Source organism: Barbus barbus, assembly GCF_936440315.1.
Source record: "Barbus barbus genome assembly, chromosome: 25".
NCBI lineage: Eukaryota > Metazoa > Chordata > Actinopteri > Cypriniformes > Cyprinidae > Barbus > Barbus barbus.
In genome coordinates this window covers 28,652,321-28,796,499 of record NC_136753.1, presented here as the reverse complement: position 1 = coordinate 28,796,499, position 144,179 = coordinate 28,652,321, and the positions used below count along the sequence as shown (strand labels likewise).

General features: G+C 36.4%; 3 protein-coding genes across 5 annotated transcripts; 1 reads left to right on the top strand and 2 right to left on the bottom strand.

The window, feature by feature from the left end:
• Window positions 1-71,331: 71,331 nt before the first annotated feature.
• On the bottom strand, window positions 71,332-83,572 carry LOC306844957 (transcription factor AP-2 gamma-like). Of its 3 annotated transcripts, none has more exons than XM_079377417.1 (7): window positions 80,865-81,185; window positions 79,110-79,565; window positions 78,975-79,026; window positions 76,332-76,554; window positions 74,579-74,697; window positions 73,335-73,476; window positions 71,332-73,134 (listed from the first exon to the last, which is right to left on the bottom strand). In XM_079377417.1, exons 1-7 carry the CDS (start codon window positions 80,910-80,912, stop codon window positions 72,840-72,842), a joined length of 1,335 nt encoding a protein of 444 aa, XP_079233543.1. In that variant the 5' UTR covers window positions 80,913-81,185; the 3' UTR covers window positions 71,332-72,839. The 3 variants fall into 3 exon arrangements, with proteins under 3 accessions (XP_079233543.1, XP_079233545.1, XP_079233544.1); XM_079377419.1 differs by lacking the exon at window positions 80,865-81,185 and adding an exon at window positions 83,496-83,572 and having other exon boundaries at window positions 71,671-73,134; window positions 79,110-79,562; XM_079377418.1 differs by having other exon boundaries at window positions 71,671-73,134; window positions 79,110-79,562; window positions 80,865-81,065.
• A 647-nt stretch (window positions 83,573-84,219) lies between these two features.
• Window positions 84,220-127,957, bottom strand: LOC306844682 (replication termination factor 2-like). Its single transcript, XM_079376992.1, has 9 exons — window positions 127,756-127,957; window positions 126,861-126,955; window positions 125,046-125,139; window positions 123,935-124,074; window positions 116,450-116,528; window positions 96,235-96,348; window positions 95,094-95,145; window positions 88,821-88,883; window positions 84,220-85,121 (listed from the first exon to the last, which is right to left on the bottom strand). Exons 1-9 carry the CDS (start codon window positions 127,822-127,824, stop codon window positions 84,922-84,924), a joined length of 906 nt encoding a protein of 301 aa, XP_079233118.1. The 5' UTR covers window positions 127,825-127,957; the 3' UTR covers window positions 84,220-84,921.
• On the top strand, window positions 105,209-115,056 carry LOC306844995 (beta-1,3-galactosyl-O-glycosyl-glycoprotein beta-1,6-N-acetylglucosaminyltransferase 7-like). The gene is made up of 4 exons (XM_079377474.1): window positions 105,209-105,426; window positions 110,177-111,163; window positions 111,320-111,415; window positions 112,882-115,056. Exons 2-4 carry the CDS (start codon window positions 110,212-110,214, stop codon window positions 113,133-113,135), a joined length of 1,302 nt encoding a protein of 433 aa, XP_079233600.1. The 5' UTR covers window positions 105,209-105,426; window positions 110,177-110,211; the 3' UTR covers window positions 113,136-115,056.
• Window positions 127,958-144,179: the final 16,222 nt, after the last annotated feature.

Genomic DNA, 144,179 nt, shown 5'->3' with positions numbered 1-144,179 from the left:
GTGCCACATGGGAGGAATAAACTGGTTCACTTGATCCATGTGTTAAGGCAGTTCAAGTATGTACAGTAGTTGTTCAGCTTTAGTCAGTTCAATGTTGATTCAGTTCAGTTTAATACCAGTGCTGATACTGCGCTTCATCTTGAAGACGTAATGCATTGCATCCAGCTTAATTCAGTTAAAGTTCTGTTCTTGCTTTGTTGGTGACAGCTTATTTTCTGCAGTAATCCAAAAGCCAATGTAGACGTCCTATTGGGTTTTTATTGAGGGAACCAGGCTGACGCAAACTCTATTTTAACATTAAAAAGACGCATTTCACCTTGAATTCCACTCTGCAGATTTTCACCCATTTTGCAAAATGCAGAAAAACATCTAAGATTACATCTGGGCCGATCATTACTAACCCTACAGCAGAAATGGCCAGTAATTCCAGCTTGATAACCACACAAAAATGCCACTCATCCATTTGCGTAGAGACGCAGTTCTTATACGAGAGTCCCGTTTGCCGTGCTTCCCTCCAACAAACACTGTAAAACTTCCATTCTATTACAAAGGCGTGAGATAAGGCGGTCCCTCTGGTCCATTTAACTGCGATTTGAAGTAACAATTCCCATCTGGATAGACAAATGTCTGTTAACTCCATTCACAGAATCACATCAGACAGAACAAAGCGCTGTCTAAGCAACCGAGTATCATGGGACACGGATAAAACGAATCTGAAGGTAAATCTTTCACTTCTAAGCAGCTCAATAATGTATTCTCTAGAGAGTTTTGCAGACGCTCTAAAGCGTTCACATAGTGGGATGTCTCCTTTGCTATATTCAATAATGTAAATTTTCTAAATGGGCCCTTCAGAATGGGAGTGTCAGGATATTTTGTCCTGACGTGAAATCATAACTGACCTCCTCTGGTCTGGCTCTATGTATAGCGCCGTCATGAATTTTGCATTACGTCGAATGGCTCTCAAAGATATTGACTGACTGCAAGTGTAATTTGTCAGAACGGAGGATGTGAACATACATCAGTCGGGCCGGACTGCCGATCTGTCTTATCTCGGGGGTTCTGATGGAGCGACGCAGGTGTCAGATTGACCAGACGACAAATTCGGTTAAGCCGGAATTAATGGGCTTGAGAGAAGATAGAAGCCCTCTGAATGAATACCAAATGTGGTAGAGGAGCGTGTCGAATAGACTCGCTTTGAATGTGAAAATGACCTTTGAATAACCCCTCAAATCAAAGGAAACAATTAATATAGAACGTAAAAATATTACATTATACAGCAATGGAAATGTTCTTTCTGCGGTTACTGTTACTACAGGTTATCAGTGACGATAGTATAGTATTAAAAACCTACAACAGTATCTCAGTGATAATAAATAAATAAATAAAACACTGGTCTCCATTCACACGTGTTGTATTGAAAACCTCTATCTATGTGTTGGAATCACAAAAGTAAACTAAAATAGAGACAATTTTTCCATAGGCAAGAACGGCTAACAGTTTCCATTATTGCATTTATGTATTTGCCACTTTAATCTAAAGTGACTTGCACTGCTTTCAAGATATTTACATAATCAGTTTTATCACAAGATAAAAGAAGTAAAAACTCACAGAGAAAAAACATCAAGGTATATTCTCTTTTTTCTGTTATTAAAGCAATTGCACTAGGCAATCTAATAAAAGCACATTGATTTAGTCATTTAAGTAATGTTTTTGGAGTTGAATCAAATCAGTTAGATGTCATCATATTTTCAGGTTATCTAACAAAAGGGTTTTATAATAAAGAACTAGAAGAGTTATACCAACATTTATTGCTTTAAGCAAGAGGTATTACAAGGAAAATAATAAGACTTATTTTTAGAGAATTGTTTTTTTTTCTTTGGTCTTGTTTTAAATAATCTCTCATCTGATCATGATCATTTAGTGAGGAAAATGATTTTATGCACCAGTGTTAATTTAATGTCACTGAGAAAGTATTACTAGTTTTTATCAAGATTTTGAGTCAGTTTTTGTTTTTATATTTTCCATTTTTTGATTTTTAAGTAGTTTGGGTGTGTTTTTATATGTCTACATAATTTATTCATTTTTGTTTCAGTTGCCTTGGAAGCTAGCTTATTTATTTTTAATATATTCAAATATTTAATTTAAAACATAAATAATATTTTAGTTAATGTTTATTTTATTTAAAGTAAAAGAAATTGTTTTTTTTTTCATTATTTACTTTTTTTTAACTATAATAACCTATGCAATGTTTCTTTTCAATAAAGTGCCTTTTTTATACATTTGTACTGTAAAATAAGTATAGTGTAAGTATTAGAGAGTAATGGATAAACTGCAATATGAAAAGTAACCACCATATATTTAATCACCGCTATTATTTTTCATTGCCATTCTTGATCCTTTTGTAATAAAAGATGCATTAAAACAGATGCGGACGCAGTCTGCTGCTGCGGCACATAAGGAAGCTCCTGAGAGCCCACCTGTCTGGCCGTCTGAGAGGGTACGGCGTCTGAGACGAGGCCTTGCTCTGACAGCAGCAAAGCTGGAGACAGTGGGCTAAAGAGCTGGAATCAGTCAAACAGCAGACACCCACTCAATCTGCCACACATCCCGATCCTGCTTCTGAGAGCCAACGCTGTGGCTCAGAGCAATAACAGAGCAGAACATTCACTAGGCAATATTTTATATTCCACCACATCGACTTGTGTTTTGCAGCATTGTTTGGATGAATTAAAGCACAGGAGTATATTGGGTATTATGTCTGAACACTGCACAGGTGTCAGTGTGTTTTACAAAAAGCTTTTTATTTTCCCCTAAAAAACAAAACACTGATTTTGATGCAGCATTTGACAGTTTTTAGTCTTTTATAAAGAACTGGACTTGTGAAAAATTATGATTATGTAATGAAGGCTCAGGAATAAGTATAGGTTGCAAGCATTGTATGTTGACTTTTAAAGGGACCTTTCATGCAAAAATCATTTTCCAGAATGTCTGTTCCTGTTCATGGCTGTTCCTGGTCTCCATCAGGGTTATTATAATTGACCAAAACTAAAATCATTGAAAAATAAATACATAAATAAAGTTACTTGAAATAAACATTAACTGAAAGATTCAAAAAAGCATATTTTGTAAAGAATTTATTTTGCTTATTTTATTTTAGCTAGTTACTGAAAATGGATTAAAAACTGTGTAGCTATATTTAAAAAAAAAAAAAAACTAATAAAATAAAAATAAATGTTATAAAAACAACAAAATGACTAAACCTTTTTTAGAAATTTAGAAAAATAAAAACTACTTTAGAAAAAAAATACAGTTAATATATATTAGAATATAAAATAATTTAAAATATTAATAATCGTATAATTAATATAATAATTATTTAATATATAATGAATTTGTAATATGCTGAAGGAGCCAGAGAGAATGTGTATGAGCCAACAACATGGAAAAATCACAAATGCGATCTCTTGAGTATCTCAAGTATATCTAACTAATAAAAATGAAACAACATACTGTACAATAATATAAAAATATATAGAATGTAATATTAAAAACTATCTTAACGATGCTAAAATAACACTGGTCTCCATCCACTGATCGGTTTTAGCAACAGCCACAGATTCTTTTTCTTTTCATAACTGTCATCACTGTTTTATTTGGATTGTCTTATAGGAGAAGCTGCTTTTGGGTTTGTGTTCTCTGAGGTTTGCACATCATCACATCTGAGATATTGATTCAGACATGTGAAAACCAAACATTGTTTCGCTGTGATATTCTGAAAACTTTAGCTATACAGGTCAAACAAAAGAGAATTGGATACTTTCATCACACTTTAAAATGTGAATGTGATTCATTAGATCGTATAATTCACTAAGTCACACTTGTTCAGCTCTAGATCTAGGGTTTTAGCATTGCAAACTGTGCTTCTTTTTCTGTGAATCCACTGCGTTGAGGTTTGTGTATGTTGAAGTGGGTCATGTATTATCAGGTCTGCGTGAATGTTTGACTCCTCGACCGCTCCATCACAACATCCTCTCATGTAATTATAACTTTCCAATTTCTCTGTTCATTTGGAACACAAACAATGCAACTTCCAGAGAAGTCCAGAAGGTTATTGAAAACACAGAGTGCATTTGTGCCTTTCAAGCCAATTACGGGTTCTAACCTGCATTACTAAAAGCCTTATTACAGTAATGATCCTTTCTGATCCAAAGTACAACCAGTGCCTTGACCACGCTGAAAGAGCAGAGAGGAGGTGTGTGTGTGTGTGTGTGTGTGTGTGTTTGTGTTTGTGTGTACCTACTTAACCATATTTTGGGGACAAATTTGTACCCAAAAGTGAGGTAAACCTGACAAAATCTCCAAAAACCTCCCTTTGGGGACGTCCTTATTTATAAAACGGGTTTAAAAATAAACTAAACAAAGTTTTTTTGAAATTGTAAAAATGCAGAAAGTCTCCTGTGAGGGCTAAGTTTAGGTGTAGGGCAATAGCACATACAGTTTGTACAGTATAAAAACCATTACGTCTATGGGATGTCCCCATTTAGATAGCTAAGTAAACGTGTGTGTGTGCGTGCGTGTGTGTGTGTGTGAGAGCCCATGGACAAATCACAAATGAGGTATCTTCGATATCTCAAGAGACAATGGAGAGAGAAAATTGAGACTTCTGCACCAACAGTCCCTTGTTTCTCAGATGTTTCTCCTGAGGAAAACACACTCAGTAACCTCACATGTGTCTCATCTGGAGATGGACAGGAGATCCCAAATGTCTCAGTGGTGATCTCAATATGAACTCAAACTATATGCTAAGCTGTTAGTTTCATAGGTGTGTATTTATATGCTAACAGTTGTCTTATTTGTGTTTTATTTTATCCAAAATAATTTTAGGAGAAGAATTTGAGTCAAGAGTTGATCCTTCGATGAAACATCACTGAGACCTCAATTAAGTCTCCTAAATTATAATTGAGCAATCTCTGAGCAATTAGTGTTTTTTAAACTCTTACTTTGGTAACCATACATTTCTGTCAAAATATCATAGTACTTATAGTACATACAGTAAAGTTTATTATAACCATACATTTCTGCCAAAATGCAATAATTGCAGAAACCGCTGTTATGGTATAAGTCGTAATTCATTAATGAGATCTCTTTCAAAGAAGTGTTCAGAAGCGTTCCTTTTTTGTGTGTGTTTTTGTTGACAGTTTATTATAATAACAATGAATAGACAAGCTGTGTAATTTTTTTCAATCTAAATATGAATACAACAATAAATTGCACACAGTGTTCTGAAGATGCATGCATATTCATTTCAGGGTTTCAGTTCTTTTATAGTTTAATATGCAGAAACACATTACAGTGATTTGAGGCCAGACACAACAAATCTCCACATTCGACAGTTATGCCATCTGCGGTGCATGTGCGCTAATGTCTGATATTCATCACACATCTCAAGACAAAAAATGTGATGCACTGAAGCTTTTCAGAACAACAATGTGCAATTTCCAATATGATGTAATAGTTTTGTTTTAGTTATTTGTTTGTTTGTTCTGGTAATGCAGTTGTCTTGTGTTTTGTCCTGGATTTGTGTGTGTGTGTGTGTAGATATTAACTTGACAGATTCGGAGTGTTATTGCTCTTTACATGAATTAGTTTGATGGACAGCGTGCAGCAGATCTGATGTGTTGTGAGTGTGTAGTTCTGTAATGAGAGCGCATCACTGTGGATGTCTATGAACACACCGCTTTATAATGTGACTGTATAGACTGCACTTTGTGATGTCTTGAGAGGCTTTATTCATCTTTAATAGGACGCTGCTGTCACCAAGTGGCCAAACTGTGTATGTACAGCAGAATTGGAAACACGTAAACAAAGTTTTGGTTATGTGGTACTGCTATACCATAGTACGCAATACCATAGTAGTAAGCTATGCATGAAATCTAATGATATTCTTATAAATTGGTCTCTTAAATATATTAATATTTTGAAATGTGAAAAAGTATAAAAGTTTTAAAATTATGAGAGTTAGATTATCAGCAGGCACCTTCTTGAGCCACGGCACAACATTTAGGTAAAATGGGCCAATATAAAAAGAGAACAACACATGTTATTTCAGCTTAAATTTTTATTTTTTTAACAGTAAATTGACACTATTGTCTTTAGTGTGCTATAGCAACACCATACATGTATTTCATTAAATAAACAGTTGAATGAATATTTAATTAAAAATGAACTGATCATGCTGTATAGGTGTGCGTTTCTGTGCATTGGTGTCTTTTGTGTGCATGTATATGTGTATGTTTGTATTTTTTTAAAAGACTGTAAAGAATTTGTATGGATACATATCTAAGTAGGCCTATAAACCTACTTTCACCCTCTAAAAAAACTATTTTCATCCTATTTCTGTTTAATAGTGTGTGTGTGTGTGTGTGTGTGTGTGTGTGTGTGTGTATGCGAGCATGTGAGCGTGTGTGTGTGTATGCAGCCCATTTTATTGACATCTTCCTTCCTTTCCCTTTCATCTCTCTGGTTCCTTTCTTTGCTTGTCCTCCTGCCATACTGTCTGAAATGCTATTTTTTTTAAAGACTGTTAAGATTGTGTATGGCTACATATCACGGCCTATAAACCTGTTTTCACCCTCAAAATCTGTCTAAAAGTGTGTGTAGCTTAACCAGCCATTTCTACCTAAAATTACCTTATTTACAAAAATCTAAGTTTCTTTTATAAATTAAACTTTTTATTTGAAAGAGCATGTCAAAACATTGTTCATAAACTTAACACTTTACACGTAACACTTCATGCCCGCCTTAAAAAACTCAGACCAATAAAAAACATTGTTATGTGTCAAGTGTTGAAGCAACAATGCAAGATCAGTTATTGTGATTTTCTGTAAAAATTTAAAGAGATATGATGCTACAACCTTATTTGGCCCATTTTACCTGTGAGAGCCCATTTTAGCTGACTTCCCCCTATAGTTGTTTAGAAAATTACTCTCTACAAATATAGGCCCTACCTATCCTTTCTACCTACTGTAAAGTTGTTTACTTCTTCTTTTTTTTCCTTTCTATAAAGGAATTACTCTTTAAAAATAAACTCACCCTGAGAATTATTTACTTGAGGTATAAGTGTGACCCCGGTCTCTTCTCCCAGGTAACACATTTCAGTTCTAAAAACGTTGTGAGAACATTGTTTTCAAATGTTTCTAAAATAATTGAAATGTCCAGTTTTCTTGGGCCTCATTTCTAAAGCGTGCGTACGCTCAGGTTTGATCTTAGAGCGTGCGTGCGCTTAAATCCAGTCTTTGACGTGGAAAAGTGCTTCGCGTCACGCCAGGGTCCGAGCAGACTACACACTTTTTCTTGTCGGAGTAGCCTACAGCAAGTTTTTGGAAATGTAAGCTGTTCTAAATTATATAGATCTTTATTATTAGATTAGATCTTTTATATGTTAATGACATTAATTAGGCAGAGAGCTGAAACCATTCAGTTGCGCGCAAGTTCCAGATCATTAATTGCGATTCATAGATTTCACATCTGAAAGAGACGCAGGCCTACATGCGTTTTCTATGCCTACCCATATTTAAGAGATGAACGTAAGAGCAATTTTAGGGCATCATTTTATAAATGAGGCCTCTTGTCTTGGTCATAACGTTGTTTAAAGGTTGCAAAAACGTTTCTTACAACATTCTACTAACTTTATTTTTACCCAAAATATAAGGTTATTTGAACGTTTATTTTTTAATATATATCTATATTCTAAGAATGTTAAATGTCGTGATTATAACGTTATTTAAAGGTTACAAAACACGCTTAGAACGTGCGTCCGGCCTACAATAACAGCAGGATGTTCCAAGAATCCTGATCTCAGAACGTTTTCTCTTAACCTCACGAGAACGTATACATCAGATGTGCTATTAAACAGTTATAAGAACATTCCATAAACATTTCATTCTAAACATTTTGTCCTAGCATTTATATAACGTTTAAAAAAGAAAAAAGTTGCGAGAACATTCCTTGTTAGCTTGGAATTTTATTACATGATTACATAAATTTTCCAAGTTAGCTCAAAAGAATATTACTATATCGCATTTCCAACATCCTAATGTGTTGGTGGTGGGTAAACTACAAACATCAGCTTGAACTAGACACGACCACTGACCACTAGATGGGGTCCAAAATACACATTTGATTTCCAAACTCCATTCATCATTTAAACAACCTGCGATCAAGTGAAAACTAGGCCTAATTCTGTTATCAAAAGAATATAGATCATTTACATTTCACAAAGATTATATTAACCTTTACTTCTTTCAGAGTTCAATACTACAACCAGGTTATTTCATCAATCTGCTTTAATGAAGATCAATCATATGTGACAACATGTGCGGTATGATGGGAATTCAGTGGTTGTTTATTTTTTATTTTTATTTGTTTTTATAAGTGATCTGTCACAGTGCTTTTGTGATTTATCTGCACCACACAGGTGACCCGGTTACAGTCATGTCAATAACAGCTTTAGGCAACAATCCTAGGCTATTTCTCTTTTTTAATCGAAGGAATAAAATGGTTTAACCATTTCAGATGTTCACATTTCTTTTATTTATCTTATAACTCATCAGCTCCAGGTGATGTTTGCTCAATAGGCGTGTCATGTTAACATGTTTGCGCATCTTTATCATAAGCTAGAGTCAGGTGATCTGCCCGTTTTGTAAAATGGCACAATTAACTTGTTCTGCACTTTTATTTCATTCATACTAGAGTTTAGCACATTATGAGCTACTGCACAGATAAGACTATTTCTTCCTCGTTGTGTTCTGTATCTGTGATCAGTAAAGGGCCTGAGGAGCTCACTCTCTGATCTGTTCAAACTTGTGATTTCAGCACAGACTCAGGAAACTATTAGTCGATTTGACATGTTTTGTGAAGGTTTTAATTCTACTTTAATCATCTAATGAGAGGGTTTTGGCTCAGAGATCTTTAAACTTTTTGTTTGTTTGTTTTTCCGATATTTATATGTTCTGTAGTTTGTAAACCATCGTTAAAACAATTAATTCGGCTCACATATACAGTATTTAAACAAGCTAACAAAAAATATGTTCTAAAGAATATTTTGCTAATGTTCCCATTAAGTTTTGTTTGTTTTATCCAAACACTAAGTGTCATTTTGCAGATACTACTTGGGGAACGTTACTTTTGAATGTTACCTAAAAACAAGTAGTAACATTTAAAAAATGTTAAACATAACTAAAACTTTTTTTTTTTTTTTTTTTAAATGAGCTAAGAATAAATAATGATTTGTGCTAACATTTTGGAACATTATTAAAGACCAGATCACTTTCAACGAACGTTAGGCCTATTAACGTTACTTAGTTCCCTGTTAGCTGGGATACTTGTGTTTAGTGAGTATTTGTTTCTGGTGGGTCAGTCAGTTTCTTTATGAAAACAAACCTTCATGTTTTGACTGCAAAAAAGGCATCTAAAAATGTCCATCCTTATTGCCAAGAAAAAAAAGATTCATTTCAATTGCATAAGTCATGTTGACCTTTTGTGACAACATGCTCCAGTATTGAAAACTGCACAAAGACAAGCCTGACTTGATGCACAGAATCACCAACATGAATCAACCAATCAAAAGCAACATAAGAAGGATCCTGTAACTTAATCTGTGCATGGGAATCAAAGTGAAATCAAGTTATCTCGTTTCCTGACGGAATTCCTCAGGTGCATGTAGAATGGATGAATTGCGTGAAGGATGTGGCTCTGAAAATGATGGACAGGTGTAATCAGACACAGACACACTGGGAGGGAAAAAAACACAGGAGATGTTTTAATGTCTTGCTTTGCTTTTCAGCCAAACATTTTTGCAGGCCAGTTTTAGGAACAATGTGTTGCAATTATACCCTCATATAGAAAATATGCATCATCGGTTGTCTCTTTGTGGATGTTCTTCTGTGTTTTCCTTCACGTTCTCCATCCGTTCGGCCCAGGGCACCAGAAAACGTGGCTCTTGTTTCTCGTCTCCGTTTCTACCCTTTAGAAAAGGATCTGCAAGGGATTGTGTACATTTTGCATGCTTTTTGGGATTTGAGATTAAAAACACATTGAGCAAGAGTGTGTGTGTGTGTTTGTGTGAGAGTTGCATCATGGAAAACTGGATTTAGACTCGAGAAGAATGTTGGAATAAAAGAGTCGGTGTTTTCTTGCATGCTTTGAAGGTCATTGTGCATAAAGTTGAAGGTATCATGCATGCAAATGTCAAAATCTCAAGAGTTTGTGAAAACGTCAATTATTAAAGTTCTGTGAATAATTCATCCAGCGCCATTTGTGCTCCAGATGTAAATGATAAAGAAACAGAGCAGTTGTGTTTTGGGAAGCAAGCAGGGTCAGATTGGACAATAGCTTCTTACTCCGACGTCAGACACCAGTGAAAGAGATCCACATCCTGGTCGACCCCAATCCCCATCCCGAATGACCTCTGGGCTCCGGTTCCAACACCCTCTTAATGTCCCAGATGACCACAGTCTTCAGGACTGACCTGTGACTAGATACAGATTTGCTTGTCTTTGGGTAGCATCTCAAATTGTATGCGTTTATTTATGAGAAACAGTCTGCAGTGTTTTCTCAGCATTGCTATGCAGTTAATAGGGTCTTATAGGGAAATTTCCTTAGGTTTTATTGCTCCTTGAAGGAGGTTTTATTGCTCCTTAAAGGAATAGTTCACACAAAAATGAAAATTTGCTGAAAATGTACTCACCCTTAAACTATCCAAGATGCAGATGAGTTTGTTTCTTCATCAGATTTGGAGAAATGTAGTATAACATCACTTCCTCAGCAATGGATGCTATGCAGTGAATGGGTGCCGTCAGAATGAGAGTCCAAACAGCTGATGAAAACATCACAATAATCCACACCACTCCAGTCCATCAATTAACGACTTGAGAAGCCAAAAGCTATGTGTTTGTGAGTGACAAATCCATCATGAAGACGTTTTCAATTTCAAACCATTGATTCTGGCTAAAATAATAGTCCTCTAGCCATAATATTGATTTCTCAAGTGGAAAAAAAAGTCAGTTTGCACAGGTCAAGCACTGTTTACAAGCCAAAACAGACAAAACAGTTTTTATCAGCTGTTTGGACTCCCATTCTGACGGCACCCATTCACTGCAGAGCATCCATTGGTGAGCAACTGATGTTTTGTTCTGATGTTTCTCTCTTAGTTCAAAAGCATTTAAATATAAAATAAAATCTAGAATAAAAATAGATGATGGTTGTCATACAGTAATAGTACAGAGCTATAAATATATGTGATTACATCATTTGCCTTTTAATGAGAATTGTGAGTTTATTTTGGGATTTTTGACTTTTGATTACAGACAATTGTATGTTGGCAAGTTTTGAGAGATTTCTTTTAAGACTAAACAGACACGTGCAAAAATATCAACTGAAGTAGTATGTTGTGATCCAACTCAACTTTTTTTGAAGATGATTATGAAACAGCCGCTCTAACAGTCTCGATGGTTTTAATCAAGCTTCGACCAAACAGTGTTGTCTTTTGTATTTTTGTCTCGGTGAGGCGTTCCCTGCTGCTTTTGCATAGGATTGTTTGTCATGAGGTTTGTTTCCTAAGTGAATGCCACATTGTGCCATAATCTGTAGGATGTGGGGACAAACACAAGACAAAAAAAGAGGATATTTTCAACTTTGATGTCATGTCTTGTGTTTTGTCTAGAGCGGTCAGCGTCTCGTCCACTCGCTCTCTCAACGCATTTCATTTCTCTCAACGCAGATTACATCCTCGGAACACAAATTAAGATATTTTTGATGCATCCCGTGAGCTCTCTGACCCTCCCATAGACGGCAAGGGTCCTTACACGATCAAGGTCCAGAAACGTAGCAAGGAGATTGGTAAAACAATCCATGTGACATCAGGGGTTCAACCGTAATTTTACGAAGCTACGAGAATACTTTTTGTGACTTTATTCAACAATTTGTCTCCTCTGCGTCACCCTGAGACCATTTTGGGGAGTATCCACTGAACGTGAACGGCGTATCATGTTCTGTGTCAGCTGCATCACACGGATACGCTGTTTTCATTCAGATCAAAGCGCAAACAACATAGAAAACGTATCCGTGTGGCACAGCTGACATAGAACAGCATACGCTGTTTACCTTCAGTGAATACTTTCCAAAGTGGCGCTAGGGTGATGCGAAGGGGATGACTTGTTGAATAAAGTCTTTTTTTTTTTTTCTTTCTTGGTTGAATTACAGTTGAACCCCTGATGTCACATGGATTATTTTACCGATCTCCTTGCTACGTTTCTGAGCCTTGATCGTGTAAGGACCCTTGCTGTTTATGGGAGGGTCAGAGAGCTCACGGGATGCATCAAAAAATTGTCTTACGGGTTTGGAACGACATGAGAGTGAATAATTAATGATAGAATTTTCATTTCGGGGTGAACTATCCCTTTAATCAATTTTCTTTCATACATTTTCTCTGGATAAAAGTCAGTTTGTTTAAAAAACAAATAAACAAAAAAACGAATAAATAAATAAATAAAAATATTTAAAATGCATGTTTCCAATTCTCAGAAATACTATCTTTTTTACAGTCATTTGATTTTCAGAAAATGTTATTTATTATTTTTATGTAATGAAAATTTGTCTAAATAGTATAAATCCCTGATTTTTTAAGAAAATAAGAAAATGCACAAAAATAAAAGTAACAACACTAATAACTCAATACAAAATTATTTATTTGTTCTTAATTTTTTTCTTCAAGATGATTCTCTGGACAGTTACGCCACCTAGACTGATTGATTGATTTATTGATTGATCCAAAATTATCTAATAACGTAACAGTCAAAGAAAAATGTTTAAGTTATTGTCTGTTTTTTTCTTATTAATGAAATATTGAATATGCAATACTTTTACGCAACAACAACAACCAAATCACATACATTGGAGCTTTCAGCTGTGCACACCGTATCTAACTCTGACAGAAAACAGTCCTTTTCAACTTTGCCACGGTGTACTTTAATTTGCAGTTCATTATGAGCGTATAAAGTGCATCATTCTGTTACTTTACACTAGAAAGACGTGGCCGCACACCGAGACAGCGACATGTGAAATTAATTGTAAAAGAAAAGGATGGAAAAACCCTCCCAGTCCTCACAATCCCTGCCCCGACCGCAGAACTCTGTGAATAAAACATCTGTAATGATATTAAAATGACATATTGTTGTCTGGGACGTTTACCCTCAGCGTCATATGACTAAATTAGACAGGCGTTTGAAGAGCAGCCCACATTGTGGCTCTCCCATCGAGCCGTCATGGTGGTACGGACATCCACGAGTCCCGGTCCCAAGCTCCACGGCTCTCCTGATTCCGATACAAACCATGAGGCCTATCTCAGCCCAAGGGCTGGCTGGGCCCTGTTATTTGTCAGTCAGACTCTGTTTCTCTGTGGGAAAACGGACCGCAGAGAGCCCTGGAGGCCGGCTGTGTTCTGAGCCAGCCAAACTCCATTCGGGGCAGCAGAGAACATGATTTTAGTGGAAACATGCTTTCTGTATACAACGCTGACATCTTTCAGAGCCGGCGGTAATTGGAAAAACATGAGATGGAAACGCTGGATGTAACAATGCGAGCATTTCTTTTACTGTACGCCACACCAGAGCCTCCTCTGAAAATCCATTATTTCCTGGTGCAGTGCTTTTTGTTTTACATTTAGGACGCAAAACAAATTTCTGAGCCATCAACACAAATTGCCTGAAATGCCACATGCAAGGCCTCCAACAAAATCACCATTCACTCGGAGACCGCATGGAGTTGATGGGGACTTTTTAGTGCTCCACACTATTTATAATAGCGTGCATTTGGCATCAGTTACAGTATCATGAATCAGTGTTTCATTTACATAGCGTTCTTGCAGATATTTTTGTCTTTATTAGGTATAAAAATAAAACTGCATTAAAAATACTTTGAACAGTTTACACACACATAGAAACAAGTAGAAAGACTAAAGATGGGGACTTTTAGAGCTTTATAATAGCATGAATTTGGCATCAATTACATTATCAGTATTATGAATTAGGCAGCATTTTATTTACATATAAACTGTCTACATATTTGTCTTCTTTTTAGGTATAAAAATGACGGTAAAAAACGGTATTGTGTTGACACTGAAATTTGAATGAAGCCAATTTGGTCTAAGAAGACTGGGAAATGACTGAGCATAGTTTTGAGATCTCATGGTTGAGATCTCTTCTGAAACACTAAAGGAGATGCATGTGAGATTACACTGAAAAAAAAGAGGTGTATTAGTAACAATGAATTAAACATGATTTTTTTTTTTCGTTTACTTTAAATGAAGCTAAAGTCTATAGGAGAAAGGATTGAGATATAACAGATCTGGCCGGTGTTTTTTCTTCCCAACAGGTTTGGCCGACCAGGATACGGTACTCTGGAAATATTGAGCCTCGCCGACCTACAACGTCGCCCGCAAGTGCTCATTTTTCACCAAACTATGTTAAAGTTGATTTATTCATCCCAGGATAATTGAAAGCTTGAGTCAGCAAGGTCTTATGAGGTTCTAAAGCCGCTCCATCATCAGTGTCCCTCTAATGGCTTTCAAATGTACCGGCTGCTCTAGCGCCAATTTTCACATCAATTTATTGCATGTAAACAAGCTGTCAAGTCAATGAACTGTAACACTCCACCGTAAAGACAGGCTTTTACATCAGAGCGGAGGGAAATAGAAAGCGGGAGACGCGGGAGGGTTGGGGTTAGCCAGCGACATGCTAATTTGCTCGAGCCACATGTGTTACTGTGAATGTGGGACGGGGTGTAAGACCTCAGAGACCTTAACAAGTTAATTTGTATGTTCCTTTAGTTTCTGCAAGAGATACGACCCGAGTCTTCGCCACATCTAACGGCATGTAGCGCAGCTAAATTACGTATCATTTCACACTAAATATTCCCACGCTTCAGAAACAGCATTCACGAGGCCTTAGATGACTAAATGGCACAAGACCTTATTCACAGTATATTTGGAGATTAACACATCTCTTAAAATCAATGTAAACTTAGGCAGCATTAGCAGAACAGGCACATTTGTGCAGCTTCACCACATGATGAAACGCTAAAATATCTGTGAACACAAACTCTCTCAAAACATGTGACTAGGCTTAACTCTTACATTTTAAATAGGTTTTGGATTGGAAGTTGTCATTATGTTGGCTGTATGTTCAGAAGTGAAATAGTTAATTCCTTTCTGCATGCTTTTCAGTATACACTTGAGTCTACGATGTTATTTTTCAAACTGGCGTTTCATTTGTTGTGACATGAAAACATTTTATTGTATTTATAAATTGTATATAAATATATATATAAATTGTGCACACTGGAAATAGAACTAATATGCTATCATGAGCATTTGACATCTTTCAGGTGCGCAGGAGTTATACTGTGTGGCATTTGAAAACCATGTGTTTTTAATGTTTGAATTTAAGGATATTTTGATAACTGCTGCCACTTGATATCTGTGTCCTAAAGCAAAAGCAGTCAAGAACCGCCGGTCTAGCATATCAATGCACTACAAACCGCAAAACTCCCATTCTGATTTTATGGGGGCTATTTTTAAATTCACATCCTCCAAATATTTTTGATTACTCAGTCCAGATTTCTCAAGCCAGTTTTTCGTCCGTTTCAGAAGTTTTCACACGTGACCAGGATATAGTTTTTCACTTCCTTTTCAGTTCAGTCAAATCTCATTTCCATAACAAAAGAGCGAAGTTCATACGCTTTATGCTTTTCTGTATATACAGCACACTGCATGTTTTCTCACGGAAGAACCTAAAGGTAGATTTACACAACAAAGCGTATCTGAGAAAGGAAGGCCGGTAACTCTACAAACTTTGAAGCTAAACAGCCAATACATACAGAGAGAGAAAGAGCATTTATTACGCTTCTTCATTTGTTTTTTGCACATCAGAAGAGGCATAAATCAGAAAGTATAGAAAGCCGCAGTGGGTTGCTTCCCACCAGCACGCTCTCCTCCCCCCGTCCATCGCCTCGGGACCAAACCAGCTCAGTTTCTTCTCATTCCGTGCCAGAGATCCACACCGGCAATTTGACCTGTCAGCCGAGCCATGAATCAAACTGCAAAGGCATGATTAGTCACGTTGATTTATTAGCAACACGTAAGGCACATTTTCATACAGAGGTGAGGAAGAGGAGAAGACTTTGAGGGAGGAGCGGTGAGGAGGGTGGGGACGAGCTCCCTAGAAAGAGCTCTAACCACATTAGCACTATTTAGTGTGAGAAAACAGAGCATTTACACTCGCACACGACCAGCTTCTATTACTAAACTCTGCCCTGAATAGGATTGGTGGAGTTGCATCATTTACTGGATACTGCTCATGTTTTGTTTTTGTTTCAGAGGTCATAGGCTTTATAGGTTTAAAAACAATGAGGAAATAAGGTTCTCTTATTTGAAGAGAGAAATGGTAACACTTTACAAGTTTTCACTCGCCAACATTAGTTAACAGGAACTAACAATGAAAAATACTTTGCATTGCCTTTATTAATTTTAGTTCATATTAATCCCAAGATATACTAAAACATTATTAATATCAAAACTTGTATTTGTTAACATTATAGTTTACGCACTGTGAAGTAACATGAACATTTTTTTTTTTACTAACATTAAGTTCACAAGTACAGAGTTATAAAATCAATGTGAATATAATTAACATAACTTCATTGACATAATGTTTCATAATCCAGTGGTGTCACTGTTGCATAACAGCTGTAAAATGACTGAAACTTACATACGATAAAGTTTCAATTTATTCTCCATGTAATCTAATTTATATATATAATGTTTTTTTTTTTTTTAACTTACAGATGTGGAAATTATGCTATTTATATGCAACATTGTCACATGTGATAAAAAGCGCTCTGTGACTTTAGATGAATGTTCACACTGTTTAAAGAATGAACACACATTCATTCAACTATGGAAAGCTGGACAATTGTTATGCAGCATGAAAGGATGGCATCTAAAGTTATTGTTTCGTTTTCAAAAGCATGACAGTTTCTTGTAAATAAAGCCGACCGGTGATTCGTTGAGTCAGTATGTTCCATCACACGTACAGATCTGGAGCTCGCAGGCCCTCATGAGAAAGGCTTTTACTACGGTAAGGCCTGGATGTGCTCAAAGAGCATAATTATAAGTTGGGTCATGTGGTTCCACTTGGAAAAAAAGAAAAAGTGGGCCACACAGAGACTCTGCCATATGCGGATGTACACTGTTTAAAAAAAAAAAAAAAAATTCCACCTTTTTGTTCCATGCGTTATTGCACTGCAATAGTGTTTTTCTTTAAAAGACATTTTCTTATTTTATAAGAAATATGGTTGCCATCACAAAAATATTCAACATTTCACAAAAGATATTTAAACACTCCGATACCTCAAATGAGTATTTGCATTTTATAAATAAAAGTGCATCATGCATACATATAACTAAAACAATATGACTCTCATTGAATTTTCCTACGATAGCATTTTGATTTAAACACTTGATCAGATCAGCACTTTTAATTCGATCAGCGATCCTGCTTATATTTTATATGTTTGACATGCAGAACATCGACTCGTGTGTGACATCTAATAAAGCATATTGTCCTCATAAAACAATAAACTCAGAACAAAACAATGACTGTAAACCCAGAGGGTGCTTTTAGTCAAACTTTACACTTCTAATACTTTTCATAGTTGTTAAGTGGAGCATGGGGAGTTTGTTTAAATGAGACTCAACACCGTATGACAGTGTTGACACACATAATGACACACACACACACACACACAACTAACCTCTCGCCCTGCATAACTTGTCGGGGCAGCTCCCTAAACACTACTTTAAAGAATCTTTTTAACGTCCTGCGTTAATGAGTGACTTTCACAATCGGCCCAGCGTGAGCCAAGCAGCGAGATAATCACACACCAATTACCTGCCAAAACTGACAATATTCCTGACAAACTCACAGCGGTTTAATTAAGTCAGCCTGCATTTCTACAGGCTTAAGTGTCCTTCAAACGCATAACAACAATACGCTGTGATAAAGACTGGGTCACTAGAAAGTACACTGAAAAAAAAGTATGATCATGGCAACATATGGTATTCAGTTGCTCTGTCTCTTTTTGTATATTTTCTGCTTTCATGTTAATTTCAGTTAAAGTTACAGTAATTTCTTGTGTTGTCATTTTTAAATGACTTCATCGATTTTAATAATTATTATTTCAGTTTTAGTTTTAGCTATTTGTACAAAACTGAAAGAATACTGAAAATAATAAGCAGGGCAAATTGTAACAGTTTTTGACTTTGTCAGATTGTGTAAATCCACATGGGGTTCAGAATATAATTTTTCATCCACAGTAATTTCACACTTGTCTTGTACAAATATGTCACTTTGTTTCATAATTGCAGTGTATACGTTTTTCTTTATTCATCCTCAAAAAATGGAAGTGAAATGTGACAACATGCCCCGTAGGTGGGGTACATTGTAACATCTGAGGGGCATGTTGTAACATGACTGTATGACAGCTTAAAACATTATCTGATCTCATGGAAAAAAAGACAAACTAAAATCTAGTCTGTGATCCTCAAGCTGTGTTTAGCTGAAGGGTTGAACCCGGAAGGCAAGCTAATTATAGTCAATATATATGTATGCAAAACGCCTCTAACTCCTCAACATCGGCACGGTTTTGATGCTGCACTCATCAGACACAGGGATTTTTACCTGTCATTTCCTCTTCCTTAAACTTTATCTGTTCCAAAGAATCAACAAATATTACAAAGTCTATTTCTTGTTTTATTACAGACTCAAAATACTAGATAAGTAATCATATTTCATTTTTTTTTTTTTTTGAATAAACACTAAAATTATATTTTACATATTCAGCCTCCTGGCAGCCAATTCAAATGATTCCCAATTCATATTTGGTGAGAATTGTATAGCGTGATGCAAATGAGCTGCTCATTGTGAGATGGGTGTGTAACAACAAATAAATGTGTGTGTGTGTGTTTTTTTAACTTATATAAATAGCCATGAAATCGATTTTATTACCTTCTAAATATATATGCAAACATCTCAGGGGGTTTTGTTTGACTCGTATTTATGCATTATGTATATATTTGCTTTAGGCTGTCAACCCATTCTTTCGTTAACGGTTAGTATTTTTTGAGAGTGGAATAAGCTGTTTATTTTTTATTTTTTTAAAGTTTCCATCCAGATACATTTTGGATCACAATATTTGAAGGCTTAGATTAACTGAAATGCACGTTTAAAAAAAAAAAATATTCTAACAAACAGGTTTCAAATTAAAACCTACAGCAGAAAAAAGGTCAAATGAAAGAAACAAGGCATCATTCATCCAGTTTTAACACGGAGCTGAGCTGTGCTTTGGCAGTGCGAGGCATGTGAGCTATTCCCACTGATGTGACGGTCTGCCTCGGGCTCTTCACTAGTAAATTCATCAGTGTCAACACAGCTGCAGGAACACAGCTTTGAAGCAAACAGAAGCATGCTAATCATATCAACACTAAAATACATGATTTCCAATTACAAAACCCTGTTAGAACAAAATATGCCATCTGTGAAATCCATCTGACCCCATAACAGTTGGACTGCTCTGTGTAAATAGCAACAATGAGAAAGATGACTTTTATTGTCAAAAGAAGAACAATTAACATAATTGGCATTTTTTAAACTTGCCATAATTAATCAAATTATTTGCTTAATAAATTACAAAATTACAAAGTATTTATTATCAGGTAGTTATTAATTATATTATTATATTTTTATTATATATTTGTATTATTTAAAAAAAAATCTATATCTCCTTTTTGGGGGTTATACGAGTTTGGAACAACATGAGCATGGGTAATTTATTATTATTATTATTATTTTAAATTTTGTTTGAACTGCTCCAGCCCTCATCCTACCGTCATTTCCAGCAGAATGGATGTGTGACAGTAAGCTGATTTACACCAGAGAAGAGAGTCGATGTAAAAGTTTAATTACCTTTCCCACCTGCACAGAGACCATCCCACTCAGGAGGGGGGAGTGCTGTTGTGGGGTGTGGCGTCGTAGCCCGAGGCATTATGGGAAGGAAAGGGTTCAGGGTGGGGTGGCCGCGTAATCGGTCCAGTCAAGCCCTATAAAGAGAGTGAGATAAATTTCAGGTCCTTAACTTCGGCATTCTTCATTTGATTTATGCAAAGGTGGAGTGGAAAAAAGTTTTACAGCTCAGGTCAACCTTAAAGCCTTTAATTGTTTCATTACTATCTGAACTCCTTCCTATCCAAACACGCTTGCATAATCTCCAAAAGAAACGGCCTTCCTTTCTTATCCTTCGTTTTTCTTGGCAGAATTGGACCTTGTTTTTGTTTCCCCGATTTCTGATGTCTATCAAAGTTCATCCAACTCTTCCTTTTCATCGCCACCCTAGCTCGCGTCAAGTTTTGACACGCCGAGCTGCTTTCTTAGAGCTTTCATGTCATATTGGGATGATCTGTAGGGAATCTGACCCCTGTTGTAGAAAGTGACAAAGTCTTAATTGCCTTGAATGCATCGCGCTGGAAGAGCCCGGGGCCAAAATTCATTTGCATCCTGTTGGGCGCTCTATCTCTGCTCATTACGGCACACCTGCCAAACTGCAATTACCCCGTGATGTGGTTACCAGCCCTATTTTTCTTACTTCACAAGAAAAGCCTTTTAAAATTGGTGACATATTTGGCCCATTGATTAAACCCATGCATTCCTGAAGCTTTATTTTCACAACTTTTCAGCTTTTATGCATATAGATATAAAGCGGTTTGTACTTTACATTTACTGCTGACTTAATTTTGCAAGTTGCACCATCATTTGCAACTTGAAAATGCATTGCTCTTCTGGAAGCACACGTTTTGTGGCTCATTGTGAGGATTTGCCTAACGTTCGAATGTCTCAGCTCAAAACATGGTGATAAAAGCTGCAAAGATAACCATGCAAAAGACATCTGAGCACAGAGATAAAATGGAGAACATATCGAGACTTTTGTTTATATGCTTCTCCTTAGAATAAGTCAGTAATCACCATTAAAAAAAGACTATTAGATTTGCTAATATAGCAAAGTCTGTAATCTCAAGATATTTCTCATGAAATTAATTGCATTTCTGTAAAGGATTTTTAGATGAAAAATCTGAGACAAGTTGGTAATGAACTTGATAAATTTGAGTATTAAATATGATGCACAGGCTTTCTGCATGAGAGGTTTAGAGTTTTAAAAGAGTAGCCTCTCAAGAATACAAATTTTCTCTGGGCTAGTTCAGTATCACACGTAGAGAGATGTTCTGGAAATATTTTGATTGACTTTGTAAAAGATACATTGCATCCCCGGCGAAGGCCAGAGGCAGTTCTGTCATCAGACGAGGCAAGCAGGCCCTTCTCACAGATTCCCATCCGTTCTCCAGACAAAAGAAGACAACCAAGCTCATCTGTCAGTCAGAGCTGGAGTCTACAAAGTCAGAGCTGTCACGCTAGGCTCCCGGTGCTGGCAATTTACTTAAACAACGTCTCACCTCACTTCATTATATTACAAACTACCTTCCCTGCTCTCCACGCAGCTGCCTGTTTGAGACACGCAAACAACAATCGTCTCCGTGGCCTTTGTTCTGCTGCATCATGTATTGTTTCAGGTATTCTCTAATTCAGGGCTAATTCAAGCGCCTGCATTAGGCTTCTCTCAGCCCTCGGGACGTTTCCCTTCATATGCTTATCTGCTTGTTTATGGGTAAATAAAAGGGATCATATCTGACTGTGTGCTGCTTTGAGTTGACAGAGCCGATTAAAAGAGAGGCGGGTGAAGAATGGAAGAGAGCCAGGAGAAGAAAAGCTTCTCTGAATTGCTAGAAACAAAGATGATTAAAACATAATGGAGGAAAAATGTCCAGCCCGCCCATCCTCATGTGCCACCACTTTCCAAAAAAAAAAAAAAAGTCAAAACAACACAAAAGCGTACATGGGACAGAGGCTCATTGTGCACTTCAACCAATCCTCACCAGATGAGAGAGCTTGCGTGAGACGTCCTGCCTAAATCCAAAGCAAATGTCAGTGTGTTCTTCTGCCTAGTTCTCTTTGTTTTTGTGGTGGATTGTTGGAGAACTTTGAATCTATCTATCTATTTATCGTGTTAGATAGATCTATTGTAATCATCTATCATAATGTTAGGACAAGCATTCCAATAACAAGGTTTAGGGAACATTCTAACATTATTAATATTTGATATACGTTCTCGTAATGTTGAGAGGAAACATTCTTAGAACAATGTGTCCGGAACACCCTTATGACGTTACTTGCCGTTCCAAGAACTTGCTCAGAACTGTTCAATAATAAAAATACAACATTCTCATAACGTTTTCAAAATGATAGAATGGAAAGATTCAGCAATGTTTGCATAACCAAGAAGAACCATTCGGGACATTTAAATGACATTCAAAATAACATTATCATAATGGTTTCAAAATTGTTTCTCTATCATTCACACAACCAAGCAAAAACATTCTTTAAATATGAAACATGGGTGTTTTAAGCATTGAGAGAACATACAAATGTAACACTCATAAGGTCTTCAAAGTGATAGAATGGAATGTTCCTCTAACAATTGAATTACCAAGAAAATTTTTTTAGAAAAACATTCAGAAATGACGTTTTCATAATAGTTTTAAAATGATAAAAATGGAATGTTCCTCTTAAAACATTATTTCAATATAAAAATTGGGTGTTTTAAACATTGCGAGAACATTCATAACATTTTCAAAATGATAGATGTTTATGTTTCTCTAACGTACACATAGCCAAGCAGAAACATTCTAAATAGATTTAATAATACACATTATGAACATTTGAAAACAATTCAGAAATAGCTTTTTTGTAATGGTTTTAAAATTAACTAAATGTTACACTAACATTCACATAGCCAAGAAAAAACATGCTTCAAATATGGTAATATTCAAATGTAATATTCTCAAAACGTCTTCAAAATTATAGAATTCCTCTAATATTAGCTAAGAAGAAATGTTCTTAATGCATTACATTTATACGTTGATGCTTTTATCCAAAGTGACTTACAAATGAGGACAATAGAAGCAATCAAAATCAACAAAAGAGCAATGATAGGCAAGTGCTATAACACTAAGCCTCAATTTTTTTATTTATTTTTTATTAATAAAAAAATGGGATCAATCTATCTATCTATAAAGCTGTATCTTCATAACACAGGCCTTCTGGTTATGCGCACATACACAAAGAGGAACCTCTGACTAATTTAATCCCCGTTTTCTGCCGAAGGCCAAAGTTGACAGAAGCCTCTCTGACACGCTTTATATTCTTTAACTGCAACAGTCTTGGTTAATTATACTCTTTGGGCTCACCTGGTAACTACTGCCCTGAGGATGGCAGAAAGTGGTTTTACGCCTTACATAAAGTTTAAGGAAACGGGATGTGCCAGCGCTTTCATCCCGCATTCAAACGCCATTGCCCATTTCCGAACATATCGCTCGTATAAATTCATTTGAAATCGATTGCACAATGATTTAAAATGTGGATGTTCAGCAAAGCCGACACCTTCAACAAAAGCCATCTTCTCCTCCTATCATAAGCCAATCTGGGCTTTAAAGGGTTGGTACCTTCACCCCACCTGCTCTCACTCATGGTAATTATAAAGCAAAAGAAATGAGTAAGTTCCATTGTAACGGAGGAGAAAAAAAAGGCAAGGTAAGAAGAGTCATTATGTAGCTATGTGTTTATTGTCGTTTTTTTTCTTTTGTGTGGGAACCTGCGCCTTCCCCCAGACCCCTCCACCTTTACCGACTGAGGCTTGTGGGTAATTATCAGGAGATGGGGATCTAGGTGACCCGCCACACCCCACATTTAGTTTGGCATGTTGTCTGTGCTCCCTGGGTCGTGCCTGCTCGTCTATGCATGACAATAGGCCGGGCAATGGACCCGGTAATTACAGGCCGGGAAGGCTATTCAGTGGCCCAGCCTGAAACACTCTGTGAGGAGCAGAAGTCATACTGCAGCTGACCTCACCTCAATCATGCAAGCAATCGGTCTGGGACAACCTTGTAATTCCGATTGGAGAGCCATTTGTAGCGGCTATTGTTGCGCTCGCTGTCGTCGCCCCTTCAATAGAATATTTTATTACATTTGTGTTGTTACACATATATACCTCAAGGACTGGTTCGTTTATGCATGCATACGCAATGGATTTAAAAAAAATTAATTAATACTTTTAATTAGCAAGGATGTGTTGATATATGCGTTAGTATATAATAAAGTATACACAGTAAGTATACAGCTATAAAATGAATGTGCATAGCAATTCAGATCAGTTGATCAAACGTGACAGTATGGACATTTATAATTATTCATATTTCAAATAAATGCTGTTCTTTTCTATTCTGACGTTCTATTTGTCAAAGAATCCTGAAAATAAAAATGTATCACGCTTTGCACGAAAACATGAAGGAGCACATTGATAATAATCAGAAATGTTTCTTGCTATTAGAATGATTTGTGAAGGATCATGTGACACTGAAGACTGGAGTAATGATGCTTGCTTGCAGTAACTCAGCATTTCATCACAGAAATAAATTACATTTTAAAATATTTTCACATAGAAAACAGTTATTCTAAATTGCAAAAATATTTCAAAATTTTTTGATTAAATAAACGCAGCCTTGTTTAGCATTAAACACTACTTTCAACAACAACAACAACAACAACAACAAAATCTGTAACTTTTGAACAGCATGCAGCATACATTTAGATTTACATATAAAATGTTGATCGGTACCTTAAATACATAAAATACCTTTTAAAATCACCCTTTTGTCCTCATTTTTTGATTTGTTAATCAAATATACAAATTTTAAAATGCATGTCACACTGCAAAATATCCTTGAACAATATATTTTTAATGAGCAATATTTCAATATGCCAATGCATGTTCAGTTTGAAAATAAATCAGCAAATACAGCTGGTCGAGATAGTTGCTACTTGCTAACATGCACATAAAATATACAAAGCATGTAAAAACTGACCTTGTCAAAAGCGCTGTGGTGTTTCTGTAGTTAGTTGCGACCACTAGAGAGTGCTCTCATTCTCTGTGACAGTGGTCTTCAGATAGAAATGACTGTAATTGAGAATATATCTATAAAACTGGCTTTGACAGGAACTCATTTAGACAGCCTATAAATCTAAATCAAGTTAATAGAAAGAGACAAAAATAAATATAAACAGATTATTTTTAATTAAGGCTGCTTAATAAAAGGGAGTGTTATATTATGAGAACACAGGCCTGTTGAACATGTCTGCTGAAGTGGAATCTGGTAAATCTAGAAATGTGATTATAGTTTGTGTTTGCTGCCCAGAGGAAAATTATATTGCTCATAGATTATAAAATTTAACAAAGTTCTCAGTTATGTTTCATTTAACTCAGATGTTGCTCTTAAAATTGATTGGGACAAATAAAACAACACACAAATGAGTCAACAGCTTACATGCAGCAAGTATATAATTAAGTATAAACAGTAAGTATGAGGCAGTAAAATTAATGTGCATAGCCATTCTGATCACAAGATGAGAAATGTTGGAGCTCGTGTTGAGATCTCTGACTTTTGATTGACGACTCTGGCATTCATTTTTGAAACTCTAGAGGAGACACTTACTGAAGAAGAAACAGGAGACTCTAGCAAAGTCCTTTCCTTCTCCATTTAGTCTCTGCTTTTTAGGATGAAACAGATTATTCGCATTTGTGCTTTCACCAAATCCTAAATAAGTGTATTTATATCTTTAAAAACTTTCAATGAAAAACTCTCTCAATTAGCTCTAATTGTAACTTGAAGCGTTATCTAAAGCGCCGAGGCCAGATCATGTTCAATCCTATACACATCTGACAGAATATGGAAGTGCTGCTCACAATATCCATGTCTTGAGGTTATTCCAGACAGATAAACACACGATTCCCCTCCGTGCACGAGTGTTTGACAACCCTGAGCAACTTAACATCTGCCTCTGAGCCTCTCACAACCCATGATGCTCTTTTAATTAATGAGGAGGCTTTAGCCCCAACGGCTGCCTTATAACAACCATTACCACGGCAGTAAATTAAAACAAATGTGAATAAACGAAGGTTGCCATCCGACTGTCCGCTGAGTGGAAATGACGGCCTCAACAAGGTCATCTTTAATTAATTCCTGCCATTTCCCGTCAGGGCATAATGACGCAAAAAGTCAGTTACATTTTCAATGTGCTTTGTTTATTTATTTGTTCAATGTACTACCTTTTTCATTATTGAAATAAAATCGATTAATCAAATTTATATACCATGGTATTTACACGATACTCCAACACGGTGCATGTCTAAAATACCATAGTAGGTCTATAATGATGGTTTGTTTTGTTATTTTTGCAGGGGAATGCTTGAAAATAAATAAATAAATGTGAAAATAGCTCATTTATCTAATAATATTTATATAAATAATTATAAAATTCTATATATTGATATCAACTTCTATATTAAAAAGTCTTAAAATACACAGGTCTCCAAAAGTTTGGAAAAGTGGGGTTTTGGACAATATTGGCATGAATCCTTTTTAATTTGTGATCATTTTGCACTGATAAGGGACAACACAAACTACGAAAACATATTTTATTACATAAACAGTTTATACATAACTTAAATCCACCATTAGCAGCTATTACAGCTCTGCATAATCTGGGCATCCGAGCTGTCAGTTTATTCAAACATTGACTTTGAATTGGCAATCAATTGTTTGGTGTGCTGACCCAAAAATCTTTTAAAAACCTGGGCCAAGTTTAAACCAGTAACCAGGCATCACTGCTGGCGAAGGGCAAGCATGTCTGACTTTGACATGTATATTCAAATTCAAATTTTATTTGTCACATACATATACACACATGTAGTGAAATGTATTGTACGACTGTCCAACAAATTGTCCAACAAAATTAAGAAAAACCTCAAGTTTACAAAAATACAAATAGAAAGTACAGTAAACATATATATAGAAATAAACTAGCAATAAAATAAAATAACAAATAGATATGAGAATAAAAATAGATATGAAAAATAGAATATGATTCTATATAGATTCTATAAAAAAGTATTATAATATATTACCATTATTATGTTTTATTGCTGGTCTTCAATGATAATGTCAAGTTACTTTAATTTATTTGCTCCAAAAAATGATAAGGATTTATGCTGATATCGTCCAAAACCACACTTTGCCAGGGGTGTTTACAAACTTTTGGAGGGTAAATACTCTAAAAATAAATATTTATTAAAAGTTATAAATGTATGAAAGTCTAAATATAATTTATATAAAAAAATAAGTCTTAAAATATATATATATTTTTGATAAATTGCTTAATTAAATTAATACAAATTAATTCGTTCTAAAATACAATATTAATATTAAAATATATATATATATAAATAAATATAAATTCTTAAACTAAGAATGTAAATATATTAAATAATTTACTTCTGTGCAGTAATACCATGGTAAATGAATTTTTCATCTCCATTCAATGTTTTTTTTTGTTTTTCAGATTGTCATCTTTCTGTGCTGTTTTATATTATTATTTTCATTTATATAAGACTTTCATATATTTTTTATGTCATTTTACTTTTTACTGAGGCATGGTGTGTTGCATAATTTCTTAAGGACAAGTACTGTGTATTTAAATAGGTTGAGGTTTGTGACTGAACAAGTGCTGCTCGTGGCAGCTGCTCTGCAGTCACAGGAACATTAAACTGTCCCGTCTGCAGCGGTGTGTGCGGGATGTGTGCGTGGATCCGGGAGGAGTCGAGCTCTGGGAACTCGCAGCACATTCAGGTTACACGGGGAACTCTGAGGATCACCACACTCAAACACGGACCGCTCTCACACACACGTAATAATCAGTTTACTGCGGGAATATAAGTTTAGTTAAATAAGGCAGATGTAATGAGGTGCTTGATGACATTTGACGAGCTCGGTCACTGTATCTGTGAGAGAGTTCATATTATTCTTTATGTTCCTCTTCCGCTTTAATGATGGCAGATCTGGAGCTGAAATGAGCACCAGCTGATGATCATGTTCTCCAGCACGATTTGAGATGTTCAGCTTCAGTGCAAGAACAACATCTGACCATCTATACAGAGAATCGCATATTTCACTTATTTACCTAAAAACTGTTTAGCCGCTGTAATATTTCTTATAAATCATTTTTAATTACATTATATTTAGTTTTAATTAATTACATTTATTGTGTTTTAAGAAATAAATAAAAAACGATAGTCAACATGCCCACATAGCTTTTTTTTTTAACCCTGCACACCTTTTAGTAAGTTAAAAATGATCAATGTCATACAATATAGAGCACCAGTAATATTTTAGTGTCATTGAGATACTATTACTTTTTTTTTTTTTATTAATATTTGTGTATTTTCCCTTTCCATTTGAAAGTTTTTGCCATTTTGTTTTGTATATTTAGCCTATAAGCCTTTCTCTCACCTAAATCTCTCATAAAATGTCACTGGCTAAACATTCCTCTTTGTGAGTAACATTTTTCAAATTCTGAAATGTAAAAAATCCTTTTATTTCAATTTAAATATCAAATATATATATCGATGTAGAATCCATTGGTCAATAGATGTGAGAACGCTGAGATTTGTTTCATTTAAAATAAAATGGCGAGTAATCATAGTGTTTACTCACGCGCTGCATGTTGAAAGCAGCATCAGTGTCTTGTTGTACATGTACACACACAGACTCTTTTTAGAACAAAGTTCTCGTTTGAAGTTCAAATTCTGATCAGCCTGATAAAAGTGAAACATTCACCAAAGAGACTGAAGAAAAAAACAACAGCTCCTTCACCTCAGGGCAAGCACCCTTTATCCTCATCAATCTTCTACGCTTGCCTTTGATCCTGTTTTAAAATGATTACTCACTGGTTGTTTTCTGTTAGTTTAGGTAAGGTATAATGCTGTGTTAAAGCTAGAAACATCAACAATGTTTTCCTTAAATGCAAATACACTAATGAGTAAAATTGTATATTATATCTTCACATACACAAAAAGAGCTGCTTATGAAGACTCAAACGTATGCAAAAGCAAGCTTCAATAAAAGCAAGACTTCTTGCATGTGGTAAAATGAACATTCAGCATAAATTAATAGATTTGTAAATAGTGAGCGTTAAACAGAAGTCAAACACTCACCGTACAAGTGTGTTGTTTGGCTTGAAAGCTTCCACGTGAAACTCTTACCTTCAGGCCCGAAGGCTTTCTGCATCAATTGAATCGGTCTCACTTTTCCAGTCTGCAAAACTGTGGAACAAATGCACACAAATCCAGTCTTATTCATTTTTTAATCTTAAAAATGTATGTGACACTATGCCGAGTTCACACTGCATGATTTTCAAAGTCATCGGATCGCCGTTGTTTTCACACTGCACGACTATCTGGGGTAGCATTCAGTCGCTGCTGTGTTTACATTGCATGATGGGTCGGTGACAGGAGGTTACACACTGCATGACTTTACAATAGAAAGAATCACTGACAACTCTGTCTGAGCCACAAACTACAGCCAAACGCACACGAGAAGTGAAAAGGAAATAGCGCAAGATCACGCTGATGTTATGGTCTATAAGTCCTCCACAAACACACAACAATTAACAAAGATGACTTCCTTTTTAACAACATACTTCTGCTGGGAAAATGTTATATACACAAATCTAAGTACTGTGTGTGTGTATGTATGTATATATATATACACACATACATACACAGACGTCGGTGATTCTCTCAGATTGCGTCTTTGATAATTCACACCGCATGATTGTCACTCGCGTGAAGGAGCACCGATTTGCCTCCGATTTCCGGCATTTGTCGGCGATTTCGCAAAACCTGTCGGCGAGTGAAAATCAGGGCTAAAATCGTGCAACTTGGCATTAAAGGAATTCTATGTTCAATCATAAATGTGATGCTCATATTGATGTTTCAGGCCTTTAATTAATCTTTCTACAGAAAAATGCTGCTGTTATTTTTTGACCTCCTTTTCTAGGTGGATGAAATTCTGGTTATGCATCCCACATAATCCCTTTCTTTATGCAAGCGCTCCTTTCTGCTATATTTGCACATTTAGTACAAACGTTACCAGTTACCAGTTTTACATAATCATGACATAACTTTGCAAAGATTAGGCTACTAAATGATTCAGCACATGAGAACGTGTGAAGGATCAATAAGTGGTTGAATGAGGAAAGACAAAAACCCTGATGCTTAAAAGCATGACAGATGTCTGTCACTGTGCACATGCTCTGAATGATCTGGATGTATGCATGTGCAAACAGAAGCAGTTCATATGATGGAGCTTTACTGTAAACCAGACGGACAGTGAAACGCTTCATGAATAATCAGGGCAGTAGATCAGAAAACGACTGTTGCTCGATGTATGTTATACAGCGGGCAGGTTTTTCCTACTAGATTTCAGATTATCTCATTTAAACAGTTTGGGAGACTGCATGCATGTGTGTGTGTGTGTGTGTGTGTGTGTATATAGTGAAAACTGGATTTTTTCATGTAAAAATAAAAATACAAAATTTTTAAATGTTATATTGTTGTTATTATTAGCTATATAAGAAATCTAAAACAAAATAAAAAACTTTTTTCTTATTTTCAAATAATAATAAGACTATGTTATTTTAAAATAATAACACATAAGAAAAAAATATATAAATATTTTAAAATAATAATAAGACAAAATATATATTTTTAAATAATATATATTATTTTTTAAATAATAATAGTAAATAAAATATTTCATAAAATAACTGAGGACATTTACAAATAGTATGCACTATTTGTAGGTGACTAATGAAATGTGAATAAACCACAGTTACCTTTTGCAGAAATGGTCCGTTTTTCTTGATTCCATTGAAGCTCAAGATGCTTTCAGAAAAATGATAATAATGCTGGAGAACATGATCGTCAGGTTTTGTTCATGTTTCAGTGCTTCTGACACTAAAGCAAAAGAGACACACCAAATACTGAGTGTTAAAATCAGACATTCACATTTTATTGGGAAATTTTACAGTTAAATGAGCTGTTCAACAAGAATAAACATGAATAGATTACATTACATAAGGTGTTTGGAGATGATGGGTTAAAAAAACCACCAAGAGCATGCATTTTAAAAAGCTAAAAGCGTCAATTTTGAATTAGAATTTTTTTTCAAATAAACTTTACACTCATATTATGCTGAGATTCTCATTTGCAAATTGCTTTAAATTTTCACTCTAAGACTTGGACTGTAGATGTAATTGAGAAAGCACAAGAGAATTGCAGAAAGCACATTTCTCAAACTCTCTCGTCTCGCTGGGATGGAAACAATTAGCAGAGAACAAAGCAAAAAAATTTAAGTCAAGAGGAAATGTTGAAAACATGAGTTTGGTAAATGACCTCATAAACACCAGCCTCACCACCCCCCAAACACACACACACACACACACAATTCCTGAACAGCTCCGTCTGCGCCTGCCATCAATATCTCTGTGCGTCCCTGCATACGACTTTTCATCTGGAATTCATATGGGCTTCGTTTCTCCCCCCTCCTGCAATCCTTCCCCAAACTATTTCCTTTTTCAATTTCCAGAGGAAGTTGTTAAATGGTTCCTGAACCAAACAAGCTTTTTTTCCTCCCCCTCTCTTCGCTCTCTCACCCCCATCCCAGCGCTGCCCGACACCAACATTTACAGCCATTACCAACAACAACTTTCAGAATATTACATCGCATTTATAAGCCACTGTGTTTGCGTTAATGAGGGGAAAGCCATCAGGGGTTTTTCAAATAAAACCAGGGGATAGATGTTTAAGAAGTAGTTTGGTCAGGAAAAAAAGAGAGATATCTTTAATGTCTCCACTGCTTCTCTGAAACAGCAAGGAGATTAAATAGAGAAAAAATGTAGATAGTTGGATTTTCTTCTTCGAAGAAAAACCCCAGAAATCTCACGTCTACTTTGGAGTTTTAGAAAAGATCTCAAGCGTGTCTAAAAATGTGCTCAGAAGTGAGTGTCTTTTACTTCCCCCACAGAATTTCAAGAGACAAAAGTGGTAACTAAATGAAACAAAAAGTGAACTCTGTTAAATCGTCTAAGCTATTAAAGAGCAACCTCAGTGAGAAAATCCTCAGCAAAAGGAAAATCGATGCCAATTAGATGCTGATTTTTTTCTCTTGAAACCCCAGTAATCTCACATGTGTCTCCTCTAGAGTTTCAGAAAAGATCTCAATAATTTATCAAAATGTGCTCAGAAGTGAGTCTTTCCTTTCTCCTATAGGCTACAGACTTTTAGGAGAAACATCTGAGACAAAGTTAGTACCCATGTACTCTGTAAAAGAGTAAACTCTAAGAAATATGTGTTTTCTTGAAATGAAAACAACAAATGAGATCTCTTTAATATCTCAACTGATTCTTCTAGACTGCAATGAGATTAGACACACTTAAACTGCTGATTTCCCCCCAAAAATACTCCTAAGACCTTGTTGAGATCTTCAGAAAAGATCTCAACAATGTCTCAAACTGTGCCCAAGATACCAAAGTCTACAATCAAAAGTCAATTATCTCAATATGAACTCAATTTTCTCAACAAATAATCTGAGCTGCTTTCCACATTCATTTTATAGCTCTATACTCCTACTAAATGACAGCTGTTTAACTCATGATAACTTATTTTTCTTTGTATGTGTCCTACAGCATTTTATGAGTAACGTCTGAGAAAAAGTTTGTATTTAATTGAAACAAATGAGACATTTCTGCTGATAATATCTCATGTGATTCTTCTAAACAGCAATGAGATTAAATGGAGATTTAAGCTGCTGATTTTTTTTCTAAAATCTCACACGGCTCCTCTGAGTTTCAGAAAAGATCCCAACAAGGTCTCAAACTGTGCCCAAGATGCCAAAGTCTACAATCAGAAGAATGATCTCAATATCGCAAATATTTCTCACCAAATGCGCTTTACATTCATTTTATATCTACACAACTATTGAGTCTATTTTTCATATCTCCAACAGAATTTTAGGAGAAACATCTAAGACAAAGTTTATACTGAAATGAAACAAAACTGAGAACTCCTTAAGACTTCTGAATTATTAAAGTGAAGTGAAGTGACATACGGCCAAGCATGGTGACCCATACTCAGAATTCGTGCTCTGCATTTAACCCATCCAACGTGCGCACACACAGCAGTGAACACACACACACAGCAGTGAACACACACACACCATGAACACACACCCGGAGCAGTGGGCAGCATTTATGCTGCGGCGCCCAGGGAGCAGTTGGGGGTTCAGTGCCTTGCTCAAGGGCACCTCAGTCGTGGTATTGAGGGTGGAGAGAGCGCTGGACATTCACTCCCCCCACCTACAATACCTGCCGGCCTGAGACTCGAACCCACAACCTTTGGATTACGAGTCCGACTCTCTAACCATTAGGCCGCAACTTCCCCGAGTAAGCTCTTGAGAATTTTTTTAGTGAGATCTCTTTAACATCTAGCAATGAACTGCATGGAGACCTAACCTGGTGATTTTTCTCCTAAAACCTCATCATTTCTAAAGTTTCAGAAGAGATCCCAACAACTGTGCTCATATTTGCCAAAGTCTGCAGTCAAAGCTCAAAGATCTCATTCTGAGCTCAAACATTTCTCATCAAATGTTCTCTTACTTACGACAACTACTGACTCATCTGAATCTATTTTATTGCTTCAACAGAATTGCAGGAAAAAACAATTGTCAATCTGCAATTGTCCTCCTGGAGTATTTACAAACAACTCCAGATTTGTGAATTCCCTCCATCTATTATGATGTTGCAAAGTTTAAATGAATATTCTCGTCTCTTGTGTTTGTTCTCTAGGGAACGTTGTTTTGAAGGACGCAGCGTGTTTTCTTCCTCCATCCCATGCCTTCCTCTCCAGTCCGTGGCCGTAAACCTTGCTCGGAGGCGGGGTAAACCCAGCCCCCGCCTCCCATCAGCCCAGCTGTGGCATGAGGCTAGTGAGGCTAGCGCTGGAGGTGTTGAGCAGCAGGTCCTCACAGTAAGTTGTGGTGACAGGTGTCATTGGCACACACACCCACCGCTCTGATGACTGTCCCTCTCGCTTACGATCCCACGCACGGCACTTTTCTCAAGTCATGGAAACACACACACACCACACACACGCTAATGTACCTGGAGGCTCTGGACTCCTGCTCTGGCGTCCCACACACGCCTGCTGCCAACTCGAGTTACGAAACAAGAATGTGAAAACAGCCACAGTTACCACAGTAAATTAGCGTGAGCCGTTACAATCAGAGCTTTAAGTAAATTTGCTACTATGATGTAGGTGGTTGCCAGGGTGTTGCTATGCATTTACTAAGATGTTCTGTATGTTTTAGTATGTTGTTTTGTGGTTTCAGGTTGTTTTTAAGCAGTTTTGTTGCTATGCTGTTCCCAGGGCGTTGCTATGCAGTTGCTAAGAATTTCTGAATGTTTTAGTATGTTGCTTTGTGGTTGTCAGGTTGTTTCTAAGCAGTTTTGTTGCTATGCTGTTGTTAAGCTATTCTGAGAGTTTTTAGCATGTTGCTATGCGGTTGCCAGGGTGTTCTCAGTTGTTGCTAAGGAATTGTTAAGATGTTGAAGGTGGTTTTTAGTGCACTGATATACTTTGAAACTGTCACATAATTTAAAGCAATTCAACGACAGTCAAATAACTCTTTTTAAAAAGTAGTCACTAGCTATAAAAAATTGCTAACTGCATTGAATTTATTTCAGTGAGCATAATATCTTTTAAATGTGTGTATATTTAAGTATAAATAACATATTTACCTAAAATATACTTAAAATACATGAAATACTCTTAACTATATCTTTTAAATAATATATAAATAATATAATTTACTAATAATTTATTCACTTTATTAAATTATATACACACACATACATTTAAAAGATATTATGCTCACTTAAATAGATTCAATGTAGTTAGCCATTTTTTATAGCTAGTGATTACTTTTCAAAAAGGGTTATTTGACTGTCGTTGAATTGCTTTAAATTATGAGTAGAGTGACAGGTTCAAAGTAACTTCTTCAACACTGATGTTCCCTCAGAAGCCAGCTGTCTATTTAGGCAGCACACAGCTCGTTTCTGTCTCTTTGAACTTGACCTCAACTCTATTCAGTCATTTTGCTGGTGTGTGTATCACAGCCTGGGTGTGTGTGTGTGTGTAAAGGCTCACAGTGGGAGTCCAGGTTTGGCCATTAGATCATGATAATTAGCTAGTGCATCTCAGTGGGCCCTCGGTAGGAGATCAAATGCTTCTCAGGACCCTCAAACACACACACACTCACACAAAGCTAATGAACACAACCACCCAATTCTCCTCCTCACCCCATTCACACCCTCCACCAGGCGCTGTAAACGCTCCGTCCTTTTTCACACGGCTGTCTGCGGCGTTATTGGAGCACCAGCGGCGTGAGGACACAAAAGTGTTTACTTAGAATTCCTTTAGAACTGGACTGAAAAAACGCCCGCTTCTCTGTTAGGCCCCCAATTTAATTCTCCTTCCGTTCTCCTCTGGTAGCAATGCCTTAGAAAAGGGAACAAATTAAACATTATTTAAAAATTTGTATTAACGTTTATTCATTTAATAGCCACTTTTGTGAAAATAAAGGTCATATATTAAGAAAATTGTCAATTATAATGTTACTACTAATAAATCAGACAGTAAATACATTTATAATGTCACAAAAGACTTATTTCAAATAAATGCTGTTCTTTTGAACATTATATTCATTTAAAGAGACATGTATTATAATCTACACAAAAATATAAAGCAGCACAACTGTTTTTAACATTGATAATTAGAATAAATGTTTCTTAAGCAGAAAATCTGCATATAAGATTGATTTCTGAAGGATCATGTGACACTGGAATAATTATGCTGAAATTCAGCTTTTCATCACATAAACAAATACAATTGTATAATATTTTCACTTAGAAAACAGCTATTTTAAATTGTAATAATATTTCACATTTTTACACTTTTAACTGTGTTTTTAGTCAAATAAATGCAGCCTTGGCGAGTATAATTCTTTCTTTAAAAAACATTTTTAAAAACTCTTCTTGACCCTAAAGTAACTAAAAACGTTTTTACTTATATTAATCTTATAAATTATAAATGTTTGTTGATGCCAATAATCAGTGTACAACAGAAAAATGTTTTATCAGGTAACTTACAAATATGCTTAATATAACTGAAAAACTAATTAATATAACTGAATCAACACTAAATTACACCAAATAACGCTACAAACAGAAGATTAAAACAGCATCTGCATATAGATGTACATGTGAGAAAAAATGATACAGCAAAATGTATGTGAAGCATCAGTCTCTATTATCATTAACAGCAGCATTAAAGGGTTAGTTCACCCCAAAATGAAAATTATGTCATTAATTACTCACCTTCATGTCGTTCCAAACCCGTAAGACCTTCGTTCATCTTCGGAACACAAATTAAGATATTTTTGATGAAATCGGAGAGCTATCTGACCCTCCATAGACAGCAACGCAACTGAAATGTTCGCAGGTCCAGAAACGCAGTAAATACATCAGTAAAACAGTCCACGTGACATCAGTGGCTCAACTTCAGTTTTGCGACGCTACGAGAATACTTTTTTTTTTTTTTTTGCACAAAGAAAACAAAAATAACATAATTTACTCACCCATTCTTCTCCCGTGAGTTCCATCTTCCACCATTTTGGAGAGTTCCCATGAACATATTTGACGTAATCAGCGTTGTTTACGTTCGGGGGGAAAGCTAGCGTATGAACGAAAGCTGCGTAATAAGCGTTGTTTATGCTTAGGCGAAAGCGTGCGTATGCACTGTGATACTCTCTAAAATGGGGGATGACGCAACTCGGGGGAGAAGAATGGTTGAGTAAATTGTTATTTTTGTTTTCTTCTTGTTTCTGCCTATGAGGGTCAGAGAGCTCTCAGATTTTATCCAAAAATATCTTAATGTGTGTTCTGAAGATGAACGAAGGTCTTACGGGTTTGGAACGACATGAGGGTGAGTAATTAATGACAGAATTTTCATTTTGGGGTGAACTAACCCTTTAATTCTAAGATCAAGAGCATAGCCTTTATTCCTAATAACAGAAGTAACTGCTACAAACGTTTTGAATTAGTGTGTTTTGTGTATAAATGTGCACAAATAAATAGAAGCTAATGGCGCGGCCTGTTTCATATTATTTTAGCGTGCTGCACGTAATCTTGCATCTTGAGAAGAACCAGATTCACTGCTCTCTTGTGCAACGTGAGAAAATCAGACACAATGCATAAGGTTTGTTTGTTTTAATTTATTCATGTTCACTATGTTTTAATTAAGACACTTTGTGTCCCACTAATTAGTGTGAGATTTGAGCAAATATTGCAGCAGGAGACAAAGCGCCAAGTGCTATGATTTTAATATTCGTGAGAATAACTGCAATGACATTATGACAAGTTGCTTTCTCACCAAACGAGTTCATGCCATAAAAACAAGGAGCCAATGACGTTTGACGTTTAAATGTGCTTCCTCCAAGAGCTGAGACAACCCTAATCCCAATGTTATTTGCATTTATGCAGATTAATCTTCTAATCTGCAAATCTCGCTAATGAACAAGACAGAAATTGTGTGTGTGTGTGTGTGTGTGTGTGTGCAAGAGAGAGAAAGCTCTTGGTTAATTAGCAAATCTTTGCTTTGGATTCCTAAAGGTCAAAGAGCCAGAGGCTTACATACGCTTTCTTTATAATGTGACAAGCTAGAAGTGACAAGTGCGCTGACAGCTTGTTCTTTATTTTCTTTCTTTTTTCTTTTCATTCTTTATTACAAGATTGCAATCTGGTATTCAAAGCATGTTGCATGCAATAAATTTGCCTGGTCAAAAAAACTATTTTTGCAGTTAACATGTCCCGTGACAAGCTATACTGCCTATAAAACTATTTTAAAAAATAAATAAATAAAAAAACGAATTAATAATTACTATGCATGCAGTTTCGAAATTTGATTTGTTACAATGCAGAACTATTTAAGAGAACTGCAAAAAAATCAAATAAATAAATCTGGTATTGCAATGAAATATATCCACAAAAAACATAATATCCCATATGGTCCAACTTTTATTTATTTATTTTATTTTTTTCCATGTTGTTTGTCAACTGCTTATGTACAGAATCGGATACATTATAACTGAATAACAGGATTAATATTAAAACAGGCCTAAAAGCAGGGTTCTGTGGGTCTTAAAAAGTATTAATTTGAATTTAAACAGATTAAGGCCAAAAAAGTCCAAGGCATTAAATGCTGCATGCATTGCAAAAAATGTATATCTACCTCGGTATTTTACTTGATATGTACTTGAAGATGCAAAATGAAGATGAGAAGCCTTGTTTTCTGAAAAAAAAATCAAAATTAAGTGAGTTTATGCTTGAAACAAGAACAAATATTTGTCAATGGGGTGCATAAACTTGTTTCCCTTCTAATTAAGCAGATTTTTAAGGAGCTTGTTTTAAGCATTAACAAGACTTCTAACATAATTTTGGTTCTCAAGTAAATGTATCTGGATCTTTAGACATTTGTACTGGAAAATAAAACAAAAATACTGAGGAAGAACATTGTGATCAGAATGTACAGTAAAAGTAATTTCCATATTATGTTTAATTTTTAGTTCTAATTATTTATTCATTCATTTTATTTGCAGATTTGACACACCGAGATATTGTCTCCAGCGTGCTGGAGGCGCGTTTAGAGCAGTGGCACACGTGAGGATGCGCTCCATAATAAAATACAGATGAAACTGACATTTCCAGAGCAATTCCCTGATTATCCCTGGCTCCAAACACACAGAGCACTCATTTTCCCTGTCCTCGAACAACCCTCCTCAAAAGAGTCCACACGCAAACTCTACAGTGTATATCACCTTCAAAGGAAGAAACGTTAAAGGGAAAGTGCACCCAGGTATTACAAAATTGTCATGCATTTACTCTCTCATGACTGTCTATAGGACTTTCATCACTCTTTCTTTCCTACTTTCTTCTTCTTCTGTGGAAAAAATATTTGAAAGTAATTACAGTCATTTTATGCAAAAAAAAAACCCCAAAACAAAACAAAAAAAACAGTGAGAAATCAAAATAAATAAAATGTAGTACAAGTCCACAAAGACATGAGGTTAAATGAAAGTTCATCCAAAATGTATAATTTTGTCATGCATATATTGACCCTAATGATTGTCTGTATGACTTTTGTCCATTTTTCTTTCTTTCTTACCTTCATGTGTAAAGATATTTTGAAGTAATTAATTTTACAGACCAAAAAAAAAAACTGAATATAAATATGAAAATATAATTACAGGTTACATGGATCAGATCAGAAGATCAGAATGAACTTTATTGGCCAAGTATGTTTACACATACAAGGAATTTGTTGTAGTGACAGAAGCTCCACAGTGCAACAGAAAGACAGCAACAGGACACAGATAATAAAAGAATAATATACAAATATCCAAATAGGCAATGTACAAAGCAGCAAAAACACAATATATAATATAGACAACTATGTATATACAGGTCAAGTATGTGCAAATTAGAAATGAGAAAATAAAAATAAAATAAGTGAGTGTGGTGAATGGATAATGTATTATAGTTGGTTGGTGGTTTATTGTTGAGTGTTCATGAGATGGATTGCCTGAGGGAAGAATCTGTTCCTGTGTCTGGTCGCTCTGGTGCACAGAGCTCTGTAGCGTCGACCAGACGGTAACAGTTCAAAGAGGGAGTGTGCTGGGTGTGAGGGGTCCAGAGTGATTTTACCAGCCCTTTTGCGCACTCTGGATAAGTACAGTTCTTGGAGAGTGGGGAGGGTTGTACCAATGATTTGGTCAGCAGTCCGCACTACCCTCCGTAGTCTTCTGAGGTCAGATTTGGTAGCTGAGCTGAACCAGACACTTATTGAAGTGCAGAGGATGGATTCAATGATGGCGGAGTAGAACTGTTTCAGCAGCTCCTGTGGCAGGTTGAACTTGCTCAGCTGGCGAAGAAAGTACAACCTCTGCTGGGCCTTTCTGACAATGGAGTCTATGTGAGTATCCCACTTCAGGTCCTGAGAGATGGTGGTGCCCAGGAATCTGAATGACTCCACTGCAGTCACAGTGCTGTTCATGATGGTGAGTGGGGGGAGTGCAGGGGGGTTTCTCCTGAAGTCCACGATCATCTCCACTGTTTAGAGCGTGTTAAGCTCCAGGTTGTTGAGACTGCACCAGACAGCCAGCTCCTTAACCTCCTGTCTGTAAGCAGACTCGTCACCGTCCTGGATGAGGCCGATCAGTGTGGTGTCGTCTGCAAACTTCAGCAGTTTGACAGAGGGGACTTTAGATGTGCAGTCGTTGGTGTAGAGGGAGAAGAGCAGTGGGGAGGGTACGCAGCCCTGAGGAGCTCCAGTGCTGATGGTACGAGTGCCAGATGTGAATTTACCAAGCTTTAATAACTGCTGTCTGTCTGTCAGGGAGCTGTTGATCCACTGACAGACGGACGTGGGGACGGAGAGCTGGGTTAGTTTATTCTGAAGGGTGTCCGTGATGATGGTGTTAAAAGCGGAGCTGAAGTCCACAAACAGGATCCTCACATAAGTCCCTGGTCTGTCCAGATGCTGCAGGATGAAGTGCAGTCCCATGTTGACTGCATCATTCACAGACCTGTTTGCTCTGTAGGCAAACTGCAGGGGGTCCAGTAAGGGTCCAGTGATGTCCTTCAGATAAGCCAAAACCAGTCTTTCAAATGATTTCATGGCTACAGACATTAGAGCCACAGGTCTGTAGTCATTAAGTCCAGTAATTTTGGGTTTTTTTGGGACAGGGATGATGGTGGAGCGTTTGAAGCATGAGGGGACTTCACACAGCTCTAGTGATCTGTTGAAGATCTGTGTGAAGATGGGGGCCAGCTGATCAGCACAGGTTTTTGGCAGATTGGTGACACCGTCTGGGACTGGTGCTTTCCTTTTTTTGTTCTTTCTGAAGACCTGGCACACATCTTCTTCGCTGATTTGAATTGTAGGTGTGGGGGAGAGGAGGGTTGCTGGAGGTGTTAATGGTTGTGTGGAGAGGTGTTCAGGGGGTGTTTTTTCAAAACAACAATAAAACTTGTTCAAGTCGTCTGCTAGTTGTTGATTCTCCAGAGTGCTGGGGGATGGTGACTTGTAACTGGTGATATCCTTCATGCATTTCCACACTGAAGCAGGATCACGGGAAGATAATTATTTTCCTTAGCTTGTCAGAATAATTCCTCTTTGCCACTCTGATCTCCTTTTCCAGTGTGTATTTGGCCTGTTTATACAAGACTTTATCCCCCTTTCTGTAAGCATCTTCTTTGGCCTGATGGAGCTCTCTGAGTTTTGCAGTGAACCATGGTTTGTCATTGTTGTAGATTAGATGAGTCCTGTTAGGAATGCACATATCCTCACAGAAACTGATATAAGATGTCACAGTCTCTGTGAGCTCGTCCAGATCGATGGCAGCAGCTTCAAAAACAGTCCAATCAGTGAGAGAGAAACAGGCTCAGAAACAGAAACAGTCTCATAGTCCATCTTTTAACAGTTCTTAATACAGGCTTTGCAGATTTAAGTTTCTGCCTGTAGGTCGGTATAAGATGAACCAAACAGTGATCAGAGAGTCCTAAAGCTGCTCGTGGAACCGTGTGATATGCGTCCTTTATTGTTTATTGTTACAGTGATCCAGTATATTACTGTCTCTGTTGGGACATGTGATGTGCTGTCTGTATTTTGGCAGTTCGTGGGAGAGATTTGCTTTATTAAAGTCCCCGAGAATGATTAAAGCAGAGTGCGCTTGCGGTGGAATGTAGACACTCACGAGAATGAACGAGCAGAACTCCCGCGGCGAATAGAGCGACTTGCAGTTAATGAAGAGCGTTTCTAGATCTGAACAGCACATCTTCTTTAACACAGTTACATCTGTACACCACCTCTCATTAATGTAAAAGCACGTCCCGTCGCCACGCAATTTCCCCGTTGATTCTGCGTCGCGATCTGCTCTGATCAGCGTGAAATTAGGCAGATGAATTGCGCTGTCTGGTATGTCGCCATTTAGCCAGGTTTCCGTGAAACACAGAGCAGCAGAGTTAGAAAAATCCTTGTTTGTCCGGGAGAGCAGAAGAAGTTTGTCCGTTTTGTTGGGTAGAGAGCGGAGATTCGCCAGGCAACGCCGTTAGAAATCTGTGCTGTCTGAGCTTCATGAGCGCTCCGGCTCTCTTCCACCGCCTGCGCCTCCTGTAGCGTTTGACCAGAGCTACAGCTCCGCCAACTACAATGTCCAGCAAAACGTCAGAAAAATCTAAATCCGGTAAAAGATTTTGTGGTGTGTTCTGCCGAATGTTCAGCAGGTCATCCCTGGTAAAACTGATCTTATTTGAAAAACAAAAAACAGGAAAAACAAACAAAAACAGTACAAACACTGGAGAGCAACGCACAATAGCTGCCATCAGTGGCGCCATCTTGTATATATGAGAGTAAATGATAGTTCACCCAAAAAATTACAATTTTGTCATGCATTTACACAACCCACATGGCTGTCTATATTCTTAAATAAATGAATACATTTTTATCTAAATAAGTGGGTTTATTGTCATTTATACAAACCAAAAAAACTAAATAAATAGCATTTTATTTATTTACTTATTTACTTACCTACCAAAATGCACTATGACACTTCCATGTTTTTTGCAGATATCACAGTATATTATTATGTAATCATACAGTACATTATGTATCCATATATTTTCAAAATACTAACCATTACATTATTTAATTAATTATTATCATTTTATTGACACAAAAATATTTTACACATAAAAGTAATAAAAGTTTAGAACTACATAAGGGTAAATTTGACAATTTTACATTACACCGTTTTACACGGCCAAATAAAAGAGGATTTTGTTTTACTTTTTTAAACCCTAAATAATGTGCATTTTGTTTTAGCAAAATGCAAAATATATAGCTCAGTCATGACTTTAGTTATTTGAAACCAAGCATCAGGACCTGCTCTGCTAGCTTTTTTCTCGCGCTGTCACGGTCAAAGGAATGTTGTGTTTCTGATGTGTTTGACAGCTCTGACAGACGCGTGGTGCTGGTGGCATCAGACAGTCAGAGAGAGACAGTGGCCCTCAGGACCCCTCAGAGACGCTCAGGCAGTGTGTCTGAATGGAGAACTGTCAAAACTGAGCTGCTCCAATTGCTTAATAGACAGCTGACAATAAGAATAACATCTCAATATATGATCAGAGCAGAATCATTTGCAGTAATTTTGTTTGAGGCCCTTCAAAAAATGTCATAGTACTTTATTTAATCATTTTCTTTTAAATTATACGTGTACAAAAATGACAAATTATATATAAAAATTATATATATATATATATATATATATATATATATATATATATATATATAAACAATCCAAAAAAATGTATTTATTTATGTATATTACACACTGTATGATGGTTAAACAGTTGCCTCTTCTAAATCTTTTTTATTTGTTGAGTGTAACCTCATTCTGACACAAAGAGATGCCAATTATTTATTTGATGTTTTTTGTGATGAAGAAAACAAGCGATAAGTGCACAGAGAATGAAAATATAATTAACTCATGAGTGTAAACAGCACCGAAAACTCAAAGGAAGTGGGAATTCACAGCCATATCATGGGCTAAACATCTCGCTGCACCTCACATATTTCCTGAACATACATGAGATTTGAGACATTAATAAATAAGACTACATGTGTTGGTTAAAAATGTATTATTTCAGACAGAATGATGGTAGTGGCAGTCGCAATGAATGAATGAATGAATGCTTATTTCCTTATTTAGTATTTTTTATTTAGTTTTATCCAAAAAAAGCTAAATGAATAACATTAATTCATTTAGTTTATTTGTTTGTTTAGTTATTTAACCAATAAGCTCTCTTTTTCTGTCATAAAATATCACGGTTTATGAGTGTTTTGGTATGTATTCAAGTACCACAGTATTACAGTCGTGGGGCAGTTGTGGCCTAATGGATAGAGAGTTGGACTTGTAACCCGAAGGTCGTGAGTTCGAGTCTCAGGCAGGGATTGTAGGTGGGGGAGTGAATAACCAACACTCTCTCCACTCTCTCCACCCTCAATACCATGACAGAGGTGAGACCCTTGTGCAAGGCACTGAGCCCCCAACTGCTCCCCATGCACCGCAGCATTGGCTGCCCACTGCACCGGGTGTGTGTTCACTATTGTGTGTACACTTGGATGGGTTAAATGCAGAGCACAAATTCAGAGTATGGGTAACCATACTTGGCAACACACCCTTTCCCTTACTCACTTTTTTTTATTCATTTCCAATAACCGTGAGACATTCTGAAAAATAAGAATACATGGCGCCGCTGTTAAAAGTGTGATTATCATTTTATACAAACATGCACGTATATTCATGCTGTATGTTTGCACACGCATATGTTTTTTTTATCCCGCTCTCTCGCTTCATTAAGGTGAGTTTCTACCTGTGCTGACGACTGTGAAACAACAACCTCCCCAAAACTGACAGGCAGGATTTCAAGAAGCAACAGATAAGATTCAGCATATGGATTACATGTTCTCTGCACACACTTCTGTCTTCGCCTCGGGATTTCAGAGTTTACAAAGCGACAAAAGCCGCCCTCTGCACACAGCCCTACTGACAACATTTCCCACAATGTAGTAAAACCCAGTCGCTGAACCGTAAATCTGGTCTGAAACAGCTCTTAAATGAGCGATGCACGAAGGAAATATTTCCGAACGCAAATTAAAACCGATCTATGAGCAGTATTGCGAGTGACGCACCGTGAGAGGTATGCAAAAGGTGAGCGGTGGAAAGTCTCCTGGAAGCAGCGTTCCTCAGGCCTGCGGTAAACAAGACAAGTCCCTGCAGGCTTGAAGGTGTTCATGCATGACAGGAGCAAAACGCTTCACTATTAACACTGGAACTGCACTTGATGAAGTTTAGCTGCACTTACTAACCTGCAGTTTGTGTATTTTGGTAAGAAAATGTGTCGAGTTCAACTTGGCTGACAATTTGTTTTAGAAAGCCTTTTAATGTGTGTGCGTTCAAATGAGGAAAAAACATGCAAGCCATGCCCGTCTGTTTTGCGCTCGTAAAACTTTAACAGCTTGATTCATTGGCCTTTAGTTGCTTCATTCTGACGCCCAACAAACAAGTTTCCTGATGCTCACTTTACAAACCTTCACTTTTTCTCATGTGTCTAAAATTTATTATCTATTTAAAATGCACTTCTGTTTAAAAGTTTGTGTTTTTGAAATAAGTGTCTTGTGGTCACCAAATGTTGCATATTTAATTCATAATTCAGGAAAAATGTGAAATATTATTGCAATCTAAAAAAACAATTTCCAAAGTGAATATATTGTAAAATGCTATTTATTTCTGTGATCAAAGCTGTATTTTCAGCATCATTACTCCAGTCTTCAGTGTCACACGATCCTTCAGATATCATTCTAATATGCTGATTTACTGCTCAAGAAGCATTTCTGATTAATATCAATGTTGAAAACAGTTGTGCTGCTTAATATTTTATGGAAACTATGATACATTTTACTTTTCTTTGATGGCTAGAAAGTTGAAAAGTTTCAAATGGAAATATTTTGTAACACTATAAATATAAATGTCATAAATTTAGTGAAATTTCATTTTAGTTCAAATAAATAAAACTCAAAGTTTAGAATCAAATGCAAAATCACAATTCAATTAAAAATTGAGAATCGATTTTTAAATCAAAGCATGAACCCAAGAATCCTTTTGAATTGAATTGTGAGATTCCAAAAGATTCCCTAAAAAAACACTCAAAACAACCTGGTAATGCAAAGCAACATGCTGAAATGTCCGAGACATGAAAATGGACTTTTTTGTGTTTCTAACAACACTTGATTCGATCATCAAAGCAACTATGCACTTTGGTTGCTTCATTCTCCCTGCAAACCATAAGCAAACGCTTCCTGATACTTACTTTTGCACATGCACAAACAACCAAAACTCTCACAACTGCGAACGCTCCTTCCCATCACGGGACGCTATTATGTGGTGGTCTCATCAACGCAACCCCACACCTTCCCAAAATACACACTCGCCCCCCCCCCCCCTTGCTTCTCCACAACATGCTGTCCTTTGATGAGGAAAAACTGGCAGTAAATTCCAGCTCTTTCTGCGAGCTCTTTCTGCGAGCTCCTTCTGCGATTAGCGAGGTTAACAAGCTTCCCCGGCTTAAGCTAATGAGAAGCGTCTATACGCAGGGGTCACCGCGGGGCCCCTGAGACTGAGAGCCGAGCCGCCCCTTCCTCGGCTCCTCGGTTTCTCCTCCTTTATTTGTCCTTTCTCTCCACAGCACCGGCCCTTTCTCCGTCCTGCTGGGGACAGATGGGGGTTCTCATTAAGACAGGATGTACCAATGTGCTGTAAACTACTTTTTTCCCCTTTTTTCTTTTACTCTCTTTTGCTTTCTCTCGCTCTCTGAGAATCTTTGGTCTGCTGGAGATCAGTTGCAGATGTAGAGGGACTGAAAGCAGACACACTGTCGGCCATCGCAGAAGGAGCCTCGCGGATCACCACAGAGAGGAACAAACATCTAAATTTACACAGGGCTGTGTGCCATGGGACAGTCGGAGAGTCAATGGTTCTTCTTATCGAGTACCATTTGGGGTTTTCAAGTTGGTTATATGGTTCCCTGGAGAAAGTTTTACTGTAACATCCCTCGGAACTTGGAATTGCATCTATTTAGTAACCATGGCGACTTCAGTTATGTTCTCATTTAGAACACTGGGAGATTTGGAGAAATGTGGCATTCCATCACTTGCTCACCAATGGATCCTCTGCAGTGAATGGGTGCCGTCAGAGTCACCAGGGTCCAAACAGCTGATAAAAAATCACAATAATCCATAAAAATCTGTATGTCTGTAAGAAACAAATCCATCAAGACTCTTAACTTAAAATCATTATTTCTGAGTCCATAATCCATAATATTGCTTCCTGTAGTGAAAAAGTTGGCTTGTCTGAATCAGGAGAGAAATATGCACAGATCAAGCACTGTTTACAAGCCAAAACATACCTAAATAAATATGTTAGTGGATTTTGATGTGAAAAGACAACACTGGAGGAAGCATTATTATGGATTATGGACAAAGGGCCAGAGGCAATAGTTTAAAGTTAAAACATCTTAATGAAGAATTTGATTCTTACAAACACATAGCTTTTGGCTTCACTAGATGTTAACTGATGGACTGGAGCGGTGTGCATTATTGTGATGTTTTTATCAGCTGTTTGGACTCTCATTCTGATGGCACCCATTCACTGCAGAGGATCCATTGGTGAGCAAGTGATGCAATGCTACATTTCTCCAAATCTTTTCTGATGAAGACACAAACTCATCTACATCTTAGAAGACCTGAGGGTGAACACATTTTCAGAAAATGCAGTATATCACCTGTCAGTCAGCAGCACATTGACTCCACACAGGAGCCAGAACATGCCTCAACCTGCATCTGTGTGCAAGTGTCATACATTTACATATAAGAAATGATAACATGTTCCATGTTGAGCAAGAGAAAAAGATCCACAATAATGCAATTTGCAGATTTATGAATGCATCTGAATGTCAACTTATCGCAACTTGGATGTGCCGTGTTCAAATATGTTTAAATGTGTGCACATGTATGTTTACAGTAAATATAAGTGGGGACTCAACAGCATGCTTTTAATTCTTGAATTATTCTACTTGAACTCACACTAAAGTCACCTCAAAAATTGCCATTCACAACCCACAAGACATTTGAACAAGAAAGACTTATGCATGTGGAATTGATTGGATCCTTAAAAGTGGATGCTGCACCCAGAATGAAGTCTTGTGATTGGGAAGCTGTTGAAAACGTAAGAGCGATTTCTGTCTTCGACATTTCCCAGGCAGAGCAAGTTAATCGATTTTGATTAAAGAAAAACTTTTGCTTTCATTAAAATGACTTGCACTGATAAATTGTGCACAGTAAAATCAGGAACATGCAATAAAGAAAGAGTCTGTTTTGATTTACGCTGACTTTAAAAGAGAGTATATGGAAAAAAGAGCAAATAAAATGGTGAAAAATATTAAATGTACTTTTCCTTATACATAAACACAATATAAAATATAAATAAATATTTTAGATATTTTATTTATATTATACATAAAATATAAACAAACATGAAGTTATAAATTTATTTATTTATTCAAGGAAAAATAAAATATTTTATATTTAATCAAAATACTGGTACTGAAAAGTAGGCAATTGTCCATATTATTTAGCATTTGCATTATATAGAATACATCCAATTACATTGGCCACACAGTGCCATACTGGATATTTCTGAGGTCATGCAGCTGAAGAAGGGTCCCATGCATGTCTGTGCGATTCCCTCTCTACTCACATTAAACTCATGAGCTGTCGCTGAAGGCAGGACGTCTAACACGATGGAGGACAATGCAAAGAGAATAATCAGGACAGGGCGTAATGATAATTCAATTAAAAGGTCCCCCTCCCCACAGGAGCTTGAGAAAGCTTCTGTTTAGATCTAATTGAGTGCACCTCCTACGGCAGGAGGCGTGGCTAAAGTCCTGAGGGAGGCTCAGTTAATTTACTAATTAATCTTCACAAGACTCATCTGCATGGCCAAAGGGGAAACAGAAAGATGGATAGATAGAGCGATAATAAAAATGAATTGTTTTCTATTTCACTGGAAGATTTTGACCCTCCATGTTCTTACAGTACGGCTGCGTTTCAAATCCTAGTTAGCAGCCTACCTAGACAGCATTTCATTTCATTTCAACCATAAGTGCACTCCCAATGCAAAGAAAAAATGTAGGCTGCAACATCATGCTGCATCCTAAGACAATTAATTTTAGCCAAATTATAATGTACAAGTTTAGGGGAAATTCAGATGGCAGAATGTGGTGATTAAAAATGTTGATTCTAAATGTATTTCATTTATAATGAAAAAATTGGCAATAAAATAGTTCAGTCTACTTCAAAATGGACTGCCTAAAATGTTGTTAATGTATTATGTTTTGCATCATGCAATTCCAAATTGCGAACAGGTTGTGATATATATATATATATATATAGTTTACAAATGAGATCAACTGTATCCCAAGTATATAAACCCATCCCAGTATGTGGCAGGACATCCCATCCAGTTTCTGTTACACTGAATATATTTTGCATATTTTTCTGAATATTTTCTTCATATTAATAAGATAAAAAACCTAAACATTAGTAGTAATAATAATAATAATAATAATTAGTAAGATTATATATATTATATTAATTATAAGGAAAAATTATCAAACATTTCATACCAGGGTTATTACAGCTAAATAATAATTTTAAAAAAAGAAAGAAAGAAAAACAAAGAAAATATAATTTGTTACATGCTCTAAAATAAATGTTAGCTGAAATAAAAAAAAAAAATCAAATTTTCATGTAGTTTAACTCGATGCATTAAAACAACTAAAACTAAAATTGAAATAGAAATTAATAAAAACTAAAAAAATATGTCGACTACATATTTTTATTAAAAAACAATAATGGTTTTTAATAAAATAAAATAAAAATGACAAAAACAAACCAAAAATTACTAAAACTAACTTGAATAAAAAAATACAAATTATTTAAAAATATTCTAATATCTACATCTAAATTTTAGTAACTAAAACTATATTTTTTTAGTTATAAAATATTTTACCTATTATTTGTGTAATATGTTTTCTTTTTGCCTAACAACATTCCAAATCCTAAATCCTTACTAAAGAGATTCCATTAGCTAGAATTCTGCCTTAGAATGTAGCTGTCTATGTAGGGAGCAAAAAGAAAGGCAGTGCACTAGGTTTTGGTCCAGATTGTTCTGATTTGGTGGATGGTTCCTTTTAAAGTCTTACTGGCGATTAAACAAAGGTTTTGTGAGATCCAAACTACTCTGGTGGTAAAGTTCTTCATCATGTTAGTCCTCCAAGAGTGTAACCAGCCTGTCTTACTCCATTACACTTTAACAGAAATAGTGTTTTATGGTGTGCAATGACTGCTCTGTGCCGATAAGTAGTGTGTGTGTGTGTGTGTATATGTGTGTATGTGTGTTCTTCAGGGTTACACTGAGCTCTGGGGAAGGACAGCAGTGTGTGTGACAATGTGACGCTTACTGGAAGAGACAGCAATGTAATTTGCCCTTCCAACACCACAGGCTCTTGCATAATATGCCCCCCTTCCACTCAGAGCATAAAAGGGCTTGTATGTCGGACGTGGAAGTTGTACATTTCAAACAACACAAAGATACATTCTGTTCCAGCAATCATTTAAATGAATAGTCCACCAAAAATAAAAATGCGCCATCAAAACACTACCTGTGATACCAAGAAAATCAGTAGACCAAGTAGAATAACACAATTATCATTTTGGGAAAAAATATTAATTTAACAGAAAAGTTAACCCAAAAAATTAACATTTTCTGAAAAGGAACTCGTCCTCAGGCCATTCAAGATGTAGATGAGTTTATTTCTTCATAAGATTCAGAGCAATGTAGCATTGCATCACTTGCTCAGCAATGGATCCTCTGCAGTGAATGGGTGCCGTCAAAATGAGAGTCCAAACAGCTGATAAAAACATCACAATAATCCACACCACTCCAGTCCATCAGATAACATCTGGAGAAGTTGCATATCTGTGAGAAAGAACTCCATCATTAAGACATTTTAAAATGCAAACTGTTGCTTCCAGCTAAAATAGAAATAACGCTTCCTCCAGTGAAAAAGTGGCTTGGTCTGAATCAGGAGAGAAATATGCACAGATCAAGCCAAAACAGCTCTAAACAAGTATGTGTGTGAAATTTGATGTGAGAGACAACAGAAGATGAAAAGAAGAAAGTAGGAAGAAAAAGATGGCGGTAGGTAGAGCAGGTGTAGCTATAGCTCTCTTAACATACGGATTAGTTTGAACTTTCCTAAGACCGGTTAGTACCAATACATTTTTAAATTCTGTCAAATTTAATCCTCAACATCTTTATGGGAACCTTGGGTATGGGAGGCACGTTTTAGCAGTGACTTTCATTTTTCCATCCTTATACTACCAGGTGAAGAAACACTCCAAGCCGCCAGCTCGGCTTCGACACAGTGATGCGTTAATTATTATATTCTGTCTGCTATTATCCGGAGATATTCATCCGTGTCCCGGTCCTTCTCACACCAAAATGGAACAGGACTTCGATACACACTTCAACTATCTCACAGGTACGCACTTGTAGCGAGTTATTGCATGATTACACCCAACCAACTAACCTCCCTTGTTCTGTCGGGGCTGGCGCTGTCGTGTCTGCTCGGGGCGTTGGCGTTGGTGTCGGGGCAGTGTGGCCTGGTGGTGGTCCGGCCGGGCTGTTGCCTGGGGATGCCTGTCAGTGTCCTGGTCCTTGTTGTGTTGGGGTGCAGTGGGAGAATCGTGTCTCAAAGGGTGCGATGCATGCTACAGCTAATCTACAGGTACGCACTTTTTGTAACGAGTTACCGTCTGATTACACTCAACCAACTAATCCTTGTTCTGGTTTGATTGGCGCTGCTGTGGATGTCACTGCTGGGGTTCATGGAAGTCGAGCAGCCTGTTGAAAGCCGGTTTTGAGGCCCACGGCGTGTGCTTCGGTGGCTGTCCGGGACAGAGTTGAGCTCGGATGCTGGCATGGAGATCTTTGGCTCAGCGGGGTTGTCGGTGGGCTCGCTAGTGTCGGCCGGTTGGAGAAGTGGACGAGATGCCGATCCACGGAGTACTTCTGATTTTATTGACTTTGACTTAACGTTAGATCATATACGTGGAGTCGGGACAAAGATGAAAGGTGTAAATAAGAGAGTGATTAATCCAGCGATCTTAAAAAATAGAAAATGGAAAATATTCCGAACCCTTAATCAATCTAGAATAGTTTGGGATCCTAAAGCTAAAATGAAGGGTCTCTTAGGTGGTCATCTAAACATAAGAAGTATTAAATCGAAAAGTGATCAAGTTCATCATCTCTTACTAAACTCAAATTTAGATTTCCTTTGTTTATCAGAGACTTGGCTTCACGAAAATGTTTCTATTGCAGTAATTTTTTAATGCTGGTTTTAATGTTTTTAGAAAGGATAGAGAAGGTTCCAATGGTGGTGGAGTAATGATATATATAAAGGATACTATTCAGTGTAACGAAATCCAGTGGGTGAATTGCCAGGAACTGGAATGCATTGGTTTAAACATTGTCTTATCTCCACAAATGTTGTTTACTCTCATTTTCATTTATTGTCCCCCTTCTTCTAATTGCAGTTTCTATGAAAATCTTGAGACTTTACTGAAAGAATGTAATTTTAACAAGGAGGTAATTATCATGGGTGATTTAAACTTTAATTGGGAAGATAAATATACTAGGAAAACTCTTAAGCAGATAACTGATAGTTTTGATCTTAATTCATTAGTGGACCTACTCGAATAACTAATTTTACTAAAAGTCAAATTGATCTAATATTTACTAATAGACCTGAGCGAATTTTGAAATCCTATAATATGTTAACTGGGCTGTCTGCCCATTATATGATTCTGGTAACTAGGAAACTAACTAAGGTTTAGCTCATTTGTTAAGCAATGTGAATTCTTTGGGATACCAGTGACTCTAAAACCATTAGAGCCCTTATACAAACGTACACTTAAAGTCTTCGATAAGAAATCAGTACATTATCATCATTGTCCAATACTGAAAAAATATAATTTTTTAAGTTGGGAAAACATGATTAAATATGCAAATGTATGCTTGATGCATAAAATTATTTATGGTTTATCTTCTCCCCCTCTTGGTCAGTTAGTTTGTATTAGAACAACTGATTATTGCTCTACAAGATGTGCATTAAGAGCAGACTGTATCATACCGCTTAGACTAAGTTTTTAGTCCGTTTTTAGTAATTTAGTCAGTCTGCTTTTTCTGTCAAAGCTGAACTATAAGAGATCTAGACACATATGCTTTATTTCGGGTTCAATTGAAGAATTGGTTACTCAGATTTGTCAACACTAGAATCTTATATCTGCTAGCCATTCTATTATTGTTTGTATTTTGTTTGCATTGTTTTTAATTGATCCTATATTGTTTTTAATAGACTATGAAAACAATCATACTACTGTATGATTGTATTGTGTAATTATAACATTTTCTATTATGTATTTTTAATCAATTTTTTTTTAGGGTGACTTGTAACACCTTGTCCAGGGACTAAGGATGAAAAATAGCCTTTGGACAATGCAGGTACATTTACAGGAATGTTTTTATTAATGTACAATGTCCCTGTCAAACTAAATAAAATAAAAAGATGGACGTTTTCACTGGAGGAAGCATTATTATGGATTATGGGGTTAAATATGTCTCGATGGATTTGTTTCTTACAAACACGCAACTTTTTGCAAGACATTAACTGATGGACTGGAGTGGTGTGGATTACTTGTGTATTATTGTGATGTTTTTATCAGCTCTCATTCTGACGGCACCCATTCACTGCAGAGGATCCATTGCTGAGAGAGTGATGGAATGCTACATTTCTCCAAATCTGATGAAGAAACAAGCTCATCTACATCTTGAATGGCCTGAGGGTGAGTACATTTTCAGCAAATGTTCACTTTTCATTTTCATTTCCTTTAAGCCTGAATTTACAGCCTCTCTAATATCAATATTAGTATAACAAACAACAAAGTCATAATGTAAATATAAGCTGGTGCACTTGCCATATCTGTAACATTAGTGGATTTGTGTTACTTGTGTTATTTAACACCCAGCTCGAGATCACAAGCATGCAATGAGCCTTAAGCTTCTACTCTATTTCTGTCTATGAGATTCAGTTCTATGACATTTTCCTCTGTCATAAAAAGGAGTTAGGGAAGATGTTATGGCATGCACTATTGCGAAAAGTGCTGCTGCGCTCCAGATGAGAAAACTTAGAAGAGACTAATTGTGATAAATAGGCTTGGTTTGCATCCTTGAACTGCAATTCATGCTCTGCAAAAGACGCATATGTTAAGGACATAAAGATGATATTATGAGAAAGTGAAAATATTAAAATTACTCACAGTAAAATAAAAAAATAAAAACACAGACTTGTTGCAATAAACCCTGTAAATAAAAACTGGCCTGCTTACTCATGTAGCGCGCGTGTGTGTGTGTGTGAGTGTGTGTGTGTGTGTGTGTTCATTTCTTCCATTCTGTCACTTTCCTCCAGTGAAACCCTGCATGTTGAAACACGTCTCTCTCCTGCTCAGCATTGTCTCAAAATGGCTCAGTACAACAGAGGTTACAACTACATTTCTACACTACCTCTTGAGAAAAGTAAGTGATATTTGCCTTGGTAAGGCATTGCTATGCAAGTGAAGAGTGACTGATCAAAAACCTTTCCAAAGAATAAACTGCAAATGACTACAAGGAATATGCTATTTAAAATGATTAAGAAGAAATTTTTAAGTGCAAACTGAGAATGACTTACAGCACTATATAACTGTACAATACTATAGATATATAGTATATATATATATATATATATATATATATATGAACAGTTCGTTTGCAAAAACAGATAACTTGTGAAAACGAAAATTAGAAACGTTGCCTTAGCAAAACCAAAACTGAAATAAAAATAAAGTCAATTAAAAATATTTAAAAAATAAAATAAAATTTAAATTTTTTAAATTTAAAATGAAAACTGAAAATAAATTATATAATAAATACTATTCTAATAAATAATAAATACTACCATTTTAATGAGTAATGTAAAATATTTATTTAAAACATTCACAAATATTTTTACATCTCTTTGTCTATTATTAAATTAAATGTTTTTAAAATATTTATCTCCATTATATCAGCCACTGTGCTCTATAAATTGACAACATATTAACTAAGCACAAGTGTACACAAATATGAGCAGAACATCACCAAACATGATAATAATTTTCCACATATTCTAAAATAATCTTATTGGGTTTAATAGGAATGCATTTTGTAATTTCATCAGTGTAAGGAATAGCTACACTACAGGGCTTGAGCCTACAGACATACAATACATACATGGGGCATAAATACATGCTCCTCTGTGTCACGTTTTATTTAATAATGAGGATCTTGTGAATCTGTGTGATCTATCCACTTGTCCACACGTATGACTGTGTCTAAGTGTGTACTGTGTGTGAGAGCTACAAGATGTGATCGTTTCCTTCTGCGTTTGTGTGTATCAGCCTTGGGAAGCCTGCCGAGTGTCAGAGGAGATCCTGAAAGCCCTCTGCAAAGCTCTTCAGATGAGACCTGCAGGTCGCTTTCTCCACCTCCAGAAGCCCCAAACACCCACTGCTCGCTGCCGCCCTCGGGCTCCCATGAAGCCCCTCATCCCTCGCGCCTGAGTGCTGGCCCTCTGGACACTCGCCCACAACGCCTGTCTACATCCATCTTCCTCTCCTCCTCTTGCCCCCTTGGATTGGTCTACAACCACAGACGTTTGCCAAAGGCGTCACTTTCTTTCAAAAAATTGTGTGGGAGAACGGGGTGTAAATTAATATGCCACATATCATAATTATTAGAAAAAGGATATTTACTATAGTTGATTTTACGTACTTTACTTCATTTTACTTTACTTTTACTTTATGGCTTTTGCCACAATATTAGACATGCTGCTTAATGTGTGCACAATAATGTAATGTAATAATGTTTATAATATTGTAATGTTATGTGATGAACTGATCTGAAATTAATCTTTTTGAAAAACTGAAATGCTTAAAATGTCTTTAAATGACCGCAAAACATGGTAGTATATATAATATTATAACAAAATATAATATATAAACATTATTTAAATTTGATGTTTTAAATATACCAAAAGTTTGGGGTCAGTAAGATTTTTCGTCTTTTTTTTCAAAGAAATTAATGCTTCTTATTAATTTTATTCATCACAGATTAAACTGATAAAAGAAATGCTGTTCCTCTGAACTTGTGTTCATCAAAGATCCTGAAATAAATAAAACAATTAATCCAGAAGAAATGTATGATGGTTTCCACAAAAATATGAATCAGCAACTGTTTTCAACATTGATAATAATCAGAAATGTTTCAGCAGCAGCAGATCAGCATATTAGAATGATTTCTGAAGATCATGTGACACTGAAGAATGGAGTAAATTCAGCTTTGATCACAGAAATAAATGATGTTTTACAATATATTCACATAGAAAATGGTTATTTGAAACTGTAATCATATTTCACAATATTACTGTATTTCTGATCAAATAAATGCAGCCCTGGTGAGCCAGATTTCTTTCAAAAATGTAAAAAAAAAAAATATCTTACTGACTGCAAAACTTTTTAATAGTGGTGTAAATGTAACAGATATGCCTATGCCACAAGATGAAAACTTTTTTCCCAAATTTTGTGGTGACAAAGTGGTGGGGACAAAAATCATCCCCGTTCCCACTGTAAATGACGTCTTTGCTATTTACTCGGTCTCATCACTGTACTCTCTCTCTGTCCATCTCCTCTCCGCCCTTCGTCCCTCCAGATTTTCTGAGAAAATAGCTGAGGGCCAGATGAAGGCTTTGGCTGCCTCTCTGCGTTACCAGCTAAGACAAATATTTCCCAGGACGAGTCCCGTTGCCCGCAGGATGTTTACACGCAGCTCCCCTCCCACCCTTGGCCTGGCTTTGCCTCTTTCATCCACTTCCTTCGCTTCATCCCCCCAGACACACACAGACAAACACAAACAGCGTGTATCGGCAGATCACCTTCACACGCCTCTGACCTCCTTGTCTTGCCCCAGATTTGCGTGACCTCACCCTGTAGGCCAAGTACACAAAACAGGCTCTGTCAGTTAGCATAGCGTACGGTCTAGCGTAGCATAGCACGCAGAAATCTTTGAGAAGAGTATTCGTGCCACACCGAAAAGGAAAAGACAAACACAATGATACTGTATGGAGAATGTCTAAAATAAACAACAGCGGACTGAAATGGAAATAAAAGTAGCAGTAGATCATATTTTAGATCAACATCTGTGAACGAGGGATCATCTGGAAAGCATCATTTTTTGTGCAAACATAAACACTCTAAAAAAAAAAAAGAAATAGCTGAAAAAAACAATGAAAAAACACTTATTTAATTTGACGCATTCTGTGGGGGAAATGGCATTTTATGCATCCTAAATCCGCAGTTAAATACTATTTTTACACTTAAATGGCATAATTTGAGTGGAAATGATGCACAATAATGCAATTCTGTTCACCAGGGATATTTACTTTATGTATTTGTCTTTTGTTTTCCTCCCACATCACATCACATGTCTCATATTTCATCTCAAGCTATTCTCTGGCACTGACTTCTCCTTGGTAAACAAGTATACTAACATAAATCATTACTTGGGGCAAAATTGTTGGTTGTGGAGACAGTGACGCCACAACAGAGGGACAGACTGAATGTGTGTAGAAAATATTTATAGAAATCATCAACTTAACGCAATAAAATGTTGAAATAGTTTGATTATTTCACTCGTATTTGGAAATAAATATATTTTAATTTATTATTATTTTAATAACCATTTTTAAATAACATTATTTTATATTTTTATTATTGATTATATAAATAGAATTAGGATAAAAATACAAATAAAATAATAGTAATATTTTAAAATAAATAATTATTAAACTAATAATAAATTAAGATTAACTGTGGATCTGAGACAAATACCCTTTATGTATTTTGGTGTTATTATTATAGCTTTAATCTTGTTCGGGATCCACTCTTTCAATTTTAAAATCTGTAAATCCACCACAAAATTATGAATTATTATCATTTTTATTAATATTGTTGTTATTATTATTTGTCCCAGTTTCAAACTTTCAAATCTGAAATTTTAAACTATTCTTTTTTTATAGTATTGCTTTTTTATTATTAATAGGAGTGAAACATCAATTTTCATTTCAATATTCATTCATTTATTATAATAATTTATTTTTTATTTTATTTGTCAAATTTATGATTTCACCAAATAGCAAAAATAAATGATGAAATGTTGTTCTCTAATCATAATCAAAAAAGGAAAAAACAAAGATGAATTCCACTTTAAGAAAATTCTACCTCTGAAACAGAAAAGTGTGCAAAGTTGCACAGAAATGGTTAGTTGGCGTCCCATCAATAATATTAGACTAACCAGCTGTATGAATGCCTACTAGCAACTGAAAATACGCAGACTTGGCAACACAAAGCAATTGAGGAATTGACATGAAGCGTTGCGAATACAGCTGCCGAATATTGTTCTAACATCCGACAGGGACGTCTTGGGAATGTATATAAGAGCTCCAAAAATGACACTGTCCAGATGAAACCGATCACATGGATGTTTCAGTAATCTGGGCTGAATCATCACTAAGTATCTAATTCATTGTCTTGTTTTTCTAATCAAAACTCAATGTCTTTCGTAGCTTTAGATAACTTCCGGTTTTGTTGCATGTCTTGACAGAAGGCCAACATTGAGAGGTCAGTGAGTGCACTTCGATTCACGAAGTGCGCCTTTACTCACCAACTAACCATGAATAAATGCAACAGACCTTGACGGGATGAGAAAAAGAAAAGGAAAGAAAGAATAAGGGGGAAAAACATACAAGTGGCAGTTTTCATTTCAGAGAACAGAGAGCCTGTCCTTGATTAACATCTCACCTAACGCCACGTATTTTGGAAACATCCGCTAACATTTGTATTCTCTGGTTCTGTAAATCCTTTCAGTAAATTAAGAGGAATTAAGGGCTTTGTTTCTCTCATGCTGCCTTTAAAGGGTTACACATCTCGCCTTATTAAAGGTACTGTGCAAATTCAGCAAAACATGTCACAGCTTGACACGTTCAGACCTGAACTCTCTCACGGGCCGCATACTTCTGCTGCTATTGAGGACGCTACATGTTAAATACTGAGTATAATCATGTGAGAACTAGATCATACTTTCTGATGAAAACGTGATCTGATCAACACCCCCCCACACACACAGTGTTAGGGTGTTGTGGGCGGCTGCCAGGGCGTTACCGCATGTTTTATCATCCACCAGAAAAAAATAATAAAACAAGCATAAAGCAAGACCCAATATCTTCTTGTTTTGCTTCAAAAGTAGATATACTTTTTATTCAATCATATTAGAAAACAAAGACAAAACTCCTGCACTTATTGTAATGCAACTTGGAAGACAAACTACAACAATAAGCAATAGTGGAATACAGTCTCTGCAACTGTTCACTGGAAATCATAAACAATAGCATGTCTTTCCTCACAGTGTTTGTCACTACCACCCAAAAATGTGATTTCCCAATAGCTGATCTGCTTCTTGCTCTGAAACATCTGCCAAGAAGCAGCACACCTTGTTCTTATGTGTGCTTCCCAGCCCATGATGCCTCTGAATGAGTGAGTCATTGCATCTGTACAGTTGGATTTGTTTCTCACACCCAAGACAATGACAAACCATCACAACATGAAAGGAGTCAAGTTCTAATTTATCTGCGATAAAGAGAAAACACACACACACACACATACATACCTGTGAAAGATGCATTGGGAGGGACTCTTGCAAACCGGATTTTCTGGTCTTCTTGCCTCTCTTCGCCGCAGTACCTGTTATATTCATAGTAACTGTCTTAAAGATCAACTGAGCTGCTGTGACAGTGGCACACAAAAAGAGAGAATGATTTGTCTGACAACTGATGTGTGCTTACATTGCTCAATGAGGAGAACCAGAAATGTTTTCAACACATTTGCTTTGAAAGACGTGATAATTCGCTGAAAAAATGACACTTTGGCATCATTTACTCACCCTCACTCACGTCGAACCAGTCCTTCTTTTCTGTGAAAGGAGAACGCAGAACGGCTGATCTTCTGTTCATCATTCAACAAAAGTAGAAAGAGATTTATAAAGTTCAGAGTTCGAGAGACTTCCAGGAGCTTTCGGTTAATGTTTCATTGAAGTCTTGTCTCCGAATAGATGAGTCAAATTAATCTGTTGTCATTCTGTCAGAATTGTTGCCATACGCAAGCTTCAAAGCGCGACTAAAATGTTCAAAGTAAAAGTCTGCAACGATCATTTAAAAGAGTAAATCTTTCAATAGACAATCAGCGCGACAAAGTTGCACGCGAGCAACAGCAACGCAACACGATCCCTGATGTGCGATTCGCGAACAAATGACTCTTATGAATCGGTTCATTTAATTGACTCAGTAAAAAGATTTTACTTAAAAAAAAAAAAAAAAAAAAACTAACTTGATTAAAGCCACATATTTATTTTTGTTGTAATAAAAAACATTTTAAAAATTCCAAAAATAATAATAAAAATACCTGAACTGACGTGCCCTTTTTATTTATTTATTTTATTTATTCATTTATTATTGTTATTATTCTTAATGATGATGTATTCTTTGTTACTACTAATTGTCATATTTTATACACAATAAACAGATTGTTTAACATTATTTGTTATTTGGACAATTAATTCAGTTTTTTTCACAAAAAAAAAAAAAAATTTGATTATTATTTAGCAAGGTCAGGTTCAGTTTAACAGATTGTAAAACTTATGTAGCGCAAATATGACTAAAGGGACACCAGTAAATTATTAAACGACTTCTAATGAACTGTATTTGAGCAATTCTGTAATTTGTGAAATAAAAAAAAAGTAGGCTAATTTGGCCCTGATACAGTAATAATGTGTATCGCAGCTCATATCGTTTAATCTTGGGAGATTTTAATGAGAAATGTTTGAGTTTTGTATCTTGTCTAAACTGAGAACAGCTGGAGACATTTCCAAGATAACTGTTTTGCTTGGTTTACATTTTCTTTACAATCTGCTCATCTCTTTCTCACTCATGTCTGTGTATCTGTTTTTCCCATGTGTTTGTTTTGTTCGTCAGATACAGCCGTATCTATTTGCAGAAGTGTTTGTGTCAGCAGACTTTGTGTGCAACAGTCATGCTTGTTTAGCCGTGTGAAGTGAGATCGGACAGGTGCATGCTGGTTGAAGCACAAATAAGTGAGAACAAGCCTGCGTCCGGCGTGCCAGTCTACTCTACAGTAACATTCACCGTACAGCTGCTCGATTTCGCTTTCTTTCTCCCCATTACATTCCAGCATATTTAATAGGGAGTTGAATTTCAAAACATTGAGAATATCAGTGAACCACAAATTGGCTTCCCAGATGTTTAGTCTATTCACTCAGCAATGCATTTGTTTTAAAGGACTAGTTCACCCAAGAATGAAAATTCAGTCATCATTCACTCACCCTCACGTCATCCCTTTGTATTTTTCTTTCTAATGAGAAAAAAAAGTGAAATATTATACGATGCTAATGACTTGGAATAAAGTGCACAAACTACATGGACTATATATATTATATATTATTATTATTTTACTGTATAGGAAATGGCCTTTTAGAGATTCTTCAAAATATCTTTGTGTTTTATGCTAAAAAAACCATGCATTTTCTTTTAATTTTTATTTATTTATTCACTTATTCATTATCGTTATTAGTCACTCTTTCGTTCTAGAAAATAGGAGTTTAGAAATTCTTCAAAATATCAAGAAAGCCATGCGGGTTTGGAATGACGTGATGATGACAGAATTTTAATTCTGGCTGAAATATTCCATTAAAAATTGAAACAGCAGTCTCGCCCTCATCCACACACACACATACACACACAGGGCAGGATGGAGTACCATTCTGATAGATCTGATAAAGGATTTGCTCTTTCCCTTCATTGTTATTTAAAGACGGGAACTTTCTGACAAGGTGGCATAGACAGATTTCAACAGCATGCAGCTCCTTCTGCCAGAAATCTTTACCCTGGAATGTGGCCTGATACAAAGTCAAACAGCACCTAAACAAAAGCCAAACAAAGCCAGAGTAAACACGGTACATCTATGGTATAGTTCACCTCCAGCAAATACATTTATAGGCATCATCTTGTCATGCCGAATGTATTTAGGGTTATTTTCCACTGCCTATAAATATACTTTGCGTTTACTTGTTTTACATTGTGGTTTGAAAAAGATGGGCTTGGTACTCCACAAGACTGGTACTGTCTATCTTCACTACCACTGACCTACAGGGACCGTTCAGCATGTAATCAAGTTCTGAATCTGAACCAAAATGTCAATTGCATTCCTATCCTGCACGGCAGTTATTCACATTTTTATTACAGTTCGGCCTAAAAATAATTTTTTTTGGACCATTACCGCCTATAAAACATGAACATTCCACTACAACACTCCATGATGTAACTTATCACAGAATTTCAATTTTTTGTGTTGGTTTCAATTTGAATTTTCAAATCGAACATTCTCTTGTTTTAAAACGCAAACGTGATACTGCAGCTACAGTCATCCTCCCTCTTTCCATCCAGTTTTGTGCTAAAAACAAGCCCGGACAGCTAACACCCCCCCCAGATAAACACATACAGGAAATGAGTGTGGTTGAGCCATGATTCACCCTAGACTGGAAACACTTAATGTCTGTAAGATTCATTCCAGGTTTTAGACAAAGTGTGGCATTTTTACTGCACCAGATGACATTTTTTAGTGGTTATTTGTTGTTTTTGTTTATTGTGAGAGCTTGAAGGAAAGAGCCCTACTTTTTTAAGTCACTGCTAATTTTGGTATTCACATGAGTGCATTTAAACTGTGCGGTTCTCGAAGGAAACTTCAACGCTTCCCATTAGAAAGTGGAGAAATGAATGGATTTTACTTAATGGACGCTCTGCTCTGGCCTCGATGAATGAGAATTGTGGAAAAATTGGAACACAGAATGACAAAACAATTGTATCTAGACACGGATAATATTACATGTAAAACAAATTAAGACTTGATAATGGCGTGTTTCAGATAAGATTGCAACTCAAATTTACATTTTTGTAAATATTTAAGGATTTTATATCTATATTGATTGATTGATTTATATCTACACTGAAAAAAACTAATTAGTAGTGCTGTCAAACGATTAATTGTGATTAATCACATCCAAAATAAAAGTTTTTGTTTACATAATATATGAGTGTATATTTATTATGTATATATAAAGACATATATTTAGAAAATATTTACATGTATTTACATGTATATACTATTCAAATAAATAATTTGATATATAAATATATTTAATATATAAACGTAAAAAATGTTTAAATATATATGCATGTGTGTGTATTTATATATCCATAAGTATACACAGTACACACACATAATGTAAACAAAAACTTTTATTTTGGAATCGATTAATCGCAATTAATCATTTGATACTTATTAGTGTAAAAACATTTTTTTTTGTATTTTTTGCTAATATTATTATTGCAAACAGCAAGTGAGATTGACTTAAACATGAAATTTTGTTTTATTTACAACTTATTTTGCAATTTGAAAAAAGTAAAAAAAAAAAAAAGAATAAAAAAGGAAAAAAGAAAGAAAAAGCAAGTAACACATTGAATAAAACATGAAATTTTTATTTCATGACAGTTTTCTTGTTTATTGTAAAAATTATTTTTTTAAACATCTCGTTTATACAAAAAAACCTAACTAAACAAAAAAAACAACAACAGTGAGCTTTGAAATAAAAACAATAAAAGCTATAAATTCTTTATCTGGAAACCTTTATCAGTAAACCTGAATTTGTTCACATCAAGGCGTTTAGATCTATCTATTAGCAATTCCTCACATGCTAATTTTAGTCTATTCTGCTTTGTGTCTCTGTCTTTTTCACATAACTAGTTCCAAATTTGCGTGTTATCAGTATGAAAGCAGAAGGCCTTGAGACCTTTTTTTAGCCAAGTTAGACAGCTGGTTGAAGATGGCAGAACGAGTAATGAGTTTTACCTTTTGCTGAACCATAAAGACTGGTCTACGCCTTTAGGCGCTGTGCCTCACTCTTTTTGTCTTTCTTAATCTCTCTCTTTCTCTCTCTCATAGTTTCCAATACAGCCTTCCATACGGTGCTTACCGCAGGATCTCGTTCCTTGTACCTGGCTTAGTGAGTTAGCTCAGTAATCTCCAGGTCAACTTGACATGCATCCTGATTTTCAACTGTTTTATGAAAGCTGAATGTCTGGCTTATACATCTATAACCAGACCTGCTCATCATCAGACATTTCAGAAGCTGCTTTAAACATAAATCTTAAAAATATGGATACAATCACCTAGGAATAGTTCAACCAAAAATGAAAATGTCATCACCTTCAGGCCATTCAAGATGTAGATTAGATTAGAGTCATTAGATTTGGAGAAATGTAGCATTGCATCACTTGCTCACCAATGGATGCTCTGCAGTGAATGGGTGCCGTCAGAATGAGAGTCCAAACAGCTGATAAAAACATCACAATAATCCACACCACTCCAGTCCATCAGTTAGCGTCTTGTGAAGCCAAAAAAAACATTTTATTTCTGACGGCACCCATTCACTGGAGGGGATCCATTGGTGAGCAAGTGATGGAATGCTAAATTTCTCCAAATCTGTTCTGATGAAGAAAAAAACTGATCTACATTTTGGATGGCCCGTGATGCCCATCAGCAATTTTTCATTTGTGGGTGAGCTATTCCTTTAATGGTTAAAGTCAATTAACTGAAGATCTGATGCATATTGCACGCTGGAAATAATTTCCTCAACTTTACAGTTTACTCAGCAAATAAAATGCATGGCACACAAAAATATAATGGCTGATTAATTGTAACTTCTGAGTAAAAACAACAACAAAAAAAGAGCAAATTCAAAGCAAACTTTTTTAAATGTATGTAAATATTTCTTCAACTCCTTCCACCATCTTGCATGAATTGGGTTTTAGAAGACAACAAGATGTTGCTGCCTACATTTTGGACCATCTTTCATCTTGGATACGTGCCAGAGTTATTGTGTTTCAGTTAATAATCTTCAAAGCCTAAAAAAAAAAAAAAAGCCAAACGTTGCAGATGTCAACGTTTTGCATGACAACAGAGCTTTGCCAGTTATAATCCAAGCCAAGTAACTCCCTTAAATATGGGAATTTCCATGTTAGGGCACATTTAGCCAGGATTATTCATATCATCATATTCTTAAGGATCAAAATGAAGACACTTTTAGCAGTTGCAGTTTCACATCTGTTACGGTTATTGTAAATAAACCACAAAGTGTTTTTCCAGCACAACCCGAACCAACTTACACCTGTATCTCGACTGGGAGCTTTGCCACGTGTTTGCTGCCAAGATGGAGAGTTCTGGTGAAATGCAAAGCAAACTTTAACCGAACTAGACACATGAAGATGGATTTATTTTACATTTGTTGCAAGAGTTGTTTTAGAGTCAGAGGTTCCTCAATACAAGAGCAAAATGTCCATGTATCTTATTATCAGTTTGACTGTGCTTTTAGAAAGCATGTGATCAAAATGACCCACAGAAAGGGTTTTAATTTCTCAATCAGTTGTAATAATGACTCTTTAAAATCTCAATAACATCTATTGAGCCTGATAATGTCTTCTGAGCTTTAAAAGAGCAACCTGAGAAATCAAATCTGAATCTGTCCGCCGTGAATACATGGCACAAAGACTCATCTAACACCTATAAACTTCTAGCTTGTGCAATAATGTTGATAGTGGTGCAATTATGGTCTTTAACAACCCGTTTGGTTTGGTTCCTCGAAGCCTTTTCAAACTCATGTGGAAAATGAGATTGGTTTTAGAGATGGTGAGATAATGAGAGGTGTCATGTTATCTGAGTCACGGCGGGTCAAATCAAGAAGGAGAAATACTGCGTCCCATGCTGGGATGAGCAGGGTGTGTTCGGGAGGGTGTGCTCTGGACGTCCTATTTAAAACCCGATTCCACCCACAGGAAGTCAAAACAAAAGCTTGGAAGGAGGGGCTTAAAACACATATATAATGAACAGTTATAAATGCACACATTAGATATGAAACATTGTAAAAGCGTTTTTAAACAACATTCCAGTAACCAAAGGCGTTGGAATACAAAGCAGAGAACACATGGTTACTGTTGCAATTCTGATGTGTTTGTTGGAAGAGGAAACCAAATTGGATCACTTGTGTAAAAAAAGTGGAAAAAAAATATTTTCTTAAATAATTTTTAAATAAATATGGATGTAATAGGGTTTTAAAAATATATTTAAAAATAAAAAAATATATATTTTTAATTTTATGCAACATTCATTGATTTGCTGGAAGGCATATGTAAATAGGTGCTAACTATAGACCTGTTTTGCATAAAGCTTTAACCAAAAAAAAAAAAAAAAGCTAATTGGGATTGCACAACTTGGATTGCGAAAGTATCTCTAGACACACTTTTCTTAAAATGAAAAAAAGCTCTACTGTTAATACAATACACAAATATAATATAATACATATACTGTATATTACTACTGTGTATATGTGTAATCTCATGCTCACCAAGGCTACATTTACTTGACTGAAAATATAATAAAAACAGAAATATTGTGAAATAATTTTAGAATTTAAAATAACTGCTTTCTATCTGAATATATTTTAAAATAAAAATTATTCAAATGATGCAAAGCTGAATTTTCAGCATCATTACTCCAGTCTTCAGAGTCACATGATCCTTCAGAAATCATTCTAATATACTGATTTTCTGCTCAAGAAACATTTCTGATTATTATCAATGTTGAAATCAGTTGTGCCGCTTCATATTTTTGTGGAAACTGTGATACATTTAAATTTTCAGGATTCTTTGGTGATTAGAAAGTTCAAAATAACTGTACTTATTTGAAACAGAAATCTTAAATATCTTTAATACCACTTTTGATCAACTTAACGTGTCCTTGCTAAAAATATATATATATATTAATTTCTTCGACAACATCTTTTGAACTGTAAAAGAAGTGTAAACAACTGAACTCGATGAATCATTATTCACAAAGGACATGTACATTTTCCAAAAGGGAGTCAAAGTGATCATCAAAATAAAGGATCAACGTGCATCAATGACAGGTGGTTTACTAACAGTCATTCACATCGTCCTGTCCATCACTTAATCTTAAATAAGCATCATGAGAATCAACCATATGGTGGAGCTAACAATGCTGGATTAACACCAACCGTCCAATCAATACAATCTGACTGCTTTGCAACAAGACTGGATGTCAATAGTTCAACTGATAAAACAGAGAAAATACATCTCAAATTTGGAGTGGACAAAACATAGCTTGTAAAAAGGAGACTATTGAACAGACTTACTGTACACACACCCCCATGGCCTTGTTTTTGTGCATCAAATTTAAGACAATTAGAGACAATTCCTTACAACAAGAGAGGGTTTTTGTAGGAAAGAACGAACAAAGTACTCTTAGAAAACAGAAATCCCTTGCATCTGATAATGGCTTCAAGGCTGGCCAGGGAATTCAGCCAGGTTGTTTTGATTAGCGCTGTTTAGTGCATTATAGGAGAATAAACAGGACTAGCTGTGTATTGTTAGGCGGGACAGATGCTTTTAATTAAGCTGGATATGTCTTGTGAGCCGTGGAGTAATTTCTTGCACAGGAAAGTAGGTAATGGCCGTTTCTGAGAAAGCGAGAGCCATCTTGCCGTCTCCGTCGGTGTGACGGAGCAGACGCTTCCCGCAGAAACACGGACATCTGCTGTCTGCCATGGAGGGGTGAGGGGGCCGCGGCTTCGTTAGCGATAGCGCAGGCTAATTGGCGGTATGTGTTGTGATGGAGGGAGGGAGAGAGGGGGTGTTTGGGAGACGCAGGCAGACCATCGCATTCCCACAGAACGCTCAAAGAAAGAAGAAGGAGAAGGAGGGTCATTTCATGATAGCTTACACGATCCATAACTCCCCCATAATACCCAACATGCGTCACTGTGCAGTATTTTTGACCTTTATTACTTGCTACTAATATAATTAACATGAAAACAATCACGCATCAGGGAGAAAGTAAAAAAAGATGTATGTGTCCATTAGATTATTAATTTAAAAAATAAATGAAACAAAAATGGTTTAAAAAATATTTAAATTTGTTTTGTCTTTAAATAAACCCACACTACCCAAGTAATGCTACAATTTACTCCATTATCAGGAAGCGGTAACAGACACCATTGTGTACTATTTTGGTCTCCAATGATTTATTACTAATAAAATTAACAACAAAACATAATTTGTATATTATTTGTATCTTTAAAACAATGAATGAATTAAAAATTATTTTACAAATAATTATAATAATTGATTTACAACAAATTTTCAAATAACTTTTTTTTTTATTATTCGCCAATAAGTTTGTCCACCTCTTGGTTATTTAAAAAAAAATACTTAAAATGTAGGCTGTTGTAAAAATAAATAAATAAAATGGAAAGTCATATTTTAATGAACAATTCTAAATCTTTCATGCATTTTCTGTTAGATCATTATGTTTTAATATTTTTCCAAAAACAAAAAACACTTAACAAGTGACACTGAAATTACTCCGATATCTGTTCAAGTTTTGCTTTAGGGTTCGCCCTAGGGTTAGTAACGATAAAGAGTTGTCTGTAGTTCCCATTAGTCTGTAATTGGTCACCAAACAAAGATTCCCTTCCAAAACACAAATACAGAAGTTTAAAGAAAGTAAAATCTGGCGCGACTGGGACTGTTCTTTGAGATCGACCCCCATCAGTGTCTGTATTTCCTCCCTGGAAGCTTCTGCTTCACCCAAACATGCAGAAGAATGCCTCCTCGTCTGTAATTTAAATTCATTCCCAGCATTTTCTGCAGGAATTCTTTGTTGTTCCTGCCCCCCGTTAAACGCACACACATCCCTCCCTCCAACGACTTTTATGTTCCCATTATTTGGCTTCCTCATACCAGCAAGAAACCCCTCGGCTTGGCTCTCGCAAACCATCTGTACGACGACATCCAAGTCAAACATGTGCTGCTAATGTTCTCAACACAAGGGCTTATTCGGAAACATCTTTCTGAATGAGTACACAACAACATCCATGCGCTGGAATTACAAACTCCATTTAAAGCGAGCGTCTTAAAAAGCGGTTGCAGTGGTTTGGCGTTTCTGTTTCCATCAGTGTCACTGCTAATGACTGCTAACGCAAACCAGACTGTGACACGTCTTTTTGCAGAAATGCAAAAATGGAAATGTGTTACAAAACTAAGTAGGTTATTATTAGAAGAGATTCTCCGAAATATATAAATAGCCTCAGGATTCAAGAAATAAAAGCATGCCAGCACACAGCAGCGCCAATTTAAACACAAAAATACAATGCTACGAGTTTATTCAAGCACAGACAACAAATGTAGCATTAGCAAGTCAACATTTATGTGTTTGAGAATAGATTTGTTTTCTTTATGTGCAGAAAGAAAAAAGCTCTGCAGTCATCCGGAAGCATATTTTCTGCTATTGCCTTTGACCTGCGTTAGCATAGGTCATCTAATCAAGGGTTGCAAGAAACCTAGATTTGGCCTTAAACAAATAAGCTTTGCACATCTTAATAAGGATATTTGCATATATTAAGAGTAATTTATGCAAAACCAGAGCTGAGATGCTGTTAATGTTAGCTTAGCATAGCAACACGGCTTCTTAGAGAGGCCCAATGCCTTTGGCTATTTGGCTAATTAAATTTCATTTTATTCAGGTATTGATTTGATAAATAATATGAAATATTAAGGTTAAGATATTGCTATTATTAACTACATCTAGACCATTAAAGGAAATTCTGTCATCATTTACTCACCCACATGTTTCTGTCTTCTACTAAACACAAAAGAAGATATTCTGAAGAATGTTGGTAACCTGTTAAGTCAATAAACTGTTAGGTTGCCAACATTTTACAAAATATATATTCTTTTGAGTTCAACAGCTGAAAGAAATTCATACAGGTTTGGAACACCTTGAGGTGAACGATTCCTTTAAGTGTAAGGACTGATTTAATTGTTTATATGTTTATGTAAATTTAATATTAAAACAAAACCCTGAAATTTTGAATAATATTTTAACAGTTTTTTTTGTTCATGCATTGAAAGTCGTTGGAACAAAACAACATTGGACCCCATTGACTTTTTTGGTCTGATGCATTTTTCCGCAGAAGAAAGAAATGCAAAGAAGTTTGAAATAACACAAAGGTAAATTATGAAAAACATCTCATTTTCAGGGGGGCGATTATTAGTGGTTAGTGATTTGAACAAATCCTTTACCTGAAGTAATGGACTTATCAAATGGATTTTTGACTTGTCCCAGTGGTTTGCAATGGTTTAGAGCAAGCATTGTTGCGCCAAATTTTGCACTGGACAAAATGTAATAATCTATTAAGGATTTAATATGAAGACAAACATTGTAATTATTGAACAGAGCTGTATCAGAGTCTGGGCCTCATGTTTGTCTCCATATGTTTTTAATTATATCAGTTGCCATTTTCAGAGTTGGCTTGCAGCCAGTGTAAACAAGCACAATGCATCCTCAGGAAAAGCGTCTTAAAGAGATGCAATATTTTTCCAGCACATCTCATCACGGGACATTCGAAGTGTGTGTTGATGTGGGTGTATGTCTTTCTGCGTCCGCATTTCACACCGATCAACACCTTTCAGGTACAAGAGGAAGTTCTGCCACCAACACCTACAGCCGACCATCAAAGCAGGTCCATCAAAGTTGCAGTGTCTCAACTTACAGCCTTGTGCAGGAAAAGAATCCGAGTAAGTGGAGGCGGTTACAGCCAACTGTGGGCGCACGGCAAAACCACAAATCTGGTCCAACAGGTTCTGAGGGAGAAGCTCACACTTGCTCTACTGTCAGTTCAGTTGCATGAGTCAGTCACTCAACAGAGACAAACACGCACACTTGCTCACACACACCTGCGATTTCACTGCATATGAGAAATTGGGAGCGTTTGCTGTGAGAACGAGACAAGATAGTTTTGATAAGGAGATGCGATAGTTGCATCTGTATAGCGGCATATCAGCCATTTGAATCTTGAGGTTTAAACAAAGTGAGATCTACATGCTAACTTAGGCTATGAATAAACCGTTTCGCAACCGACCACATGGTGCATTAATAATAAAGTGGCACGGTAAATAAAACAGAAAACCATCAGGTCAATATTCTCTCATGGCTTTGTTTATCTCTTCTCAACAGTCCTGTCACTTCATTTGAAACCGCACAGCGAGTTTCACAGTAGAGCATTTAAATATGAAAAGAGCGATACGGAAACTTCACACACATTAATGTTGTCCTGTCACGCCAATTTGCGAGATAAGCATGGTTATGAAAAGAGAGGAACTGTCTGTTTCGAGCAAGTGAGTAGCACAAACATTCAAAGAGTAATCCAGGTACAAGACAGGTGTTCAATAGGGTGAAAGCCCACTCTTCTTTTCCCGAGGAAAGCCTTCATTTGACCTGCTTTGTGCAATGATGACCACTACTCTTCTTTCTGTGAGCATTGCTGACATTTATTTTAAAAAGGAATCTTTATACACATGAATTGGCCATGTTCGACATGCCTCACTGGCAGGGCACGCGTGTAGTGAAGTGTACAACTCAACATCATAAAAGGGGAGTCTTGGCAGACGCAAATCAAGAGTGTTGAGTTTTTATTCCTACAGCAATATTACACAATTCTATAAAGAATATCGATCCCGTAGCCTAACCACTATATGATAAAAAAACAAACCCCTTTATAAAAGATTAACATCTTTTTTTTTTTTAAAGTGGAACCAAACACCATAATTGTACCAATATTTACAAATCCCATTAAATTACAACATAAATTAGAAAATATTTACATTTGGGGAAAGACAAATGGAACATTTAACTTCTAGTCTGACGTAAATGCATCAAAAAGATGAACAACAAGGATGTACGCTCATACGAAACCGAACATGAACACACACCCAACCGTATGATATTTGATTTGATCGTGGTAACTTAATCAAAAACTTAATTGTTCTTAAAATTTTAATTTAAGCCAAATACATCTTGAGCATTTCTCGTATAGAAGAATCCACTGATCAGTGGATAAAAGGTCGTTTAGAAATCATGTACACTCATACACACAAAACAGTCACTCATGCCAACAACACTCCCACAAAGAGAAGAACAATAACACTGCGTCCAATGAAGTCAAGCATAGAACAAGTTATAATGTCTCAAACATAATCACATCCTTGGTCCATTGGGAGGTCAGCACCAAGGAGGAGGACACGGAGAAACCCAACTTCCTCCTCCCAGATTGGTAGCGAAAGAAAATGGTTAAAATCCACGTCAACTCTTGAAATGGTGTCTTTGGGAAACTCAACAACTTCCTCTTTGCAGTTCCCCTCTGAGAGACAACTTCCTGATGACCGTTTGAATCGTCGCTCGATAAAGAACTGTCTCGACTAAGGATAGGCTTTGAAATGTGTTTGTGGAGGAGAAAGTGCTGGAAGACCAAGACGTGAACCAAGAGGGCTTCGAGTTTAAGCTTAATCTTGATGTGGGAAAACAAAGCAGAACGGAAACAGAATCGACAACTACGACGACGAAGAGGAGTCAGGTCAGGAAAAACGTCATTCCGCTACAAAAACGGTTGTTGCGTTCAAATGGTCCGATCGAGTTCGACCTCAGCCTCACTTTCTGTGTTTGTCCATCTTGTCTACTTTGTTGGAGCCGTCGGAAGAGACCTGCGAGGAGTCTCCGGCCGAACTCACGTACATTTTGTCCACCTGCTTGAGTGCCTCATTGAGGTAGTTTTGCAGCGAGGTCATGGCCGCACAGATGGCCGGAGAGCCGAAGCCGTGGGTGATGAGGCCGAAGTGAGTCAGGCAGCTTTGAATCCCTGGCTCGAGAATGGGAGCCGGCCTAGAGTTTCCCAGAGGAGATCGGTCCTGAGTCAGCAAGTCGGTGAACTCCTTACAGATTTGCCTGAAAGATTAGATGACCAGTTAAAGTATTAAACCATAAAGCAGAGATTTCAGAAGCCTGTTCTGCTTAGGTGGAAACACCCTCAGAAGCAGGGGGACTCGTTTCCAGACTGATGACTGCTTAATGGCTCCATCAAAATGGGCTTGGCCACCCTAACCTTAATGGGATTGGGATTTATGTGAAATGGGATGGTTACTCACTTGGCTGCCAAAAGCATGGTTTTGCGAGAGTTGATCTCATTGCGTTCTACGTGCGGTCGGCCGAGGTACTCCGCGATGGCCTTGGCGGGAAACTCTGTCTCACAGACGTAGCCAAAATCTCTCGCCAGGTGTACGGCCTCACCTGCAGACAGGATCAGATGAGAATCAGGTGACTCACGCAGCATATGACTGCTCCGCAAAGATGAGTCACTGTCGGATCCATCGCCTTGGAAATGACTCGAAATGGCATCATGAAAATAATCGTATCCTGTCTACGCTGAGATGAGTTCAGATGAATAGACTCTCTTTTGCGGACGGCGGTGGTCACACTGCCTTTCTTTAATGAGCCTTTGTAGCTGAAGGCGTCTAACGGTCCCCTAGACCCAACAGGCTCTTATTGATAGACTAGCACATTATTCACAGTCGTCGTCTTTAAGGTCAGTCTCTCCTCTTGGCTAGCGAACATGTGATAACAAGCCCTAATTCAGCTTTGAAGGTCTGTAAATAACTACGCCTTCTAGTCATGCTCCTGCTTCAGACCCATGCTCCCATTAGTGGTGAGAATGGTGACATTAAAAGAGAAAGCTAAAAGTATTCTGCATCGCTTCTGGTGCTAGTTAACTCTGATCTTTGCACTAATGTCTCTGTGACTCATTGGTTAGCTATACTCATGCAAAAAGGTGCACATGAAATGTCAAGAAATTACAGATTGACAATACATGAGTAGTGATAACATAGACGAGCTTTGCATGTGATCGCAAAGTCTTTTGGCTTTGTATTAAACTAATATCACTAGTTCTCTAGATGTTCCACTGGAATTTAGATGCTAGACTTTCGACAGAACAAAAAGTGGCCCGGTAGCAAGTTCACTACGTTCAGACCTCAAAAAAAAAAAATCAAGCCAAAGCATTTGTTTTAGCATTTAGCACATTCCGTGTTGTTGCATTTAAACCAATTTAGACAGATTTAGTGCAACAAGACTTTTAAAATCAAAACAGATTTCGTCATACACCAAGTGATTTTTTTTTCAGCATCTACCATTGACTTGTTCAGACTGTAAATCGGGGTAAATGTCGTGTTGTGTATTTCAGTCTTTAACATCCACTTTTCAGTCTAGAACTTCATGACATTCTCCACAGATTTTGCTGTTGCAATGACTGAAATATGCTAATGTCCTTAGCATTTATGCTCAAATTAATTTTACAGTAACAATAGTGGAAAAGTAACGGACATAAAGTGCTTACCTTCCACCAGAGCAGTGAGTAAGGTGACGTTAGCGGCCTTTCTGCGACCCGCCGGCAAGTTCAGTCCAATTTTATCCAGTTTTTCCCTCAAGGATCGGCCGCCATTCTTTGACTTTGCCCTTTATAATAAAATTAACAGTGAGTGTCATTAGTGACCTTTTGCTAAACCAGCCAATGCTAGGTTAGAAACGGTTGCCATCAGTCATATTATCAGACGTGTTTTTGTACGTTTCCTAGAAAACCCAGATGGACATGAAGTGTTTTTTTTTTTCTTTCACTTTTCCAAATCTTAAAAAATTTAGCATGAGCACATGTTCAGAAAGTTGCACTTTTTACTGAAATCTCCAGTTAATTCCAACAACATGTTCTGATCAAGCAGCAGTAACCAGGAGAGCAGAGCTTAGTGAAGGCTTAATTACTGCAGGTGAAACACATGGATTTTATTTGTTTTGTTTGTGTTATATGACTTAGAGGCCAATATGGAAAGAGGTTTTGGGCCCAGATTCACATGGATAAATAGGCTCATGAAATAAAATGATGTCACAGCTCAAGTGTTTAAAATGCATCGTAACAAAAAACGCATACAAGCGCAGACAAAATCCCCACTTGCTGTTTGGGCCTCTGTGATATGCATGACTAGAGTTGTGGCCTGGCATCACCCTTCACATGTGGGGTAAGGGATTGTTAGCAGGAGGCATGAGTAAGTGTCCCCTTTTTCCGTCCGACACCTCCCCCTCTCAGCGGCTTGTGCTAAATGACCTACTTAACGAATATCAATGTGTTTGTGGCTGACACATGGGAACAGAAAAAAATTCCCAGTAATAAGGGGCAATGAGATTAGACTGTATTTGATGATGTGTTTGATGACATCTTTCCCCCCCAACACTGCACATGTTGGCATATGGGTCAAAGGGTCAAATTAATATCAGCATCATCTCATCAATACACACACAAATGGATGAACCTGCATAGATTGATAAACACACACATTTAACTCTTTGTTTCCATCGATTGGTAAATGCGAGAGGGGGAATCTCACAAAAACATTCGAGTTTCATTTCAACCCAAAATCAAGAGACAAAACATAAGAAATTACATTTTGCTGAAATAAAAAGAAGATTTTTTAAGACCATTCAGATTTTGTTTTTTTCATTTTGGCTAACTTTGCATGAAAATAAAGTACATTTTTCCATCAATGTATACTTTTGAGAGTTTCACCATTCTTGATATTCTCAAATGTGATGCTTATAAGGTTTGTTCACTTGCACAGACAATTTTTTTTTCCGTGTACTACTGTAAAATGACTAATAAAACAATTATTTTTATATTTAATTGATACATTATTTTTGTACATTATGGTAATGAAAATGTGTGTTACTAATGAAAATTATTCCACCAGAGTATTATTCAATGATATTTAAAATAGGCTTTAGATTTGGGGTGAAATATGACCTGGGCATGTTGTTGACTGATTTCATGATAATCATCCAACCTTTTTTATTTGCTGAAGTCTTATATGTAAATATAGTACACTGTAAAACAACTTGTTGTTTTTTTGAAGTTGCAAATAGAGTGAAGATTATTGGAGAATGTTTTACAAGAAAACACGATTTCAGTTTTTCTACTTTGTAAGTGTGAAATGTACTAGCAACTTCTGAGTGAACATTTTTTGTACAGTACATAATTTTTTTTCAGTGAATTTATATTGCCACATTAACATATTTTCAAATATGAATGTACAATAGCTGCTCACCTGCGTAATACTCCTCCGAGCAGGGAAGCGTTTAGACACTCCGGTGGGGACAAGCGTCTCTGAACTTCTGCAACAGTTACTTTGTACTTGGAAGTGGAGCTGAGAAGTGAGAGTCGACCAGGTACTGAACAGAAGACTTCAGTGGGATTTGACACCATTCCCAGCAGGGACTCTTTCTGATAGGGAATCCCAAACGGGCTTCCCTTCGGCAGAGACACCGGACCTGGAGATGAGAAATATATCGGTCAATCAAACAGCTCCAGAAATAAAGGAGCTTCTTAAGTAAAACAGTCTGTTTCAACACAATTGAGCACCAACTATGTCTCAGATGTTTCACTGAAAATACTTTAGGATGTATAAAAATAATATTCATTACCAGTACAAAGCTATAAAAATAAGACAGCTCAGACCATTTGATCTTGGGAGAATTTGATGAGAAATATTTGAGATAAGGAAGCTCTGATTTTGATTGCACTCACTTTTTTTTACAAGGAAGTTGAACTGAGTGTAAGCAGAAAACACAAGTCACCACTTTGTTTAGAAAAATAGTGAATATTTTCAGACGCATTTGCAAAGTAGAAGCTGGCATGGTATAGATGAAGATGGAATAAATTCGAGCCAAACATGTGACATACATTTTGATATGAACCAGAATTGGACAGAGCAGTCATCTATGCTATAATCATGTTGACTAAAATATTGGCAGACATTAATTCAGCAAGTCACTTTGGTGACTCGAAAGAAAATCTAAATTACTGACTGACTGAAATAAATGCCAGAATCTGTCAGTCAACTCCTGACCACAACATAATACAGACGCTGCAAACAAACACACCTAATTATACTGCAGGAAAGGGTGAAGACCACCAAACAATCTCAAAAATATAGACTCTGAAACTGATTTTTTTTTTTTTTTTGCTGTGAAACATGCTGCATTAGTGCATCTTCAACTCTCCTCCTTACAATTTGTTTTATTTGAAAGGTTTAAATCTCAAACATAGGACAAAACTTAAGTTAATTAATCAGTGTTTCTCAACTGATGGGCTCTGATATATGCTTATTATAAAATGCAACTAAATATGTGACCATCACAGCAAAATAAATAGGAATATCAACTTGGTTGGAGAATTTTTTTTTTATAATGGAAAGATCATGGGTCCAACTCAATTAAACTCATGCATTGGTAACTTGGCAGAAGCTATCAAATTAAACAGATATCAAAATGCATGCATTCAACCTCAAAAATCATGAACAAAACCAAACAAAATAAAAGAAGGTTACTAAATTGCTTTAAACAAACACTGTAATGCTACTCCGTTGCAAATGTAAAGACGTTCTTGTTTACTTTTGCATGCTACACAGTTTTAGTGCTGAATTGGGTTGATGTAACATCCTGAAGGGTACTAAAGCAAAACCTGTTGAAACCCAATGATACAAACCCTTCATTTCAGCAGCTAGTAATCGCACAAAACAAACAGACGTTCAAAACTGTCTTTTGGTTTTGCTTATTTAAGACAATTTCATGTCACAGCATAGGACTGAACAAAATACCCATGCATGTTTAAAAGCAGCCACACCCCAACTAGAGTTGATTCTTGTCTCCTTGTGCGTGTTTGTGTCTGTGTAGTGGGGCAGAATTGCGTTCTGACAGTGCTGATTCAAAAGACTAAAAAGCAGGCCTAGGCCTCCTCTCTCTGAGCAAACACACCATTTTAAGGATTGCCCAACATCTACAACTTTGGCTGGTCTGCCATTTTGAGAGGAATCCTTTCTTTGGCTTTCCATTCATACTGACAGAGTGGCAGAATGCTCCGTGGATCAATGCCAGATTAGTTAAATGGACCACATGACCAAAAGGATTAGCGATATATGTATGAACCAGCACCACCTCAACTCCGCCCACCTAAACCGTTGGCTCGGACAAGCCGAAATCTGGAGCCTGACAAATCTGGAGCCAGCAAAGGTGCAAGATTTTAGTCTTTAACATAAGCAGATCAATTCCTTCTAAAGACCTGGGTCAATATAACATATAAAAGACAAGCTGCATACGTTTAATGCAAAATGATTCCGCTTGAAAGAATCATGATACATTATAGTTCTAAAACACAATCATATTTATTCATAACATGCATCACAAAATTATAGAAGATTCATTCAATTTGAAAAGTCCTGAAATGCTACATATCATATAAAATTGTTTTAAATAGGCCTAGCATTTTGTAATCCTCACACTTCATAATTATTATGCATAATGAGCTCATATTATTTGGGAGACTACATGGCTTTTTTCTACCTTCGTTTGGCACGCTCAAGGAACATTTCATGTAAAAGGTGATAAACACAATTTTTTTTTAAATTTGTACAAAAAACAACTCAAATCATAGAGTGATTTCCCACTGTTTTTGTCCAATTCAAAATTACTATAAAATAATATGTTTTTTATTGTGGTTATTATTAAATATATTACACAAAATAAATATATATTTAATAATGCTATTGTGCTGTAAAGAGTAATACAATATTTTTTAATTTATTTTAATGCAAAATTGCAATACTCATATTCACATCCTATTTCCCATTTAAATTTGAACCTAAAAAATAACCTGAAGATAATTTTTGTTAGAAAATAGAAATGCAACCAACCTTTTTTGATGACTGTATGATCAGGAATTACAATACTGTGATCACCGTCTTGCTGCAAGAAAGAACCAGGAAATGCATCACTATCCATGTAATCCCAAATAAATAATTATGAAATTATTAATCACATCAACTCACCTGAACATCATCCAATCCGTGGCCTATATCGTGCAAACCGATGTTATCACCTATGGAATCGATTCCATGAATGTGTGGAGGCAGCAGCTCCGGTCTCCTAAAACCGTCTCGCCGCATCCCGGACGAGCCCCCTTCCAGGCCCAGAATGGGGCTGACGAGTCCGCTGCGGCCGTGGGACCCGATGGCCTCTTGACCTTGCCGTCCGGGCCATGACTGTTGCTGATTAGATGCTGCAGAGTGGTGTATTTGGTTGACACTAAACGGGTCCAGGTGGGAGTACTGGTCACCGGGTTGGGTGTACGGAAGAGGCTGGTAAGGGGGAGGGAAGTACGGTGGCTGGAAGTCCGAGCTGGCGGAGTGCGAGAGGGACGGTTGCGGGCTGTAGAGGTGTTGGCTCAACGTGGGAATGTGAGGTAAACGGGGGTTTCCGTTGCTGCTAACATCATGTCTTTCCTGCTGAAATAGAGAGTGCATCACTTTGAAACCATGCACACAACAAAGAGTTAATTTGATTTTTGCCACATTCTGATCACAAGAATACCTCTGGAGAAAAAGCATCTGACAAATGCATAAGTATAAATGCCTAAATTTGGAAAATGTGCAATTAATATCGGAGTTAAATAAAAATTAAAATATTTTTCAAATCTAAATGGCAAAATCCTGCTTTTTCCTGAACATGGCACAATTCTCAAGGATAGTTAACAAATCATAAACATTTTCATGCAAATTAAAAACTGAACTCTGTACGTTCTTTAGTTTATCATGAACAATATAATGCAAGCTCAAAAACCTTAGAATAAAATTCAAAACTTTAATGTGTTGGCTAAACGCGCTTTTGTTCATTTAACTCTATGTATTCAGTCACATCGAACGCATTTGGCCTGTTCATTTAGATGTTATCACATGCAACGCATATGTAAGGTTACCAAACAAACATTTTTACGAAGTCATTTGTTCTCTTTTTAATTCAGCATCAACTGCTCGTCGGTGTTCAGCTCTTGGGTGAACTGTATAGTGTGCATTCATGACTCCTATTGTCTGGCAAAGTTGCTTGATAGTTACTGTCACCAGAGACATATGAATAACAATGAGCGACGGGCTTAACTGAGACCACATGAATTACACTTGAGAGTTTTCGCCTATATTCATACTAAAACCGATATTTGAAACAATCGAGCTTGTGCTAGTGGAGAACAGGCTGCTGCGCCTAAATCAAATTCACCTTTTTTTAATTAAAACGATGTGCAATAATTGTGTCTTGAAGTAAACTGCATTAATACTATTATTGTCATTACTATTATTATTTTATTACAGCCTACTTAGCCTATTACCGGCTGAACTAATTTGTAAGAATAAATATTATTATAGGCTACATGTTTTTTTTAGTAAATTCTTATGAAAATATACTAAATGTATACATTAGCCTAAGTAAAATAGGCTATTTTTCACATCTATTATTTAAACGAACGCAATTTGGTCGTCACATATTTTGTTTATTTGCGAAAGATGAAATTTAAAATATCTAATTAAAAATAGAGGCATATTTTGCACAATAAGAATGAAACATTTACAGCAAGCGTATCTAGTTAACTTCGTATAACTCACTTTGCATATTATTTGGGAATAGAACAATACTGAATTTCCATATTTTAAATTATAAAGAGACAATGCATGCGTTTAATTCTCAATAAAATCTGCTCTTCAACCAGATGTCTGCACATGAGAAGCGCGCTTGGGTTCGCTTCTTCCCCTTACCTCGCAGTCATCTTCATACTTCACGTTATCTGCTAATTTCCACAACATCTTGTCTTTGCAGCGCGTGATCTCAGACGAGTGTATCTGTGCTGATGTCTGTTTGCGGTCTAGAATATAATCCAGAGAGTCCGGCGCGCGCCGCGCAGAAGTGAAGCATCAACTCAGTGTTGAAGGAGGAGGATGAATGAAGAGAAACTCATGCAAGTTCTTGCGCGAAACGAATTGGGGGGTTCCGGTCCAAACAGAAGCACTCCACTCCCTCTGAAGGACAACAGAGCGGCTCAGGCTCGACTCACTGACTCTCTTTGGACTCTCTACTATATTTGCATGAGACAGCGGTGGGCGGGGACCTACTGCGCGCTGGCTACGTCAGAGCGAAGAACCTGCTGCTGATTGGCTACTGTCAGAACAACGGACCAATCGCGGAACTGTCCGTCTGTTCAAGTCAAGTCACCTTTATTTATAGAGCGCTTTTAACGAACTGCACAATATCAAAAAAGACAGACAGACAGATAGTTGTTAATTGGAGTGCAAAAATTGGACAAACGAAAACATTTGTAATTTTCCACTAATTTTGAATGCTGATTATATACGTTGTAAAGAAAACAAACGCAGTAGCCTAAATTATGGTAAAAGCAATAAATAATTATAACGACTTCACTAATAATTTTAGACTACAGATCAACTGTATATTTTATATAATAGTGTATTTTAAGCGTTTTCGCTTAACTAGCTTAAAATAGAAAATGTATTAAAATGCATTATAATAACACCAATAATAAATCTAATAATAATAGCAAAATATTTTAAAGTGGAAAATATCTGCATTTGAGATTTAAAAATGCGTAAACAAAGAGATATCAAGAGAGAGAGGAAAAAAAGACTTAATCCCGGTTTAGACTCGTCTGTCTGCTAATGCAGGTGAATTAAATGTATTGTTGGTCAAAGCACCTGCGGCTCGAGCTGGACTGAGATAAATGAAGCGCACGAGCGAGTTTGATTCCTCTGTGATCTGAATGAAGTTATAGTTTCACACTCTCAGACTCTACTGTAACCCCGAGGGAGAAACATCTGGTTATGAAACCTCGCAAGCAAAACATCCACTCAGGCAATAATTAAATGCATGAAGACAAGAATTATTTTTTAGGCCTATTCTCGTTTTGCGTCGTTTCTGCAAAACGGAATCAGAGTGATTTAATAACTGTCTGATGAATCATCAGTGTGAGATAGTTATTAATTGTAGGCAGAGAATGTTTTATTTCAGCTCAAAACTCATCGTCTGAAATAATTAAGAATAAGTGAACGGAATCAGCAAATAGTTAAGTAGGGTGTAATAATTTATTGGACTTGTCTCAAAAATAAGGAATAAATTAGTAAAAATCGTAATAATTAGACGGATTATTTGATTTCGTTATAAATAAAGAAATAAATAACTGAGGCGCATTTCAAGAAAACAATCCGTGATCATGCAGGACACAAGAAGGCCTACAAGCTATAGAAAAATATAATATAGGCTACATGCTGTGTTTAATTATTTATTTAATAACACATAGGCTAACAATATCGTGTGTTGTTTTTATTAGTGTGACTGGAATGGTTGTAACTCTCTTTGCTTTGAAGCCTGTAGCTCTGTGTTTTTCCGTCATACCTTTATATATTTTTCCATTTATCTGATACAAATTTAAGTAATTTTGAAATATACAACTGTGTAATGCAGGTTGTAACATTAAGAGAAAAAAGGGATGAAAAAAATAATACAAATCAGTTTAAATTTTGTACATGAGTTATTGTTTTAAACTAACTTCAGAATTATTGTACGACCACCTTAACCACGACCACATTTAATTTTAAGCAATGCAATTAATAAATGCGCACGTAGGCTATTATAAAATATCAAACAGTTGCATAATAACAATTAAAAATGTGTTTGCGTGCATGCATAGCCTATCATCGAAACAAATGTGTAGCCAACACGACACACTGGAACTATCATCGTCTGATCAAACATCTTTTAGGTGGAAGCTGAATAGGTCAAATTTAAGAAGATAATCTGCTGAACACGGATTGATGCATAAATCATAACCAATGAGTTCAATGTTGCAGTTCTTTTTAAACTATTTATTCAGTCTGTATGCTATATTATTTTTACAGAGACGTATGACCTCACGTGGTGCTCACTTATGATTTCAGTAACTCATTTTAATTGGTTAAATTGCTGGATGTTAAAATACTCAACAATTCTCGTCTCGTGTTGTAAATTTGACAGTGATAAAGCGCATGCTTTTTCCTTCAAAAAGGCGTCTGCTAAATTCATAAAATCTAATAAAACTGCTAAGTGCTTTTAAATGTTCAGACAGGTGTTGAGTTTCACCCGAAGAAATAAAACCAGTGCAATAATTATTTGTTATTGTTTTATTATTACAATTATTGTAAATAGCTGTTGTTGTTATTATTACCCTGCTTCCTTTAAGATGTGCATTCTGCAAACGCAAGCAAAAGTTCAGGCACCAGTTTACATGAGTTTAAGGCCTTTAACAAAATGCATCGGTAATTGACAAATTCCAAAAAAGAAAAGAAAAATCATTTTTTCCTTTTGGCATCAATAGCAATAAGACTGTAATGAAAACGTACCCGCCAGTCCAGCCTCTCCAGCAGCGACATCTGCGTCAGCTGTTCAGTCCCACTGTGAAGCAGCTAATGCTCTCATCAGCCGCGCTCGCGCCGCTCATACACCTGGTTGCGCAGGGCACGCAGAGCGCATGCGCAGACTCTCAGAACACCTGAACGGGGGCCGCTGCATTCCGATGGATGAGGATGATTAGTCATCGCTTCAGCTCTGTGGAGCAGCACACTATTTCACAACGGCGCTTTAATTAAAGAAACGTCCACGATAATTAAAAGTCAAGACAAGTCAAGACGATCTAAAGAATTCACACACACACACACACACACACACACACACTTCCCCAGTGCGTTTTCATGTAAGAAAGGCTGTACCAATTAGGATGTTTTAGAGCGTAAGTGTACAACTTGTATTTGAAGTTATATTACACAATTACCAGATATTTCAATATTTTCTATGACGGTGGGAACCTTGAATATATTATTAAGTGATGGTACTGAAAAGCTTTTAAAAAGCCTTGGAGGTTTAATTTCGCCTGCAAGACTTGTATCTTTTCAAGTTTTTAAGTATAAATTATGCCTTAATAGGAACAGCTTCTTCAGCTGGCATTCCATGTTCCACATGCATCAAATTCTGCTACCGTGAGTAATGCAATTCATTTTCAGTTTGACATCCCAAGCATGCAGGCTAGCTATTTCACAAGCCTTCTCACGCACAGGAATTACGACATATACCTGAAAATGTAGATTCTGGATTTTATTTATGCACCTGTCAGATGAATATAAACGATTACAATATGGGGAACAGCAAAAAGCCAAGAAACAGACAACCACATCAGATCTCATACTGTTTGACTGCGGCAGCGCTTATTCTTGGACATCTACTGCCACCCTGTGGTCAAAAGCAATGTTGAGGGTCAATACTGACAAATGTACAGCAACAGCGCCTGATTTCTCCCAGATCAGACCTTTATTGTGTTCACAAATAATGCATGTTTAAAAGTACTATACCTAACTACTGTAAATAGCAGGATATTTCTGTGATACCGTAACAAGAAATGCTCAAGCGCTTTAGGAACATGCATTTATGCTCCTGAGGAGGACAACAAAGTTATCTGCCTCTAAGTTTGTCTTTTTTACTGCAATACAGTTCATGTTTAAACCTGAATAAAGTGGTTTAAAACAAGATGCTGCTGCAAAGCACAATCCAGTCAAAAAATGATAATGGAAAAGACATTTAACACTCAAGCCAACATTGCTTTCCTGAAAATTAACACTTAAGCATGCAACTAAATTAAGATAATCTTATAAAGGTAAATAAAATGCAATGGTGAAAAAATAAATTGGCTAAAAACAATGCATCAATCCACCAGCCAGAATGTTGCTCCTACAAAGCCTGACCACTAGAGAGCGAGCTTCACTAAGAAGAAGGCACTCAAAAGTGGTAAGGCGTGTGTGTGACCCAGTTGGACATCTGGTCTTTGGTACGTTTGGCAGAGCTGTGGGAGGTGAAGAGTGACTTGTAGGTCTCTGATTTTTCCTTCATGTGCTGGATCGATCTCTTACTGCCAGCGATGGGTCCCGCTGGGGCCTTTAACATCTTAGAGCACTCGCCGGATGTGGACGGTCCAGGAGCTGAGCGGGAAAAAGACAAGCACAGCTTGAGTAATTGAACAAAGAAATGCATGACTTCTCCTGGGGAAGACTGATCTTTAACACCCATTCTTAAAGGAAAACCAAAAATTAAAATTTGCTGAAAATTGATTAAAATAGTTTCTTTCTTTACTGGAACAAAGTTGGATAAATGCATCATTCCGTCACTTGCTCACCAGTGGATCCTCTGCAGTGAATGGGTGCCGTCAGAATGAGAGTCTAAACAGCTGATATAAACATCACAACAATCCACACCATTCCAGTCCATCAGTTAACATCTTGAGAAGTTGCATATTTGTGAGAAAGAAACCTATCATTAAGACATTTTAAACTTCAAACTATTGCTTCCAGCTATAATACTCCATCCATAATATTGATCTTTCTGAAAAAAACCTCCAAAAAACAGGAGAGAAATCTGCACATATCAAGCACTGTTTACAAGACAAAACAGTCCGAAACCAATATGTTGATGGATTTCAAAGTGAAAGGACAACAGGAGATGGATTTGCCACTGGAGGAAGGATCATTATGGATTATGGACTCATATTTTCAACAAAAAATTATTTATTCAACAATTCTTCTCCCCGAGTTACCATCATTTTGGAGAGTATCCACTAAACAAACAATGTAATCAATGTAAACAATGCTGATTACGTTCAGCGAAAGCATGCGCATGCTAAACGTAAACAATGCTGATTACATTGTTTACATTCAGTGGATACGCTTTAAAATGGCACAATACGGTAACTCGGGGAGAAGAACTGTGGAATAAATTCTATTATTGTTTTCTTTGCGTACAAAAAGTATTCAGAGAGCTCTCAGATTTGATCGAAAATATCTTAATTTGTGTCGCGAAGACAAACAAAGGTCTCACGGATTTGGAATGACATGAGGGTGAGTAATTAATGACAGAATTTTCATTTTTGGGTGAACTATCCCTTTAATTGATGGACTGGACTGGAGTGGATTACTTGTGGATTATTGTGATGTTTTAAATCAGCTGTTTGGACTCTCATTCTGCAGAGGATCCATTGATGAGCAAGTGATGCAATGCTACATTTCTCCAAACCTGTTCCAATGAACAAAAACTCTTGGATGGCCTGAGGATTTTTTTCAGCAAACTAACATTACATGTGCCCTTATTCAAAATTCTGCATGACTGTCCTCATTGCACATGATTATATTCTTATTTTAAAGTCTTTCTAGATTATAGCCTTTAAAGCAGGGGTGTCAAACTCAGTTCCTGGAGGGCCGCAGCGCTGCAGAGTTTTGTTCCAACCCTGCTCCAACACACAAACCTAATCTAGTTTTCAAATAAACCCGATTGACTTGATTAGCTGGATCAGGTGTGTTTAATTAGGGTTACATCTAAACTCTGCAGGGCTCCGGCCCTCCAGGAACGGAGTTTGACATCCCTGCTTTAAACCTAATGTGCACATACAGGTTGACAGATATAACAGCTCTCTTTCTGAGGACAAGACAACAGAGAAGCCCGACATACATGTCCCTAAATGACATGGCTACTTCATTTGTATAGTAGGGGTAATTCATTTGTTTGTTAATATCCCGTGTGGCTTGCACAGATTCATGTGAGGACACCACACTTTGAGAAAATGAGGGCTAGTAAGATGTTTTGTTTTATTATACACTGAACAAAACTATAAACGCAACATTTTAGTTTTTGCCCCCATTTTTGGCTGAACTCAAAGATCTATGATTTGTACACAAAAGGCCTATTTCTCTCAAATATTGTTCACAAATCTGTCTAAATCTGTGTTAGTGAGCATTTCTCCTTTGCCGAGATAATCCATCCACCTCACAGGTGTGGCATATCAAGATCCTGATTAGACAGCATGATTATTGCACAGGTGTGCCTTAGGCTGGCCACAATAAAAGGCCACTCTAAAACGTGCAGTTTTATCACACAGCACAATGCCACAGATGTCGCAAGTTTTGAGGGAGCATGCAATTGTCATGCTGACAGCAGGAATGTCGACCAGAGCTGTTGCCCGTGAATTGAATGTTAATTTCTCTACCATAAGCCATCTCCAAAGGCATTTCAGAGAATTTGGCAGTACATCCAACCGGCCTCACAACCGCAGACCATATGTAACCACACCAGCCCAGGACCTCCACATCCAGCATCTTCACCTCCAAGATTATCTGAGACCAGCCACCCGGACAGCTGCTGCAACAATCGGTTTGCATAACCAAAGAATTTCTGCAGAAACTGTCTCAGGGAAGCTCATCTGCATGCTCGTCATCAGCCATTGAAGAGGAGTGGACAACCTAATCAACTCTATGCGAAGGAGATGTGTTGCACTGTGTGAGGCAAATGTTGGTCACACCAGATACTGACTGGTTTTCGGACCCCCCCCAAAACAGTAAAACTGCACATTTTAGAGTGGCCTTTTATTGTGGCCAGCCTAAGGCACACCTGTGCAATAATCATGCTAATTAGCATCTTGATATACCACACCTATGAGGTGGATGGATTATCTCGGCAAAGAAGAAGTGCTCACTAACACAGATTTAGACAGATTTGTGAACAATATTTGAGAGAAATAGGCCTTTTGTGTACAAAGAAAAAGTCTTAGATCTTTGAGTTCAGCTCATGAAAAATGGGGGCAAAAACAAAATTGTTAAATTTATAATTGTGTTCAGTGTATTTTTCATGCTGATTTTAGCATTGAAATCGAGAGGGTCATTGAGGACTTATACTTTCATATTTGTATGATGTGTACTTCAATGCCTATTATTAAATGTACTACCATTCAAAAGTTTGGGGTGATTTTGTTCTAGCAAGAATGCACTAAATTGATCAAAAGAGACAGTAAAGACATTTATGTTACAATAGATTTCAAATAAATTCTGTTCTTCAAGGAATCCTGAAAGAAATGTATCACAGCTTTCACACAACTGTTTTCAACATTGATAATAATCAGAAATGTTTCTTGAGCAGCAAATCAGTATATTAGAATGATTTCTGAAGGATAATGTGACACTGAAGACTGGAGTAATGATGCTGAAAATTCAGCTTTGATCACAGAAATACAATACATTCACATAGAAAAGCGTTATTTTAAATTGTAATTATGTTTGACAATATTTACTGTTTTTACTGTATTTTTGACCTTGGTAATCATAAGAGACTTCTTTTAAAAACATTTTTAAAACATCTTACTGAGCCCAGATTTTTTAACAGTAGTATACATAATTATTTTAATATGCATCATATACTCCAGCAAAAGGTCAATTAAATTAAATAAAAACCTTTTCATTCACTGCTAACATTAAAGCCTGTACTGGAGTTGTGCAACATAACATGAGTTCACTTCCTCTGCTGCCATCTACTGTCCAGATTAATATAATGAATGCATACTACCATAAACTGCTTTCAGCACACTGCACTGCCTACTATGTAAAAACACCCTGGTAACCAGTATGCAGCGATAACGGTTTCACATGACCTGACCATGTTGCATAATATCGGGAATTAATGCAGCAATATATTTCTTTGTAAGTTGAAATTGCATCAGATTTCTAAGAGGAGAAGTGATGAAATACATCTACAGACTCCACATTTTGAACACTGATATGAATGTGCTTTCAAAAACATTTACACATATTTCCATTTAACATGTACATCTAGCCCTTGTGTACTCTGGAATGCTGGGATACCTGAATCACTGCTGCCTTCTCCATTCAGTGGTGAAGATTTAGTCTCTGAGGTGTCAAAGCTTCCTACAAGAGAGAGAGAGAGAGAGAAAACAACAATATTTAGTACTTGTACCATTTTAATAAATTACTACAATTAGTTGTTCAACCACTATTGGGAAGTTCAAACCAGTGTTATTTTAGTATCACTGAGATATTAGAGTTTTTATTAATATTTTAAATTAGTTTTTATATTTAATTTTCAAGTTAAAGTTTTTAATGTCAATATAGTTTGTATAAATTTTATAAATTAATTATTTTTTTAATATTTACTTTCATTTCATATGTTATGTTCACATATGTGCACACGCACACGCGCACGCGCACACGCACGCACGCACGCGCGCACACACACACACACACACACGTCCAAAAGTATCGGAACAGTAAAGACAAATTTGCTCTGCTGGCTGTGGAGTCAAGACATTTACAAATATGATTAAAAGATGAATATGAGACAAAACTACAGAATGTCACATTTTATTATTGGGTGATTCAACACATATGAACACACATAAAGTGTTTTACCATTGTAGCAAATTAACTCAAAAGGGAATTGTATATAAATAATTACAATTAATTATGATTAATTACAATTATTTATATCGGCTGCCAGTAATAACTGATCTGTCCGTCCAGCGAACATTCAGTGCAAGTTTGTATCAACTTTAAGAAAGGATATTACCTTGGCCACAGGAAACACTTTCATATTAATGCATTACAGCATGTAGCGAGGGTCAAAATCGTAAAGAGACATTTAATTTGCAAGGCAGAACCGGAAACTCGTAATCTGTGCACACAACTTAACTAAACACTAACGCAAACTAGTCTAACAAACAAACATACATACGTACAATCACTCATACATGGGGAAAGGGCAAATGGGAGTTGATGGATGAAACCATCAGGAAAACCAGAGAATGCAGTTATGGAAAAAGTCATTTAACCACCTGAGTAAAACCATCAGCGGCGTTTATAACGGGGTCTACAACTTGTACTAATAACCTCTGTTTCGTTTAGTGAAATGTTATACTTGCAATGCGTTCGGTCGTGACGAGTGTCTGGAATGCAGTCTCAGATGAAAGTGTTAATGGTTTCAAGGTTTTGGATTTCTGATCACGTTCTTCCGGGTTGAGGAGTAATGAATTCCAAAGCTGTTCTGAGGTAGAGATGTTCTTCCAGGTAGAGAGTGGAAAAAGAGCTAAGAAAGAGATCTGCTGAGGTCCGAGGAGCTTTGTTGAATAGAAAGACAAGGCCGCAAGGCCTGGCACAAAGCTTAAAGTGTTCAGAAGAGTTCAAGCTCACATCCTCATCTTCTCAGAATCCAACAAAACCGCACACTGAAGTGAGAGTCACTGAAGTGAGAGCTTTATCTGATAGAGAGGTCACACCAAACCGGTGTAGGTTAGTTGTGTATAGGTTTATAGTGTTTTTTTTTACTTCATTGTTGTATGTCTGTATTTATGTAGCACCGTGGTCCTGCGAGGCACGGCATTTCGTTCCACTGTATGTCCCCACATGTAGCGGAATGACAATAAAGCTCAACTTGAACTTGACCTCTGGGGTGTCAAAGAGCCAGTGGTGACTTGATGCATGGTAATTTGCATATGAACTGGACTGGAAGTGGATAAACAAACTATTTAAGATTCCTAGAACACCTATATGTTGCATAGGTATCGACATATAATATACACTCTCAATTAGATCACCCGAAGACGAATTGATAGAGACCAAACATAGTATAAGTGAGTTAATATTAACTAGTGTTCTATCATAAGCGTGCATAAAACAGGATACAGTACACAAGAACATATACAAGAACAATAATAATATACACAATGACCTAAAGATGTGTGTTCATTCAATAGAAAGGTTTTTCTAAGAATGAATTAGAGAAGAGTCCATTTTTATGGCCGAATGTCTCTTTTTCCTAAGCACAAATGAAGTGAGTGTTGCTCTGCCCACATTCCTTTGAGTTAATAAAACAAGTGTTATCAGATGGGTTGCCATGGAACCAGGGGCCTGGAGTCATTGACAGACATATCAGCACCTAGTATGTGTATTGGGTGGGAGGGGTCTGTGACCATTTGTTAATCTAATAACTAATTGATTTGTTAAATCAAATGCAAAATTGTGTGTTTTCCAAATGCTACACCAGCTAAGAAGAACAGGAATTTTTGAGTTACATCCCCCTATCTGATGTGAGCATATGTATTGGAACAGTTGCCTCACAGAAATGTGGATGCTAAAAGAAAAGAGGAAGTCAATTAGAGCTCTAGCATAAACAAAGGGCATGGAGAAATCGAGAGTTTGGAAACCACCAGAAATCAACAACGACCTGATCGGCTGAGAAAACAACAGTAGATAATGACAGACAAATCGTAAAAGCTGTGAAAATGAACTCTAAAAGACATGTCTGTAAAATCACCAACAACTTCCAGAAAGCTGGGGTGATGCTCTGACAATCTACTGTCCTCAGGAGACTCTGACACAGAATTACAGATGCTACACAGCAAGATGCAAACCTCTGACCAGCACCAAAAATAGAAAGGCAAGATTAGAGTTTGCAAAAAAGCACAAAGGTGAGCCAGAAGAGTTTTGGAACTGTATTTATGGACCGATGAGACAAAGATGAACCTTTATCTAAGTGATGGGAAAGCAAAAATGTGGAGAAAAAAAGGGAACTGCAAATGATCCCAAGCATACAGCCTCATCTGTAAAGCATGGTGGAGGTGGTGTCATGGCATGGGCATGCATGACTGCCTCTGGAACAGGCCCTCTCAACTTTCTCATATTCATCTTTTAATCATATTTGTAAGTCTTGACTCCACAGCCAACAGAGCAATTTTGTCTTTACTGTTCCAGTACTTTTGGAGGGCACTGTATATATATATATATATATATATATATATATATAATTATGTTTTCTGAGAATATGTGAGATAAGAGGTTATTCTGATGCTTTTGGATGACTGACATTAAATACACAAAAAATATTAAAATAAATAAATATTATATATTATTAATATAAAGTAAATATTTGTTAAGTCCCACTGTGACATGTTATACTCTAAAACTAAATTGAAATCTACCATACACAGCTTTTCAATTAGCAGCTCATATTAAATATTAACAAAAATGTATTTGCCACAATGCATGACCATTTCAAACTAAATTTAAACGTTCATGTTTACTCTTGCATCTTGTTAATAATGTTAATAAAAAAATAATAATAAAATAAATAAAAAAGACATGTTATGCACCATCTACCCTCATACAGTTATGCATCCCAGCACAGAAAACAACATACTTTTCATCCCTAAAACCACAGGATGATCATTAGGTAATAGACCCTTTTAGGGCCGACGTCACAGTTACGTCACAGCGCTAGCTGGAGACAAAACAAAGGGGGAAAACTGGAGGCGGTCAATTCAAACCAGCGTAGATTCGGCTACATAAGGAGCTTAAAATATCATCTTGTTGTGATGTTGGGTGCCAGAATTGATGCAGTAGACGCTTCAATTTGAAATTAACACATACCTGCTGCCTCTGCCAGACAAAAAAAATGACAACAGCTGTGGTGAAATAAGATAAAACGAGCAGACTGGACAGAAACCATCGTCAAAAATGCTCACGTTTGCAGCGCACTATTCTTATCAGAAAAGGTTCAATAAAGTATTGTCTTTTGTTGTTATGGGGGCGTCTAAAGATTTCTTATGCATCTCACCACTAATGTCGTGTATGAAATAATGTCTGTGCGCATGTGTGTAAAACAACAACCTGACGATTTATATGCTTAATCATTTGTGATTGTATATACATTGTTGTGATTAATTGTGGCTGGAATAATAATGTAGCTGTAAAAATAGTTGCCTATTGAAATTGAAAAATATATATCTTCATGACTAGATAAACAGTGAGTTTGTCTTTACTATACAGGTAAGATGAGAGCCACTAAACCTGAGGTAATCCTGTCAGATCATCCATCCTTTGAGTAAGCGTGTGCGGGTCGGCCAATCTGGTTTCGTCCATTAAAGTTAACCTTTTCAAATAACAATCACGGTCCCGGACAGTGAGTGGCCTTACATATGCAGGTTAAATTGGAATTTCTCCAGTTACTGTAAAAAAAAAAAAAAAAAAACGAACAAACTTCATAGCTAGCGTTAGTGAAGCGGTCAGGGGAATCTTTCTGCCTCCAGCTAAGCTCCGCCCACAGAAAAACATCACAATGTTTACTAACAGAAAATGAAGTGCAGTAAATGCAGCCAGTGTGGCTTCCCCATTTCAGTAGGGCAAACAAAGAGGTTTTGAATTGTGATATCTGGCTATCTTTAGAGGAACATGTCTAAAGGTTGTGTGCCACCTCAAATACAGCAAAAATCCAGAATGTTTTATTTTTCTCTAAATGTTTTATAGCTGACAACTGAAAAATTAAAGACTGCTGCAGATACAAGAAATTTAAAGACACAATCTATTTAAACACGACTAAAGGCAGGCAGTTTTCCCTTCTCTGAATGCTACAATTACAGTTACTGAAGGATAATTACAGTTTCATTCCAGTTTTAATAGAATTTGCATTTGTCAGTGTTTTGTTATCGTTTTTATGACCTCAGATGATTTATAATCATCTCACGGATAATCACGTCAGCTTTACTTTAGCCTGATTCATACTGAATTATAAAAAGTTTCAGTGAATATTGACTTTTGTCCTACATTGATAACTCTTGTCAGTCATTTCTATACAAAGTTTAACCTTCATTCCTCATATAATTGGTAATAAAGATGAAAGGAATGTTATGGGTTCAATATCTATCCACAGCACCTGTGATGTACTGCCAATTACCACAGACCTCATTTAACTCCTCTTTCAGTTTATTAAAAATTGCACTGTATTAAGAAGTGCTTTTTATTCTTTAAAATGTCCTGTCTTGTGACTGACAGAAAAGCAGACTTTCATCACAAGCTTCATATTGGTCCAGTATGCATTTGTTGAGTTTTAACTTCTGAGTTAATTATAATATAACGCTGTTCGATATCAACATCCTTACAGTGAGAACACTCACAAAGGTCTACTGTGCTATTATAGGTGTTAACATGAGACTAGTGTGACTGAAATTCTTACTGAGCTCATTCTTTTAAAGTCACTCAATATTTCAACACAGCTGTCTTGACAAAATGCCGGTAAAGCTGGTAAATCCGGTATAACTTTCACACAATATGCGCAAAAGGACAGGGGCTGTTTACATACAGAAATCTCCACCCACAGGAATTACATCTGTGAGGCAAATCTAAACATCCTTCGATTTAGAAAAGTCTCCTAATCTCACTCCTAATCACAACTCAAACAATGAACTTGGACTAAAAGCAGAACTGAAGCGGATGGTGAACTGCTGTATAACAGCTTTAAAACGGATAAAGCAGCATCACAAAAGTAGCTTGCATGACTTGTGCACCTAGATTCTAAGTCTTACAAAACCAAATAAATCCTATACATGTAATTATTAAAAACTAAAAAGCTCAAAAATGAAACATCTGAAAATCACTTACAATATGAAAACAATCTATAAGTGTATAAATAGTTAAATATTAAATGTAACATGTAAGTTTAAATATCAGTCTCAACACTGAATTTATAATAGAGCTGATAAAATGTAAAAACTGTAACTTGAATGCAATGTAAGTCGCTTTGGATAAAAGCGTCTGCTAAATGCATGAATGTAAATGCTCAATATTTTACATCGATGACAGACAATGACATCTCTGAATTCAATAATCAAATACATTAATTGAAAATTGAGTGTTTAATCTTATTATTATACATTACTGACACTCTATCCTCCAGTTTGATGCTGTTAAGTGCTTTAACACAATCTGTATTGTTAAAAGCGCTATATAAATAAAGGTGACTTGACTTGACATTACAGACAGTGGCATCAAATCATTGTCACATGGCTGATTGTGGCATGCCGCAAAAAAGGTTGGACAGCTCTGGTGAAGCACTGATGATTATCAGTGGACAATTAAACATAATCATAGGAAACATAATCTTGATCTAACTGCGTTTCATATGAAACTAAAGAAACGAATAAGGGCTTGGAATGATAAAGGTGAGTAAATGACACCTTATTTTCATTTCTGGGTCAACTAGTGCTTTGCTGACCATTTGTACAAGAAATTCTACACACTGATCAGAAACGTTAATGTGATTTATAATGCAAACTGAATGTGTTACTGTACCTGTTGAATCCAGCGACTTGGAGACTTTAGTATCTTTGCTCTTCTTTGATTTCTGCATAGAAAAAAACAAAAAATGCCTAAAATGAGAAGTGTTCTTAAAGGAACACTCCACTTTTTTTGGAAATAGACTCATTTTACAACTCCCCTAGAGTTTAACTCCCCTGGAGTTTTACCGTTTTTGAATCCATTCTGCTGATCTCCGGGTCTGGCGGTAAGACTTTTAGCTTAGCTTAGCATAGATCATTGAATCAGATTAGACCATTAGCATCTGCTCAAAAATGACCAAAGAGTTTCGATAATTTTCCTGTTTAAAGCTTGACTCTTCTGTAGTTACATCGTGCATTAAGACCGACGGAAAATTAAAAGTTGTGATTTTCTAGCCGATATGGCTAGAAATATGGCTAGCCGATATGGCTAGGAACCGATATGGCTAGGAACTATACTCTCATTCCGGTGTAATAATCAAGGAACTTTGCTGCCGTACCATGGGTGCAGCAGGCTCAATGACATTACGCAGCACCTGAAAGTAGTCCCCAGCTATATCATTACTAGTTACCTTGTTGGGGACTACTTTCAGGCGCTGAGTAATATCACTGCGCCTGCTGCACCCATCGTACGGCAGCAAAGTTCCTTGATTATTACACCGGAATGAGAGTATAGTTCCCAGCCATATCGGCCTAGAAAATCGCAACTTTTCATTTTCCGTCAATCTTAGTACACCATGTAACTACAGAAGAGTCAAGCTTTAAATAGGAAAATTAACGAAACTCTTCGGTCATTTTTGATGGCCAAATGCTAATGGTCTAATCCGATTCAATGATCTATGCTAAGCTAAGTTAAGCTAAAAGTGCTACCGCCAGACCCAGAGATTGGTTAAATGGATTCAAAAACGGTAAAACTCAACTGTTTAACTCTTGTGGAGTTGTTCCTTTAATGTCTGAAATCATATGAAATGACAAAATATGGAAGTGAAAGCAGTTTTTGCTCATTCAGTATGTTGAAGGTGCATTTTAATTTCCTCATCTCTTACAAATCACATTGTGATAATGAATTTGCTTTTACTGGCAATTTTTAATCTTAGCTTCCACAAAGCACATCCCAAAAACCACTGCAATTCTATATCAGCAAGGCATCAATTTACTTTTGCAGTTTTAGCCTTTAATCGGCGCTCCTCCATAGCCTTCTGTAGCTTCTCCACCTCCTCTTTAGACCCATTCAGCATCACAAGGTCGTCTTCTTGGAAAGGATCTCCACACTATTAAAAAAAAAAACAAGAATGTGAATATTAAAATTACGCAAAAATTTAAAATACTGTTAAATGACTAGTTTTGGCACAAAGAAAAGAATACATAAAAAAGTAGAAGTAAAATAAAAAAAATAATAAATAATTATAATACTTATAATTAAAACAAATTTAAAGAATAAAATAAAATCTAAAATGAAAAAACACAAAAATATGTATACACAATAAAAACAAAAACAATTACAAAGGAATGGCAAGTAATACATTGAATTGAATGTAAAATTTTGAGGTAGAAAACCTGAAAAAGCATTTTCTTGTAAAACAAGATTCAAGATTCAAGATTCAAGACTTTTATTCGTCACATACACAATTATACAGAGTATAACCAGCAGTGAAATGTAAGTCAGGTCCGCTCCAAGGACAGTGCAATTATATAGCAACGCTCCAGTAATCATTATTTACAACTTGTGTAGTAAAGTGTAGTAAAGTCTATGATAAGACTATGATAATACCCAATTACCCCCCCAAAAAAACTGTCTGAAAGCAAAGTGCACAAACTGGAGAACTGTTTTATGTCACTAAAAAGTTCCTAAAGCAGGTATGACGGCTTTGCCTGAAAAGCAGAAAAATGTTGCACTGATGACCAAGTTAACCGAAAGCCAAATGCACACACAATGATAGGCATTCAGCAGCAGCTATTGTCTTGCATACGAGCAGCACTGGCACACACAAGAGCGCTAATCTCCCTCACTCATCAGCAAACGCACGGACCACCAGCCCAAGGGCTCACTACAGGTCAGTCACTTTATGTCTCTGCACTCAGGTTGTGAAAAAACAAGGAGCTAATGCATCTGGAATCATATTTATCTGCAAAACAGGCATCTGAAGAACAGGAGGAGGTGAGAGCAAACCGAGATGAAGATTATGAAGGTAAAGCTGGAGAGAGAAAACAATCTGCAGCATCTACTAAACAAACAAAACTAAATCTGGTTGATGCTTTAAAGTCAACAAAAAAAAAAATCAAAACTGACAGCATTTACATCCTTAATACACATTCCTGATCTTACTGTGCACAATTTCCTCAATGCACGTTATTGCAGATTAAACAAAAAACATTTTTTTGCAAAACAAATGTAACATTTTGGTCTTGTTTCTTAAAAGCTACTTTACATGGACTGCTAAAGTAGCTATTTTTGAAGCTTTTTGTTTACATTCAAAATGCAAATGACTAAAAAACTAAATGATTACAGAAATTTAAGAATTAAATCAACAAACTAATTCTCCACTGCACCTTACTTATGCGTATGAAAGCCATTCTTTAAGACTATTATAATTGCTTTAGTCAACCGTAAACCTGAAACTAGTGTTGTCACGGTAACAAAATTTCAGTATTCAGTACCGACACCAGTGAAAATCCACGGTTCTCGGTACCAATGCAAAACACAAAAACATTTTAATTAAAAAACACACTATTTTTTATTAAAGGTAAAGGAAAGGGAAGTGGTGTGTGGCCATGTGTGTGAATTTGTGCTCTGCATTTAACCCATCCAAATGTACAAAAATGTACAAAAATAAATGCCATTCTTTATACTTATTTAAAATTGTGTTTCAAGTTTTTATGAAAAACAGTAAACAATTTTCACCCAAATTTAATTTGTCTTTTAATTAATTAAATTTAAACACATTTAATTTTTTTTGGTAAATAAAGGGGATTTACTATTAAAATAAAAAATATGGAAGAAATAGTGTAAGATTATTTCTTTAAAAATAAAGATTTCTTAATTTTTTCAACAGTAGTAATAGTATCACATACATTCTACTAAATAATATTAATATATTTCTGGCACAATGTCTTTAAGATAAACTTTTATTTTGACGAGTTGCCTTGAATACCTTTATAGAGCAGTTCTGGAGATGTTGTTTATGTATTTATGTCCTCATTGAGATGATGAAATAACCACGAGCGTCAGGCACACTTCAGTGTATGTAGTAAAAAAAAAACCTGTCTCTGCCATTCATTCATTCACACAGAGACTCGCAGAACATGCAGGATTCATATTTAAATCGACTTTTGCGGCTTAATATTTACAGATACTAGTCCATGTCACGATCTGATTTAAGTGTAATCACCTACTTTTGATTCATTCATTCAAACTTTGACAAATTCCGTGACATTCTGTGCTAAACTGTAAATTCCATTTTTATAAATGGATTCAGAGATTCCGTCCGCGTTTTCTGCGTCGCGGAAATCATAGGGCCGTACGCGTCAAGAACCGGGTTGGGTACTCGTTACCACCGGCACTTAAAAAAACCTGCTACCGTGACGTTTTAATTTTTTTTGTACCGATTTGGTACCGTAGTACCGGGTCTTTTGACAACACTACCTGAAACCATAAAATCACTAACCATAACCATTCACTTTCTAGATCACATTGTGTACAATTCCCTTTTATTATTTTTGCTATAATATTTAGTATAAGCTATTTTTTTTTTTTTACTGCGCTTTCTTATTTTTGAAGCTTGACAGTCCTTGCTCATATTTAAAACACAAATGATCAAAATAAATGTCTAAATGATGACAGAATTTTATTTTTTGTGCATGATAGTAATTTAAATGGACTAAATTGATTACTTTCTTAAAGAAACACTACAAAAAAATAAAAAATAGGCTCATTTTACAACTCCTCTAGTGTTAAACAGTTGAGTTTTACCGTTTTTGAATCCATTCAGCAGATCTCAGGGTCTGGCGGTAGCACTTTTAGCGTAGCTTAGCATAGATAATTGAATCGGATTAGACCATTAGCATCTCGCTCAAAAATGACCAAAGAGTTTCAATAATTTTACTATTTAAATTAAAAATCGTGTACCAAGACTGACGGAAAATGAAAAGTTGCGATTTTCTAGGCCGATATGGCTAGGAACTATACTCTCATTCCGGCGTAATAATCAAGGAACTTTGCTGCCGTACCATGGGTGCAGCAGGCGTGATGATATTACGCAGCGCCTGAAAGTAGTCCCTAGCTATATCATTACTAGTTACCTTGTTGGGGACTACTTTCAGGCGCTGCGTAATATCATTGCGCCTGCTGCACTCAAACTAAGTGGCGCCTGCTGGCAAACTAAGTACAGGGATGCAAACTCATCATGGATGAACAAAGGTGACAAAGACACGCAACTCCATCCCAAAAAAATTAATACAATTAAAACACTTATATTTAATATTTAAAAGCCTTATTATTTTTAACTTTAGAGTTGTGCAGTAAAATTAATTATAAAAATTAACTTTTCATTCATGGATATGACGAAAAAATGTGTCAAGAAAAAAACCTTGTGGAAAACAAAGACTTTTGAGATGACTATTACATTAAATTAAATTACCATTTTATCCAGTAGATGGCATCAGAGGATCACTCTCAGGACAATCACAATCTGGTCTTGATTTTGAATTTATTATAAAATGATGATTATAACAAATATTAGTGTTGTACTGTAATGAAGAAGTATAGCAAGTAAAATTAAATAATGCATTAAATACACTGCAGATACAGATGTGTCAAAAAACAACACACATGGTTGTCTTGACAGCATTCTGACATGTTGTGTAGGATTTTAACACAATGTGTAATTTAAAAAAAAAGCCTTTGGACAGAATGACACAATGAATGTGTTATCTCCTGGGCGGGCAGTTTGTGTTTATGGAAATAAAAACAATACATATATTTTATAAGGTAGCACATATGTTTCTTCTCTTCGCATTATACTCTACAGTATGAGTAACACTGAGCCTTGCTTTCAAGAATTTGCTGATGTTGACAGAAATTAAGACCGATTTCAAGTCTTCACGTCAAGCACAGGAGCCCTAAACGAATGCTGGAGAGGCCCCATACAGGTATTTTGTTTTTATTCCCATCTCGTGGCTTCATGTGATTATTTTGTGCATAATAGCGTTTAAAATCTAAAATTCAGGGCCATCATGTCATGTTTGTTGAATGTTCCAGTGCCAAACGAAAAGGGAGGCCTGCACTCTCTACAGGATCATTCAAGTTAAAGTCCAGGAGACTGCTCGTCAAAGTTTGTGTCAGTCACTTGGTGGAGAAGGGCGAATTGTAAGTATATAAATTCAAAAAAATATTCGACTACATTGAATTTTACTCTGTGTTTGCCCTGTCAGATAAGTGTTTTAATATTGTACATGCTCTGTTTTCAGTTACCCATCAAGTGCTGAAAAGCTTGTTTTTGTCACTTCTTTCACATCGTTGCTGGGTCGGATTAAAGGAAAAGGAGATGGATTTGTAAGTAATATGTAATTAATGTCAAAAACAGCCAAATGTGTTTTTTTTACTCTGAAAGAACATTTTGGTTGTTGCATTCCTTGAATGTTCTCAGTTGGCCTTTAAATTTGTCATGATAAACTAACTTACAGTTTACTACATCATCTGACTCTTTGATAGATATTAGAAATGAATTAAAAGGTATATTGTTGAGATCAATATATTTTATTAAATCAGCAGTGGAGATGAACATCAGGCAGGTCGTGGATATCAAAGGGGACTTCCACAATCTTTGTGTACCCATGCTTCTTGAATATGCCAAGTGTGGTAGGTGTCATTGCAGTTCAGTCTTTACTTATTTTCTTCCATTACTTAAAGGGGTAGTTCAACCAAAAATGAAAATTCTGTCATCATTTATGTTGTTCCAAACCTGTACGAGTTTTTCTTCTGTTGAACACAAAAGAAGATATTCTTAAGAATGTTGGTAACCAGACAGGTGACGGTAGCCACTGACATCCATGGTATTTTTCTTTCTTTGCAACTATGGAAGTCAAAGGCTACCATCAACTGTCTGATGACCAGCATTCTTTAAAAATATATTTTATGCTTAGCAGAAGAAACTCATACAGGTTTGGAACAACATGAGGGGGACTAACGACAACAGTAACAATAACATCATTTTAATTTTTGGGTGAAATATCCCTTTAACAGACCATGCAACAGTATGATATTGTAGTACTGATATTGTTATTAACACTGTTTTTATGGATAGGTTGAGAAATTGAAAGATGAAGCTACCGTGGAAAGGAATGATTTTGCATCTTGTATAGAGGGGATGGAAGATCAAGCAGATGGTATGCATGTGTGAACTCTATACTTACATCTCTTATGTATAATTTATTATAACAAATATTCATTAATATATGACTTGACCTGAAGAAGGACAGATGCAGGTAATTGCACATGCTGATCTCTGACTGTTTAGGTTTCTTTAGTGCAGATCTATGCAGCCGCTGTAAATAATCACAATGGTACACAAAGTCTTAAAGAAAAAAAACACTCATTTAAAAACATATTCATTTAGTGTAAAATGAGAAGGGCTTAGCCTTAAAAAAATATTTGCCATCCTATGCAGCTGGCTTGTCAGTATTGTGGTATTGCAATATTGTGGTTATCACAACAACCCTACTTGGGCTGCCCTTAATCCTGCACTTAAACATTTATTGTATCTCTAATCTGTTTTCATTCAATTTCAGACGAAAAGTGCCACCCAATGCTGCATGTCCTGGCATATCTTCTGCCGCTGTTGCCTGGAAGTCGCTGCAGTGTTCAATAGGAAATTTCATTCCTTCAATTTCCTTTTGTACCGGTATGTTTCACATGGAGTTATTCTTTTAATGATGTCTTGATGCTTTCTAAACTCCTGAAATGTATTAGTTTTTTTTTCCCTTAACTCTAAGCCTGGAGGCATATTGTATCCCTCTACAGCAGTTTTGAGATCGCATCAAAGACCAGACCACAGCCAATCTACATTGCAGTGTTAATTTTGGCAGGCATTTTTGATTTAGTCTTAGTCTTTATCTTGAGACGAAAATGCTTAATAGTCTTAGTCACATTTTAGTCATTTGAGTCTTTCATAGTTTTAGTCGACGAAAAGTCATTGCATTTTTGTCAACTTTTAGTCATTACTTTTAGTCAAACTGCAGTTACCAACATTTATTTTGGTAGCTATTTTATATGTAGTATTCAAACAAAATAGTCATTAATTCTTCTCTCTTTAGACCAAATCAATTAAGCTTAGTTATGAGAAATTTGAATAAAGGATTGAATTTGGAAAAACTGGTATTTTTCAGATACAGTAGGTTTACTTAACAAGTATACATTTATTTAACATATTTTGTTGGTTAACATTTATGACAGATAATTAGGAATGCTGTCCATTTAATACGGAAGGTATGCATGTAATAGCCTACAGACATACATTCAGTTTTCACCCACCTGTTTAAGCTCACTTAAACCATAACGGACTGTATTTCCGTGAGATACTCTACATGAGAGACATTTGGACTGCTGTGTGTGTATTTGAGCTCTGAGAACTGATCGCGCGCTGTATGAGAACTGAAGAAGTGGAGCGTGCGCGAGAGAGAGAGAGCACTTCTATCAGCGCGTTTCCGCCTATCGCACCTTCACTAACTTTAAGTTAATCGACAATGAATTGTGACTCCCGGGAAAAACGGGAGGTCTGGTCACCCACTCCCTAACCCTTCGGGTGCTGAGGCCATTGTTTCAGATCGCTAGTTCGCGTTTTGGTAGCCTTATCCGTCCACTGCGGCTGCCATGCAAACGCACCTTATCCAATGACTGAGACGCACATTTTGAAAGACAAGACAGTTAACTTAGCCTATAGGATGTATTTTGAATGTCCGGTAGTCCTCAAATAACATTTTAGTCGCGTCTCGTCTTGTTAACGAAGATGTGGCATAAATTTCGTCATAGTTTTTATCATCAGATATTAGTTTTAGCTCATCAACGTCTCATCTTAGTCACAGAAAAAAGGTTCGTTGACGAATATTTTTCGACGTCGTCGACGAAATTAACACTGTGAGGCCACCGATCAGTTACATTTTTTAAAATAAAGATATAAAGAAAACAAATAAAATGCATTAAGAGTGTAACAAAAACGAAAGTGGCCTATACTTCTCGCACTTTTTTTTTTTCTTTTGTTAATCTGTTAATTAAGAGAAATATATTTTGTGTAGCCCTATTTATTCCTTTTATAATTTCAGTTTTTCTCCATTCACAGAAGCGCTGCAGGTGTGTGATACGACGATGTGTGATTCCTCACGGTCTGTTGTTTATGCTGCTATTTGCGCATATAAAGCTAAAGCTCTGAAAGGAAGAAGAAAAAATAAGTTTGTTTGTCGGTTTAGGAAAATAATCTAAATGAACAAAATGCTGTCATTATACAATTCTCCGAAATTCACTATGCTGCACGCAAGTTCAGGCTAACTCAAAAACTTGTGTACACAAACTCAGGCCTGACGTGAGATTTGATCGTAGCCACCGCTCACGCCCATATTGATAAATTCCAAGTTTTGCGTAGAAACAACCGTACGCCCAATTTTCGGTCGTACGTTCGTTTCGTAAATGAGGCCCAATGTGTTTAAATGACACGTTTTGTGTTAAATTACATTACACAGTAGATGTGTCATCCATCTTAACACACAAATTGTGTTAAATTTGACAACATGTGTAGTCCCTGAGCACACTCAATACATTAAAATTCTGCACAACGTGTCATTTAACACATCTCTTTTTGCAGTGTATTTACATAAGTATTTTTAGATTTAATTTAAAAACAGCATTTTTTTAAACATTGCCTTAAAAAGGACACATCAAAAAGAGTGTTTTAACTGTAGAAGCTGCTAAATATAGACTTGTTGCTTGTTCTGAATTTACTCTGCATCACTTAAAGCACAGGTTTATTTTTGACATCGGTTTGTCAGATAGATCTTTTCACCCAGGGCAGTCATAACTGTCAATCATAGCAATGACTGACAGAACAATTTAGCGGATTCACTCGTGTTTGTCACTCTTGAAAACAGTATAGTGGACATTCGGTCCTTTTCTTCAAATTGTCAATGGATTATGTAGAGATTCTAGAGAAACAGAGAAAAGCTCGTATAGCGCACCTGACCGAGCTTACTCACACGAAAACTCCTGATAAATCAATGACTAACTACACAATCAATCTCTTATTTACACCGTGTATATGCATTTTTCTATCTCTTTGATTATATTAGGTAGATCTGCAAGCATGTAGAACTCTAAACTTACGAAAACAAAAATTAGTTCCGAGGGGATTCTTCGTATTAACCTACAGAAAACACCTCCGACTGACCACTGCTTTCAACAGAGATGCCTGTGATTGGCTATAATACTCAACACTGAAAAAATATGTGGTACAATACAAGTAAATAAACTTGTGGTTTTGTCATTTGAAACTAGAGCGTGCACGAGTGAATAAATGATGACAGAATATTCACTTTTATGTATGACAACAACTATTTGTTTAAAACTGAACCAATTAGTAACTAATTCCCACATTCCTGATCTTATTGTACACAATTTCCAATTATTGTACATATTATTCCAAATTTAAAAAAGCCTTTCTGCAATAAAAATGTAAAATTCTAGCCTGTTATTTACACAAAGCTACTATATATGGACTGCTAAAGTAGATTTTTTTTTTTTTTTTTTTTTTTTTAAGCTTGACCTTATTCACAATTGCAAAATGCAAATAGAAAAATAACTGACCTAATTATAACAGAATTAGCAAGTATTCATTTAAAAAAATGTAAGCAACTAATTCCCCACTGCCTCTGTGTATGAAAGGCATTCAGGACCTTCAAACCAGTTCTGCTGAACACAACAGGTTACAGAACTGGTTAGACATTGTACTAAAGATGAAACTCCATGCTTGACGACAAAATGATTCTCGTGAGATAAGGGTGTTAAAAAGCAAAGGAGGTGCAAAATACAGCAAGGGCTGGGCCAACCGTTTTTCACCTCCTCACGCTCCTCCTCCTCCCATAGGGAGTGTTACTGAGTAGCCAAACCCCACAGTCGCACATGCAACAACATCATAACACCCTGAGCAGTTTCACTCTAAAGACAGACGCACTGACAGTAAGCACTCGGCAGGGATTTCAGCTCATGGAGGAGCCTTTTAGACAAGAGGTCATGCGGATGATAGCGCGTTTGTGAATGTTTAATCCCATTTCCTATTTAAAAGAGTGGAAACGGCTTGAGCTGAAAGGTAAGCACACTCTGACTCATGGATTTATTGGCCTGTGTCTAATGCACTTGTTGTTTATGCTTCAGAAAACCAAAACATGTGTAGGGGAGAGCCTGTAAAGAGCTTTCATTTTACTTTTTAACCGCAAAAAAAAATCTAACGTATAATGTATAAAGGCTGGTTATATTGTCAGAGTTGAAAAAAATAATATTTTCTCCATCAGCATTTTGTTGGTGTACCAGTCTGTTACTCTTGAAGCCTGAGGTTTGATTGTACACTTGTTATCTTAGCTGGTGCTTTAGATCATTTGCTATCTGACAACTACTGAGACATTTAGAAAATGAATCATCTTTCGATAAAAAAGCATGTAAAGGCACTGAGACTGTATCAAAGCATATATACTAAAGTTCAGCAAGTGGTTAATATATAGCATTGTGATTAATACAGTAGTGCCACTGTATGTCTGGAATGAGTTTAAAGTTCAAGTTCATGTTCCTTTTAAACACTTCCTTAATCGATCAATAGTCAAGACGTCCTAGACTACAGAACTATATACATGTGCGTTACTTGATTTCAGATTACTTTTCAATTTACGCTTGATGTAAAATTTTCCACTAAAGTAGAAGTTGCTCAAGTTTTCTTTAGTAAATGGTTTGTTTGCCGAGTCACCTGAGCAACTGTTCTTACAATTGGCCCATAACCATTCATGATAATGTAATTCCTAAAAAGGTTATCAGCTAAATGGTGAGTACATAAAGTGTCAGGTTGGATTCTTTCTATCATCACTCTGTACAAAACAACAACAACAGTCAATATAGTCTAATACAGCCATCAGTTAAAGTCATCGTTACAATTAATTATGTTAGCCCCCAAAAAAACGTGCATCAACATCCTTATGCTAAAATTTGGTCAAGAAGATAAATTTAGAAGACTTTAATAATGTAAAATGTTTTATAACTTGTGTTTTTCACAGTTTAACAACTATCCCCCGGTTTCACATACGAGGCTTAAGTCTAGTCCCAGACTAAAATGTAAATCTGAGCTGTTCAACTGAAAGAAAATTGCACTGACTGACCTTAAAACATGTCAGTGCCTTTGTATTGTCTTAAGATGCACAGCAGTAATGTTTTTTTCTAAGGCATGTTTATAAAAATTACTTAAACGTCCTACTTGAAATATGACCTAATCCTGGTTTAGGCTAAGCCCCGTCTATGAAACCGGGCCTATATTTCTAAAATAGGATGTTGATGATGCATTTCATAAGAAAAACATTTGTTTTCTACCTAGAAGCATTAAGCAAAACCACAGCATCCTGCCACATTCATCTATTTTCTGCCGAAGTTGAAATGCTCCCATTGCACGTAACCAAAGAACTGATGAAGAAAACGAAAATAGAATAACAAAAATACACACTAAAATAAATTAATAAAATAGAAAATATAAAAATAAGATTAAAAACTATAATATTCTCACAACAATAGTAAAATAATATTACAGTATAATGCTCTTAAAACATGTCACGTAATTTTTTCACTTAAAAGCATAAACATTCTTAGCAAAATAAATTGTTAAATCATTTTAAACTGTTTTATCATTACATGTCACTGAAAACTTAAGTATACTCAAAAGTATTTCTTTTTTTTTTGTTGCAAAACACCGTACTTTAAGCAAACCACATTAAAATTTTTAGTGAAACTCAGTCACGCCTTCTAAGGAACCATTATGTCATACAATGCTGTTAAAATCTCATCACACCATGTTTTGCAATCTTCTGGATGCCTTTAAACTAGAATTGATTTGATTTGAATATCTTAAACTCGAGCTAAAGTGTAATAGGTCACACACTGTACACACTACATGATGCTGATAGAATGGTGTGCTTTTCATTCTTTAAGGTGACGATGGACAATGTCAGCGTGTTTTATAAACCCCTGAGGGTTCATTAAACGACTTAGCAAAAGCAATATCCAAAACTCATTTGTGTCCAGCAACTGGGACCCCCAGCAGTGAACGCAGCTCTCTAGGGTGCAATTAAAAGGAAACCCAAGGGTTGCTGCGCTTAGAAAAGAGTGACACAACAACAGAGTTACATCCAGGTGGGAAAAGACTTTTGTACCTTCATAGAGATGTATAGGCAATCGGCATTACTCTCAAATTGTATGGTAGGGGACCACACCATTATGCGTCATTATGAGAGTCAACAAATGCTCTTGAGTAATGCAGACGCCCGTTCAAAAAAGTTTGTCCATGTATGTAATGATATGATCAATTCTGTCCATGACTTCACATCACCGCTGAGACGGAGCCACCCAAAACATGTGCTCTAAAACTCCTCTGAATTTCATGTAGTGACATGATTCACCTTAATGTCATTGATAAAAAATTATAAGCATTATAAGTATTTCAAACATCTAGATGTGTAGATATTAATTTTAAAAAATGAGTTTAGCTAAGATAAAGTAATAAACAATGCTTTTATGGCACTTAATATTAATGCGGTTAATGTTAATACATATAATGGTAACATTTCAAGCTGTAAATAAACATAATACAACGTAGTTTGAATGAACATGATGCAATAATTAATCAATATTAACTGTAACCTAGATAAATTAATGCTGTAAAAAACAGTTGTTTATTACTTGTCAATATATAATGCATTAACTAATGTTAATGGTTATTGGTAAGTGTTAAGGGCTAGTTCACCCAAAAATGAAAATTCTGTCATTAATTACTCACCCTCATGTCGTTTCAAACCCATAAGACCACTCATCTTCAGAACACAAATTAAGATATTTCTGATTCATCCCACGAGCGCTCAGACCCGCCATAGACAGCAAGGGTCCTTACTAGGGGTCGACCGATATGTGTTTTTCAGGGCCGATGCCGATACCGATTATTACAGACCAAGTAGACCGATAACCGATATATTGAACCGATATATATGCCTGGTGTAAAAATGAAAATGAATGTCAAAATTAAGAATAACAAGGGCTCTGACAAAAATGGCCCTTGTTATTCTTAATTTTTTACAAATTCAGTGTAGTGGATTGTAATTTATTGCAACTTGTGCAAGGTCTGCTGCTGCCTTTGAGAGATAACTGATGCGTGATGAAGCAGCACCAGTTAGCAAGCGCTTTCGGTGTGAGAGCGCCTTTAGTCTTCCACGTTGATTGGTCGGCCTCCTGACTCTCAACAAATCAGATGCGCGGTGGGCGGAGACTGCTTTAGGCCACAGAGTGGTGAGTTCCGACAGGCTGCATCAGAGCCAAATAGCGCGTTTCAAAATTAAATAATTTTATCGGCACATCGGTTTTGAAAATGACCGATGCCGATTATCATAAAAATGCTTAATATCGGTGCCAATAATCGGCCAGGTCGATAATCGGTCGACCCCTAGTCCTTACACGATCAAGGCTCAGAAACGTAGCAAGGAGATCGGTAAAATAATCCATATGACTTCAGGGGTTCAACCATAAATTTACGAAGCTACGAGAATAGTTTGTGTGGAAAGAAAATAAAAATAATGAATTTATTTAACAGTTCATCTCCTCTACGTCAGCGTAGCGCCATTTTGGACAATATCCGCTGGACGGAAACTGCGTACGCTCTTCTGTGTCAGCCGCACCGTGCGGATACGTCTTCTACATATATTTACGCTTTGATTTGAACGAAAACAGCGTATCTGGTATGCGGCTAACACAGAGGAGCGTATGCAGTTTCCATCTAGCAGATATTCTCCAAAATGGTGCTACAGGGTGACGCAGGGGAGACAAAGTTGTATAAAGTTGTTTTTTTTTTCTTTTGCACACAAAAAGTATTCTCATAGCTTTGTAAAATTAAGGTTGAACCCCTGATGTCACATGGATTATTTTAACGATCTCCTTAATGCGTTTCTGGACCTTGATCGTGTAAATATCCTTGCTGTCTATGGAGGGTCTGAGAGCTCTCAGAATGCATCAAAAATATCTTGAGGTCTTACGGGTTTGGAACAACATGAGGGGGAGTAATTAATGACAAAAATGTCCTTTTTGGGTGAACTACTCCTTTAATGATTCTGTGATACTGATTACCACAAAAACAATTTTGACTTGGGTAAAAGTGGGAAAGTCAAGCATATATTTGTTTAAAGTACAACAATTCTTTAGTAAAAATGTTATTAAACTGTGTATAAGCTCAAGACATTTTTCTTTTCTGAAAAAAATGAATATTTCATTCAGCAGGGATCTAATTCAATTCATCAAGAGTCAATAAAGACATTTATTGTGTTACTAAAGATTTCCATTTAAAAAATTTAAAAATGCTAAACTTTCTATTCATCAAAAAATCCAGAAAAATAAAATGCATCATGATCTCCCCATAATTATGAGGCTGTTTTCAACACTGATAATAATCAGAAATGTTTCTTAAGCAGCAAATCAGCATATTAGAATATTTCTGAAGGATCATGTGACACTGAAGACTGGAGTAATGATGCTGAAAATACAGCTTTGATCACAGAAATAGATTACATTTAACACACATAGGAAACATTACTTTCAAATTATAATATTTCACAATATTACTGTCATTTTCACTGTATTTTAAATCAAATAAATGCAGACTTGATGAACAGAAGAGACTTTTTTCACTTCATCAACATGATTAACGAACTGTTATGCCAGAAGGTTCTTGGTTCTGCTTATTTAATGATTAACAGAGGGTATTTGAGCACTTCCCCATGTTGTGACAATTTCCTCTCTTAATATTTTTCTCTTCTGCTCTGTTTCAGGAGGTCTGTAGCTGCTTTTCAGATGCTGGACTATTATGGTCCAGCTTGAGAACACCAAGTGCAGTTTTCTCTTCTGCCTTGGAATCTGCATCCTAATATGTTCCGCCATCTACCTGAAAGCCAAAATAGCCAACAACCCACTTCCTTCAACTGACATGAGCAGCCAAACCACGCCAGCCCCCAAAAGCTGTGACATTCTTCCACCTGCATCTCCTGGGTTTACATGGCAGCGAAAAGACTGTAAAAAAATCAGCTATGAGACCAAACCGGACACAAACTGCACTCTATTGCAGTCAGATCTGCACTTTATTACAGCGCCGCTGAGCAAAGAAGAAGAAGACTTTCCTTTAGCTTTCATAATCACCATACACAAAGAGCTGGAAACGTTTGTGCGGCTACTGAGAGCCATTTATGTGCCACAGAATGTGTACTGCATTCACATAGATGCTAAAGCGCCAGAGGAATACAAGACGAGCGTACAAAACCTAGCAGGGTGTTTCCCAAACGTCTTGGTGGCGTCCATTAACGTAAACGTGACTTATGCTGGCTTTTCCCGTCTGCTGGCTGACATCAACTGCATGAAGGACCTGCTGAAGTATCCTACAAAATGGAAGAGAGTTATAAATCTGTGTGGCCAGGACTTCCCAATCCAGACAAACCTGGAGCTGGTCCGGTACATGCAAGGACCTGAATGGAAAGACAGGAACATGACGCCGGGAATCAAGCAGCCACCCACTATGAAGTACAGGACTGAGTTTCAGTACGAGGAGGTACAGGGCACCCATGTGGCACCAAAAGGCAAGGGTCAAAAGAAGGGGCCACCTCCTCACAACCTGACAATTTACTTCGGTACTGCCTATTACTCCTTGACGAGACCGTTTGTGGAGTTTGTCCTCAATGACAAGGTGGCCAAAGACTTGCTGGAATGGTCTAGAGACACCTTCAGCCCAGATGAGCATTACTGGGTGACGCTGAACCACATGAAGGGTAAGTCAGAATGCAACAATCATGAGTACGTTTGCTTTAAAATGCAATGTTGACTGCAGTTCCAGTCAGTGATTAAGCCAGAAATATTGATGACAGAAAACTTCTCAGAAGCATGTGATCTCCCAATCATAAAAATGGTCTTGCATGTTTACTCAGAAGCACCTGGCAGTTATGTAGAAGGCGAATGGGAAGGTAATATTCGTGCAATCAAATGGAGGGAACAAGAAGGAACAGCACACCAGGGCTGTAAAGGTACGAGAATGTCAAGCGAACACTTTTTACGCTGACATAAGACCTATTCGGACGGGACTAGTTTTCTAAATTACATTTGAGTTTCGATTCTTATCACCTGACGTCTGTGATTTTCCTGTACCAGTTCGGACGGGACTAACATCGCCATGTTTGTTACAGAGGTGGGAGGGTCTGTTTTGGGCATCTGGGCATTTCAGAGATCACGCGCTCTGTATGCGTGCATTGCGTAGTCATTCGGATTGATTACCATTGGCTACCAAATGGCTAGTATAGCAAAATCACATTAATGTGTGGTTATTTTACTTTTACTTTAGTTACTTATTTGTAGTAAACCCGTATTTAATTTTCATAAAGGTACACGTAATTAAAACATTATGTAACTGAGTGCAGAAATTAACGCAAATAATTTTACCTGACGCTGAAATTACAATAGCCGGTTTTAACAGTTTACGTGCTCTGGCTCTTGATTTTATTATTATTTTTAAAAAAATTCTTTGACGGGAGGCAAATATATCAAATGTGCGCACGGTAAGAGTGTCTATGGTAATTCACGTTGGCCAAAACGCACAAGGAAATGCGTTGTGAAAAAACAAATTCACCAGCAATCACAGACATCGAATTCGGACGGGATTTTTTTTCTCAGAGGATCATTGAGTTTGCTGAAAAACAGTAGGTAATTTGCTCTGGAATTATTACAGAGGTTGTCTGAGAAAAACACAGACATGGCAGATTCGGACGGGATTAAAATCACCAAGTACGCCTGTGAAACACAAATTTCTCTAACGACCCCCTGTACAACTAGTCCCATCCGAATAGGGCTCTAGAATACGGTTTTATCAAAAGCAATTTGTCACAGAATCAACAATATTTCTAGTATACAATGCCACGTTTATCCATGGTTTCTGCAGGTTTTATGACGGCAAATGTAATATATTTTTGCTTTTACCTTTTTAAGACCAAGTAAAGTAAATTTAAGGAATAAATCGAATGGAGCAACGCATATTTTATATTGTGTAATTTCTTCACAATTAAATGTTTTTCCCATACACAATGGGTGTTTTTCCCCCTTATTTAAAGTATAAACTCACAATTTCTCAGAAAACAAGACTGATTATGTTCAGTTTGTATCTCACGTAAATATATCTTGATTTAAAGCTTAAGATATCGGTGTTGGAAAACAAAACAAAAATGCAGTGCATGTAACATTTAATGGAATGACTTTATGAATCCGATTAATTTCCTTTTTAGGCCTTAATTTGCAGAAGGGGAGAATTAGCACTAATTTTAAAGTCCCGAAGAAACCTTGTTATTAGAAAGCTTGATATTGCATTTATTTAAGACCGAGCCAATTGAGGCTTTTGCACAGAAATTTTAGCCATAGATCTTACCAACAGTCTGCATTTTCATTTAAACATAGGTCTGCAATCTTGTGTCTATGGATACCAAAACCGTTGTGTTTGTTTCAGGAAAATACATCAGGGATATCTGCGTTTACGGGATTGGTGACTTACCGTGGCTTATCGAAAAAGAGAGCATGTTTGCGAATAAATTTGAAACCGCAAACTTCCCAGAAGCCCTGGATTGTCTAGAACTGTGGCAGCGACATAAAGTTCTCCAACACGCTACAGTTCCCATACAACCATCATGGCATCTCACCACAGAGGTCAAAGTCATCAACAGCACATTTTTTACAATTTTAAAACCAGGGGACTGTGTCTGAGCAAACATCTATGAAAAGTCATAAAGAAAGTGAAATTCATACTTGTAAACTCCTACATGAATTCAAAACCCTGTAATTTGCATATCGAGGGTTGAGAACAAAAAGGGTGTAAAGCCCGATTCGGACGGCGATTTATTCACAGTGGAGGAGCAAGTTGAACGCGCTGCTCACGTGGCCAGTCACATGATTGTGCGCTGTAAGAAAAATTTATTTTATTTACAAATTTATTCTTCTTATTGTGTAAAATGTATTTAAAAATACTCATGTAAATGTATACATAAAATTAAGATATATACATCAAATGAAAGCTCTTAATGTGCTTTTTCTACTGGCAAAAGTATTGTCATCCATGAGTGTACAAATTTGTATTATAAACAATTGAAATCAGCACACAAAGTCAGATCAAACTATGGCAAAATGTTTTGTTGTCTCCTGTAAAGTTGGTGAAATGTCACTTACGTCATTCTGGTTCTCAACCCTTGATATATATCTAAGCAAACACTATTTCCTCTTGATGTCAAAGCACCACATGCACACAGTAGATATGAAGGAAGAAGTAACAGAAACCTCGCTGGAACATTTTCTGCTTTACTGTGTAAATGTGTTGAGTCAATATTCACGCCGCATGACAACGCAGCTCGCGATGTATAAATGTTGAAAACATGTGAACACTGATTGTTATGTGAGTGAAGTGTAATATAACTGTTGTACCGTTAATAGTAATCGTAATTTCTATTTATTTGAATTTACCAACTGCTGCATAATGCACTGTTTAAAGTGAATTATGAAGTTATGCACTTTAGTTAACACTGATGTAAATGCATGTCCCGCTGTACAGAACATAGAGACGGCGGCGCCAGAACTGCAGCTGATAGAATGTGCGCTGTAGCACGATACTACGATAAAGCAGATCGTGGAGACATTTTTATCGTCCAATATCAAAAATCGTCATATCGCACATAGCGTGATAATACTGATAACCGTGATAAATTTTGGTCACTATAATCATGATAAGAAATTTTCATACCGTTACATCCCTACTGCTATTACAATCAAAGCACACTATACTGTGATATACATAGTAACTAACCAAAAACTGTGAAAATATTGTCATTTTTTACTTACAGAGCCGATCGTTTAGTGAGCATCATTATGGCATGTCTTAATACTTTCATAATGTAAGCCACATATTTTCAATATGTAAATTTGTATGCAAATTATGTACACACGAACATCTGCTCAAGTCAATTTTGTTTTCAACATTGATTTTCTGACTGTTCATACTGTTCAGTTTTTGTGCTTCATTTTCAGTGCTGACAACTGCATTGAACTGATAAACCCCCAGCCGAACACATCAAGCACTTTCATTTCCATTGTGCTCTTAATAAATGTGCCTCTTTAGCAACTTGAATAGAAGACAATTCTCTGCTAACAACAATGTAAATTTTTTGACGCTGACAAAAGAACAAATTATAGCCATAAACATTTACATCATGACCCCTAATAGACATTTAGTCAAATAGATCACCACAAAGTGGTACTACAGCTGATGGTATATACTGCCATGTCTCATCCATTTACAATACAGACAAAAATGATTACTCGATTAGAGGAGAGATGTGCTGATACTTTATTCAGAGTTCACCTGGTGGACAGAAAGCAGGTGAGCAAGTACTACTCACACGTGAAAGTCTCCTAAGATATCTGTACTTGCATAAATTAAAAAGTTTATCATATGAAATCAAAAAGAAAATAAAAAGAAAATTTGGGTGAAAAAAACATGGCACCGATGCATAACTTTATGTCTAAAGTAATCCATATTTTTAGATTAGATATAAATTAAGATAAAAAAAAACGCTTATGTTAAAAATTTAATATATTACAATATTTATTTCAGCCCACAGTCCTCATCGAGTTGTGCAAAAAAAAAAAAGGTTGCAGCCTCCAATCTGGTCAGCTTTCCCTGGTGTTAAAGACAGAATGAAAAATGCCTATTCAAAACCTAGACACATGTAACGCAATACATAACCACAGGTTATGATTAATAGCACCAAGAATAGTTAAAAATTTGCTTGGAAATGGATAACCCTCAGAGGTTTATATTCTATATTCAAATACAGCTGATTGTTTGTCGACGCACAGCACGCCATGCTACTCTGACCTGATAAATCTGACCTGTTTATGCCTGTTTGGAGAAGAGATGGACTGCAGGATGCAGTTTCCCTATTTCCACCTTAATGCTCGGATTAATTGAGACAAATGCCACAGAGACACAGCAGCTAGCTGAGGCCTGAAACCAATTAGACTGAGGCAGGGGACTGGGAGGTTAATGATTCACTACTGAGAGTGAAAGACAAGTCGCACTCATTAGCCACGGTCCAACACTGTCCAATCACAAGCGTAAACACAGCAGAAAGAGCACGCATTACGAGAAAGGTGACAAATCACCTGGACAAAGAAAAACACAACCAGAGCTGCTGACTGCTTAACTCAGCGCTTATCTTCACCTACGATAACAACTCATTATCCACATCCGCATTTGAAACTGTCAAACTAGATAAATGTGAGAGACTAGAGTGTGAAATTGTGACTCACGGTCTGCAATGAATCACCTAAAAGTGTGCCACAGTATACTGTCAAAGTGGCCATCTTGGTAACCCTCCCAAACAGAAAATACAGTTTTAATATAGAAATCTGATTGTTAGTTAAACTTTAGTGCTATTAATACATTAACATATACCACTCAAAAGTTTTTATGTTTAATTGTTTTATGTTTTTGATTGTTATTTAATCACAAATACAGTAAAAACTGTAATATATATATATATATTTTTTTTTTTTACAATTAAAAATAGCTCTTTTCTATTGTAAATTATTTATTTCTGTGGTGCAAATTAGGAATAAAATAAGCAATATTTTTTAGGCTTGTTCAGGCTGTGCATGTGCATTAGCGTAAACATATTATAGACATAAGCTCTATGAAAAACTCATACTGCAAAGCAGGACAACAGATCAACAAAACAGCCTTTATGAAAAACTGAACGTTAACTGAAAACACATTAAGATCTATTGAAAACCATGATCTCTGATGTTTGATCGACATTTAACTAAGATTATGTATGTGGACAATTTTTATAAAGTAAACAATGAATTACATTATGCCTCTGGTCATTTATGGTCTAAGGTTTCAGGAACATTATTAACATACAGCTGCTGTAATAAAGCACCAATGCAAAGGCAAAAGGAAGAGATTAATAACAGGCCACAGAAACGTGAAAGATTGAAGAGAATCAAGAGCGCTGCTTTTCACCTACCTTATGGCAGATTTCAGTCTTCACCTCTCTAAGCGCTCGTTCGGAGAAAACACACCCACAGGTCGGCAGGTATAAAAACCTCAAGACAGTCAGAACAGAACTGATTACAACCACAAGAACCATCTTATGAAAACAGGAAATATCAAGAGAAATTGAACACATTTTCCACTTGGTAGCATTAAACTTTAAGCGAGTTTCTATAGGGTTTTTCCTTTCTGTTTATCACATTGTGTGCATAGCCACAGCGAACAGTCCTGATATTTTTACTGTGTTGGACTATATATGAATGGAAAATCCATTTACATCAAAATAGAGCAGCCACTTTAGTCACATTTTAAAATGTTATTAGATAACAAAATATCGAACAATGTGACTTCAATATTAAAATTATATTAAATATACATGTTATTATTATAATTAACTATATATACATTATTAAAAAAATATAGTTAATAAAAATACAATTGTTCAATGTTTGGATTCATGTTTCTTAACTTTTGATTTTAAAAATATGTTTGTAAATACTGAAATTAGCATCAATTAATGTATTGAACTACTATTAACCATTTATTTGTAACTATATTTAACTATTACTATTTATTTATAAACTAAAGCTTAGTGCAAAATGTCATCAAGTTAGTTTAGAGAAAAGCTCTAGCAGAACTAGTATTAGATTCCATTCTTTTGTTTATGATATTTTCATCATAATCTAAACTAACAATACATAATATTTTTACTGCATTTATTAATATAGCAATGTAATGTATACATTTAAAAGCATTTCAATAAATGTATAATTTCAAATTGTATAAATTAACTAGGGATGCACCGATACCGATACTTTTTCCAGTACTCGCCCGATACCGATACTTTTATTTTTGGTACTTGCCGATACCGATATTTTCATTGCATTTGTACATTTTTTTAAATATTGGGTACAGAAACCAAGAGAGTATGTATAAAGTTAATTGGTTAACTTCATTTATCAAATAAATACAGTCAAACCAAAATTTATTCAAACACCTTTAAAATTTCTCACATTATCACGGTTTATTAGCTATAGTTTAAATGGTAATAAAATATGACAAGAACTCAGATTAAAACTGTGTCTGAACAAATTCAGCTTGATAATGTCAGATAACTTTGATAGAAGGGTACATAATGGATTACAATCAACCAAACATTATACAGACAGCTGTTAGTATGACAATATTTACACAACTATAAACACTCTGTCGGGCCGCCCTTAGCCTTAATGACAGCCTGTAGTCTCCTGGGCATGCTGTAAACCAGTTTCATGCAAACATGAACTTCATTTTTTTTCCCAGACTCGGTCTGAATAATTTTTTGTCCCAAATTTGTATCAATTTTACTGGTAGTCCACTGTATGAAGAATTTTTGGTTATAATATGTCACAGTTTACTTTATTTTGATTTGACTGTATAATATCTATATGTATAATAATGTATAACCACTAGAAGGTTCTGACTGTGTTCAGAAACGATTCGATGGCATTTTGTTTTCATCTTCGCTCCATGTAATACCTAAAGGAAGTGTTCTTAAACGCAATACTGCTTTGTTCGCGGAGTTCACGGGGATCAGCTGTAATTCAGCTTTTCCGTATAAAGCGCCGCCTGCTGTCAGAGAGTGGATTTACAGACACTTATTTACATTCAGCCTGAGTGCAGTTTCTGTCTGGCCAAAAAATGGACCAAATTTGCATGCCCTGCTGTAAATTAACCGGTTGATGAAAAACAAGCTTTTTACAGCTTTTACACTTCTACACATTTGAACAATTCAGATAAGCTATATAGAATTATTTATGGAGCAGATAAAATACATATAATCATTTATTAATCAATTATCATTTTGACTTAACCCTTTTCTTTAAAGGCTGAAATGTGAGGTTTACCTTTATATTAAACATTTTCAAAGCTTTATTTGAACATTTACATTATTTATTTGAACATGCTATTAAACTGGTGTCAGTCAAGTTGTCATTTAAAATCCAGACCTCATTGGTAATGTTATTGTTTTAGTGATTATGCAAATAAAAAGTCATTTTATTAGCTGTTTGTTGATTTTTAAGTATAAAACTTGAAGTGATTTATGTGTCGGTACTTTTTGAACATCTCCAGCACATTTTAACAATACCGTGATCATTTTGGTCACTATAATCGTGATAAGAAATTTTCATACCGTTACATCCCTAGTGTATCCGTACTGATGCATTCAAAATCATAAAAGCAACTATTGTGGTCATACTGGAACACCTTATCAACAAAAAGCTGAAGGAACTCTGCCTCAGTTGTGCGGTGGATCATCCTAGTCAGCTTAGACACTCCTGTTTGTTTGAACCCAGCGCCTATTTCTTTGACGCATACTTTGAGGAGCTAACACGTAGTCTGGTAAAGCCTGAGCTTAAACACATCATAGCTAAAACACTGAACCGATTCGGTTTAAGGATTAGTCCTCACAGGATCCAGGGTTCGGTGGATGCTATACTGTGCGAGCTACGTGACGAAGTTTACATTGTGGAGAAGCTTCGTGAAGTCAGAGAAACAGTTGTGGATGTTGCCAGCGAACAGATTGTCTATGACGCAGTGGACTGCTGGAAGGGCAGTGCACACACTGGACAAGCATAACATTACCATGGGGAACGGATTGGTGTGTTAATGTTCTGACAAAATGTATATTTAGACAACGTATTAGATGTGAAATGACCAACTTACTGTACAAGATCATTGCTGACAATCCTGATGTGTCCTTACCAGTAAATGGATGTGCTGTTGATGCTAAACGTTTTACAATCCTCAAGAAACAAATGGCTGTTGTAAGAGGCGTGTACAATGATTGGACTGATGTTATGCGTATGTGTATTAATTCCAGTGAGTCGATTTCTGTAACCATCATAAAAATACTAGACCTGATGACTGAATGTGGTAGTAGTATTAGAATTGCTGACATTTTATGTATGTGTACATATGTAACAGACCTATGTGTGGCGTTGATTTCAAGAAATTATCAGACTAATGTTTGTGAGATTATTGAAACTCTGATTGACTATGTGATTGAGACAAAATTGTAATGTGTGTAAAGTTTCTTCAGTACATCGATGATGTTTGAAATGGTTTTTGATAAATAAAAAACAGTTCACTTAAAGCCAAGGTGTTATTCTTTTCTAGACTCTGGAGTGACAATATGTCCGAACAGACACTGAAAAAGATTTACTATACGCCTTCTAACCCGGGGGCTTTAGGTGGTATAAAAACGATTGAAAGATGCCGTTTTAAAGGAAACAGGTCTTCGCTTAACCGATAAACAGGTTTCAGACTGGCTAGCTGGCGAGGATGCATATACACTACACAGGATAGACCCACTAAAATACAAAAGGAACAGGGTTTTTGTCTACGGTATTGACATGCAGTTCCAGGCAGATCTGGTTGATATGTTGGCATATGCTAAAGACAATGACAACAACCATTTTCTGTTGACATGCATAGATCTCTTCAGTAAATATGCATGGACACGTGTGTTAAAAAATAAGAGCGGGCGGAGGTGGCTAAGGCTTTTGAATCCATATTGAAAGAGGGTTGAGTACCGCAGAAATTACAAACAGATAAAAGAAAACAAGTTTTTTAACAAGCATTTCCAAAACATAACAAAAAAGTACAACATCTTACATTTTGCAACAGACACAGACTTAAAAGCTAGTATTATAGAACGCTTTCACCAAAGCTACAAAGGTAGAATGTTTAGGTATTTAACAGCTACAAACTCCAGACGGTACATTGACATACTATAAGTATAAGATTGGTGACACAGTTAGAATCTCTAAAGTAAGGGGTCCGTTTGCAAAAGGATATGAGAAAAACTACACAGAAGAGTTTTTCACAGTAAAAGCATGCATCCCAAGAGATCCTCCTGTCTATAGACTCTGCGTTTACGATGGAGATGTTATCGACTGTGTTTTTTATGAGGCTGAATTGCAAAAAATATCTGTGAGTAAGAACAAAACGTTTAAAATAGAACAAATTTTGGACAGGAGGCGAGAAGGCCGATCAACAAAGGTTCTGGTCCAGTGGGTAGGATGGCCTTCAAAATTCAACGCATGGCTGGATGAGAAAGACGTGGTAGATGTGCAGACGCCATAAAATGAAAGCACGCAAAGGTGTGTACATATTCATTTAAAAAACAACCATGTCTGAGGGTGGTTTTTACCTGACGTTACCCTGCAATGAATCGTTAGCTGTTTATCCGAAAATTATTATTTCTAGTTATAGAACCATGCTGGCATGCACAAGCACTAGGGCTGTATACCTTGGAGAACCTGGCGATACGATACATACCTCGATACACAGGTCACGATTCGATACGTACCTCGATACAGAGCTGTCTCGATACGATTTGATACAATGTGACACGATTCGATACGATTCAATAAAAATACATGGGCCAGAGCCAATTAGTTAATGCTGAACACATTTACTCAACAAACAGAACTCTGCATTTTTCTTCAATTTATTGAAGACAAAAGTGCATTATAACAAAGTGCATTTTGCTTAAATATTTGCAACTTTAAGTGCTCTGATTAATTATACACAAATTGTATTAATCTGGAAATTACCACAAGTCAACATTTAACTTTCCAAGGGTACAGTCTGAGCTCACACAAGCACAAAATCTTCTTCTTATTATTCTTAACTTCTTATTAAATCTTCTTATAATTATTTTTTGTGACACCATGTACTGCCATAACATATTTCACTATGAAATCACTTAAATGCTACATCTTGCTTTAACATTTTCCATGAGTTTTTTGAAACTCGCGGGCGCCGCTGCGCCTCCTAATGGCTGGGCGGAGTATCGATACTAAGGGCTAGAATATCGATACTGTATCTTTTTTTATTAGATCGGTATGTATCTAAGAATCGATATTTTGAGCACACCCCTAACAAGCACTGCTCTCAACCACTGCCAAGTATCCGATCGATCGTGTGAGTGTAAAAAACATTTCCTAAGAAAACGTATTCTTAGGAACTCTACCAAAATCTATTGTTCTAGCTATGCTTGATAACGATGCCTTTACAGGGTCCTATAATAAAAACCCATTCGCATTTAAAAATTATGATTTAGAATTTTTGTCTATTTATTTGGATGGTCAACAATTCCCTGCAAAGCCTCTGCAACCTGATTATGGGGGTGGCTCTGCAGTGTGTGAATTCTACCAATTAGCGTTGGCTTCTGGAAAACATCTCAAAAGCCAAGCTCTATCTATTGATAGAGAGGACTTTTTGCACGGTTACACCCTCTATGCCTTCAATCTTTCGCCAGCACGTGTCACTTATCAAATCTGGGAATATTAGACTTGAAGCGCGCTTCAGACAGCCTCTACCCCGTACAATTAACCTTATTGTCTATTCTATTTTTGATTAAAATAATATAATTTGGAAGCCGATAACATCTCCACAAGCAAGTCATTATGACTCAGAATATTAGAGCGCGTTACACAGCCTTGTGTGAATCAGTGCGACGCGGGCCACGGAGAACACGCCGATGCTCTGCTACAGGACTCAACGACAGAGAAGGCCGGTGCAGCGCTGTTTTAAAAAAAAGACAGGCTGTTTGAACCAGTGATTTATTTTTTTTCGCGTCTGTAGATGTATTTAATCTGAGATGAAGCAAATATATTTGTGCGGGAATTTCTCGCATTATAAAAGTTAAACTTGCGGGAATGGTTTAAATTATGCGCGATCCCCGCAATCCCGCGCCGAAATTCAAGCCTTGGACTTAATGCGTAACGTCAAATCCTTTTTATTTCTCACAATAGTATCGTTATGTGTAAGAATATGCCGGCTGTCATCCAGCCCCCTCACATAATGATCTACAAGACCGATCATCGAATCTAATGTGATGACTTCAGAGTTTAAAGAATTAAGCGTTATCCCTTTCACTTTCATACACACCTTACCCTTAGCTGTTACAAACCCATAACCTTTGGGTCCAGATGTAACAAACAGGGTAATGTGGTCGCCGGGTCCGACTTCGTCAGTAAGATCACCAAGATAGAGACCTAGCGGCGGTTCATATTCGCCTTCTTTTGATGTAAAGACAACACTGTCCGTATCACAATAAAGTAGTCTATCCCCCAGCCTATCCATATCTAAATGTGCATGGGCTGTTGTAAAAGCACAGATAAAGACATTGATGTCACGAGTCGAAATGGTAAGCGTAAGAACACTGAACAATTGCAACAGTGTCTGACACAAATGAGAAATGTGTGATGTGCCAAAAATGTATTGTGCAAACTGTTCTGGTTCTGTAAGTATTTCAGTTGTAGGCAGCCCTTCACGAAGGCAGAATCGTCCCCAAAGTGCGTTTAAGACCAATTTCATTATAGATCTGAGCGCTGGGTTCGAAATGATCTTGTCTGCATTCAGCTTAATCCCTTCTTTCTCAAAGTAATCTCTGATGTAAGATTCTTTGTCAGCGTTTGTCACCACATCATTTGGAAACACCGAACTCTCCTGTTTGAACTGTAAAATTGTTTTAAAATAATCACAGAATAGTGTTTCTGATCGCTGGGGGAAATGCCAGACCTCATCCACTTTCACTACAACATAACCTTTTTCAATAGCTTTTAGCACCTCGATGCTTACCCAGCAACCTGTGATGGCTCTTTCCTTACAGGGTAGTATCTGGTTTTGTTGTTCTGCACACAACCTACAAAGTGGGAATGTACATGTTTTTTTTAACGCGATGTGGTAGTACCGGATGAAGTAGTTTTCGGGGTGGTAGCATCGTAGCTTTGATAAGACCATAATAATTTTCAAGATTATCAAAATCTTTGAAAATTATTTGTGGATGCCCAGCCTGGCAATATGGGTAGAGACTTGTCAAATCTGTATAATCTGACATCTGTATATCACCTCCCTCGGCCTTATGGTACAGCTTGAACGCGTTAGTTCGGCCACCGTACAATGCTTTGCGTGGTTTCAATCTCTCTGGGTGTTTGTAGGTGGACATACATGCAATCACGTCAGCATCGGATTGTGTAGCACGGTTCCAGTCACATTCCCACATGCATTCTGTTTGTAAATTGTATGCATTCTGCAAAATTTCAATTTTGTCATCAAACTGTCTTTTGAGAAGACCATAAGGCACTCTTAATAACGGATTTAAATAATTTGGGTTATAACAACGCTCGCAACCATGGAAAAAGCATTCGCTAAATTCTAATGCTTTTTTACTACTACTGTCACCAATAGTTTTGTTGTGTTCTTTTCTAAAAGTTTCCAGAACACCAAATGTCTTTCAGAAGAATCCACCAATGATTAGCTCGCTTAAAGTTGAGTTGCACATTGCACTGAGTATACTAACACCACACACTTCTTCTTTAACGGCGGTGTTTCTCACTAAAGCATGATTCATCAATGCTGTGGTTGCAAAAGGCAAAAGCGGTGCATGAACAAGATGTGGTCTTACTTGTGCTTTCCGTTCATCTCCAGACCAACCACAGGACAGATGAACATGGCGCAATGCATGTCTTCATAACAGTCTCCTTTAATGTTGCGCCTCTCACCCTCCCACGCCGGGTTATCTGTCAGATTCAGCTCCTTCACGTCCTGTCAAACACACCAGGCTTATTAGATTTAACTAAAACCATTAAAAGAAATTGTTATATAAAATAATAGAAATATTAACTAAAAACTTTTTTCTTCATCTAGTTGTCAAGGCAAGATTTAGGGTGTACTAAAATAGCTAAAACTGCATCAAATTAAATCAACAAAAGTGATGAAAAGAGTTTATATGCATAGAAATCATATTAAGTAAATTGTTTAAAAGCAAATAGTCTACTTTAATGTTTCAAATAACTTTTGTGAAAATAAAATCAAAATACGGGTAAAATAATGTTCCATCATATAGTATAAGTGATCATACTACATTTTATTATATTTTAAATGACTTCTAGCTGACAAATGGGATCTAAATAATAGTGGCAAAGATCTGTGATGAATTAAAATTACAATTAATTAGCTTTTAGGGCTGCACTGTGATCCTTAATAGAATATATTAAATAGAAAATATTGTGACATTTTAGTAGATGGCTTCTGTAAATCACTGTAAATATATATGATAGTAATGGAAAATATAAAATAAAAACTAACTAAAAGTATTAATAAAAACTATGACAGTATCTCAGTGACTACCCTTACATGTGCACCGATAATGCGATTCTTTCCAATAATCAGAAAACTTAATTGCAGTTAGATATTAACATGACATAAGCAAACATTTTCACTCCAGTTTACATGCAGTTTTTTTTCCACTCGTCATACTCCACATATTTTAATGTGATTACGGTTACTATGATTATGAGCTTAACTGCATCAGTTTGAAGTATTGCGTTTACATGAGGTAAAGCTTAATTGCAATACAGCCAAAATGCCTTAAAAGTGCATTATGAGGGTGCATGTAAACACAGTCAATGATGAAATTAAACCATACAGTTTAAACATCATGTGCAGGCATATAACCGCACTTTCCCACACGCTGTCATTTAGAGTATGATGATCATTCGTCTGTGTTTACTGACCTTGATGCTACGGATGTGTGTAACAACCTCAACGTTTGGCCTCTCCGCTGATTTATCCAACAAGTACTCAATGATCGCATCTTTATTATACAGTCTGGTGGAAGAAAAATGATTTTAAGCAGAAAATGCAAAATTCACCATGGTTTCACTACTATAGTATCATTGCTTTGGCAGAAATATTGTAAACACATACTAAATACTGGCAATAATATTTTTAGTACAGATAATACCATAATTGTTCACACTGATTCATGCATCACGAGTGAAATTCAGCAGAATGGATTTAAATATGGTAAAATATGCCAACCAGAGCTGTTGAATTCAGCACTCTTATTGGTCGCTAAAAGACGCTTATTCAAAACAATTCAAATTCTATTGAAAGCTGTGGATCTTTTTCATGAGGATCCATCCATGGTGGTTAGTCTGATCTTATTTCAGATACCAGTTATACAAAGGTTGGTTGTTATGCGATAATAATGGTAAATCTAAACAACAGAGGTTGTGTAAGGCAGAAAGTCATTATCGGTCAAAATAAATCCCATTTTCCCATTTGATTTTGTAAAAATAACCATCTGACGATAATTACGTTGCACTGATCCTGCTTATCATATGGTCACTTACTGAATAAATAAATAGCAACTGCTTTAGCTAACGGTATATCACCTTTATAAGCAAAAACAGGCACAATTTAGGGATGGGAAGATTCTCAGATTCGCTCGGTACATCGGCATAAAAAGTTAACGATGCTATGCATCAGTTTAAAAAGTGTGCATCGGGTACAAGTTGGCATTTATGTTGCGATGCATCGTTTCTAACATATTTGCATCGGTAAAAAACGATTTACTTATATATAATTACTAGTGGATGTGCTATACTTTCTTTATTTAGAAAGTGACCAATATTTTATATGTAGTTTGATTTCTCCTCTCTAAACTGTTTCTCAAGCGCGTTCTCTCATCACCACTGCTGCGTGAATATGACGAATCACAACACTGCAGAGACCTGAGGAAAAGTCCAAAACCTAACCTGAAATAACCTAACAAATCAATCGGCTGCACGCTAAACAGACAGAGTGCAATCGAATAGGAGTGCAATAATTCTGAGTAAAATATACATTTTACTGAAATATTTGTTGTTGGACATTAAATGTGTCTTTTGTAGAATTTTTTGCAAGAGTTTTTTAAAAATAAGTGTATTTTTATGATAACAGTGACTGTAAAGGGACTATTGTAATAGGTAGCCTAAATCAAATGTAGCTCAAATGAGTTAATGTGTTTCTTACAGCAGTTAAAACTTTTAATTTAGTTATTTTAATGCTTTAAAGAGCAATTTTAATGTTCTGCTATCTGTTCTGCTAATTATAAAAAGAAGTCAAAAAACAGCATGTAAGAGAGTCAGTGGTAATATCATTGTGTTCCTGTTAGTCAGTGTTAGAGGAACTCAGCTTAGCCTGACAGTTAGTCTGCTTTATACCAGGTTAGTTTCCCAGCATAAGTTGCCACAGTGACTAACCTTGAAGCAAATCATTTGACAATGAATCAGATTTACTGAAACAAGCCTGGCTTATTTGGTTAACTTGTTTTATGAAACAAGCCTCGAGGCATTAAAAGTGATCATATTTTCTGCATTGCATTGAGTTGAATCGAATCGGAATTGGATCGCACTGCATCGTAATAGAGGTGAATCGAATCGCATCAGTAGCTGCTTCATAAGTATCTTTAATGTATCGTATCGTAGGTTATGCATCGAGATGAGTATCGTATCGGCCTGAGTCATGAGATGCACATCCCTAATGCACATAATTTAATAACGTACCTGCCCAGCTCACAGGCGACTATGGGCCGCTTCAGCTTCTCCTGACTCAACGCACAGTACTTCCATTTGGCAGCAAGTTCTGCATTTTTATCAACCTGTAGAACAAAAAAGGTCAGATTTATGAACCACAACAATAAATGTCTGGTTTATGAGGGCCCTACATAAAAATATTTAGGGCATTTAAGTAATTGCAATTAATGCAAATGTAAAATGCATTCACAAACAGCCTTAGTACAGATTCAATAAACTGATGTTGTAAAGTTTGCAAGCAGAAAAAAAGCTACATGTTTACAGAAATCAATTCTAAATGTTATATTATACTTTAATATTAATATATTTAACATCCAATATATAATATTTTAGTTGTGTGCATGTTTTTTGTCTAAACTTGAAAGATTTATTTGTGAATTGCATTGCATTTCTTTGCATATTCATAAACCCTTATGAAAAATATCTGTACTTTTTGCAAGGGTTTATGAATATGCAAATAAATTAAATCATGGTAGTTCAATATTTAGGACGGTGCTGCACAGTGATACTGTAATAAATTAGTAAATAGAATTTCAAGAAATACCATGGTACTACAAAGTAAACATGGTAATACTGTGATAATCTGAAACATGCCATGGTATTGAAATTGATGTACCATGATTTAAACACTATTTACATTAGCACGGTAGTAAGTTAGCATAGTGTACTACCTAAACACCATGGTTCGTGAGTTTCAGTACTATAACATGTTTATGTCCAGAAAATAAGGGTGTATTTAAGACACATTCAGTCATGCTTAGTTTATTGAAATTCTTTAACATGAGATGTTAAACTCATGAGCTATTGACATACTAATTTCATGAGGTTTATGACAATAATCGAGCGTTTAGCGCAACGTCTTCACCTTTTCAACCTTTTTCGGTCCTTTAACCAGTTCGTGTCTTTTGGGGATGGTCCCACCGTCGCATCCCATGCTGAAAATACGATTCACACGGTTTTACTGAGAGAACTTGAACTGAAGCTAAATGGCAAAACTGTAAACAACCAAGGAGCTTCAGCGAAGAGCGTCGGTTTGCGTTTATTTTCCAGATGCCGCCGCCTACAGGGCGACTTAAACATTACACCTCAGTTACATGCTGTTTCAGACAGAGACCACTAGATGGCGACATGACTGCAGCGATCGTTCACAAACGGTTAAATGACTACATTTTGGAGCTAAAATAAAATCTTTTTCAGAAATATTATTCTTTAGTTATTTATCCTGACATAAGACACTAAGAAAAACGGTTATTTGAAATGAATACCAAATATACCATAATACCACCAGCACAGCTGACAGGGAACGTGTCCTGAACATACAGTAACGTAAACACAACGTAAACACAAACTATAATTATACATGTTGATTGAACGTTTTTCTGAGACATTTAGCAAGACGTTGTTTAAGAGAACATTCAAAAGCAACTCCCATAATGTCTGAAAAAACATGTTCCCCTTAATGTTGCATTATTTAAACATTTATAAATGAACATTCAGAAATAATGTTTCTGTAGTGGAAACTTTAGCAGAGTGTTCTATTTTGATAGCTGGAAGATGTCCAAAAGCCATGACCTTACAAAAAAGTGTTGTGGTGTTTATTTGCTGTAGCTACACAAAAATGAACAAAAAGTAGCATGGCATTACTTTTTCTGTATTTTATACCTCTGTATAAAAGCATGTAGGCTGCTTTGCTAATCACTGTACCACCACAGTACACCTTTTGTAAGATATCTGTGCTACAACACGCTTGGAAACTGTTTTTAATGCATGTTAAGTTGTCTGTTTTGTCCTTTTAACTCACTGATATCTTTTGGGAATGGCCTGACCGACTCCTTATCTGAGTGTAAGGCCAGAACATTCAGCGTTTTCATGCCAATTCTGACGCTGCGGACAATGAATATGAATCGAAATGGTCAGTGACAGGCCACTTAGTCTAATTGTGTGGAGGAGAGCTAAAAGTTGTCTTAGGAGAGGAGGTGAGTGCTAATAAAGTCTATTTCCTGTGCCTTCAGGAACGACTCATTGGTTTAACATTGACGTGCACATCAGAGTGACCATTAGTTTGTGCAGCGGTATGTAAAGTACGACTGTGGCTGTATAATTTATTACAGTGCATGCCATGGTGTAAAACCATGGATATGGTTAAGTCGGTGTTACTGCCAGTGTGTGTTTATATTTCCAATATGAGGTGTAATAATAATGAATATGAGAATATGCATGGGTGAATTTTTCATTATATTTGGCATTATCAAATAAGGCCTATATAGTTCATCTCCATTATCTATTTGCTCTACCAGTAATTCAGAAATTGTGTTACGTGTTTTATTAGATTACGTATGCCTCTCTCATGGCTAAATGTTTTGCAATATGGATTTTCATTAGATCAAGGAGTGCTCTAATCTGTTAGTACACTCTTTCAAATACTTTAAAGTGTCTTTCAACACAGTGGTGCGGATCCATATGCGTTTTCTTGCGCTCTCAAGCTGTAATAAACAATTTCACTCTCTTAGACTCACGTCTGAGCGCGCTCAGAAAAGTATAGCCAGTTATCTCAATTTAATTGCCACTACATTTACCCTTCAAATTGAGTTTAGCTTGAAGTCAACATGAAATCAAAACTGACCTCATGCGCTTTCTTAGGCGTGTTACTGGTTTTGCTGTGCATGTAATTCCAAAGATTTAAAAAAAAAATGTTTGTGTAATCTTATATCAAGGCATAGTAATTTAACTTTTTCCAGATGATGCTATGGATCCGAGGAATTCTAATATACCTGGAAAGAACTTTCCATTAGCATCCCAATTCATCTCAATGGCAGATTTTTTTGAGCCAACCACCTAAACAGTAATGCATGATGTGACTGATCACTATATCAGACCTTTTTGCAGTCTATTTCAAGCAAGTGGTCAGTGATGAAACACTGTGACAGTAAAGACATTTACATTGAATAATTTATATTGATTAAATCATATGATAAATCAGAATGATTTCTGAAGGATCACGTGACACTGAAGACTGGAGTAATGATGCTGAAAATTCAGCATTGCATCACAGGAATAAATTACATTTTACAATATATTCAAATAGAAAACAGTTCATTGAAACTGCAAAAATATTTCACAATATTACTGTTTTTACTATATTTTTTATCAAGTAAATGGAGCCTCGGTGAACATAAAAAAGCATATCAACCCTAGACTTTTGAATTGTTTTTAATTGCTGTACAAAAATGGTCAGTGATGAAACATCTGTAATATAGTGACATTAATGTGAATTACATGTTGTATGCAAAACCAAAAAGATGTTATTTCATCAAAATACAGTGCTACGTGTGAATGGCTGTCAATAGAGAAATTCTTTTTAGTGCAAAATAATTTCATTTATCAGCATTGGCTAAAAAAAGCTAAACGATAAAATCAGATAAGGCTACTTTTTGTCTCAATGAATATCCTGTTTAACTCTCAGATATGTCAAATTATGCAAATTAAATCAGAACTGTTTTATATGACAAGAAAACCTCATTTGAGAGAGCCTAAAATGCCATATTATTAAGGAAAATGACTTTCAAGAGAATCAACAAACCCCATTCGTGCCATTGAAGCGTTCAGCTTAATCGGGTTGAACGGGTGCATTGAGATGAGGCGTGTTTAATTGAACACATCAGGGATCACAGGGCACTGAATCAAATGCATTTAGCATGTCTAATTGGCCAGGCATCGTGGTGTTTGTACTGGCTGCGTCCCATCCTGACTCCACGACTCTGACTCTTCTGCTGCTTCGAGCAGCCCAAAATTGGGAGCCCAGAGGAATGTTGATTTTTTTTTAAGCTTAAGCAGGAAGCAAAGAAATCTTGGCCGGCAGATACGGTATAGACATCATACAGCGCATTCGGGGTTAAAATAATAAGCCTCATAGTGCGTTCAGGGAGGGGAAAGCATATCTTGATTAGGTTTCAAGAAGTAGTCCATCAGAATATGGAGGGCCATGTGCATTTCACAGCAGGCACTTTGAAAACGAGAGGCTTTCTGCGCCTTATTTCCTCTGAATGCACCTGGAAAGCTGAAGTACAGAGCCATTTGTCAGTTATTATGGCAAATTTTAACATATTTGTGGACTTTAGAGGAGGTCATTAAACCGCAGTCATTGTAATTTGCTCCAGCATGTGCTCATTACTACAGACTCAATTTCCTATGAATTATTAATATTAGTGATTCTTACTAATGTTTACGACATAAAAATGGACAAAACCCCCAAAGAGTTAATTGAGCCATATTACACCTGAGCCATATCTAGAGACCAGAATATCACTGGTATATAGTAACAATCAGTATATTAAATTATTTCATGTATATTGAAAATATACAGAATAATATATATTTTTTAATATATTACAATATATTGAATAATAAGGAATTGCCGCTTTTCATATATTGAAAAATATGTGACAATATATTTACTTTTATATCACAATGCCTTTAATGTTATATTCACTTCACAATATTCATGTGATAAAATATGGTACTGTGTGTGTATAAATATATTAAAAAAATATAAGCTCTAGTTTCCCATATACAGAAATGTGTTATTTAATATAATGCATTATATTTTCCACTACATATTTTAGTTTCCCAACAGTATGCAAATGAGCCATTACATAATTCAATATGCATACATTTTCATACATTTCCAGAAATCTGTACATTGAATAAACTTCTTATTTCATTTTGTAGTCTCATTTTGTTGAGATATTTAGTTTTTTTCCCTAAATCAAACTAAATATTAATTGCACTTCCTTAGTCAGAACTGAGGTATAAACAAGAGAAAAATTTCAGAATTGCAAGATGCACACTCACAAATGCGATATAAGTCAGAATCGTGAGATAAAAAGTCGCAATTACCTGTTTTATTTATTTTTTTATTCAGTGACGGAAATGGGCTTCCATAGCATGTAGTGTCTTGCCTTAAGAAATCATAACAATAAGAACAATAAATAAACATTGGCACACATTTCTCAAAGTTTCCAAGGTTTTTTTTTGGGGGGGGGGGGGGGGGGGGGGGGGGGTGACGTTGAACATCATTCCACCCTCTTTCTTCCCTGAAAACTCACGTTTGCAAAGTTCCTATTTTCTCTAGATCCTCATTAGTCAAAATGTACACCATCTCAATTAGAAATGCATGCTTGCAATGCATCACCATCTGCTGGATCCTGGTGCATTGTGGGTAACGTAGTCCAGTCATTGAAGTTTTCCAGATCATTTTGTATCACCAAAATGGGAACACTAACAACAGACATTTCCAACAAATATGATATCCCTACAGATGATGCACGCCCGCACCAATTTTCCCTCATCAAGATGAAATCATAATTCATCTGTCTTTGCAAAAGCGCTCTTTCCACTGCAGTGGCGTATCCATAATTGGCTAATAAAGGATGCCTGAAGCCTGAAATACAGAGGGAAACCCATTCAACCTCCCACTCCTCACCGGCTGCTCAGGCCTTTTCCACTCTAGTTAGGCTGATGGGAGAGCGGAGGGGTTCTGACAGCTCTTTGGCCGGGCAGGGGTTACCCACCGGGCCTGGGACATACCTGTGGCCGGGGTGAGTGTGTGTGTGTGTGTGTTTGTGAGCGTTGTGGACATGCGCAGAGCCGCTGGTGCGTGGAAGCCCGCGCCAGACCTCCTCTCCATGCACCCCAATAATAACAGCACTCCCTGTCTGAGCCGCGTGCTTCTGCATATCAATGAGCTTTTCCACATTCAGCTCTCAGACTGAGAGGGAAATTCTCCATACTGGGAATCTGCGGGTGTGCTTTTGCCAGATGGATGAACATGGACGGCATTTTATGGGAAAGACGCTCGTTTGAGAATGTCCATGTTGTTAGATGTTGTGTGTCACACTCACACTTTGCTGTGTTTACTGTGGTGTCTTAAACAAATGAAACCATCATTTTGTTCCAGTAAGCTGCCTTGCTGCCTTAAGAGGGTGCTCACATAAATGTTCATGTGTTTCATCTGAGCAAGTTTTTAATTGTTGGTTGGCGTGCACATACATCAAATTTTTTCTTGTGCCATGAGCCATTTTCATCTACCATTTTCACTGAAATAATAATAATAATAATAATAAATTTGTGATAGTGTTAATTAATGTTGTTAAATTATTTAGAAATGTATCTCAACACTTAAAATATAGCATTAATCAAATCTAAAATTAAAAAATAAATTACAGTGTTTTTGGAAAAAAATCAGACAAATGCAAAAGCAAAATTACATTTTCAGATAAATTTATTAAAAATAATTTTATGCCAGTTGGATAAGAAAAATTCAAATCCAAAACAAATTATATGCTCATAAAAATACTGATTAATAGTTCATTTTTTTTTAGGTTTTTTTTGTTTTGTTTTTGACTTTCTTATAAGGCAGCATCTGTCTAGCTGTCCAGTTAGGCAGCTCGCTACGTTTAGCAAAGCCCCAGGTTTTTTTCCCCAATATTCATAATGGTTACAGCAATCTTTCTATCTTTCTTTCTTTCTTTCTTTCCATGTGTTTCTCATAACATTGAGCGTCTAGTCTTGCAGAAACGTTTCGGTGCGTTCCTCTCCGGACCGGCTCTCTCTTTACGGCACAGACTAATCAGCTGTAAATGTTTCCTTTAAAAAGAGAAGGAGGCAGGAGTTAAACCGCCGTTACACAACAGATCTCTCCCAGGAGAAGAGAAGAGAGGAGAGGAGAGCAGCGGGAAGGAAGGGCCAGAAAGAAAGAGAAGACAAGTAAAGAGCTCTGACTTTTGACAAATGATCTAATAAAGGGGCAGGAGGATTATGGGCCAGGCGCCCACTGGGAAGAGGAAGTGTATGGGTAAATATTTTTAAAGGCTGTCAATAAATTAGCAGAGTAGAGAGTAGCTGAGGAAGATCATCAGTAGCAGCCAGTCTAGAACTGAGAGAGAGATACACATATGTATACATACACTGTCAACAGCCTTTTTATAAAATGCCTAATCCATTTTCAGGGGAAAATACAAGATTAGTCTTTGTCTTTAGCACTTTCTGTCCAACACGCTTTGATACTTTTCCCATTAAAACAGGCTATTCTAACATAGTTAGTTAGTTAGAAAGTTGGTAAACACGTTTCTCCCCCAACAGACACTAACAGGATGAACACAATAATCCAATATAACTTGGTGTTTGTTGATTTTATTGTGTCAATTCAATTTATTTGTTTAGCACTTAGAAAATAGCTTAAAAATAAACTGAAAATCGAAGAATAAAGAATAAAGAAAGAAATGTAAATGAAAAGAAAACAGTGCCTTATAGCACCCCTAATGAAAAAGCCAAAAGTAACAGTAACAATGAACTAGACTTTATTATCCTTATCAGTATTCCATTATTTTTATATTTATATCCTCCTGAGACCCAGCTCTGGAGTTTTTGCCTCTGTAGTGGACATTCTATGTCAGTGTGTTTCTCTGAGACCTCACATGTCACAGCTGTACGTCTGGATGTCCTGTACAGAGCACATTCAGGGCTTTACAGAGATACTAAATGATTGGACGTTTCACCAGGACCACACCGTCTCCTCGGTCTTTAAAGATGGCTAAATTTCATTTAGTGAAACATTTTACATCCTTATGGAAATATGATTATATTTTGTAATTGTCATTTAAATCTGAATAATTGTTTGTCATAAAGCAACATCTCAGGAAAATGTTATGGGTTTTCAAATTCAAATATGACTTCCTGTTATGAAACAGGACATAATTTCATACATGTCCACTGTAGAGGACACCGGGACTAAAAGCATGTTTATTATGCATTTTGGGAGACATAACAATTGAATAGGAAAATAAATTATATATCTATTTTTGTTATGAAATATTAGATATTATTATGAAAATCTGGTCAATTTTTACTCACATTATGACAATTATATTTTCAACATGCTGTCCCAACAGCAACTCATTAATATGCAAATTAGATACAGTATAGATACACTGTGTTTAATGGGAAAACCAGTTTATGGAAATTTGGACAGACATATTGCATAAAACTAAATGGTGTATCAAATCATTTTGTTATATATTTTATAACATAGTTGAGAATCATCCTTAAACAAAGTTTAGAAGAAAAAAATCCTGAAACCTAAAAATGTATTGGTGATTTAAAACAAATCCCATTGTTTTTGCCTTTTTGATGTCTATTCATGCTATTATATTTTTAGAAAAACTTAGTCCTAGTGTCCTCTACAGAGGACATAGAATAAAATATGAATAAAATATAATAAAAAAAAATAAAAAATTATAATGCTCTAAAAAATGTAATGAAATGAAAAAATACTAAATTCACAAAGCTTTTTTTTGGGGGGGGGGGGGGTCTCATATTGTCAGATTTAAGTGCTATAGTTTTTATTCAGAATTTTGACTTTTTTTCCTCAATTCCATTTTTTTCTGCTATTGAATGAATGAATGAATAAATAAATAAATAAAGTAAAAAAAAAATAAAAAGTTTAAATTAAATAACAAAATGGTAATTGAAACTTTTATCTCACAATTGTTTGTTTTCAGTTTGTTTTAAGCACAATTGAGTTTATATCTTGCAAATCTGACTTTTTTCTCTGAAAATTGTGAGAACGATGACATATAAATGCAGAATTGCCATAAAAAAAATCTGTTTTTTTTTTTTTTTTTGTATCCCATGATGGAAACAAGCTTCTATAAATATATAGAATATTATAAAAACTAACCAAATTTGTCCAAAAATAAAATATGACAATAAACAACTTTATGCTTTTATATACATATAATTTTATATACATTTTATATACAGTACAGGTATATGTGTCAGCTCAGATTTGCCAATATATGAAAGTCTGCAATCAAAAGATATCAGATCTGATATCAATTGAACTTTCGAATTGAACTCTCACATTTCTTGTTAAATTCTTCTCTCATTAAGAACAGAAGATCTGAGCGTCTCAATTTTCTTATTGTATGATAACTATTGACTCGTTTGTATCAGTTTTTTGGAACTTTAGTTTTATAACTTTTGAGACAAAGTTAAATTAATCCATTAATTAATCCAAGAAAAGAGCAACCAGTAAGCAATCTTTTGAGTACAGCCACAAGGTGGACATCAGTTCAGATTCACAGCGAACAAGCCACTGTACACGTCACATTTTACTGCTCCCACATTCACGATCCACTCAGGTTTTTCATATTTCCCCTCCGCCCAACCCTCCTCCTCTCTCTGTTTTCTTTCTGGAGCACTCGGGCCTTTGAGCCTATAAATGTCACGTCCTCTCACTTTCCCACACCATTCATCTTGGCTGGTTAGTCATCAGTCTGTTAAAGCTGATTTAAGCAGTTCACCTGTGCTGGCCAGGGGCAGCTGTTGCTCCAGATGAGTGAGAGTTTGATGAGGTGAGGAGGGATCGCTGGAGGTCAGGCCTGTGCTCGCTTGCCCCACAGACGGCTTCATTAGAGCAGATAAGAAGAGCTGCTGGAGAGGAGAGGGAAGATATTGGAGCAGACGACAGATAAAACACACGAGCAGCCGAGATACCTATTTTTAAGAGTAATTAATTAATTAATTACTTTTTTAAAAATTCCTTATTTATTTATGGTTGCCTGTTATTCAGGTCGCAGTCAAACTCAGGTTTTAAAAAAAAAAAAAACGAATGATAAAATAAATAAAAAGTAATACTAATACTTTTTCTTGTTTCATTTATTTAAATAGAAATTATTGAGTGATTGATTGTAACCTTGTTATTCAGTAACAGCATCAAATTCAATCCAATAAGGTTTAAAATAAAATAAAAAAGCAATAAAAATAAAAATAAAATTTATAAAAGAAATAAAAATAACATTTATTTATTTATTTAGCCCTGCTTTGTAATGCAGGAATGGGATCTAATTCTAATCTAATATTTTGGTATTTGATAACTGGGCGTTAACGCTGACACATTTCAGGGAACAAAAATAATTTAAAAAAACATAGACGGCAGCAAATTCAATTTCAGGACCTCCCAGGATTCACTCTCAAACTAAAAAATATTACCTACTAAAACATGTATTCATCACAGAAAGTCAGCCTAAAGTATGGCATTACAATAAAATAAAATAAAACAAAATCAAATCAAATAAACTAATGAAGTTTGGAATAAAATAAAACATATTACTGCATTGGGTGTTAACCCTCACACATTTAAGGGAAAATAATAATAAAAATGGCAGCAAATTCAATTTCAGGACCTCCCTGAATTCACTAGTTAAGAAAATATCAGTAAGAAATAAAATAAAATACAGAACAAGAAACAAACAAACAAACTCAAGCAGTGACTACTGGGCTGTCAGAAAGTGATATTGTCTGTGGGCTGCTACGAGATCGACAGCGTTTAGACCCGCCAGTCAAACACAGTTACAGCAGGCCAGCATACTGAGATATATCAGAGCTTTAATGGTCCGTAAGTGTGAAGTGATTCGCAAATCATGAATGTCATGTTACCACACACGCCATTACTCACTCAGGGGTTTTGAACACACACACACACACACACACCTTCCCTTCTCCCTTCAGAAGATCTGAGGATGTTTTCTTGTGTTTCCATTTCTGAGGACGTTCTTTCTCAGTGATCCATTGCTATGATCCCACCTTTGTGAAATATCACACTAATTGAGTCATGTTTGTCATGTTTTCTGAGAATATGTGAACTAAACCAAATAGTATTCATTTGATTTGACAAATTTGGAACCATAGAACATGACGAAATCAAGTAAATTCAAATATATATATAAAAAATAAATAAATAATAATGACCACTGACCATTTTTACAATGACAGTTTTTGTCATTATTGTGCAGGTTCAGCTTGAGCTCACAGCTGCAGGAGCTGCTTCACAGATCTGCCAAAAGCTCTGGCAGACTGTGAGGATGACGATGATGAAGGTGAGTTGATATACGCTCCCGTCCTCCCTCTGTGCTAAAAAGCCTTCAGAGGCATCTGTCTCTTCACCTCGCCAGCTCTCTAGTAGTGTTTCCATGCTGGTTTAGTGCTTTGTTGTGCTACAGACATGAATGATGCCGCAGATCATGTAGCTTGTCACATTTATATATAGGCTACAGCACTACAATACATACTGTTTCAAAGAAGATTCACATTTATAAACAGGAAAATAACAAAAGCTAACAAAAATATGTTCTAAGAACGCTTTGCTAATGTTCCTATTAGGTGATGAAAACATTGTTTCTTAATGTTCTCTAAATGTTCAAACATTTTTTTTTAATATTTTAATTTGTTTTTGGGGTGTTTTGGCAACGGCTATTGCGCTAAGTGTAAATAGCATATTTTCTTAGAGAAAGATGCTATTTATTATGGTCAGTGGTCAAATAGCTATAGTTTCTATTTACACTGCTAAAATAGCTTTTTCTGCTATCTATCCTACTTATTGCAAATAGGCAATTATCTGCACCTCAGTATTGTAGTACATTATAAAACAGTATGCAATAATAACTTACTGAGTGTAAATGATCATTTTGATTCAGATTAGTAAATGGATGCCACCTTATTGGGACAATATAAGCCCTCCCTACACTTTCCCAAACGTACCCGATACTTTATTTTCAACTTTTTGATTATTTCCTTTGATATGAGACTTCCTGGCATTTCCTGTGATATGAGATTAGAAAAGGGAGGAAAAAAAGTTTGGCAAAAGGCGTATTCGAACTCGGGTCGCTCGTGTAAAAATGCAACCGGCACACTCTTTACCAGCTACACCACTGGATTTGTTTTTAGACTATTGTCTTTTGAAGTGTTGACTAGCCCAATCACACACTGGTGGGCAGAGCCTTTTCCAACAAGGCGGCCTATTTGCACTTAGTGATTTCTTTTAGATTTTTTTTTTTCTTGGTTGTGTAAGGGAACATTCCATTTTATTTTAACATTATGGGAACGTTACTCTGAAATGTTCTAAAACAACATTTTAAAAATGTTGGATGAATGTCTGACTAAAACATTTCATGAAGGATGCATAAATAATGTTCTTTGTTTCTTAAAAGAACCATTTTTGGCTTGGGCTAAGTGTACAACAGTGCATTTTCATTTTAAAACGCAAAACCATGGTTAGGCTTGTCGTTTACAACCCTCAAAAACTGAGAGTTTCGAAAACATTGCAGACTCTGTTTTAGTTTCATGTGACATGCGTTTTTGGTTGTGTTGTAACGGAGCGAACGAGACGTGCGGATCCATGTGCAAGCTTTATTAATCAAAGACGTGGTCAAAAAACACAAGCAGCGTCAAAACATCGGCAAACAGGTATGGCACAGACGAATACAAGAATAATCCAAAGGGCAAGTGTGTGTCTTTGATCGGCGAACATAATCCAGAGGGTTTGACAACAGGGGTCATCCAGGAACATGAGCGATAGTCCAGATAAGGTACAAACAGAGTCCGAACGGCGAGACAAGAGTAAATCCAGGAAACACAGACTAGAAAACAAGAAACAGGTTCCGTATCGCAGCTAAAACTAGGAGAGTAATAAACGCAGAACAATACAGGAACTGAACAGAAACCACAGAATGGCTCGGTAAAGCAGCTAACACTAGGGGAGTGCTATACGCAGAACAATACACGGCGATCTGTGAAAAGAAGTCCGTGGTTTATAAAGGGTGTGTGATTGTGAGATGGTTCTCAGGTGTGAGCGTGTGATTGAGACAACTGTGTGTACTTAGTGCATTGAATGATGGGAAATGCAGTCCAGGGTAAAATGTTACAGTCTGTGTGGTGTGAAGGTCAATGTGATGGAGGAGTGACCTCTGGTGGTGCGTAAACGGAAGTTCATAGACCAGATTCGTGACGTGTAGTGTAAACTGAGATCTTTTATGAAACGCAGTGAAAACGCCAGTGTAGAAGATGATTGTTTTGAAAATGCACTAGTGTAAACAGGGCCTTAGTGTGAAGAACATTTTAATAATCATAAGAACTTTTTCCACTATAAAGAACCTTTTGATTAATGGAAAAATTCCATGGATGTTAAAGGTTCTTCATGGAACCATCAATGCCAATAAAGAACCTTTGTTTTTAAGACATTATACTAACATTGAGGGAAGTCCCTGAATATAAAAACACGGAAGGAGGGCTCTGATGACTTGGGCCAGTAAGGAACCACCTAATCATCGTGGTTTCAAGTTTTGCACGGCAAACACTCTTCAGAAAATGTAAAAACCCAGTGCTTCATGTTCTTTGCCTCTTCCTCTCGTGCTCTTCGCCAGCACACATTCTCCATTTACTCAAACGCACAGTAACCATAAGATCCAGCCAAACTCAAGAAACACAGCAAGCAAACACATCACTGCAGCGAGCGCAGCTCAGCCGACACCTCACTAAATCAAACATCTGTCTTTACCAATTAGCCTCAGCTCTCGCCGTGTGCCCTGGAGGAGGAACGCCAGCATATGGGGTTTCATGCCCACCATCACATTGCTCCCATCCAGCCGCTCGACAGAGAAGATGTCATGGTGGAACAATGAAGAGGTCTGCGGAACGAGACAGCGTGCAAAATTATTATTTTGAAAGGTTTGATGGCCTTGATTTTGGAGAGCGTATTTGCCGCCCGTCTCTCTCTCCAAACAGGCTTTGCAGTTCGTTTGCTTTGGCAGTCGTCTCGGGTTTGTGGTTTGTGTGTGTTCACCCACTAAATTAGTTGCTTTCTGTGCTGGTATAGCACAGTGAGTTTTTATGTCATTAATGTCATAAATTATAATTCCTTACTTTTATTCATTAAGCAGATGCTTTTCACAGAAACTACATACAAACAAGGAATGCAACAAACGAAAATGTCTTAAATGAGACTTATTGACTGTCCTTATGCATAAAACACATTCAGGCTGCCTCAGTTTTCTATTTCTGTTTCTGTCATCGCAGTAGCAGTTTAGCAAAAGAAGATCAAATGGTAGAAGCGAGCCAGTCTGCGAGATGAGTAACTGTGTCATGTTAATTGCATTCAGCACTAATTTTGTGGGTGTGTTTGCACTGTCACCTGATTTGGATAATTCCTTTAGTCAACAGGGTGCTAAAACAACAGACAGCATGAGCAAACAAACAAAGCTATTAGATTATTTCCCTCCAAAACCCATGAATGTCAGCAAAACCACACATTCACTTCATGACAGGGTCATTTTATCACTACATATTACTAAAAATGATTCTTAAAATATTTCAAAGAATTAAAATTAAAAAGCATTTGCAAACCATTTGAAAGTTTTTGTATTATTATATCTATATTTGTATATATTCATGATTATATATTTTATATTTATTTAACAATTTAGGTGAAAATAATCTTTTTAAATTAAATATCACATTTTAAGTTATTTATTATATTTCACATACCAAGCATTAAATGTGATATAACATACTTCCATTAGGAATTTGATTTTATCCATCAGGATTTGATTAGAGCATGGGAAGCTTTCGGCTACATTATTACTTAACATTATTAAACAATTTAGGTGGAGTACATTTCATATTTATTTGAAAGATTATGATTTCTTGTATTTTTTTGTAATATTTTGCACTTATGAATTTATTAAGAAAGTAAACAAGGTCAATTTTGCTTTTTCATTCTCTATAAACATCTGTGAGGTTCATCAGACGCCACACGCTGATGGCAGCAAGCCTGTTTTCAGTGTTGCATGAAGAGCATTTGCCAGCAGACCATCATCCTCATGGCCTGTGATGTGCGTTCACTAGCTGAGCTCGAGGGGTTTTATTTTTCATCCGAAGGGGGGACGAGGGTACCCTGCTGTTTGCATTCCACCCTCCGTGGGTGTCAACTCGAGTTTGAGCTGCTACGTCCTTTCAGTTGGCACCGAGGCTCCTTCCCTCACGTTCATCTATTAATGACCTCACTTATTCAAAAACAAACAACGGCAACTTCCTCCTGGTATTCCAGTCAAAACACGCTAGCCCGGCCGTGTCCGCAGCACCCCGGCCAAATCAGCACCAGATGTCCCTAAAGCGTTTTTTTCTCTTCCACCATCTCTCTTTCCTGTCTGGAATTCCACATTCCAAGAGGACTGGGATCTGCCGAGATCTCTGAGATTTGGTCTGCTGTTGAGAATTAGATGAGATCTTAAAAACCTGTTAAATAGTGAGGGTGTGAAATGAGACATGTATGTCAGTCATGCATTGCTGCATTAACACATGCATTCATGCACAAATATTTAAGCATGTAAAGTTGCTCAAACTGGCACATTTCACTTACATTGTTCAAGGCAATAAAGTGCATACATATACTAACACAAAAAGCACATGGACGAGGATGCATTAAACATTTAGTGTATCCATCCATTTCTGCATTTACACATGCATGTATGCACAAACATTTAAGTATGCAAAGTTGGTCAATCTGATACATGTCAAATATACAAGTCAATATAGACACACTAACACAAAAAGCACTCAAAGGAGGATCCATTAAACATTTAATGCCTCCATGCATTGCTGCGCTTAAACATGCAGGCATGCACAAACATCTGCAAAGTTGCTGAAATTGACATGTCACAAATGCATACACACGCATACATATAACACAAAAAGCATCCAGAATAGGATGCATTAAACGTTTATTGTCTCTTTCCATTGCTGTATTTACACGTGCACGCACTCACAAACATTTAAGCATGCAAAGTTTCTCAAATAGATACATGTCAAACACACATGCCAATAGAGTGAATATACACACTCACACTAACACAAAAAACACCCGGAGGAGGATGCATTAAACGTTTAGTGCCTTCATGCATCAGTGCCATGCAGCTCTTTGAAGCCGAGCACATCTCAATAAGGGCTGACAGTATGCATCAGCTCCTGCCAAAGAGACAGCAAATCGGCCCATTAGCCCACCCAAAGCTGTCCAACACCCTGCCTGTTGACACACACCATTCACACTGCTCCTTCAGCCAGGAGGGAAGACTAATTTACTTTTCCACTTCAATGCAATAGGAAAACAACAGCCCTGCAGTGCCTAAACAAAAGAGCCACTTGAGAGGTGATAGCAGCACCTCTGGAAGCTTCCACGCTCTCAGATAAAGCCTATTTAACAAGAGAGCAAACACACACGTGCACTGGCTCTTTCTCTTTCTCTCTCTCTCTCTCTCTCTCTCTGTATGACGGAGTGTAAATAGCTCCCAGTGTTGTTTTTAGGGCTTAGGAGTACCCCGGGGCTCTGCGCTGGACCCGTTTAGAGAGTAAATCAGTGTGTTTGAAGTCTGAGATGGGTTGATGGGGCTCGATTTATGGCTGTCTTCATCTCTCCTTACCCCTTTCACTGACATATAAAGAGGCCCGAGATGTCTGTGAGGAGGTGCGGATAGGTTTGGGTTAATAAAGCTGCCTGTAATGTACACTTTTAGGACCTTTTAACATTCAAACACTTTTGCTTAATGTTACATCATTTTTAGCAGTTTATCTTGAATGATTATGAATTGCCTATTTGCACAGTGTACATATTTCAATGGCATTTATTAGTAGAAAATTACAGAACTGATGTCAAATTAGGAAAATGAGTTAAATAATAAATGAATGTGTTAAAAGTAATGGCATTAAACACAATTGATGAATCAATTTACTATACTTTATTATATTTAAAAATATATATTATTAATAATTCACAGAAACCAAATATTTTACACAAAACGCTCAAAGTGAAGAAATTACAATACAATAAAATTACCATTATTTTTTAAATAGCATGGTTTTGGACACCACAAAAATGGTAATAAGTTTTATTCTTTTTATATAATATAAATGATCTGATACAAGTAAACAAACAAATAATAATTAAATATTATTGTAAAATCACGGTATATAAATATATGATATAGGGTGAACTCAGATAACTGGGCAACATTTTGGCATTCGTCTTAATGCCTCTCACGATTAATCAGGATTTCAGATTTATGGTGCTAAACGACACAACATTAGGAAAGTGTCATGATATGGGTCACATGTAAAATCAATCAACCTAAAAATAATCAGAAAACAAACATCAGAAAGCAGAAAATCTGCAATGGGTACTTTAGCTTGGAGTGTGACTCTTGTGAAAAATGACCTGAATTCTCCCTATTTTATTAAAGTCTTGTCACATTGACGTAAAATCTAATGAATGAATAATATTGCATTAATTGGTCCCTGTATTAAATACTCATCCACACTAGTGTATGGGCCCCTAGACGAGTCCCGGATGGGACAATGTCAGGGGTTTGAAGGGGAATCTCTCTTTTTGAAGGAAAAGCTCTC

Excerpts from the sequence above, each read along its gene's own strand:
- LOC306844682 (XM_079376992.1), bottom strand. The coding sequence starts at position 127,824 with ATGGGATGCGACGGTGGGACCATCCCCAAAAGACACGAACTGGTTAAA. Across the intron at positions 126,956-127,755 it reads GACCGAAAAAGGTTGAAAAG|GTTGATAAAAATGCAGAACT; the intron begins GTGAAGACGTTG and ends TTTGTTCTACAG. Across the intron at positions 95,146-96,234 it reads TAAAGGCTAAAACTGCAAAA|AAATCAAAGAAGAGCAAAGA; the intron begins GTAAATTGATGC and ends TTTTCTATGCAG.
- LOC306844995 (XM_079377474.1), top strand. The coding sequence starts at position 110,212 with ATGGTCCAGCTTGAGAACACCAAGTGCAGTTTTCTCTTCTGCCTTGGA. Across the intron at positions 111,164-111,319 it reads GACGCTGAACCACATGAAGG|AAGCACCTGGCAGTTATGTA; the intron begins GTAAGTCAGAAT and ends ATGTTTACTCAG. Across the intron at positions 111,416-112,881 it reads AGCACACCAGGGCTGTAAAG|GAAAATACATCAGGGATATC; the intron begins GTACGAGAATGT and ends TGTTTGTTTCAG.
- LOC306844957 (XM_079377417.1), bottom strand. The coding sequence starts at position 80,912 with ATGTTGTGGAAATTAGCAGATAACGTGAAGTATGAAGATGACTGCGAG. Across the intron at positions 74,698-76,331 it reads CTCGGAGGAGTATTACGCAG|GGCAAAGTCAAAGAATGGCG; the intron begins GTGAGCAGCTAT and ends TTTATTATAAAG. Across the intron at positions 73,135-73,334 it reads ACCATGCTTTTGGCAGCCAA|GCAAATCTGTAAGGAGTTCA; the intron begins GTGAGTAACCAT and ends CTAATCTTTCAG.